Source organism: Plectropomus leopardus, chromosome 10, assembly GCF_026936395.1.
Source record: "Plectropomus leopardus strain MGB_pleo_1.0 chromosome 10, ASM2693639v1, whole genome shotgun sequence".
Lineage (NCBI taxonomy): Eukaryota > Metazoa > Chordata > Actinopteri > Perciformes > Serranidae > Plectropomus > Plectropomus leopardus.
The window spans coordinates 3,613,346-3,757,524 of NC_142185.1; positions in this window are offsets into that span (position 1 = coordinate 3,613,346).

Genomic DNA, 144,179 nt, shown 5'->3' on the forward strand with positions numbered 1-144,179 from the left:
TGATTTTATTCAGTGTCACTACGATCGCAGCAAAAAATAGACTTTTAAATATCCTGATATTTGCACAACACAACCATTTGTCACTAAGAAGACATTAAATAGTTGAGTATTGTGTGCACGTAGCATTTGACCCCGGTCTGCAAGATAGATTTCTATGGCACCTGATGGAAAAGGCTGATCTTTATAAACTCCCCTGCTACACTGTGGCATTTACTCAGCATCAACACTTGATCTTCATAATGTGTCCATGATGAGGTCACAGCAACCTCTGGCAGATGTGTGTCTGCGCCGGCGCACACTGGGAGCTGAAGACGCCTGCTTGTCACAGCACATTGGAGTCTGAGACTGAACACAGTGTTGCTCTGCATTAACACATGACAGCTAAGGCCCCCTGACACAGCCCTGTACTCGACATAAAAATGTGAATGTCCATAATCTGAAGTGACCTCTGCAGGCTCCTGTCCTCAGACTGTCTGCAGGATTTTTTAGATACAATAAATCTGGAGCAGTTTTCACTCAGGTGAAGTGTATAGAAAACTGTTATCTAACCTTTATTTTATCAGGTAGGTCTGTGGAGAATAAGAGTCTTTCATCCAGGGAGCAAAGTAAAATAGAGTTCACAGCTTTTTCTATGATGACAGATAGCAGGAACCACAGAGAATTAAAGAGTGGCTCTGTTTTGCTGTGTTTCCTGTTCTAATCATTTCTGATGGCATCAGATTATCAGACTCCTTGTAACTTTTTTGGCTAAAAGGCAATGAGCAACCTGGCAAGTAATGTCCCACAAAAATGTGTAAGTTTTAGGGTTTTTTTAATGTTAGAGAAAAGTGTCCACAAAACTATATTTCTATTAATGTTGTTATTATAAACCACCGGATGGACGCAAGGCACCTGAGAGCATGGCATGATATGCAACAGAACATCGTCAGGTCAAAACGTTGCCAGTAATGAGGTAATATAAAGAGCATGAGGTTGCCTTTATGTAGTCTGAGAGCAGCGGTGGATAAATCCAACAGACCCTGGACTTGTGGGAGTCAATAGGCCTATGTGACAACTTGAGGTTAGAACATATTGATCATACTCTGGCTTTATGTCACTGTATGCTATGCTTTATGCAAAAAAGTTATTGAGATGGTGCATTTACTGGCAGTTACTTTAAATTCAACAGATCTGATTGCAGGGCATGGCATTGCAGTGCATTTTTAATTACTATTGACCCATATAACCAAACAGATGCCCACATGAGGAGTTATATAGTTATTAACAGTTATATTAATTAACACTCTTATCTTCTTACGACCATGTGATAATGCCTTATATACGCGCATCAATCTCCAAGGCTTAAAAAGTAATGTCAATGTGGAAGTGCCAAAAAATGCAGTTCCTCCAATGGCCACTTGAGGCTGGCTCCAAAACAGAATCAGTCCCCATAGGCCCTCATGCTGAAATTTCCAACTTTAAAACTCACCTGTTTAATTATTATTAAGCTTAAAGTTATGTACAGCTGAGGGTGAGGAACTTTGAGTGACAGGTGGATGCCTTCAGTTGACAAGTCGCTTCCACAATGTCAAAATTTGTTTGTAGCATAACTGTTGCGTAAGCCAGGATTCAAAAGTTGTAGCTGTAGCTTTTATCAGTGAGTTTTCAGTTCATGAAAGGTAATTGTACCATTTTGGTCACCTAGTAAAGCCTTGCTTAGTATTTGGTTGTACTATAATAGCCTTGTCTGTTCAGTTTTTCCACTGAATACATTAAATTTAAATGGTTTTCAGTCTGTTTTCAAAAATTAATACTGCAATGTGCTAACCAAGCTAGCATTAGGGTTATTCCCACCCGCTTGTCCAAATCACCTCTGGCTCCAAAAATCCAAGATGGCGACGGAGGAGTTCACAAACTAATGGGTGACATCACAGTGGTTACACTGATTATTTTATACATTTTTAAGATATTTTTTTTCTTGTAATAAAAAGGAGCTGTGTTGTCTGAAAATAAAGATCATTAGGTTATTTGTTATTGAAATATGGTCTAATCCAATACAGTGTACATTCAGGATGATTAATGTGAATATGGAACAGAGATCTGTGTTAGATCTAATTTCTCTAAGAAGTGAAGATGATTGGGTGCCCAGTTGAGATCTGGTATTTTTTATCAGTCAGGACAAAAGGTAGTGAGAAAATGACATGCGTATGTTCACTGCGGTTTTCAGTGACTTGCAGCAGAAATCTGCACATGTTCAGCGACTGATTTACTGAGACAGCAGCTCATTACGCAGTCAGCTCCTGCACTGCGGCTGGTACTGAACCTCCAGATGCACTGTGCCAGTGAAGCAGAGCTCATAAACCAAGTTCAGAGGTGGGCTTTCTGTGAGATCACTAAGCTCAGAGAGAGGGTGGGGGGTGGGGTGGGGGGTGGCAGCAGGTTCAGCACATCTGAGCGGAGCAGGTGGAGGTGGAGATGCTGTTGATATGATGTTAATACTCAACTAAATGCAGCCAAACACACTGTTGCAGTCTGGAGTGATTTTACAGTTAACATTCAGGTCTGATGAACACAAACCACAATTCCCTTTCCACTGTTTGTTTGCATAACAGTAATCACAAGTTGTGTTCATTATAAAATGCGTAATTGCTTCTTGTTTCTAATTATCACTTTAAGTTATAAACAAGCCTATTTAACACACATTTCTCCTCCCTACAACCTTTCTATGGCTCATTGAACCTGGAGTTTTCCCTGTCAAACTGTCCCTGTGTTCAAACTCGACTATTTATTTCAGAAAAAAAGTTGATTCACATGTCTTTCGGCTTTCTCTGCTGTCTTTGTCCTTTTTACTTGGAACCACATGTTGATTAAAACGATTAAATATTAAAAAAAAAAAGATTAAAAAGATTTTAAAAAAAAAAGAAATAGAGTTTTTTGTGTGTGGCAGCTTGGTCAGTGGCTCTACATTTCAAACTGTGACGCATTGCCTACCCTCTAGCATCAGTTTAGGACATATCAGTTTCCGTGTCAAAATTAGCTCCTTACATGCCACAGGATCTTTAAAAAATGAGTTTGTGTTTCCACAGGAAACAAGTTTTGCTACCACAGCTACTTTAGGTTCAGGCAACAAAACTACTTGGTTATGTTTAGAAAAACAAATCTGGTTTGATTTAAATTAAATAGATGTGATAGATGGATTTGAATTTGGGAGTTTAGCCAGAGGTGACAGTCAAGGGTTATGCAAGGTCATTTCAGTTTTTTATTTTTTGCTTTAATTATGGATTTATTCTATTATTATATTTGTTTAAACTGTCTTTGAGAATATAAAGAGCTGTGTTGTTAAATTTCAATAATAATCACAAATTTCAATGAAAATCTACTGAAAAAAAAAAACTGTATTAGCTTGTGTTACACAAGCAAACAAACGTAAATGTGAGCTGTTTTAAGACATTATAAGATGATTTAGAATTAGGCTTTGTTCATCTAACTGGCAGAACCTGTACATTTTCTGTGAAAACAGGAGTGCATTTTAAAAAGACTCAATTTATTTAACAGGTGTAAACTGACAAGGGACATCAACAAATGCAGAAGGTGATACCTCACGTCACATATGTAGATGTTGAGCAGCAAGCTGCAATACTTGATGAGTTGTGATGAGAATGTGTGTTCAAATGTCCCGACACAGAAAATAAGAAGACAGTAGGATAATGCGGGCAGAGTGTAGAGTCTTTTTGGATAAATACGCCCCCACACAGTGAGAGTGGGTCATCAGTAATGATTTAGATGTATTACTTTTGTTTCAGTATGCCTTTAACGTGATAATGGTGGAAACACCAGGAAAAATAATTGTATAGATACCAAATTAAAGCCATAAAATTCACACAATACTTCACAAAATCATGAGGAATAACAGCATCGGACTTTGCCAACTCCATTACGGCTCACTAAGAGGTGCATAAATAACAACAGATTGAGCTGCGTTTATGATTGCAATGATTGTTTATTCACACAACAAAACATCAAGACTTGAAAACCTCTCAACAGCTTTTGACCTACATGTAGTGTATTTCCCAGCCACTGGGATGAGGGGTAATTATTATATACTAATTAAACTACGCCAAAATATTGTCCTGAGTGAGCTCAAGTGCTGTTTGGAACGTGATGAGACTCAGAGTAAAAGGATAAACATGTTTTAGCTTTCCAAGGCTGCCCACAGGGCTGTAGTCCCAGTACGCACAACACACTCCTCAACTCTCCAAAAATTCTCACGACACATCTGCTTCCAAAGGAGGGTGTCTGTCATCTCTGGGGCTGAGGTTGCCGAGGTGGTCAAAAAGCTCCTCGGTGGCAGGGCCCTGGGGGTGGATGAGGTCCGCCCGGAGTTCCTTAGGGCCCTGGATGTTGTGGGGCTGTCATGGTTGACACGACTCTGCAACATTGCATGGACATGGGGGGCAGTGTCTCTGGACTGGTAGCCCAGGGTGGTGGTCCCTCTTTTTAAGAGGGGGGATCGGAGGGTGTGTTCCAACTATAGGGGGATCACACTCTTCAGCCTCCCTGATAAGGTCTATTCAGGGGTACTGGAGAGGAGGGTCCGCCGGACAGTCATACCCCGGATTCAGGAGGAGCATTGCCGTTTTCGTCCTGGTCGTGGAACTGTGGACCAGCTCTGGACCCTTGGCAGGATCCTTGAGGGTGCATGGGAGTTTGCCCAACCAGTCCACATGTGCTCTGTGGACTTGGAGAAGGCATTCAACCGTGTCCCTCGGGAAGTCCTGTGGGGGGTACTCCGGGAATATGGGGTATTAGACCCCCTGATACGGGCTGTCCGTTCCCTGTATGACCGGTGCCGGAGTTTGGTCCGCATTGCCGGCAGTAAGTCAGAATCGTTTCCGGTGAGGGTTGGACTCCGCCAGTGCTGCCCTTTGTCACCGATTCTGTTCAAAACTTTTATGGACAGAATTTCTAGGCACAGCCAGGGTGTTGAGGGGGTCTGGTTTGGTGACCTCAGGATTAGGTCTCTGCTTTTTGCAGATGATGTGGTCCTGTTGGCTTCATCAGGCTGTGACCTCCAGCTCTCACTGGATCGGTTCGCAGCAGAGTTTGAAGCGGCCGGGATGAGAATCAGCACCTCCAAATCCAAGGCCATGGTTCTCAGCCAGAAAAGAGTGGAGGAGTTTAAGTACCTCGGGGTCTTGCTCACGAGTGAGGGAAGAATGGAGCTTGAGATCAACAGGCGGATCGGTGCAGCGTCTGCAGTTATGCGGACTCTGCACCGATTTGTCGTGGTGAAGAGGAAGCTGAGCCGAATGCAAAGCTCTTTACTTACCAGTCGATCTTCGTTCCTACTCTCACAGAGTAGCTTTGGGTAATGACCGAAAGAACAAGATCGCGGGTACAAGCGGCTGAAATGAGCTTCCTCCGTAGGGTGGCTGGGCTCTTCCTTAGAGATAGGGTGTGAAGCTCGGTCATCTGGGAGGAGCTCGGAGTAGAGCCGCTGCTCCTCCACGTTGAGAAGAGCCAGATGAGGCGGCCTGAGCATTTCATTAGGATGCCTCCCGGACGCCTCCCTGGTGAGGTGTTCAGGGCACTTCCCCCCGGTAGGAGGCCCCATGGAAGACACAGGACATGATGGACATGTGTCTCAGCTGGCCTGGGAACGCCTCGGGATCCCCCGGGAAGAGCTGGACGAAGTGGCCGGGGAGAGGGAAGTCTGGGCTTCCCTACTTAGGCTGCCGACCCCACGACCCGACTCCAGATAAGAGGAAGAAAATGGATGGATGGGTTTAAAGTACATTATTTTTGGAGAAAACAAGTTATAAATCATATTTATTTTGTTATATGTCATATTTAACTCAGCAAACATTAGCAGCTGTGAATTAGGTGTAAACTCTCTGATTTCGTATTGTCCTTGAACGTGTCCTGCACTGTTTGTAGTTGTTAACAGGAGTAGACAGGTGTCAATCAAAAGGGAAAGTCCGTCACTCCATGTTCCTACCTATTGGTGGTTGCAGGGAGGGACAAGAGATAAATGGGAGAGAAGGAGGAGGCATGTGAACTGTTTTGGAGAGTTAACAGAGAGAGAGACTTGTTTTGAGCTACTACAAAGTGTGTTTTATCTGGTTTATGCTCCAGCTGGTAGTTTGCCTATCGTCACGCTCTGTTTAGCGTGTGTTTGGGACTGTTTTCTGCCGATGGAGCGGGTGTTTTCCAACTGAAGCAGGAGCTAGCTGGGTTAGCATTGTGGAAGAGACGTGGTCTGCCGACCCGCTTCCTGCACAGACAACAGAGGGCGGGCGCGGGGAGCTGCTGGACACCAGGGGTTGCAGAGACAGATGCCAAGAACGTTGTCTCTCCAGGTGTGTGTGTGTGTGGACCCAGCCGGTCATCTTTGCTGTGCTGCTTTGGACAGAGGAACACAGGAGGTATCCCTGCTCAGGAAGAGTTGTTTCCATTCAGCTTAAAGGAGGTACAGTGTATCTTCTCTGCTTCTTCTTTTGAGCTCCAATAAGCATGCCAACATTGGTACCAACAAACTAAACTATGGAATCTTGGGTATTATTATTATTTATCAAATATGAGTAAAAGGGTCAAACTTGATTTCTGTTGAAATATTCACTCATTGAATAAATGAGTTGTTATAAATGTTGAACTGTGTGATTTCATATTTGATGTATGTTTATTATGAATGAGGGGTTAAAGCGTGTTTAAGTGCTTGGGAGTTTCCGTGCCCACATTTACAGTTTAGCTAAATAGTCTACTAACTGGGCCTCTCTCCACCTTAGGCAGAGTTAGTCTTCATTTGTCGCACTTATGCATTTATGCACTTTCCAAATATCAGTAGACTTCTTACCAACTCACCTCCAATGCTAAGCTATTTTACAGAGTCATCAGAGGTATTAGTACTTTGTAACCTAACTGAGAGTTGTGTACGCTACATCTATAACTGATTAAGTGGTGGTATTTGACATCTTAGGGATGAGAACAGGCTGGGAATTTAGGGGCCGTTTACTCTGGGGCCGTTTACTCTGCAGCAGTTCTCGCATGAAACAATAAACCTTTGTTGTAGTTTGGCCTTTTATTCACATGACAATTGCATTTTGGGGGGCTAAAGATGCAACCTTTTGAAATCTGATTCAAGAGAGCAATCTTTTGAAAATGCAGCCCCTTCTGTCACTGAGTGAACTGGCAATGATCTTGCCAGAACAATGATGCCACGGCCGCACTTTGCACATGTGTGTGGTGTTCTTCTGTTGTGTGTCATTACAAAGTAACACCGCCAACCAGTGTCCTGGTATGCATACTATAGCATTTTTGTTGTTTTGGGAGATCTGTGCACATGATAATCATTTTCACAATGTTATCATATGAACATGTTTTTTTTTTTAAAATGCAAAGTAAAGACTTACTCAGTAGGGTCATTCTTGTTTAAATATGGCCTGAGTGTTATGTTGTGTCACATTTCTACAACTTGTTTCTTGCATCTTATGCAAGTAGCCAACCCAGAATGATAAATGTAAATAATTTAATAATCAACCATAAAATGAATGCAGGTAAATTATTTATTTTTTATGGAGTTTTTATTGCCAACTGGATTGGCCACAGTGCTCACTTCCTGCGATAGCACACTTCCCTTATTTCTGTAGCCAAGCAAAGAAACTACAGCTGACAAAACATGTAAAGGTTTCGCTCATGCAGAATATATCAAAAACATGGTAAATTTATTTAAATTTTGTCACAATGACAGACAGAATAGTTTTATTTGTGCACACAGGGTGAATCTGTGGGCTTAATTAGCCTGGTTTTTATTTCTCTGTCTGTGTCCAACAATCTGTTCCTTCAGCCCAAAAGGTGAACAGATTGACTTTTTCACAGCCAGTAGTGATCATGTGGAGAGTGGGTGGTTAGAGCTCAGGCCTCGCTGTTCTGTTTCCTGGACTGTAGGGTCTATCCTCCTGTCTGGGCTGTGATGGCTAAATGACCCGTCTCTCCTCCTCTGTCTCTCCTCCTCTGCCTGTTTCTTTGTGAGGTCAGCAGTATCTGAAAGGTCAAAGAACAGACTTGTAACAACTGACAGTCAAAGCATAACAGCTGTCACATAACTATAGTTTCAAAAAAATGTTATTGTTTAAAAAATGTAGTGACAGATGATATTTTCAACAATAATAATATTACCTAAACATCTATTACCTCAAATGTTTCCTTTAAATGTTTGACATATTATTCCTCTGTTTGGAGTTTTCAAAATAAAATTGAAAGCAGCGTTTTCAAGCTGCAGGTTGCCTCAGGGTTCATACACAGTCAAACACACTGATGGCAGAGCTTTTGGGAGCAATTTGGGGTTTAATATCTTGACCAAGAACACTTTGACATGTACACTACAGGGGCCAGAGCCGAACCACCAACAACTGCCCTACCTCCTGACCCACAAAATAAAAAAAAAGATGCATCTATGTTACTTTGGGCTAATGACAAATCACAAATACAAGGTTTGAATCTAAAAAAATGAAAACAGAAATATTGATGGGGTACAAAGGAGTTATTACACTTAACAATATTCAGTTTTATCCTCATGATGAATGAATAGGTGACATTTATTCACATAAAAAAGTTGCAGAATATTAAAAACCTGCATGTTTTCCTGCCTTCAGGATATCTCATCTTCCACCTCTTTGTGTTTTCTCTCGTCTGTTGTGCAGACGTCTCTTTTCGGCAGGGCAGCGTGAGCCCCAGCATCTGCCCTGCACGTGCCTGATTGTCTCATTGTCTTTACAAGAGATCTGAGTCTCATCTCCAGACAGGGCGGAGTGGAGACTGAGAGGTTTGTTCTGGCAGAAAAATGAGGGGTTGTGGGTTTGCGTGAGAGATGTCAGTAGGATATGCTGTACGTGTACACACCATACCACAGAAATGATACATTACATTTACTCTCGCTATAACAAAGCATTTTGTTTGTCTGTAATTCTTATTTCTTAGCATTTGTTTTTAACTTGTTCAGGTCCCAGTTATGTTCAAAACACACACAAACACACACACACATGCACACACACAAACACACACACACACACACACACACAAAACACAGTAATGATGGATTTAATCTCTAAATTAATCTCTAAATGCTTTTTTTAGGATACTTTTTAACGTGTCTTTCATTTGTTTGTTTTTGTTTTCCTGTCCATTCCAATGGACAGAGAATCTTAATGCAGAATACTTAAAAGTGAATATGACAGTAAATGGTCTTAACAGAACGTTTTTGGACAAAAAAGTGTTAGATTATTTCTTTCTCATGAATAATCAACTCATATCAATGCATAAGTGATGGTTTGAAAAGAGATCAGTAGAGATTTTCATATTTGTCATTGTGACTCAATATATTCTTAATCCCTGAAGTATCTCCTAAAAATAGTTTATGCAAAACCTCCAGAGATGAATATTCGGTAAACATAATTTATATGATGCAGTGAAAGCTTTGTTATATATTTTAACAACATGATTTATGGACTGAAACGTGCTTTGTGCTTCCTCCTTTCCTCACGGTAGACTAAAAAGGGGCGTGGCTCCACTAGAGTCCACTTTAGATGAGGCGGAACACTGTGATTGTCTTATAGACATCATAAAATAAGCATTTGACTGGAGGCTAGAGTAATTGTGGATCTAGATATCCTAGAAAAGTTGTCCATTGTAAATGACAGGGGATCTGAACAGATTCAGTGTTGAAACTAAAATTATTTCCATCACTGGTATCACCATTAATGATAACAGATAACCATCTGGACAGTAAGCTCAGTTGTTTTAAGTACCCTAGCATATATTGTGACCCTCAACACAGTGCATTGTGATACCAACAACCTCTAAGAGTTCTCAAACTGCAGTATGTAAATTTCCACCTTTCTGTAGCGAAACCCTACACAGGAAATTTACAGGTTTTTGGCAGCGTCTAAATGCTAATCCTAAATGCCATAAGTGTCAGACAATGCTCTGACTGATAGAATGGGCCTGATTGTGAACAGTATGAGTCTGATTGCACAAGTAAACAGTCATGGGATCCCCCACCAGCAATTTCAGCGAGTCGAGCCCCAATGTGATGTTTCCAGCCCAAATTACCATGTGAATAGTCTGTAATGGTGATCTATTTTGTTTCATGACTAATACCAAACTCAATTGCTCTTGATTTGCAGTGGTTACGATGATGCTGAAGGTCAGAGATGACGATATCGGAGAGACTTTCGACAAAAGCAGCGCAACAATAGACCTGTGTAAGTATACTTACTTTTTAATGACTCATGACATGTATCACTGTGGGTCACATCATTTTTGGTGTAGGAAAAAAGGGTACTTCTTTTTTACCAAACCACTGAAAGTATCACGTGAAATCTGAACAATGAGAGGAAGAAATTAAGATGCCCATATTCCCATATCCAGGAGATGCAAGGGTTTCATTTCCTTTTCTTGTCCTAGTCACTTTTTCCATACATGCTTTTTTTTTTAATCTTTCTTACTTTCTGATTGTCATCCTACTGTTGTAGAATGCTTAGAATAATCTAGTGAACCAGACTCTTGTCATTCTGAACTCATAAAATGTTGCTGCTCTGACGATGCTTTTGGAATAAGAATGAAAGCCGCCTTTTGTGTGTGCACTAAATGCAGCTGGATGGCGTCAGTAAAAACACAGGCGGACAGAACCGCTGGATGACTGAATGACATCTGACATGTCTGAATGAAGCGTGTAAAGATGGCGTCAGGTTGATACACTGCCTGTAATGACGTGATACAAGGAGCGTGAGGGCACCTGTAGGGCTGACAGGAAGGTTGATGGGTGGGTCAAACAAACTTTCATGCAGTAGTGCTTGAATTGTGTAGTGTAGTGGGTTTGCCTTCGGTCTGAATGTGGTGTTTTTTGTTTTTTTTTTACAATGTGCCTCCTTCCCCTAATCTCAAACATCTGTGCCAGTATGTGCATTTGTTTATGTTCCGGTGTTATGTGGTTGTTGTGGTGGTTATGTTGTCTAGAAGGTTACCTAAAACATGTATGTAGACAGAAAAGGCCACTGTAAATCAGCAACACATGACGACTTCCTATAGATAACAAAAGCAACAGCAGCGGCCAAACCAATGCCGGAACATCAACAACCACGTATGCTCGTGTGGATATTTAGGATTAGCGTAAGTAGGCACGTGGTAAGGTGAAGAAAAATCAAATTCAGACAGGAAGTGAACACTGGACTCCCACCTGCGCTATAGGGACCTCAGTGCTCCTTACATTGTGTCGTTACTGGCAGCATTTCAACCTGACTCTGCGTATGATGTGAATGCAACAGGTTCCACACGGCCACCTTCTCCACTGATGCCAACCGTCCATGTATCATGCCGCCATGGCAGGTGTTCCTCCCTTGGGCAGCATATAATAACGAACCACAGTCGGTTCAGCTGTGTTCTCAGCTGATGCTTTCCAGCAGGGTATGATGTGGACACGAAGGCTGTCCGTCAATTTGAACCTGTTTCCTCCAGGTCATTAGTTCAAATCTACCCTTCTTCTTGTTCTGTTCTGATATTTGGAGGACGACAACATCAACTCAAGCAACTCTGTTCTCAAATTGCTTATAGTGAAGATGCTTTAACAAGATAGTTCCTCATCTGACCTCACATGGCTGGTGCAACACCTTTCAGAAAAGCTCACATCGGTAATAAGGGGCTCCTACCCGTTTGTGGTGTAATGCGGAATGTTACCGCATACGGGCACAATATCCTGAGGGCAGGGCTAACACTCTGGATGTGTTTGATAATGACAGGAAGAAAAGAGACAGCTAGGTGTGTGAGAGGATTTGTTTTTGGCTCCTGTCTAGCACCTCTGCTAATCCCAAGGCTCTAATGTTAGCAGAAGCTGCAGGGGGAGTGCAGCTAAGAGCCAAATGCTATTGCTAGGTGAGGATTTAAAAAAGACAAAATAGAGACATGACGGAAGTGTGGCACTTGGGTGTTGTCTACCTCACAGCCTGCCAGACGATGTCTGATCTCTGCGGTGGATGGAGTATGAATATAGACCTTATTTCCATGGTGACTATGATGTGTTACCATACTTGATTATAAAGTAAATGCAGAAGAGAGCCACATTCAGATCACTGGTACTAAAAGGATGATACATGGGTGGTTATTTTAGTGGCAAATGGCAGGAGGAGAAGTGGTGAGCTGAAGAACATCAAAAACAATAAGAATGCTTGAGTATATGTGCATCATATAGTAACATGGATCATCCTCTATACTGTTCTGATTATGATATTTCTAAGAACGCGGACCAATCAAGAGCATTGTCTGAGCAAAAAGCAGTCCCTCCACTTTATCTTTTAAAAAAACCTCATTCCACTTTAACTTGTTCCTTTTTCCCTGCACATTTTGCTCCATTACTAATCACAAAGAGTGCAGGGACGCTGTGTGTTTTGTTGGTTGCCAAGGGAACCTCATTGTCATCCGAGCTGTTTGGTTTCCTCACCAAAGGTCAATGACTTGTCTGATTGAATAACACTTTTCATGCAAATAATCGGCTCAAACGAGTTTCCCCCCTTGCCTGGGTTTTCAGCAAGATTTTGCCACTTTTGCAGCACACTGTGCCACATGAAAGTGACATGCATTGAAAATTTCAACTGTTGATGATGGGAACATTATATTTATGCCTGTGCTCTTGCTTGAGACAGAGCAGCACAGGAATATTTCCTGAATATTAACAATGGATCACATGTCACTTGTATGTGACTAAAAACTTTAAGAACCTCCTGCTGCCTTACAAACAAAGCTAAAACTAGAATTACTGCATCGCATTGCATGTTACAGTTTTCATCCATGTCTGTAAAAATACGTATGCTTCAGCACATAAGATCTCTACAGTAAGCACAGTCTCAAGATTAGGGTCACCAATTCAGTATCTGACCAAATGTCTCCCCTTCTGTTCCTGAGATATGACACAGCGTTAACACAGTGTTTTTTGCAGAACATGATGATGTCATGGTGAAGTCAACCTTTGATGTCTGAATATTAAGTACCATCACTTCATCACTTTATCCTATTAGACATTTGTATGAAATTTTGTCAAGTAGTAATACCCTGTCTTTTATATGGCATGTCGTTGGATTGTTGTACATACTGTATGTCTTAGTCATCTACTTACCTACTTACGTAGATTGATGACCGAGTGCTACCTAGACAGGGACGGACAGTATTTTTGGATGTCCTGTCATTACACCTTGCCTGCAAATCAGTGACAATTGTAGCTGGAGCTGTAAAAATACCCATGACTACTGCAGAGTTGTTTGACGCCAGAATAAATGACAATCGAAACCTTTCCCATTACAGAACAAAGCCAGATGTTAGTGGGTATTTTATGCCATGGGAAACAGGCTTTAGTGATGTAGAGTAAGGCCCCCAGGAAGTCAGCAGGGTTTTGAAGCTAATTTTCATAGTGACCAAACAGAGAAATTATATCTGTTGCATGATGCCAAGTGACACATAAACACTTCTTTTTCCATTGACTTACACGGCAAAAGAGATGTCTGTAAATCATTGGATACATTTTTTTGAGCATCACAACCCTCCCAAGAAAAGACTCTTTTGATCCATTTGGTGCGATAGCACTTGGAAAGTCTGGAAGAGCTGCACAATTGAATGATTTTATCCCCATTCGAGTTAGCTGAGCACTAAAACCGTAGTGGCAGCAAGTCACTGCGGAAACCATGCCATTCGTCCAGATAATTTTATATGCGGCACTTGAACTTTTTGGTTTCATGCACCAATCAGAAACTTTCATTGGAATGAATGTGGCCGTACCTCCGACACTGTATTTTATTTTAATTCTTTTTATACACCCTACACATTTATGTAGCTTGCTGGGTTTGTTTGAGACTCAGATTTTAGGAAGGTGCACGGACATCACCCCTCTCAGTAGAGTAATGTAAAAACACTCTTCAAGTAACAAATTTTGTACAGATGCAGTTCAGTCAAGATCATACATTTTAGGGGACATAAACAGTAGAAAAACACATTTTTGATTGGGAGGGGAATTTACATATTAAAACATCAGTGTTTACAGCTTGTTTAAGCTTCCATTGAATGGCCCAAAAATAATTTTTAGGTTGAAATACTTCAATCATCTCTGCCTATTTCTTAATTTTGCTACTGTTTTGATGCATTACTCCAAATGTTAGTAGATTTCTGTTTATTTTCTGCTAAGCAAACAAGCATTACGTGGTCTACACCTTTGTGTTCTGGAGGGGAAATAGAGCACAGGCTGCTTTCCTTGCACTCAGTATCATCCCTGCTCTCTTGTGGCCTAAAAGGTGCACTGCCTGAATACTCAAAAACTCAAAAGTTAAATATATCTAGAGGCTCAGACCTGTGAATGTTGATTTACCAGATCCAGCACTTGGAAAGGATCGGTCTGAAGTAGCAAAATAGGGGATTTGATTTAAGCCAACGGCCTCCAGGAAGCAGCATTAGCCAGCTAATATATAAATCTGTTTCATGATGACGCATTAGTTTAAAAAACAATGAGGTACAGATAGTGTATGCGCATTCACATAATGATGTTTACCCACGTGTGAATGGTTATGTCTGCATGCTTTGCTTTGTGCCTCTATCAAAGTGTGTGCATGTGTGTGATGTTTGTGACTCTGTGTCCATCATGTTTGTTGCATACCTTTGCAGGCAGAGGATTTGAAACATCTGTGTGCGTACAGGGAGGGACAAGCACACATCCCTCCACCCTCCAGGCCACAAACACCATGTTCCCTTTGATCTGCGATGCCAGCGCAGTTTTACCAAAGTCAGGACAAAATGGTGCAAACCAAGCACACACTGCAGGGCAATGAAACAGCAACCAGCAGAAGATCTCTGCTCTACCTACTGCAATATGGTTCACTGCTTTATTCCAAAATTAGATAGTTGGGCTTTATTCCAAAATGAGATAGTTATCATTAAAAAAAGAACAGAAGAAAGAGTCTATATTTGACATTATTAATATTGAAAAGGTGGTGCCTCTGCCAAAATACAGACATGGCTATAATGGGAGTTTGATTGGGATCAATACCAGTTATTCACTGATTTCTTCCCAGGTTCTGAAAGCAAAAGGAACGATTCTTCTTTCATTGGAGGTATAAATAATCTCATTATTGAAAACAAGGTAGTTTTGGGCCATCAGACTCTGAGACACAGCTAACTTATTAAGGAGACAGTTCACTTCAAAATCAAAAAATACATGTAGTTAATTTCTGTTTAAACTGTTGTGGTCTGAGTTGGTCTTGGTGTTGAGTGTTGAAGAAAGAGATGTCTGCCTTCTCTTCAGTATATATATATATATATATATATATATATATATATATATATATATATATATGTATATATATATTCACATTTAAAAAGCTCAACAGCAATGTCTCTTTCCAGAAACTATGACCTGGTTACTCAAGATAATCCACAGACCTTGTTGTGAGCAGCAAGTATGTATGCAGGAACTATTTTCTTTCTACCAGACTACACCAGCCAACCATCCCGTTCTCATTTCCAAGTCATCTAACACCGCTACTTTGACAGTGCTTTTGGCGTACGACCCCAATGGCAAACGCCACCTTTTGCATTTACATTATACACCTCTGGACAGCATCAGCTAAGAATGCTGCTGGGCAGAACCGGTTGCAGTGTTATTGTACCCTGGCGAAAAAAGCTGGACGGCACCTGCTGCATCTGATTGATATGCACACAGGCAGGGCCAGCCCGTGACATAGGCCATGTAGGCAGTCGCCAAGAGCACCACGTGCTGTAGAGGAACCGTTTTTCTTTTCCAAAAAAAAAAAGAAAAAAAGGAAAAAGAAATAATAATAATTTGCTGCGCTCGTTAGCGCCCTTTCCTCATGTTCTGCTTTAAAAATATCAAATTACAGGTACAGTGTCACATGAGCACTGATGGCGCTGTGTTTTGAAAGTCTTGGATGAGTTACTGATGTTCATCTCAGGTCAGAGAGAGATATGCTTGACTGGTACGTCAACACAGGCAGGTATCAGGTTATCTAATTTTAATTTTTTTCCATAATGAAAAGGTCCGAACCTTCAGGTGTGTAATTTAGAAAATAGAGAAGAAGGGGAGGAAAAGAAACCCACGTATAAAGGTATGTCCTCATTCGTAATATATCAAAAATGCTGTTATTTGCGAGGACGTTTCATTTGTACTAACTAGCTAAGTTGAAATAAAGCTAGATAATATGTCTAGATGCTATGTTACCTGCTAAGAATTGAAGTTATGAATCATCTGAATGTCAAACCAGTAACTTCTCTAGTTTGCTGCTGCTGTTGGCTGTTTAATGCTGCTCTTTCTACCCACTACAGTAGACACTGCGCTGAAAATTATCTGATCAACGTGGACAAATAATTACTCATATTACTTGCTACAGCTGGCCCTGCACACTGGTGCCGTCACTTGAGAATGTGGTTGGATGATACCCATTGCGTGCACAGGATTGCAACATTGACTCCAGCAGTTTGTAAAGAAAGAAGGAGGACAGAGCTCACGGCGGACCAGCACCAACGCTGACGGCACCGATGCTAACACCACCGACAGCAGCTCACGGCGGACCAGCACCGACGCTGACGGCACCGATGCTAACACCACCGACAGCAGCTCACGGCGGACCAGCACTGACGCTGACGGCACCGATGCTAACACCATCGACAGCAGCTCACGGTGGACCAGCACCGACGCTGACGGCACCAATGCTAACACCATCGACAGCAGCTCACAGCGGACCAGCACTTAAGTTAACACCACCGGTGGCAGCACACAGCGGATCAGTACCAGTTCCGAAACAAACACCATCAGCTGCAGCACTTAGTGGACCAGCACCGAAGTTAACATCACCGGTTGTACCTATACACTTTGCTAACAAGGTAAAAGCAAGACAACAACAAACCAAACTGTAATGGGCGTGAGGAGGACCCAAATGCAGAACAGTACGCTTCACTGGCGCTTGGTAATAACTTTTATTAATACCAACACAAATGGCAGACTGGACACAGAATGAAAGTTCGTTCTTCGAGCTGTGAGCCCAAACAATGTCTCTGGAGATCACCAGTAACGAAGACACGGGCTCAGACCATTGTAGCCGGTGGCGAGGAAACCCGTAGCTCAGTGTGAGCCGACAACACGTGTGAGAGCGATGTCGGGGATCGAACGGAGGGGTGGTCGAGGGCAGGCAGGGGTTCGGTTACCGGGAGGTCCGTCCACGGAAACAGCAGCACCAGCAGGGATCAGGCGGAAGAATCGTCGAGTCTGAGCAGAGAGGTCTTACCGGGAATCCGTCAGATTTCAGGAACGCCGAAACCGAGTGGGTCGGGGACAGAAGGCAGGTCGGATCACAGGGAGGCAGGCGAGAAGAGAGGGTCAGGGACAGGCAGAGTCGGCAACGGAGAATCTGGACGGAGAGTGCTGGAAAGACGTGCATGCTGCAGAGGACGATCTGGCAATGAGTGTGTGAACAGGAGTGTCTTAAATACCGGGTTGATTGGTGATGAGCTGCAGCTGTGGGAGAGCAGGCTGCAGCAGTGGGCGTGGCTAGGAGGTAGAACAGATCAGAGGAAGGTGAATGGAAATTTACTGGCAGTGAGGGGGAGGAGGATGCAGGAACCATGACACAAACTGCTACAGACTGTTAACCATGGGATGGGACCCCAAAGTTAAACCTAAGGGGATTTTTGGTGGACATATAAATATCAGAAGCATCTTATCTAAGAGGGAACAACTTGAAAAACTATTATCTGATTCCAGTCTCGACTATTTGGGCCTCTCAGAGACATGGCTGACCTCAACAATACCATCTGGTGTTTGTACTATTCCTGGCTATAATATATTAAGAAGAGACCGCTTGCACAGAAAAGGTGGCGGTGTCCTAATCTATGTTAAAGACACTATTCAATGTAAACAGCTTGATCTCTTCCAAAATGACTTAGAATGTATTGGAGTCACTATCTCTCTCTCACCTCAAATGTCTTTTAACATTGTTGTAATATACAGACCACCTAATGACAAGGATGTGTTTTTTACCAAGTTGACTGAGGTGTTGAAAGACTGTAACAACAAGGAAACAATATTAATGGGTGACTTTAATCTCAATTGGCTTGATAAGACACGCTCTAAGAAGCTAAAAGGTGTAGCCGAACGGTTCAACCTAAATTAAGTGATCAAGGGCCCAACTAGAATAACCAGATCCTCTAAAACTCAACTAGACTTAATTTTCACAAATAAACTGGATCGCATTAATAAGACCTATAATCTAATCACTGGTTTATCCGACCACAATCTCACATTGGTATCGAGACAACTCTCCAAGACGCGTTATAGAAACCAAATTAATGAGAAGATCTACACATCATTTATTCCGAAGAGGGATTTAGAGCTCTTGGATCTAGACATGAGGTCAACCAACTGGGATAGTTAAACCTGTGTGGGGAACAGTGAGCAGACCTGTGCTACTTTCAAAACAGCCATCAGCCAAATCCTATCCAAATATATGAAAACAGGACTACAGAAATGTAGACGAAGACAAAATCTACCTTGGTTTAACGATAGACTGTGGCTCCTAATGAAAGAAAGGGACTCTGCCCTCAAAAAACACTTAAAATCAGGACTGGAGACTGACTAGCTGATTTTTAAAAGTCTAAGAAACAAGGTCACATGTCTGCTTAGAAAAGCAAAAGCAGACTTTTTCTTAGAGGTTATACAACAGGCCAAAGGGAATATGAAAATGTTATGGAACTGTATTGATAAACTGTCTGGGAGGGAACGAATCAAGAATGGAAATATAGAGCTATATGCAGACTGTCTCAATAGTGTGGCAGCCACATCAGGAACACGGTCCACTGAAAGGAACAGTGTAGTAAATGCAAACATGTTCAATAACTATTTTTTAAATTCTGTCATACAACTGAGTAGCCCTTCTCCTGTGGAGCAGCCAACACCTTCAGCGGGTTTGGATGGGTCTGAACTGAGTCCTAGTTGCCAAGCATTAGGGGTCTCTCCTACAGCAGCGACCCTCCTGAATTTTGTACAAATCAATGAACCAAAGGTAAATAAGATTCTCTCTTCATTGTCTAACTCGAGAGCTATGGATGCATGGGGACTTGATCTGGTCTTTCTTAAGAAATACAAAGATGTTTTCACTGCCCATTATACATATTGTAAATCGATCATTGGATGAATGTGTATTCCCCTCCTCTCTGAAGACTGCCATTGTAACACCAATATTCAAATCAGGTGACAAACAGGAAGTAAGCAGTTACAGACCCATCAGCATACTCCCTGCCATCTCTAAAGTTATGGAAAAAGCTGCTGCTGAGCAGCTAATTGAGCACCTCAACAAAGAAAATTTGCTACATTCTATGCAATTTGGCTTTAGAGCCAAACACTTGACTGAAACTGCATGCTGTTACTTCCTAGAAGTCATTAAATCCAGTCTTGACTTGGGAGGGGTGGTATGTGCTGTTTTCCTGGATCTTCGTAAGGCATTTGACGCTGTCAACCACTCAGTGCTACTGGCCAAGCTGTCTAATTATAATTTGTCTTTGAACACTATTAAATGGTTCCAATCTGCATTTTGCTGACCGCTCCCAGTGTGTAAAAATTAAGGATAAAACATCTCCGTTGAGAGCCTGCACAACTGGGGTGCATTACGCAGGTCAATCCTAGAGCCGTTGCTCTTCAGTTTGTACATCAATGATCTGCCTTCCATATGTGATGGTGTGGAGATCTTGATGTACGCTGATGAACACAGTTCTCTTGCTCACGGGAAAGACGCACATGTAGTTGCTGCCAAATTATCTGCGGAGATGGAGAAGGTTACTGAGTGGCTCTACAAGTCTCGCCTTTACGTTGAACACAGAGAAAACTGTTACAATGTACTTTTCCAACAAATGTAATCGAAATGAGTGTCCCAACATCTGCGTAGGCAATCACGTAATTACAAATGTTGAGGAATTTAAATATCTGGGTGTCATCTTGAATTCCAACCTCAGCTTCAAAAAACATGTCAAAAAAGTGTGCCGTGTACTGAAATTCAACATTGTGAACTTCCGCCACATTAGAAATTCTTTGTCATCTGAAGCGGCAAAATCATATTTAGATGCCATGATTACCTCCCACATATTGTACTGTATTTCATCTTGGTCTCAAGCCAAGCTGACAGTCCTAAATCCACTCAGACAACTCTATAATCAGGCTTTAAAAATCCTAGACAAGAAGTCAAGGTGGCACCATCACTGTAAGGTCCTCCAAAAATATAATATCCTTAGCTTCGACAATTTAATATTGTACTCTGATCTCCGCCTGGTACATAAAATTTTGCACAACTCTGCCCCCCCACCACTGAAGACTTTTGTCCAGCCCCGCTCTGACCTACTAAGTAGAACATTAAGGTCTGCATCCAGAGGTGACTGCAATGTCCCAAGAAGAAGGTCTACCTTCTCCCAATCGGCCTTCTCCAACAAAGCCACGAAGGAATGGAATAGACTTCCGGACAATTTTAAAAACATTACAAAACATCACAGCTTCTCATGCGCAGTCAAGGACTGGATACTGAGCAATCAGACATGTCTGCACTGATGTCTCTGATATCAGGGTTGTATGCATTTTGGAGGTCTGACGTATTATTTTATACTTGTACGTGTTATTTATTTTTTTACTCTGTATATTTATCTATTGTAATAATTTTTAGATTTGTACTATGTTGTCTGTCTTTTATGTGAGGACTACAGATGGAAATTAGCGCTACGCTAAATCTGGTGCAGCCATCTTTATATTCTACGAGAATATTCAATGTCTCTGCACACTGTCCTGCTAAATAAATAAATACAAAATACAAATACAAAATCAGGTTGCAACATTGCTGGTAACAATGTAATATAGGGCACATGAAGATGCCCACAGGTGGATGGGTCCAACAAACCATGACTTTCTAAACATCCCTACCAGCATGTGCGTTTGTTGACACCCAGGTGTTGGATGTGATTGGCTTTTTTTGTCCAAAAAAAACCACATGCAGCACCATCACACCATGTGCTTGTGTTGACATCATGGAGTGTCAAGAGCAGGAGGTGAAGATACCTGAGCCTAATATGTAAATGCAGAAGTCCACTGCAAAGCAGCAACATGTGACGACTTGGGATGAGAACACGTGGGGATGAGATGCAAACATTAATGGAGTCCTCCTCGGTTTAACTGTAATGTCAGCTAATCTTAGTGGTGCTATGTTAGCTAGCAGTAGATGCACGCTACCTTCTGTATGATGATTCAGTTGGTGGATGTAACAGAAAGTAGTTCCTACATGAAACGTCTTGCTTTTGAGTTTTTCAAATTTCTTTGTTTTTGGTGCTTTGACCACCACAAGACGAGTGCCATCTTCCATTATATTAGAGAGAAGGCAGACATCTCTATGGCCGAAATCTCTAACACTTGGTAACTCACACCAAAATAATCAAGGCTGATAAATAGCACTACAGTTATGAGAGTAAACATGCCATTTTTGATTTTGATTTGATCTGCCACTTTAAAGTCATCAAGGCAAATGTGTCAGCAATCAAATGTTCATCAGATGGAATGCTCATGTTGCTCTGTGTCTGCTAGACATGTATGTTCATAACATTGTGGCTATCATGCTGCCTCTCGCACTTTCCTCTTCTCGTCATGTGCACAACAATTCCAGTGAAGCAGTCAATGGCAGTGGTCAATATGAAATAAAAGAAAATCACCCAAGTTAAAATAAGAATGTCAGACTATACATGAAATAGTGCAGAAGTTTAAATGTAGGAATACATATAATACATGAAATAGAACATAAAAAAAAACAAAAAAAAAAAACTGTGGTAGACTTTGCTCTGCAGGATTCTGAAAGGGAGTGGGTGTGTGTGTGGGAGCCAAGTTAATAGCAACTGGTAATTTCAAAATTAGTTTTATGCTATTTTTAAATTTTTAACCTATCACGATCTCTTCTGAATATTGGAGAAAATGAGTTTTGCAGAGACTTACAGTACAGAGCACAGTGTGACTGATGCCACTTTAGGTAGTGGGTGGTCTGACAGTACCCTGTGGTATCAAGCTTTATTTAACCCTTTTTAGTTTGAACACATACAAACCCAGACACTGACCCACACCACTCCCGAGCCTCTCCCAGTCTCCCACTGTAACTGAAGGCCACCTTGGTTCAGAACCAGACTTTTTGACTGGTGGCGTTGTTATGATGTGCTGGCGGATGGCTGGACTGCACTGGATGAATCCATACACAACACGCAAGGGCGACATCCCTTGAGAACGTGGCCGGACAGAAGCAGTTGCATGACATTCTGAAAGACAGCGTGACATAACAATGCTGCTAGTAACAACGTAATATAAACCCCTCATCTTAGGACAGAAAGGACAGAACTTTTCATGGTGTCATGATACACTACGGGATGTCACCTGTTGTGGCAGCATAATATGCAGACATGCTGTGTCAGTTGAAAACCTAACCTAACCATCCGTGCCTTTGTTACCTATCAGGATTTGCTTTTGTTGAGGTCCCAGTGTTAGCTGCCATGTCCTTGTGTTGTCTAAATATAACCACATGCAGCATCATCCCACTGTGCTTTTGTTGACATCATGGTAGCAGCATCCCAGAAAGTCAACGGCAGACGAAGAAGGACACCTGGAATGTAATATGCAGATGTGGAAATTCACTGCAAAACGGCAACATGTGACGACTTGAGATGTGAACGTGTTGTTACATCATACCCCTACACACCAGCACAGGACTGTAACTAGACCACACATGGCATAAATGGAAACAGAGGAAATACAGAAAAAGATCTTCTGTTTTTCCATGAAAATATGAATCTTTAGTTCAGCGGAAGTTCCATTATCTTTGCCATGCACTGGTTATTTTTGTCTCTTTGCTATTTTGTATCAGGTAGTTATTATTATTATTCAGTTTTTTTGTTGGAAGCAGCAGCTAAATTACGGGGTATTGAGAGACATCTTACAATATATGTGCAGACCCTGTGCCCTGTATGAAAGCATGTGCATTTGTTGTGTCTTCGTTCACTTGTTCACATTTTTCTTCTAATTTGTTACTTGTAGGTACATAATGCAGGCAGTCATGCACACACACAATCCTACATTGTCATCTTTTTCTTTTTTTTCTTCTTTCTTCTTCTTTCTTTTCTTAGTGTTTTTGCAGCTACCAGATTCACTCTGTATCCTTCATCATCTCTGTCTTATTATGCTTTTTGTTTCATATATTTTTTTTTGTCAAGCTCAAGAGGAAACAAAGTGACACTACACCGAGATAGCGTTATTTGTTTTGCCCTTCCCTGCTCCATGTAGTCATTTTAAAACACTTTCTTAATATTTTATTGTCATTTTATCTTGTTTTCACCCTGTCTGTCTCATGTTGGTGTAAGCGGTCATCCTGCTGCTGGAGTTTGTTATGAGGTCCCTCCTGGGGAGCAAACCATTTCAGAGCTCTCCTGTGCTCTGCATGGCCACTGGACCAACCCATTTATCCAAGCAGGGGGAGCAGATCACGCAGATTCAGCTGAGAGGCTGACGTTTTTCTGTTCTGTTTTCACAGCCTTAACAATTAGCTGAACTAAAAATAAAAAATAATAATAATAAAAAATCCCAGACTATAATTTTCTGTGAATGATCCGTGTTATTATTTCAGAATTGCATGTAAGCAGATCTTTTTTTCTTTTTCTTTTAATATTCAATTCATATGAATAAATCATTTTTCATTAATCATCGAACATTTATCAATGAATAAGTATAATTTTAGTGTCTTGCAGTCCTTGACCGCACGCCACTGTCAGGACTCGTTCTGTGAACATTTATCCCATGTGGCATTTTTGTGCCCTTTTGTCATGTTAAATTACACAGTCCAGAGACAGCAGAGTAGGAAGACAGATGCTGTCATAAATACAGCGGCCATAATTCACTCTTGCTGAGCTGCAGAGAGCAGAAAACAGTGACAGGATGACAAAGAAGAAGGCAGACAGCTTTGGCATGGCTGTTCTTAAACAGCTTGTGACTGCAGAGAGAGGATGACTGCGGGGTTCAGATTGCATGCTCTGGGAAAGAATGTAGCTTTAACTCTCTACAAGGGTTAGACTGATGATGTGATGCACCGATATTGTCCACTGATAAACATCAGACATCGCTGACTAATAGTGAAGTGTATGGTGTGTGTCAGTTTGTACATTCAGCAGTGGAAAGACTGACTGTCACATGATGGTTTCAATGCTGTTTAAGGGGAGTTTACACCCTAAGAGCACTACAGTTTTGGGGAAAATGCTAAGAAATATTTAACAAGACAGTAGTGTAGCACAAGTGATGCAGATTTACGGCAAGTTCCAGCAGGTTGTCATACTAATGCTTTGTAATGCACCTCAAAGTCTGATAGCGACACACAGGGCACCCTTTGGCGTCTCCATGTGACAGAACACATTGTAACATAAGGTTAATGTCGTGGAACGGTTGTGGTTGTGTTTAGGCAAAAAAAAAAACTGCTTGGTTTGGTTTTGGGTTAAAATACGTATGTTTGTTTGTCAATGTTACGGCCAGCTCACACACCGCAACAAATAACAAGGAAGTGCGCAGATGTAAAGCAAACAACTAATATTTATTAATTTCACATGGGATGCAAACTGAGGTCTCCTGGGGGAAAGTTTGGTTTTGTTCGACCAATTCACCCCCCTCCGTAACACTCCCCAAGTTGTCACATATTGGCATGTTTTTCAGTGGACTTCTGGGTCAACATATTACACTTTAGGTATCTTGCGTAATCTGTTAACATTCCAGGATGCCGCTACCAAGGCTGCAATGTCAACAAAAGCACATGGTTAGGATTAGGCTACAAAGGCATGGGTGGTTAGCTTAAGGCAACAGAGGCATGTGGTTATGTTTAGGAAAAAAAAACATCATATCTTGGCTCTACATTCAGATGGGAAGTGGCTGCCAGGTAAAAGTCCGTGGTTTGTTGGACCCATTCACCATATTACATTGTTACCGGCAGTGTTTTAACCTATCATACGGCCCAAACAAGGACCGTCCCTCCAACTGGCAGCATATCATAACACCATGAAAGGTTCCGTCAGGCCGCCTTACAAACTGACACCATGGAGGGTGGCTTTCTATCAAAAATCAAAATCACTGACAAAGCAGCAGGATATGATGACTCTGGACTGCTCCGCATATCAACGGTAGTGAAAGCTGTGGAAATACACTGTTCATTCACATTTCTGTTTTATTTGTGTCTCATTTAAACAGCTGTACACACAGTCCTGTCCAACTTCTTTCTGTGGACATGTTGCTACAGCGTTTGTATGCGTAAGGCTTTATTATCTGGTATTGCTAATGATGACTAACCTGGCTAAAACTGGTTTTGCTAACAAGATCTTGGTTTTCTGATTTTATGTATTGGCATGTGATCAAATCTGGTGTGACGTTATTCCCAGCTCCGACCTCCAGCTTCAGGGGGTAAATGGAGAACAGCAAAAGCGTCAGTTGTGGTTGGTTGACAGCTTCTTGACTGCTGACTGACCTCCAGGATCATTCTGTGGGTGAAGGAGAGCTCTGTGGATGCAGCTCAATAGTGGGAGTTTTTTTGAGATCACTAAGTTCAGAACAAAAATGATAATGTGGGAAATTTTGATTTCCCATTAACTCAAGTACATTTTACCTCCCTCACTACCTGAGAAACACTAGTGCTCATTAAAGTAATATTTATGGGAAATTAAAGGCTTCTTCAGTTCTGAAGAAGTGCTCCTGTGAGTTGAGTTGCTCGAGGACAGCTTCTTCATTTCTTCTCCAAATTGAGAGGTTTTGAGTTTCATGTTCTTATCAATCTTTAAGTGAGTCAAGTTGTCCTTGACTTAGCTCTTCTGGATGATGCTGTATCTGGTTTTGTGTGAAATATATCAGACTGGTTGTTTGTTTTGTTCTGTCTAAGAAATTGTGTTTAGAAGCATTTTGGTACCTGGTGGGTAGAGCTCATAGCACATGACTGCAGACTGCTGGTTTGGTTCCAGGGACGTTAGCTGTAGCCTGTGTTATGCCCTATTTCCTGTTTATCTTTTGACAATTAAAACAGTTAATTGAAGGGACAAACTTGCTTTGCTTGGAGGCCACTTATCCAAAATGACAGGGGGCCAGGAGCCAGGCACAGCAGCCCCATACATGTTTCCAGGATTTTATGACATTTCTAGGATTTTTTTTAATGTTTCTAGGATTTTGGACATTTCTAGGATTTTAGGACATTCCTAGGATTTTTTGATGCCATTATGATTTTAGGACATTTCAAGGATTTTATAATATTTCTAATTATTTTTTAGATGTTTCCAGGATTTTAGGATAATTTTCAGATTTAAGCACATTTCTAGGATTAGGGACATTTCTCATATTTAAGAACATGTCTAGGATTTTAAGAAAATTCAAGAGTTTTAGGGCATTTCTAGGATTTCAGGCCATTTCAGGCCATCATTTCTTGTATTTCTTGATGTTTCGAATAATTAAGTACATTTCTTGTATTTCAGAATCAGAATTAGAAATACTTAATTGATCCCTGACGGGAAATTGTGATTTTAGGATGTCACCCACACCCTAGTCAATGCCCAGGTATCCTGATAACCCCTCCTGGCCCCACCCTAATTGGACTCATCCACTGCAGAGGGGTAGGGTAAACCAGGAGAGGAAAATAACTATCAAACTCATCCTAGAGGTCAACATTAGTATTTAGCTGGCAAAACTTATACAGGTACACCAGAATCACTTCATTGCTATCCCTAGGATAAGCCACACTCCCCAAATCCTCTATTTGTCATCAGGGCCTGATCACAGCCACAGCCAGAGGAACTCAGGCTGCCGAGCCCTCACCCTCTCTCCCCAGCCTAGGCTTCAACAATCACAATGGTCCTGGTAAACAAAGAAGAAAACATACTTATTATGTATAAACCAGGTGACAAGAAAAGTACAAAAACAAACACAAAAGCTTGTTTATGAAAACCTAATTTTGACAAGTCATTTCAGTAGGAAAAATAGAGAGAAAACACTTCATTGACAGCTTCAGTCTGACTGACAGGACACAGGTGTCCTAATCAAGCCTGAAGTCAGTGACTGCTATTGGGGATCAGGGCATGGGGAAGAGTATAGAGAGAACCCTTTCACAAGGGGCTTAGCTAAGTACTCTGTCAGGGGTGTGGGGGATCCTCCACTGACACCTTTTTGATAAACAAGCTCTATTTTGATGCTGTTTCATGCACTCTGACACCTCATGTATACTAAAAGAGCAAAACAAACCCTTGCACTGTGAATCATTTTATTTTTTATTGTGAATTAGAAAATGATTTGGGGAGATGAGCACCTTATTGGGGGACAGATTTCTCCTGTTTCTTGGTGCCAGCTCTGTGTCCACTGTCAGTACGATTTTTTTTCTTCAGATATTTATTTTCCCACACAATCATTCCTGTGGTTTATGCAAACTCTATTCCTCTTCAGAGGATGAGAATTTTCCATGCACAGCTGACCTTTGCTAATGTGTGACCTTAGTATATCCAAGGGAATACATGATCAAACTGAAAATATCTCGACTTAATATTTGCACAGTCTTCCCTTAAACTCAAATGCAGTAAGTAGGAATATACAAATTGCTGTGTGGTTTCAGTCTGGACCCACTGTTGGATAAATATACCGCACGTCGGGGGCAGAATGTGTCACATATGTGCTGCATAGTAATTGGTAAGAAATACTGTAATGTTTCTCTTCTGTGTTTATGATATTGTGAGCGATTTTATATTGTTGTTCACGGGAATCCATTGATTTCTACTACAGCTAAAGACCAAAAAATGTTACTTCCTGCAGTGTATAGCCAATGCAAAGCTGCTGCTGGTACGAGATGAGAAAGGATACCGCTCAGCATTCTTCGGGAAACCACTCTCTGTATATAAAGCCCTATTATGTGGAAGTGGCTGTTATTATTGCCATTATTCACATACAATTGAGGAAAACTGAGTGTAGCACAGAAGTTCTTTTTATCAGAGCTGCAGCCCGGGCGCTCAGAACAATGTAGCCGTGTCAGGAGCGAAAAGGGAAACATCACTGATGTTTACCTTTGCCTGCTATGCCAGCTTCCTGCTTTTATGCCACTGCCATGTTTGTCAAGAATTGTTCACACACAGTGTTGCTGTTCATTGTATCCTCTGTCTTGAATCGGTCTGAAGTTTCTGTCAGGTCTCTCAGAATGGGACACTTCAGATAAGAGAACAAGCAAGATGTGCTGATGTTTTGTGCACGTATGTGTAGATAATATATCCAACAAAAGACCCAGAATACAGACAGACACAAAAAAGGAGTTTAACGCATTATATCTGTCCTACTGCACACGGTTTGAAAATTAAAGGGTAATTTCAGTATTTTCAACACATTCTCATCCCATGTTGTTGCTTTACAGTGCACTTTCTCGTCTACAAATTAGGCTCTAGATATCCTAAGTCTGCTATTGATGTTCAGGAATGCCGCTGTGATGTCAACACAAACACATGGTGGGATTACACTGCACATGGATATGTTAATGAAAAGAAACATCCCATTGCAACCGATGCTGGGACCTCAAGACATGCTGTCACGGACGGTTAGGATTAAGGGAAGGAGGACAGCCCGTTCTCACCGAACTCACCATTCTATCAGTGCTTATAGCGTACGAGTGTGACAGAAGCACATGTCCACATGCAACACACAGGCTGCTTTGCTTGAGAACACGGATGGACGGAATTGGTCACATGTGCATGAAATGTTGAAGGCAGTCGGGGGGGGGGTTAACTTCTCGTGTGGATGCGTGTGTCTTTTTCTTTTTTCGACAACTTCCAATGTGTCTCTTTTGCCTAAATTTAACCATCTGTAACTTTGTTGCCTCATTCTGACCATCATGATTGTCCACGCTGTTGTAACATAAGGACCGTGCTGCTTCATCCCAACCACATGCACTTGTTGACATCATGTTAACAGCATGGGTGGTTAGCTTAAGGCAAAAGAGGCATGTTTATGAAAAAAAACATCATATCTTGGCTCTACATTCAGATGGGAAGTGGCTGCCAGGTAAAAGTCAGTGGTTTGTTGGACCCATTCACCATATTACATTGTTACCAGCAGTGTTTTAACCTATCATACGGCCCAAACAAGGACCGTCCCTCCAACTGGCAGCATATCATAACACCATGAAAGGTTCCGTCAGGCCGCCTTACAAACTGACACCATGGAGGGTGGCTTTCTATCAAAAATCAAAATCACTGACAAAGCAGCAGGATATGATGACTCTGGACTGCTCCGCATATCAACGGTAGTGAAAGCTGTGGAAATACACTGTTCATTCGCATTTCTGTTTTATTTGTGTCTCACTTAAACAGCTGTACACATAGTCCTGTCCAACTTCTTTCTGTGGACATGTTGCTACAGCGTTTGTATGTGTAAGGCTTTATTATCTGGTATTGCTAATGATGACTAACCTGGCTAAAACTGGTTTTGCTAACAAGATCTTGGTTTTCCGATTTTTTGTAATGGCATGTGATCAAATCTGGTGTGACGTTATTCCCAGCTCCGACCTCCAGCTTCAGGGGGTAAATGGAGAACAGCAAAAGCGTCAGTTGTGGTTGACCTTGAAATGAGAATGCTCTGGAGTTTCACATTTATCAAAAAAGCAGCTCATTGCACTGCCAGCTTCTTGACTGTTGACTGACCTCCAGGATCATTCTGTGGGTGAAGGAGAGCTCTCTGGATGCAGCTCAATAGTGAGAGCATTTTTCTGAGATCTCTAAGTTCAGAACAAAAATGATAAAGTGGGAAATTTTGATTTCCCATTAACTCTGGTTAATGTGCTGCACAGTAACTGATAAGAAATACTGTAATGTTTCTCTTATGTGTTTATGATATTGTGAGTGACTTTATATTGTTGTTCACTGGAATCCACTTGTTGATATCATGTTAACAGCATCCTGAATTGTTAACAGCTGACGCAGAAGGAAACGTGCTAAGTAGATGCAGAGGGTCACTGACAGAGCGGTACCATGTGACCAGTCCGAGTGAGAACGCGTTTGTTATTTTCAGTGTCTACCAACTCGAGGGAAAATAACCCTACAGAGAAAGAGCTTTGTTTTTAAGAGCAAGATCTGTTTTATCTAATCAAAAAAAGCCCTAAAATTACTATGGCCAAAACAAGCACAATCTCCCCAAGTGGTTACATTGCAGCCCCTGGTGCACATTGTTGCTGCAGCAGTATCAATAATCAGTACTCAAGAAAGTCTCTATACTGGACCGATTTCAGAAAGTGGTTGTCTTCATTCGTTCCTTAGACACAAAAACGTGGTAAAATAGGGTCAGGGCTGAAAAACGTTTCTCGGAGAGTAAAAGTTACCCTTTTACTCTAGAGATGGAAACAACTGCATGACTAATTTCATTCATTCTTCACCACAATGCTTAGACATTTTGTTGAGGGTTTCACCTCTCCAGAGGAAATCAGAAGTGAATGCATCTCTCTCTGAATTGTAAAACAACCATTGCTCATAAACTGTTCAGACAGGGTCAGAACAGTGCTGTGCAAGGTGCCAGTGAGTCAGCATGAATATTATTGCAGTCAGTTTGACACTGATGCCTCTCAAGAGGCAGGAATAAGCATCACGGCATATTTAGTTGACTTCAAAGATAATAAAAAATCCGGCAGAAAGCTCTGGAGATTTTGTGACACATAATGACAATACTTCAAAGTTAGATTTGTTCTAAATGTGTTGTGCATCCAGAACACAAGATAAAAAAAAAAACAAAAAAAAAAAAACAAATCTCAGATATAAAAGCTTTTCAGACTTAAATTGGCTAGAACAAAACTGTCAGATTAGCAGCTGATATTTTTGACTGTAAAATCCATAACTCGATTATCTCCAGGGTTTAAAAGACCATTGATACACTGCCTGCCTGCTTCATGTTGAAAGTGGATGTCATAAGTCACTCAGAGAAACAGGTTCCAGCCAGGTGAAAGGTCTGCAGGGCATCTTAGTCAAAAGTGGAGCAAATGACCCCAACATTGGGAACGTTTGTCAGTTTATGAATATATTGACATTATAAGTGATATTTCCTAACAATTACTGATGGATTTGTCTCTAAAACAATACTGATGGCACTAAATCCTAAACACCAGTCCTTTGAATGTTCCACATATTGCACTAATAAAGAGAGAGAGTTACAAACAAAACTCTAACCTGAACACTTTTACATCTATAAGTGGTGGATGGGGAATTCAGGGCATTATTGAGAGAAGAAGTTTTGTATTTTTAGAACAAATATTTTCAGGATAGGGAATTGAAGGCATGATGAAATCAAATATCAACTTCATCTTTATTTTTATTTTTTTTAGCAGGAATTTGATCACATTTTAAATCCTTAATTTGATATCTGTTCAGAAGAAAAGATTGAGAGATTAACAGGAAGTGCTGTTCTCACTCTGTGGATGCTTGTTTGCAACAGTTAGGTGCACAATAGTGTTTAGAAGTACCAACAGAGCAGTGCATTTCATAGTTTATTTGAAACTTGCATAGATGGAATATTGCAGCCTGATAAACAATGTGATCTGTACGATTGAGGATATTTAAGCCTACAACATGTTTAGCTGCAAAATCCTCAACACACAGACTTTAAAGTGGAACTTCAGCCATCTTCAGGATTATTCCATGTTATTCCTGTGGTCTAAGACTGTCCAAAAATATTAGCTGAAATGAATAACTGTCTCCAAATTCCAAAACAGTGCTTAAACTCAAACTCTCATTCACTGTCCATGGAGCAGCTCCAGATCCTAATACCCTTTGACGTTACAAGTTTTAGACTTCTTTGGTTTTCGGCTTTTGAGAGAGGGTAGTTCATGGTTACATAGGTCTATTACACTTCACTAGGCCACGTATATTGGAATTATATATGTAGGTGGTGTTCCCCTTTCACATGCATGGGCTGATTACCACTTACTTTGAGGTGTTTAATCAATCATCTTTAATTAATCATCTCTGTACAAATTATCAACCCACTGCATGTTACAACTTACCATATTTATCGTAGACTGTTTGGATGCAGAGGATATAACGTCAGACATTAGTCTAAGGAACTCATTCAGCTCACTCAGCTTTCAGAGCTAAGTTTTGTGATATTAGAGCCTATCATGAAGATCATTTTAAAGAGGAAGACACACTTCAGATAGTCAAAAAATGGATAAGCAACCATTAAGAAGTAAACAGTGTTGGACTTGGACGCCGTTAACAACATCAAAATGTATATATTGCCATTGCCTCACATGAGAACATATTTATATTCCATCAGTTGAACAGTTAAGCACAAGCTGTCCACTCAAGTGTGAAAAGTCTTTGGAAAATGCATATTTTTCTTGAAGACAATTAACTTAATTTTCTTTTTTTTTATGACGTTGTGTCACTCGGTTATTACGTCATTTGCTGTGTCATGGGACTGTTTAGGTCACATGCAGACCGGAGAAGCCGGTGTTTTGAAGAGGCATGTTGGACGCAGAATGTTTTGTATGAAAACCTCAGAAGTTTGGGAGCACTTCACGTTCTGCAAAATAAAGAAGAGCTAGCTACATCATATGCAAAAGTGACACAGCGTGGCACAGGAGCATGACTTGCAGCATCTAGCGCATGTCAGAAGTGTGAGATGTCAGCCTCGCCCAGCACCAGCATGTTTCATGCTTGTGGTGTTCACACATGCAGCATTGTTGCAATGTCACTGCTGCTCTGTCTGATTTGTTATTATTTGTTGTATTGCTTAGGGATATTATGTTTTAATGTTAAGTTATGTTTTGTAATGGTCGCTAACGGGTAGCCCCTCTTCGAGGATTTAAGCATTTATTTCTTTTACAATTGTTACAATCCCTTAAACCTTAACTGGTGTTTTGTTAAAGGCCAAATTGTCAGACAAAACACTAGTTAAGGTTTAAGGGATTGTAACAATTATAAAATGAAATCAATTATTTATTTATTTATTTTTTTTATAATGTTATGACTGATTGTTAAGCGGTTGGGGTAAGATTAGCCTCTGAATGCTAGCGGTAGCCAGGACCTGTTGCCACAGCAGGTCAGGACCTAGGCATGAGAGGAGAGGGAAGGAAGTTGTTTTATTGTAAATACAAAGTTAATACATTGTATTTAGCATAACAATAGGCTTTACAGAGTAAAGGGAACCTGTAGGAAATTATTACTTTAATTTGTAGCATGTACAGTTTAGTTTAACATAATCCTCGAATTACTTTAATGATCTGTAAATGCCATGTATAATTATAATTGAGTGCAGTCTTTGAAAGAATTGAATGGTTTTGTAAATGTACCAATCATTAGAATTTTAAAAGAATGTGTAAATATGTTCAACAGCGAGATTGAACAACTGAAGAATAGCCAGTGATTGTTTTTTTTTTTTTTTATATACATATTTCAGAATAAATATTTGATGCTTGGATATATGTCTACCATAAGTCTGAAGTGATTCTTGGGTGCACAATACCATGATGCTCAGCAGAGGACATTGTGTCTGGGATCTCATGGTCGATCCTTCCCCATTTGCCTCAGAGTCTCCTCCAATGGTGAGATGGAGGCAGAGTTGATTTTGCCTGTCCATGCAGTGGGGATAGTAGCTGAAGCTTATCTTTTTCCACTTTTTCCTTGATCTTTATTCTGATGGTTACAGGGTCAGCAGGAAGAGAGTTCACAAAGCGTTGAGTCGATTTCCTCATCCAGATGAGTCAATCAAAGTTGTATGTTCTCATCATTATCCAACATTACTCGCAAAAATGATAGCTGACACTAAGTAACTTAACGAGCATAGGTTAGCATACATTTTGCAGAGCTGACAGAGAGGCATCTGGAGCCAGCCTGTTCTCACTCAGAACTTGTCAAATATGTCCACTCTGTCAGTGCTATGGTATACGAGCTTCATTCCAAAAGCCACATTCAATGTACAACTGCAACACGGCTGGACGGCTTCAGATGAAAACGCGCTCTGATAGAACTGGTGGAATTGTTGGTGGGTGGCCAGAGGGCACTGGAAGGGTCCACATGCAATGCACACGAGCAGCACCACTTGACGGATGGTCGCAGGCACATGAAATGCTGAAGGATAGCGCCACGTAATAACGCTACCAGTAATCAGGTCATATAGGGAGCACGAGTGCAGTTTTATGGCAGGTGAGTGGGGAGGTGGATAGGTGCAGTAAACAACTGACATTCATGCAGGCATCCAGAGTTTTTTTGCTATTTTCTTCACCTTACCATGTGTCTCTTTTGCCTAAACCCAACGATCAAGGCAGTCCATGCTGTTCTGTAAACATAACAACCTTGCCGCTTCCTCCCAACATGTGCATTTGTTGACATCACAAAAAAATAGAGGTCCACACACCGTGAAGCTCCCCTTTAAGGATTTTATTCAAAAGGGGAGCTCCCCGGTGTGCAGGCCTCAGTTTTTTCACATTTTGGTTTATCTTGGATCCAGCACCCACTATGGGATGTGTGTTTCTTTTTCTTTTAAATCTTTGTTTCTACACCTTAACATGCACCCGTTTTGCCTAAACCCAGCCATCTGTACCCTTGATAGCTAATCCTAAGCATGCGTTTTTGTTGATGTCACAGCATTGGTTGCGCTGGGATTTTGCAACATGTTCTCCCTCTCAACTTGTAACATGGTGCCATTCTGTCAGGACCTTCCGTGTTAACCTATAATGTTTAAGGTATCCTTGTGCATCAGCTGTTTATGCTCTAGGATGCCGTTACCATGAAGCAGCGCAATCCCTATGTTTAAACAATATCGTAGACTGTCATGATGGTACGAATAAGGCAATAATGTCACAGGCAAAAAGGCACGCAGTAGGTTGTGGTGAAAAAAGAAGAAAAAGACAAAAATAAACACTCACACTCATCCACATGAGAAGTAAACCTCCATCTCACCCATCTGCCCTGTGAGCGCACTTGCAGTCCTTATATTATATTTGCTTACTCTCAGCATTTTTACCTGACACTGTCCTTCAGCATAGGTGCACACAATTAGCTCTATTCAGCCACGTTGTGAAGTGATGCTGCCCGTGCATACGAGGCCCCTGCTGCTATCCAGCTGTCCACCAGTGTATGATAACACCACCTCTTCTGTCTGACAGCATTATTATCTGATGCATTTGTGTGCGTTGCATGTGGACCCATAAGGTGGCGTTTAGCATCACACTTGGTTGCCAGAAACACTGTTAGAGAGCGGCACTATTTGAGTTTAGAATGAGAATATGTTTAGGCAATGGGTTGCCTAAACATAACCAGGTGCTTTTATTGCATAATCCCACTGTGTGCTTTTGTTGACATTCAGTCAAAGACAGGGGCATCCCAGAATAACAACAGCAGATGCAGAAGGATACCTAGAGTGTAATATGTAGACATAAAAGTCCACTGACAAAGTGGCAACATGTGACGACTCGGGATGAGAGCGTGTTGGAAATGCACATTCTAGTTAGCAATGTAATTAACATACTTTTGAGTGGAGTAACTCGAACCTATGACTAATTTTCAGTAAAAGTAGTTATAAACAATATGTCTATCTTTCTTAACTATTTTTTTTTCTTTACACAAATGAACTAAACTAAACTATTTGTAGTTGTTTATCTTGGTTATTTAATACATCATTTACATTTACATTTACAAATGTGTAGCATTAATTTGTCAATTAAAAATTCATTAATGAAAATAGTGATAAGTAATACCAGAATATGTAACGATAATTAGTTAAATGATACCAAGATAATAAAGAGTGCATACATGTCAGTTTAATTTTATATTGAAAACTTGTTTTCTTAAGTGTCTTCTGAAAATAATGATAGATGTGTTTTTGTGACCTTAGAATGAGCTGTTTATATTAATGTATGGAGCTGGTCTTCTTCCAGTGTCTGCCATGTTGTTTCTACAGTAACCCAGAATGGACTAACCAAAAACTGGCTCTAGAAATGCTTTTTTGCACTCAAGCATTGGACACCATAGTTTCCCATCTCTGACAAATGAGAAATGTTGCAGTTGGTTGTAATCTGCAGTCTAGCCTAAAAAATCCCACACATTAGTCCTTTAAATGTTCCACATCCTGCACTAAGAATGACTGGCTAGGAAAAATATACATATGACACTTAACAATGTTTGACCTTTAAGCAGTAAGACTTGTAAATAACAATCTCACCTAAACGTGCTGGATGGCGAATTCATATCATTATTGAGAAAAGAAGGAATTTCGAGGGGCTTTTAGAATTTTTAGGAAGGGTAGATGGAGAAACTATGAAAGCAAATATAAACTTCATCACTAAAACAGGAAATGCACAATATTTTACAGCCACAATTTGATATCTGTTAGAGGAAAAGAGCTAGAGAATAACAGGAAGTGCTGTGCTGGCATTACTCACTCTGTGGATGCATCTGTGAAATGTTTTAAATGCACTCGCCTATTAATGTTAAGAATGAACTACTATCAGCAGTACATTTCATAGCTAAATCTGAAACCTGCATGAATAAAATAGTCTGATAAACACGACGGAGGACATTCAAACCTGCAACGAACTCAGCTGCTGTTGAGTCATCAAAACTGCAAAATCTGGAACATACAGACTTTAAAATGGAACTTCAGACATTTTCAGAATTCATTAATGTTATCCATGACAGTCCAAAAATATTGGTAAATTAACTGTCTCCCAAATCTGAAACACAAGCTGCTAAAACTCAGACCTGATGTCATAGGGTATAAAATCCGGAGCTGCTCCACAGACAGTAAATGGTGAAAGATGTTCTAGGTAACAATGAGTGCACCCATGGGAATGTTCTGAGTATTTAGTTATGTTTTCTGTTTTGGAGCTGAGAACCCAACCATGTACTAAAGCTCATTTGTATATAAAAAAGAAAACAGACATTCCATGAGTCCACAGAATCAGGCTCCTATTTACTTTCTATGGACTTTGACACTACAAAGATTACATTACAAAGGGATGACTTCCTCAGGACTACATTCAGCTTGGTCTTCTCAACAGACTGAAATGTTATATTTTTTTTTAGATTTAAACAAGTATATATCCAGGTAAAAGCCCATGCTGTTTGTCTTGCTGTGTGAGCTTCATTTTTGCTCTTCTGTGATTTGTCGAGGTCAGCTGATGTCACAGCAGTCTTTACTGTAAACCTTCCTTCTCTCTCATCTGATGACCATTTATAGTTTAGATCAAATGGGATTTTTTGGAATTATGTCCATGTTTGGAATGCTAAGGTTGTAACAATGTATGGTAATGGTCGATAATTATCATGACCATTAATGTACGCCCAGTTTATGATGTATGATGTTGGACTGCATGTCAGCACTCATGAAATGACCAAATGGCTTGGTTGGAACTAACTGTTGTACAATAAACCATATGCTCCCTTTTCATAACCTGATCTCTTCAACAAACAGGTTTAATGCTGAAGAATGGAAGATTTCAACAATGACACCTCCTCACAGAACCAACGTTTGGATTTCAACACATCTGATAATTTTAGTGATATCAACTCTGACTACAAAACTTATGGTCATACTCCCTTCGGCCACTACAATTATGATGAAAAAGCTTGAATCATCATAAATATGGTGTTGTGCGTGATAATCTGTGTCGGCCTTCCTTTGGCCCTCATGGCCATTTATGATCTTTGCTCTCTGGTATGTACCTAATGACTTATGATTTATTTATTTCCTTTATGTGCTTAGGATCTGAATCTGGGTTGGGGGTCAGGGCACTATTTACTGTTGTTTAATGTTACATCTACGTTATTGCACATGTTATGTTCAGTAACTTCCATAACACTGTTTGTAACCAGTGTTATGGGAGTCTGTTCAAAACCATGCTTTGTTTTTAATGTACAAATAATAAAATTAACTTCATACACTTTGTATACAACTGTTTTATATATATATATCATTTTTTAGTAGTAGGCCTGTGTAGTGTTAGTGCATTAATTAATTATAAATTAATTGTAAATAATTGTGATACTTTATACCAAAATATTTAATGGTAATTAATACATTGACACATAGAACAGTTTCCTTGCACTCAGCTATCAGAAACAGTTTATTTTTATATTGAAAACTGAGCCACCACATCTTAAACTAACCATCTTTTGTTTAGTGTATAATCTTCTGAAAATAAGAAAAGTTTTCATGACCTTAGAATGAGCTGCCGTGTTGTTTCTACAGTAACCCAAATGGACAAACTAAACACCAGCTCTGAGGGATATCACCCACAAGTTTCGTTGTAATCTGCAGCCTTACCTCAAAATGTCACTAAATCCTACGCAATAGTTCTTTAAATGTTCCACATCCTGCACTAAAACAGATTAGATTTTTGTTTTTAACTAACTCTAAACTGGACAATAATAGATCTATAAGTGTTGGATGGCGAAGTTTTGTATTTTCAGGACAAATATTTTTAGGGCAGGAAGATGAAGACATGGTGAAATCAAATTTCAGCTTCATTATTAAAACATGAAATTCACAACATTTTTAAAACCACAGTTTGATATCTGTTCAGAGGAAAATGTTAGAGATGAACAGGAAGTGCTGTGGTGTCATTACTCACTGTGTGGATACATACATGTGTGCAACAGTTTGCATGCACTCAACTTTTTAATGTCTAAAATAAGCAACAGTCATTGGTACATTTTTTTTTACAATTAAATTTGAAATTTGTGAAAACAATGAGAAAACATAAATTTGAGTGCATAACTTTTCATAGAAAAACATAAAAAACAGCAGTAAAATATTACCTAGAGTAAACACAGCTTGCTTATGACATTTTACATAAATATAACTCCAGTGAAGTCCTCAGTATGTTGATCTTAAAAAATAAATAATAATTTAGAAAGCGCAATTTTGTTTTCCCAGATCAGTTGTACTTTGCTCAAGGTGGACTACAGAGCTAAACAGTCATGACGAAACTTAACTCCAAGCAAACTTGAATTGTGGAAGTGTCACACAGTGTACCGTATTTTGAGAAAATAGAGCTGAAATGGTTTCAGACTTACATTTGTAAACTGTACTCAGTGTCTTTTCAAAAACAAACAGGTTGTCCTGTCATTTTTATTCTCTTCACAATAGGGGTGTATAGGTTCACCATTTTTTTTCTTTAAACATATCCTATTTGTCATTTACCTGAAAATTTTATTTTCATGTATTCTTATCTCCTGTATCAAGCAAACCTGTGATTTTCTGGCAAGTAACATTTATCTTCCTCATTAGTGTATCTGACAATCACTTGGGGCTGTTATCATGCTGTGCAGCCAATATAACAATTCATCACAGTGACCTATAGAGCAGCTTGGGAATCTTTCCCCTCACCACACTAACATATTAAATACACCGAGATGCGGAGGAAGAGAGGAACGGAAAGACGGAAGAAAAAAAAATAATTGAAATGTGATTACGGTCCCTCTAGAGGTTGCAGTTTATTAATGTGTCACTTCCAATAAAGCCCTCGCCATTCAGATTCCGGTCGTCATGGAGATCTCAGTCACTCTCGAGATGGTGGCAAAGGTTAGAGACGCGGTGCATGATTCCCGCTGTAGAGACAGATTGTAACTGCATTGCTGTCACTCATTCAGAGAGGGAGAGAGAGCAGTCTAATGATGGGAATCTGTTTTTTTCTGTCACCTCTCAGAAACAGATCTGGTGGCATCTGTGAGGAAAATGATCCTCCTTGCTGGCATTTATTATATTGTAAGGTAATGTTTTTCTTTTGTTTGTTTGTTTCTTTTGGGTTGTAATAGTACTTGTCTTTTTTTTAATTGTCAAAACATACGCTTGGAGGACAAACTTCAGCGTTATTTCTTGACATAATCACAGTATTACAAGGAAATTGTAATGTGTAAAGGTGGGGGCTTCTTTTCATTCACACACAAAACCCTAAATGGCAAATCGAAGCATCTCAAAGCAGATTTTCACAGCTGGCTTCTAAAGATGGCTCTTTGTGTTGTCGGGTTCCTGCATCAATAGCGGACTGATACTAGCTGTCATGGAGGCAGTCGACGGTGAGAGTGTGCCCGAGTTCATTTCACATGGATCACGAGAGGTTTAGTTTTCATTGAGAACACTTGCGCTTGTGGCCTTACTGCACCTCATCCTCATTTATGACACCATTTTTATCAAAGGCCACATAATAACTCACTAAAGAGCCTTGTTCGCACAAAGCCAATCAATCTAAACGTCGTTAACATCAAAGGAGACTGTTTGTGAAGAGGCTGAGAGAGAGCGAGAAAGGTAGCTCTGATTCAGTCATACTTCAGAGAAGATTTAAATATTCCTTCTTGTTTATTTGACACTCAAGGTTATGTATAAAGACAGCATCAAACGGTATCACAGTTACTGTAAATTTGCAATAGATCTAAGTTTTATTGCTTACCGACATTTTACCAATCACATTTTAAAATGATAATAGTTATATTGAACTTATTGCTTCAACTTCCCTTTAAAATACTAAAATCAAAAGTGTGTTTGTGCATTTTGGTGGGATTTTTTTTATTAATATGCATTTGAATTATCATGGTAAAGTTTTTAGTTAGTACATTTTTAAAATGTGTCCAACATAAACAGAATAAATCAAGCAAAACTCAAGACTGTTAAAACAAAGCAGTGCTAAAATTTCTTTTTTTTTTAAAGGATCAAAAACAAAAAAAATAGGAATAGAGTGCCCCTGGGATGACATTTTTCTGTAGGCTGGTGGTTGGTTCCCTCGTCAAAATATAAATTTTCCCATTGGATTTTGGATTATTATCAGATGTCATTAAAAAAGAAGCATCTGTGGTTTAAAACTTAAGAACTTTAAGTTGGCACGCAAATGGTACTTTTCAATTAATCATAACCTTGTTTGGCAACATTGTTTCATCAAATTCCCCTTTTATCCTCTTAAAATGACCTCAAATACCAGCACCCTATCTGATCAAAACACCCCACCCCGGATGCCCAAAACAGACATTACAACATGGTCTATTCTTGGAGCATAAGCAGGGATAATCCAGGGCTGATGTATGAAAAACTGGCATGCATGGAAGTATGTTATCAACCCCGCTTCAAGGGTGAAGTCACTTCCTGCTTTCGCTTCCAGCCCGGCCAGATAAGAGCACTCGCTCCGAGCCCAATGGGGGTTTTTCTCACCAGGAAGCGGCAAAACGGGCAAACCCATTAGCTGTAACACTGGACCACGCCAACCTGTCAGACGGTCCAAAATAAGCATCCATTACATTTCCCCGTCGCAGATCATTTTTGGCTTGTTCATTGTGGCATTTTTCTTCAGCAGTCAGCGGTGCCCGCTGATGACGAACACGCTGGAAAAGTCATCAGTGGCTTTTTGTTCCGCCACCACCTGTGTGTGTGGGGTCATCAGGGCTGGTTATTCAGTGTGTGTAGGAAGGAAGTGGACTTGCTCTGTGTAAATTGTTGGTGCTGCAGTTTGATGACAGACAGGAATGCTTTTAGGACAAAGTTTGGGATGACCATGCTGTCCAGAGGTATCATAATTTTGTATTTTTTTTTAACTTTATTTTATTTAGTTTTTGTTTTTTGTTTTTGTTTCCATCTATTTTCAGTTAATTTACTGAGTAGGTTTTATAGATTAAGAGTTCAGTCATAGTTAAGTTTCTATTCATTTTACTTTTTTAACTTGTAATATTGGGAGAAATTGTCAGGAGCAACATTTATAATGTTCAGAAAGAATTCCCAATGCCTCCTAATTGTTGACAGATTTGACCAAATTACAAGTACCTCATATTTTTACTTAATTAAAGTACTTGAGTATAAAAACGTATTTGTACGGGTCAGCAAAGGGAAGACATAAGTGTTAAATCAAATATATCATATGTATCCTCTGTGTAAGACCTGGATGGCCAAAGCATCTAAGAAGTATGGAAGTCATTCAAAAGCTGATTGCGGGCAATATCATCCGAGAGTTTTTATTTAATTGTGATCGGTGGATTGATAGTATATCTTTAGCCCAAAGATTTTATAATCAAATCATTATAATTACTTCAAAATGATATAACGTTAGATGAGTGCAGTCTTTCTAAAAAAAACTATGAAGATTGGTAAAACACCTCACATTTATTTTCTTGTGCAACAAAAGCAGATGGTTAAGTTTAGAAAAAAAATATTATGGTTTGGATCAACATTTCAGCCCATTCTTATCCAAACTTGTCAAATAGCACTGCTCTGTCAGTGCTTTAAGGATGCAAGTGTGAGACCAAAAGCCACCTTCTGTGTTCAACCAAACTGTACATCGATGCTGTCAGATGAGAATGTGGTCGGTTAGAACCAGTGGGGTCATTATTGTAAGCTAGCGAATGGCTGGAAGTTACCGGGTACAGCCACATGCAACACACATGGGCGCCATCGTGTGAGAATTTGGCTGGATGGAATGGGTTATGTGCGCATGAAACGCAGAAGAAAGTCAGGTAGTAACACTGCCAGTAACCATGTATAATAAGGCCAGTGCGCTTAGAGGACGGGCAGATGGGTGGGTAAGATGGATGTGTCCCATTATTACTTTCGTGCGGGAGTCCGGATTTCACTTTGTAGGGATGTGTGTGTGTGGATCGGTTTATTTTTTATAATTTTTATCTTAAGCATCCTGACAGTCCGCGCTGTGGTGTAAACATAAGGACCATGCTGCTTTCTGCATGCTGTGACATTAGGGTAGAGGGCTGTGTCATCCCATCATGTGCATTTGTTGACATCACCGTGAAGGCATTGCAAAGCGTAAATAGCTGATGCAGGAGGATACCTAAAATGTCATAGGTAGACGTGGAAGGGCACTGACAGAGCATCATCATGTGACGAGTTCAGAGTGAGAACTTTTTGGGATATTTTGTTGCTGACTTTGGAACAGCTATCTGTCCAGCTATCTGTCTATCTGACATCATCATCACTGGTATGTTTAACAGAAAGTCAGACATTTGATCTCATAACATACACTTTTATGGAAGAAAAAATTGAAATCTGGATTAAGGAGGAAAAATTGCAATCCCTAAATTAATCAGTCACTAGGGAGCTGGTGTCTGTTCCTGGTTGCAGTATTAATCGTTTATTCAGCAGCCTGTCAGTCAAAAACACAAAGTGGCTAATGTATTTACCATTTTGTTATGTCTACACTGAATTATGAGATACAACAAAAAGAGGATTTTTTTTTCTAGAAGAATCGGGTCCAAAGGAAAAGAGGAGGGCCTACCTTTAATACAAAATAAATTAAACATTCAGTAATTTCTCTACAATCCCTAAGAAGATTTCCTCTCCTCTTTTTTTGCATCTTTGGTGCAATAAGTCAGAAAACGTGACAACATGATCCACTGAATTAATTAGAGTGCACATGCCCTTTGAAGCCATCCTTGCAACGTGTCTGCTCAATTTGTAATTTCAACTGATTTCATCTGATTCTTTCCTACATGTGCCCACATACCGACCTGCACTTTTGAGGCTAAAATAAAAAGTACTTTATGCTGCACACTAATCCCCTGTGTTTTGCTCTGTAGATCTACATATAATGCAACATACAGCACACCCATTTATAGCTTGCTCACAATGGCTGTGGCGAGCAGCTTTACTTCCGTGCTCTGGAGTTTATCGATGATCAAGGCTGTGTTTTAGGACCGGTGACAGGCACATCACTCATCCTACACAAACTGTCTCATGAATATGTATACTCAGCTAAGCTTGTTAACATTGGCATCTAATCCTGACCAGACAGGTGAAGTGCACATGTGGAGCCTTTTACGACCCAGCTAGCTACCCCACGGAATAATCAAACGGGGCCGAAGTAAGGTCACATGCATGGAAGATTGACACCTTCAGTCGCCCTGTCGTTCCTTCGCCTCAATTGCTCCGATGAAGAATATACAGCTCCTGAAGGGCTGTTTTGATAATTCCCTGTCGACTCAATGCAAATAAGCACTCAGCAGGCAACAAGCTCTTTATGACCGTCTTGTTTGCCAAGAGATTTATTCCGCATCAATTTAGAACGAAACATTTATCACAGCATCTGTCACGGGCAGCTCGAAATTGGAGGCTTGTTATGATGTCAATACTTTAACAGTCTTATTAGCGAGTCAAAGGCGTAATTGTAAATCCCGTATAAGGCAGAGTTAAATTTAGAGCCATCAACATGATTTCTCTGCAGGACGTTTTGTATATCTCAGCTGGTGGATGATGCACAGGAATAAAATGGGCTTCTTTTATCTGCCATGCAAATTGAATAATGGTTTTTTTTTTTTTTTTAGCATGTATGAGTACGCTGTGTGACTGATCCACTTTGTGCAGAGCTTGTCTTAATTGCCTCTAACTATAAATTAAGCCAGGCTAAATGTGAAGGGGTTTGAGACAAGTGGGGAGTCATCCGTCTTGTTTATCCTATTGATCGTAAATTCATTTTTTTCTGTACGACTTGGACAGCCATGCCCAGCTGTGCGGTGAAGAATGTTAATTAAACCATGATCATGAAATGTAAAAGACGCTGTTAGTCTTTCAAAAATGCTGGTTCTTCTAGATGCTGAATGTATGTTTTATTACAGGGGTGTCAAAAACATAAGGCCTTCAAACTGTGCAAAGGCAGTCATATTTTTTTTTTTAAAGTGTGGTATGTGTCTGCAAACTACTGATACATAACATTTTCACATTATGAGGCAGATGCATTAAATTTTGCATCTCAAAAACACTTGACATGTGTTTAGGCACAAAAACATTTAGTTATGGTCAGGAAAAGAACATGTTTGGGCTCAGACGGTTTTAGGGGGCACAATCCAAGCTGGAAATGCAGCAATGTCTTAGCAATTTTATTTATTTATTTTTTTTTTTGTGCCAAAAACATGGCAGGAAACACGAACACACTTGAGTGACTCCACTTTTGAGGCACAATCCCAGCTGGAAAAGCAGCAATTACTCATCAAAAGACAGCCACATTTGGGGGCCAAAATGCCGCAGGAAACACAATGACAGGTCTCTAAAAATCACCCACATTGGGTGTCTTAAAAGCTACTAGAAACACAGTTATTAATTGTTAAATAACAAAGTACTTTTTAGGGGACACAATGCCAGCAGAAAAGCAGCAATGTCTTGGCAAGAAAACAGCTGCTTTACCTGCCACTATCCCAACAGAAAACTCAGCAATGATTCATGAAAAACACCTACGTTTGGCGCCCAAAACCCACTTTTTGGGCACAATTCCACCTAGAAAACCAGTAAAAGGTTGCTAAAAAATGGCCATGTTTGGTGCCAAAAAAAAAGCCCCTGGAAACATGGTAATGACTTGTTAAATTGCAGACAAGTTTTTGGGCCAAAATCTCCTCTTGAAAAGCAGCAAGGAATAAAAACCCTCAGGAAACACAGTGACAGGCCCCTAAAAAAATCAACATTTAGTGCATGAAAAGCTTTCAGAAACACAGTAATGACCTGCTTAATTGCAACCTACTTTTGGGTGCAAAATCCCAGCTGGAAAAGCGATAGCTTGGTAAAAAGGAAAAACATCCACATATCTGAAATGTAAAAAACTGGCTTAAAATACCAGGTTTTGGAGGCACAATCCCTGCCAGAAAAGCAGTGCTGTCTCAGTTTAAAAAAATGGAGCAATGACTCCCTTCAAACAAACAAACAATAAAAAAAGAATGTCAAGAGAAAACAATGTTTTGTCACTTGTTGGCCTTCAACAGTTGTTTGTGGCTTGGATTAGGTGTCACACAATGTCTCCCAATGCAAAAGTCAGCTCATGTACTACGTCCTTTCAGAAATGTCTATATGTTACATATGAAACTGAAAAGTTAACAAATATGTGGCTTAATGAAACATACAATACAAACATTGTCTTAACTTGGATTACACTGCATGCGTTGTGTGAGAGTTTGTAAGGTGATGTTTGGGTAGTCTTGCTTTTGTTAAACGCATCTCCAGTTTAGTGCAATTCATGAAGAATATCTGTCTTTTTTTTAGTTCTCCTTTCACTGTTGGAGGCATGCAAGAAAATCAAAGTCTTCTTCAAGAATTCAAGGTAACTTGCAGTGAGTAATTCCTACTCAAATTAGCATTTTGCGGGTAAAGTTTTCTTTTCAGCGGAGGAGATGCAAGACCATAAATTTATCCTTTCAGATTACACTTTAACAAAGCTGCAAGAGTAAACAAAACTGATCTGCTAATCATAATTAAGTTGCACAGGGGCAATTATTGTAAGCAGATACAAGTGTGTATCTGGCAGTGAACAGATCTATTATGATGCTAAAAATAACAGGCAGCAATTTCTAGCAAAACATTTTTGCTAATGCAGATAACCTGGGTTGAGCGGGAGAATGGGTTACACATTGACCCATACACTTAAATACAGCTACAATCTCACTCTCCAACTAATTTAACCAGTAAGTGATCACCACAAGTCCCTGCAGCTTCAATCCGTGCCCACGTTCAGGCTTTATTGTACACTTTGCTTCAGCTCAGTGTGGTTGCGAAAGGGTCAGAATGTGTTGGGAGAAAAGGTCAAGGTACCCCCTTTAAAAAAAAAACCAAAAAAGATCCAAAACATCTTAAATGCAAGCATTTCTTGTTCTGACATCTTTTTGGACTTCTTTCTAGAGCAATCTGCCTAACACAGAGATGTATGTCACTTCAGAGTATCTGTTGACGAGTCTTTGTGGGTTCTCATCTTTGTTGAGCTTTGGCAGGTCTTTTGCTGATATGTAAAAATCCTGCTGCTGACTGCAGGTTGAATACACTCAAAGACACCCACTAGCCTTCAATCTACTAACCTTAGACATAACCTCTGATAACCTTATCTCAGCTCTGTGTGATGCTGCCAAAAACACAAAAAAGCATTGATTTTTTCTGACCTGGAGTCTTAGGAATCAAGTGTTCATTAAAGCCATGCTTCACCGCTGCAAGCCTTAAAATTAGCTTCATATAGCACCGATCTGCTTAATTACATAAGTCTTGAAGCTTTGGCAGTTCTTGACCTTCTGTCACACCACATGTACTTAATAGTTAGATCCACTAACAGTTTGCCTGCTGTCTGGTCCCTCTGGGTTTTGAGCTATAAAACTCATTTCTGAGACTGTGCATATGTGTGTGTGTGTGTGTGTGTGTGTGTGTGTGTGTGTGTGTATGACTATGTGATTGTCAAGGGAATGAAGGAGAGTTTTTCACACTCATCCTCATGTGTGTGACCTCTCTGTGTTTGTTCCACACAGTGAGCCCTGGCGCTTTGCGGGGAGATCATCATCAATCATGGATGAAAAATTGCCCCCCTCCACCCCCCAACCCCAACCCGTCCTCCCTCTCCGGCACTTGACCTTTCCCAGACTTTTTCTGCTGGATTTCTTCCTGCTGTGATATCTTAATAAAAGATAAAGAGATCTTCTTGGTACTGAGGTAGAAATACCCTCGAGAGAGCACATCTATATACCAACACTGACTCTTTGCTTCCAGGGATAGAACGGCAGCCCGTTTACATGTTAATTTGTCGCTCCCAGGAGGATCATATGATGGCTCTCGGCTGCACCGCCATGTGTTCTCTACTAACAGACACTAACCTGCACTGGTCAGCAGGGAGAAATGAGTCTGATTAACGTACAAAAATCGAATTAATGATCCTGTTAAAAATATGATACAGCTCAGCCACGGTGGTACACTTACATCATATCAAGAATACTAATTCTGCTTAATAAACATCTGGTTTTGCCAAAATATAACTGAAGCTGTAAGACCAACAGGTTCTCATCCCAAGTTGTCACATACCAGTGAACTTCCACGTCTACAAATTACGCTCTGCATCTGTTGATGAAGTTCTGGGATGCTTCAACCAACCCTAGATTGAAAGCACACGATTAGGTTTAGGCTACAAAGGCATGGGTGGTTAGGCAACAGAACCACGTGGTTTGTTTTAGGAAAAAAAAACCGAATAGTTTGGCTCTACATTTAGATGGAAAGGGAACACCAACCACCCGGGTGAAAGTCAGGGGTTTGTCAGACCCAACCACCACCCACCCCTTAGGCACACTTGCACTCCTCATATTGTGTTGTTACAGACAGTGTTTCAACCTCACGTCATCCAGTGGCATATCATACAGTCGCAACAGGTTCTATCGGGCCACGTTACCAGCTGAAGCCATCCATCTGCTTATCTTACAGCCAGGTGCTTTTCGGCTGACCAGCAGCATATCATAACACCACAAAAGGTGGCTTATGGCAATGACATCTTACACCTTACCGCCACCTCTTATGCCCGCCCCATAGACACCCTTGCACTCCTCATATTATGTTGTTACCAACAGCGTTTCAATCTAACGCCGTCCAACTGCATATCATACGGCCGCAACAGGTTCCATCCAACCACGTTATCAGCTGAAGCCGCCCATCCACGTATCACTCAACTGCACCAGGTGCTGTTCAGCCACCATGAAAGGTGACTTTTGCCTTTTGATATCATATGGCAAATTAACTGACAACTTCAGAATAAGAATGGACTGGTTTGACACATGGCAACACTTTTTCTGATAAAATATGTTTATATACTGCTGTTTTTTTCCAGACACATTTTGGAGGAAAACACTGACATTCGAATGGTTGAAATACATTGGGTATGAACAAGATGCAACATGACTGCTGCAGCATGCTAGCAGCAGAGCACATCTACTTTTATACAGCTGGTCTTCTTTTTTTCCAAGTCTCATTCAACCAGAAATTCTCACCTGCAGTTTCATTAAAACATTACAATTTACACACTTAAATCTTAAAGTAGTGTGCCATGCACGTTAGCTCTGCTGGTGAGTGTTTGTGTTTCAAATTGTAATATTAAGCACTGAGCATATGGCTGTTTAAATAAGCCTTGGATCAGCCTGAAAGAGTTGTGTGTGAGTTTGTAAACTGATGTTTTGATATTAAGCATGGCTCCAGTTCAGTGCAATTCATGAAGAATGTTTATCTTTTTTTGGGTGTGTTGGAGGCATGTGAGAAAATCCTCATGAATTCAAGGTAAGCAGTTTATTCACAACTTCTCATTTTGCGGGTGACGTTTTCTTTTAAGCGGAGGAGATGCAATTCTATGAATTAATTCTTTCAGATTACAAGCTGTAAAAAGAGTAAACAAAACCGCTCTGCTAATCATAATTTAGTTGCACTGGGGCAATTATTTTTAAACAGATGCATGTGTGTATTTTGCACCGGCAGTGAACAGATCTATTATGATATTATGATGCTAAAAAAACAGGGAGCAATTACTAGCAAAGCATATTTGCTAATGCAGATAACCGGGGTTGAACGGGGGAATGGGTTGTACATTGACAGTGAGGTATCTGCATCGGCTCTAGTGGGCTTATTATTTTTACTAAAATGACCTGAACATAACCTGAAGAAGCCACCTTGGCTTCCTCCTTCTCCAGTAGCCCTTCCCTGTGGAGGCACTGCTCCGTTTGGCCCGTCCTGCTGCGAACTGGCCTGTTGTGGCCTTTTTCCTGTGGAGGAGTAGCGCCTGAGAAGCTGGCGGGACTTCCAATCTCCTGCACACCGCGGCCAGACAGTAACTCTCCCCCCTCGGAGAAACCTCTCAGCATGTGAGGAGAACCTGCTGAGCTACCTCTCCTCCTTCACTTCAGCTGCTTCTTTCCCCTTATGGGAATAATCCTGGCTTGGCATAGCACTAAAGGCTAAACTTGTTTTTTAATGTTTAGAGGACAGGGATTAATCTGTACCTCTGCAGCTCCTCTGGGGGGAGGGGGGTAGACACAAAAGACAATGAGAAAAAAAGAGACAGCAGAGTGATGGACAGTGAGCACAAATTGAAACAGAACAAATCCCAGAAATGTGTAATAAGATGGGCTTCTGCTGTAACGAGCATATTTCACTTACACATCAACTGAGGGTCAGCAAGTTACTGTTGATGAACTAAATCTCTCGGACTCTAATCTAAAAAGCCCAGTATATTAGCCAAGTTTCACACAGAGAGCTCAAACTCCCACAATGGATGTTAAAGGACAGCAGCAGAGAATACAAAGGCCTTCAAACCTTTATGTAACCACGGCTGGCATGTGGTCTATTTTAAATCTCCATGGTAATATCAAGAGGATAAGACGGACACAAGAGACAATGCTTCTTTAATGTGCTCTGCTGAGACTGCACAGAGCATTTTTCAAGATTCAAGATTCGATTTTAATGTCATTTCTCCGAGTGAAACAAAACGCCGCTTCTAACCAGCTCCGTTCAGTGCATTTTAAAAAAGGCAGTAATAAAAATTATAAAAACAATTTTCACTACAATTAAACCAACAATATCAATAAAAAACAAACAATATAAAATTCCTAAGATAAAAACTAAACAGACATATCAGACACAACTTAGCAGCCGAGCCAACAAAACTTCTGTCAAAGAAAGTTGTCCCGGTGCAGCCTTTTTATTCAGTTATTACACATTATACAATAAAAGTACAAAAAAATGCAAACTGTAGTAACAAAATCAATAGTCTATGTACTAAGTAGTGACTAAAAGTCTCAGAGAGAAGCAAAGGTTTATTTATGCCTGTCCTACATTCTCATCAATTTAAACTCCCCTTCTAAGAGATAATTTAGAGTTTTAACCACCCAAAATAATTTTGTTAAACATTCATTGGGGGGAGGCTGGTGGGTGGCTTATTTGATTAAACCGGATACCTTAATTTGACAAGACAAATCTTATTTTTAATTTTTTAATTTTTTTGTATCATCTGTAAAAAACACTATTTTAACAAATCAGAAACGTTGTAAATATTGTGTATGTAAAGTATGAAGAGTTTTGGCTTGATAACTTCCTTCCCTAATCATGAAACAGTATCGTCAATTTGTATTCACTGTTTATATTCACTCTACTTTATTAAGATCTTTTTAGATAGATAGATAGATAAATAGATACTTTATTAACACCTAGGGAAATTCGGGAGTAACACAAAAACAACACAACTCAGCACAAGCACGCACAGCGCAGCAGACAGGCAGCCCTCTTGCGCAGGCACTGATGATTTCAATTTTTAGTCAAGAATAAACTTTACCTCTTATCCCATATTTCTCTTTTTTTCCCAATAACTTACTGCGATGTATAGTATCACAGGCTTTCTGTAGGTCTATATAAATATATACAGAACTCTCATCATCATATCAGAGTCCTACTTTTACTGTTTTGTAATCATTCAGACAGTATGGTTGGCATGCAAGCATCCAGTGAGGATGGTGGGGGGGGGGCAGGGTCAGGGTGACTGCCTCCCCATAAATCCATGTAATGAAATAGACCAGTACAGTGGAGCCTCGGACGTCCCTCCCTGATTGGTCAAGCAGCCAAAAAGAGGGCAGGCTGCTGATTCTAATCTCTTCCTAACCTAACATTCTCTGTCCACCACTATTAGATCACTTACTAAATCCTATCAAATATATTGCCGTCTGTGAGGCGCAGCAGCCAGGAGCAGGAGATGCCACCTGCAGTCAGTCATCATTAAAGCTCGGGGTGTTTGTGTGAGTGTTGCTGAGGGGAGGAGTCAGCGCTGAGCCAGGATTAGGGCTGCTGCGGGATTGTGGGAAACATCTACAGGAATGTTACAACAGAGATTTCCCAAGACTGTAAAAGTCTCCAGTTTTAAGCACAGACAATATAACTGTGCATGCTTCGATATCAGTATCCATAGGAGAGAGAGGTCGAGATGGTGTAACAAAAATCTGAAGCAAACTTCTAAGGTGGCATCAAATCAGAAGGGTTTGAGGATTTGCCTCCCCCACACAGTTTATAGATTGTAGCAACAGGGCAAGTTATGACATTTTGATCAAATTTCAGAAAGCTCAGCAGTCTGATAATTCAGCCTGAACTCATTCCAAAGTCTTTAAATACCACCACTTTTGCAGTGATTTCAGCCTGACGCCAAAAGTCACTTTTCACAGCTGTATGATACCGGTTGGTGTCAGCTGAGAACACGGCCAGACGGAACCGTTCATGGTGTTATAAAAAGCTGCTGGACGGCTGGACGGCACCTGCTGTAGCAACATGATAAGAAGACAGGTGGCGTCAATCGAGAATACACAAACAGAACCTGTTGCATCCGCATGATATACCGCTGGACAGTGTCAGGTTGAAACACTGCTGGTAAGGATGTGATATATGAGCTAGAAGGTCCCTATAGGGCGGAGGACAGGGGTGGTGGATGGATTGAATAAACCCTGGACTTTCATACCAGAGTCCAGTGTTTGCTTCCCTTTTTTTCTACGCCTTACCATGTGTCCTTGTTGCATAAACCTGACTATATGTGCCAGCATGTGTGTTTGTTGACACTGGTTGCCATGTGCTAGTGTTGTCTAAACATTACCACATGCTGTGTCATCCCACCATGTGTGTTTGTTGACATCACAGTGGCATCATCTCGTAATGTCAACAGCAGATGCAGAAGGAAAACATAGCATGTAGATGTGGAAGTCCACTGCAAAGCGGCAACATGTGACAATTTGGGACAAAAATGTATTGGAAATACAAGCATTATTACCGTGAAATACCACATTGGTACAACGCGTAAGATAAGGTCAGATACAGTAATTATGTGAGGACTGGGAGACAGAGGCCTTATCTTTCTGCTGTAAAATGAATGAACGTTCAAACTATTATGGTGATTATTTTAGATCTCCTCAAGACATCATCACGCAAACAATTTTCCATGGCAGTCTGCAAGATGACTGTTTCAAAGGGTTAATAGATTGTGAAACAGACTTGGATTTATTGAATTCTTAGTTTCCACATTTAATACTACCTTTTTTGGTAAAGAATAAAAGCTAAAGTTATTATCTTACTTTTTGTGGTTTTCTCAAAAGGATAAAAAGATATGTTCAAAAGGTCTCTGAATCCAAACAGACAAAAAATTGACTGAGTTGAGTTAATTAAAGCAAGTTGTTTTGTCATTTGTATTTTTCTCAGTTTGTTCTTCAGTTGTTGTTGTTTTTTTTTACAGTGAAATCACTCAGCAAGATTATCAAATTTAGAATTTGAATGCCAAATTTGCATTCTTTGTGTGTGTCACTTTATGTTGTTTTTTCTTCTGTTTTGTCTGATGCTTTCTCTCTTTTATATCCTCCTCTTGAGATAAACAATCAGTATATTTTCTTTTTTTTAAATAGGTGGGATAAAGACTCAAAGAAATGAAGTCTTGATGGAATCAAGACTCCTCTTTGTCTTGGCAATGTCCTTTTAGCTTCCCTGATTGCCATTAATGGTAACTCTCTTCACTCTCTGGTTGTAAAAGTCTTTGACTCTGTTTAAACTTATTAGTTTTATTGTAAGGAGTGTTCTTTAGCTCCAGTCTGCAATTACAGAATTGTTTATGTCAGTCTGATTTTTTTTTCCTTTGCTAAAGGAAAAAAAATATATATTGCAATTCATTGTTTGACTTACATAACTATTGTAAGCACATTATACCAACATTGTGTTTGGAGAATTGTTTTACTTTTATGAAACCTTCAAAATGCAAACACAGAGACTGAGATGTGTTATATCATCTCTTGGTGCAAACCTGCAGCATGTTAATCATCCCTGCACCTGTGCCAAGTTATTACAGTGGGAAGAGCCGCAAATACAATTATGATAATGGGCGGCAGATCGTACAGAGAGGATAATTGCATAGTTTTGGGATGAACATGACTTGACATCAGCAATGGAGTCCTGCTTCACATCTGCTGTTCATCACCCGTGTGGATGTTTCCAGCTGGAGCGCGACAACTCTTGACGAGGGAAACCATGAAAACTCCAGCATCAACTCTCAGCTGAAGGACGGCATTAGTCAATAAAAGACGAGCCGTCTGCCATCTCCTGTCTTAATGACATTGGGACTTGTTTGTCTGTCTCCGTAATGTCGAGTCAACAACAGTGGATGAAATATACCACAATAACAACAAATCAGGAATAGGATGGAGTGGGAGTCAACGCAGGATGAGAGGGAGAAATTTGGCTCGGCTGTGGCTGGCAGAAAGCCATCTCCGGCTCGTTTGCACCCCCAGTTTGTTTCCTTTGATTCAGCATTCAAGGAAAAAGCCATTAGTCAATCCCCAAGAGGCAGGACGCCATGGGGCTGAGTTATGTCCTGCATCATTTTCCACGGAAGCAGGATAGATTGGTTTGATACACCAGTCACTGGTGGCAGACTGACACGCTAAAATATGTGGTGAGTCTCCTTGTTTGACTCAGCAAAGTGAGGAGGTTGTCTGAAGCAGATAAGGATGAATTAGTTGTCATCCGCTAATCATGTTAGCGCTGCTTTTATGAGCCTTTGAATGGCTTGGCAGAGGAACATGATTTAATTGTTGCTAATAAAAAAAATAGAATGTTCTGTATTTCTGGATTCGATATTGTAACAGGCCCCGGGCACAAGGCCGAGAGACAGATTATACTGTGGAAATAATACCAGGTGACAGGTCCTGACTTCAGCATGTGGCTTTCAGACCAAATTAGAATTTATATCGACACTTATTTTCACCATGTGTGATTTTAGGAGCTACTAACCTGGAAACAACAGGGAAATGTTGAGTCAACAGCAATAATGAGCATTTCTCACATCTGTCTCAAATTGATAATTTCACTAAATGTAAACCGTGTAATAAGCAGGATAATTCCCCATGTAGGGATCAATTTCTCCATATCAACCTTCTCACTCCTTCCCTGTTATCACTAAGTTATTGGTTAACGTTAACTCATCCCAAATGTGGCATGGTTGTTAATGCTGTGGTGATGAACATATAGGGACAGTGCATTATGTCTTAGGTAATGGTATATGTTTCATATCATGCAGTTCAGTGCTAACTAACTAAAATAACTTAGCACTTTCCAACTTCTAATCCCAGTAACGATATCACTAAGATAGCATCATCGGCATGTAAATGTCTTTAGCTTGCAAGTTAAAGCAATAAGTTTGTGACTCCAAGAAATGTTTATTATACATAATGGTTTGATTTTATGAAATAAGCAATGGCTATGCAATGCACGTTATGATTGACATGATGTGACTGTGATGTTTCTCCGCAGCTGCTACTACTTGGTACACTGTTGCCCTCCATGTTTGCCTGGGGCATGCGCATACGCAGTTGGAGGAGTTGGACCTGACTGTGACCTCAGTGACGTCATTTCAGCACTTTTCGATTCGTACCACTAAACTCAGATTCGTGCCCACAGTGAAGACTTCGTAGTCGTAGAAACGTGAGTTGTATTTATAAGACTTTGCACTCACAGATTTTACACTCATACTCATATAAAAACAATCCAAACTCGAACCCAATTTCACACACTCACATATATTACAGCAGAATTTTGTGTAAAACAACTTTTTTGACAAAGAAATTGTAAAAATTACAAATTAAAATGAATAATTATGGATACATTGTTTTGACAGCTATCTTACACCATACACATCCACCTTCCCACTTGCCCGTCCTTCAAGCACATTTGCGAACCTTAACTTACTTTGTTACTAGCAGCGTTATTACCTGACCCTGTCCTTCAGCATTTCATGCACACGCGACCTGTTCCTTCCAGCTGTCCACCAACCTGTGGTGGTGTTGTCCATAACAACGCCAGTGGTTCTGTCTGAGTGTGTTCTGATGTCATCCAGCCGCATTCCTGTTTAATGCGGAAGGTGGCTTTCTGCGTTTCGATGCCAAACACAGAAAACAGGCACATTTGATGAGTTAAGAGTGAGAACTGGCTGGGCATTCTGACTGGATTTTCCACTATAATGAAAAAATGGTGACAGTGATTAATAAAGGTGATATAACCTTTATTAATCTCTGTCACCATTTTCTTATTATAGAGAAAAATCCCGCCTTTGTGACCTTGTGTCTGGCTTTAGTGGTTACTAACCTCTCAAGAACAGACAGAATGTTTGCTGTCTTTTCCCGCCAGTCTGAAAAAAGACCTTGCTGTTGGTCGCAGCGAGCCCTCATCCCCCTTATGGCAAAAATGAGAGCTCAACTGTAATATGAATGTAAACAAGATGAACAAGCAAAGCACTTGTTCAAACAATACTTACAATAATAATACCATCACATATTGTGTATCACAATATAAAGGCATGAGAAAATGATGGTAATAATATTACAGACATTTTATGAAGCCAACTTTTGTTTCCATTCTGTATTTCCTTAAAAATTACAAGAGCTGAAGAGCCTTTACAGGGACGTTGGAGATGTAACAGAGGGATAATTATGAGGGCAAATAAACAAACTTGGGTACATTTTCTGCAAGACTATAAATGCCATGGCAACAGCACACACGAGGTGATTGTTTTCTTCTCAGAAACTAGGCTGAGATCAGTCCTCGGCTGCATTCACGACTCCAACCAATCTGAATAACACTTCAGCACGCTAAAAAAAATAAGAAAAAAACAAAACCCCAAACCACTTCACTTCACTCTGCGATCTGAGGCAGTAACATGGAGCATGAAAGCATCAAACAGCACTCTCTTTTTGTTGTGCTTGTTGAGAAAAATCTCAGGCCCCCTGGCGATTATATTGCCACTGTATCACTTTCGGTGCCACACTCCTGACAGCGGAGGGGGCTGGCTTTTTGTTCTGAGAGCTGCTGCAGCTTTGTCTTGCAGGTGAGGAATATGGGCGCCGACTTTCTGAGACAATTCCAACTTGCGTCTGAATAAAGGCCAGGCATCTCTGCTGGGTCCCGTTTGAGCGCTTTACTTGAAATATTGAGATGCTCTTTGCCAGAGTGTAAAAGGAAAAACACTCAGGAGGGATTAGAAGAAAAAATGGGGGCATGGCCATGACTACAAAGTTGAATCATTCCCTGCTGAGTTTATCTCTGCCAAACGCAATATTTTACCGCGTTGAAATAAGCTTAGAAGAAAACAGGGTGATGGGACAAAAGGAACAACACCTGCATGTGTGATTGTACATTAACACATTTGAGTTATGGCAGTGTACTCTCAATGGCCGCTGTTACTGACTGAGCAACTCAATAAAAGCGAGGCATCATAAAGCAACACACACACAAGCTAACAGAGAAAGTCCATCACAAAAAGCTGAGTTTCTGAAAGACTGAATCTTTGAAACCCAGAGTGACATCGCTTTACTTTATTTCTTTTCTTTTAACTGAAAATTGGTGCAATTTCTTTCTAAAACATGGTAAAAAAAAAGGCAATGAGCACCTTTGTAAGAAATATTCTAGTAAAAAAAAAAAAAAAAAACTTTAGAAAACTTTAAAAAAAGAAGAAAAAAGTTGGAGAAAAATGTCTTGGGGTGGAAAAAAGAAAAAAATCTATGATTCACAATCATAATTACATATATCGAATTATGTTAGAGAGTTATTACATTTTTCAAAGCAGTTTTCACAAGTCTTGTTCGCCTCTATTTTTGTTTTGGGGTAACAAGCAACTTGGTAATAAATGTTTCACAAATACCAATAAACTAGTGGATTAAGACAATTATTAAAAGCTTAAAAATTGCTTCAAAAAAATTATTTGGAAGTAATTCTTTTTTTTTTAATGTTTAACTTTTTGGACCATCTTTTTGAAATTCTACACTATAAAGGTCTTCAACATCTGGAAAGAGGACTTTTGACCGTTTTTACCACATGCTACAGCATGACTTTTTTTTAACATTGTAATTGGTGAGTTTTTGCACCGTTTCTTCCACATTCTATATTGTAGTGTTCTTCAAAATGCTATACTATGACTTTTTTTTGACATTTGGAACAATTCATTTTTCGACTATTTTTTCCACATACTTTAGTATTACTTTTTTCAACATTTTAATTTTCTTTCTCTCTCTTTTTTGCTGTTGTTGTTGTTGTGTTAGATGTTGTTGTTGTTGTTGTTGTTATTTGTTGTCTCTGGAGTGCTTTTCTCAGCCTGCTGACTCCGCGACCGGGCCTCGGATAAGTACATGACAATGGATGGATGGACTGTTGTTTTGTCACAAATTTTCAGGTAATTTTCTTGGACTTTTTACTAATTTCTCACTAAATTTTAGGTCATTTCTTCCTTCATAGCTCATTGCCTTCATCCCATGATTTTGTAAGAATTTAAAGCAACTTGCTCAGGTTTCAAAAGGTGAAACTTGTGAACCCTGAGCACATTGGTGCAATTTCTTTCAAAAACATGAAAAAGGCAATAAGCAACTTGGTGATGAATGTTTCAGAAATAGCAAATCTTTGAGATGTCTAACTGCTCCCCCTTTTAGACCAATATTATATATATATTATATATATCATAATATTCGATGATACATTGTCACCTCTTAATAGATGGATTAGATAGATAGAACTGGTGTTATAAATAGCAACACTTATGAGAAATGGTGAAAAAGTTGTTTAACTGAACAAACAAGAGCAGATTGTTGCTATGGTAACATGAAAGCTACCACTTGGTAGCTTGCCATGTCATAACACAGGGAGCATCACTGGAAACAGCAGAATAAAGTAACCAGAGATCCAAACTCAGTGATCAAGTCATAGGCACATTATACCCCAAACTTAAATGTTTAGCCCACTGTCTGGTATACATTTATTTAGGAATATGCACTTTTTAAACAATACTGGATTTTTGAGGCCAAGACAAAATTTGATATTTGACAGTATTGATAACAACTTGATTGGAAGACATTCTTTTTTCATCTTTGTTTTTTTTTTTCTTATCTTCCTTGCATTTTGACTGAGCTATGTGCTGAGCAGGGGATGTTACAAGGTAAAACCAGTCTATGGTCATGCTGTCTGCTCCACAAGACTGTACTTAGCTTTGTGCTCTATGCTTCTGTCAGCATGCAAACTTACTCACAGTGACAACTTTTAACGTACTGATGTTAAGCATGTGTAATATTTATCATGTTCACAATTTAGTTTAGCATGTGAGTAATTTGTGGCTAGTGCTCATCACTAGCCACAAAATACAGCTCAGGATGATAGAAGAGTTTTGTTTGTTTGTTTGTTTGTTTTGCAGATAGCATGATAAAGTTAGGATATAAAATGTTGTCCAAAATAGGATAAAAGCATAATAGTATTGCATGTTTTGCCAAATAGCACAAAGTTATAGTATAGTATATTGTCCAAAAAAACATAAAAACATCATAGCATAGTATGTTGTCTAAAACAGCTTCACAAAGTCATAGTATAGTATGTCATCCAATATAGTACAAAAACATCATCATATTGTATATTTTGAAAAATAGCTTGAAAAAAGTCCAAGTATAGTACATCATCCAAAATAACAAAATACAAAATACCATAAAAAAGTCATAATATTGTATGTCATCCAAAAAAGCACAAGAAATCATAGTATAGTATGTCATCTAAAACTGCTTTACAAAAATCATATTAAATCAAATCAAATCAAATCAAATTATATATATATATATATATATATATATATGTGTGTGTGTGTGTGTATATATATATATACACACACACACATATATATATACACACACACACACACACACACATATATATATATATATATATATATATAGAGAGAGAGAGAGAGAGTGAGAGAGAGAGGCATTAAAATGTCATACTGTGGTATGTCTTCCAAAAGGGTATAAAATATTCAATACTAAAGTGTTTGGTCCAACACATCATAGCAATGTAATTCCAGAGTATGTCGACCAAAACGGCATAAAAATGTCATACAATAATATGCTGTCAAAAACAGCTAAAACATTTCAACTATAGTATTTTGTCCAAAATGGCATATAAATGTTATTGTGCACAGAGAACAACCTACTGCTCAATGTCAGTAAAACCAAAGACAAAGGCAAAGACACACACCCCTGTCTACATCAGTGGGGCTGAGGTGGAGCAGGTGAACAGCTATAGGTTCTGTGGAATTACTGTCACTGAGAACCTATATTGGTCATCACACATCATCACCCAGGTTAAAAAAAAAAAACACAGAAAAGGCTCTACTTCCTAAGGAAACTTAGGAAGGCTAAATTCCAGAGCAAGATCCTGGTTAACTTTTACAGGGGAGAAATAGAAGCATACTGCCTAGAAATATCATGAACTAGCATGGTTCGTGCTCTGCCAAAGACAGGAAGACTCTACAGTGGGTGATTAAAACTGCCCAGAATATCACTGGTTCCCATTTACAGAGCATTGCTGACCTCAGTGAAGTGAGGTGTCTGCACAGAGCCCAAAGGATACTGAAAGACAGCAGCCACCCCAGCCACAGTCTGTTCACAAGTATCGGTACACAAGTATCCGCTTCAGAACCACCAGACTACAGAGCAGCTTCTTTCCCCAGGCTGATACTCCTCATCTCCTCCTTTGATGCTTAAAAGATGTAGCAGGATTTAGGATCAATTTAAAATTTATTTCTTCTTAAACTAAGTTTAAAAAGTTTTTTTTCTTTCAAAAATGACAATAAATCTACCTTGTACCTTGTGCCTTGAATGATCTTGTATGGCTGTCGTGCCATGACTGTCTGTTATGCTTCTATATTTTTTAGCTTGAATCAATATTGATACAATAACATATTTTTAATTATTAATCCCTCAATGGGGAAATTCAGTTTTCACTCTTGTAATCCTTACATACACTGATACACCAAAAATACACACATTGACATACAGGACCTGTAGGCATGTCAATAATTGTGATAATGTCAGAGAGGTGGAGCTGCTACATAGTGAGCGCTTCAAGCAATTAGGGCTTCGGTTCTTTTTGGTTTTCACCATAAGCTGTCTGTGCGTTCCAATACTCATACTACCATGACAAGCTGATGCACCCCTAAAAGTATGAATTTTACACATTATTTTTGACAGTGTAAAGATATGATCCGTCAAAGCAGTACATATTCATCTGGATGTTGTCCGCATCCCTGACAAATACAAACCGTCCTCTGATAGCTCAGTTTTCCGTATGTCTGATATATTAAACAGGATACGTCAAAGATGCATTTGATATATAAAGCTCATTAACAGACGTCTTTCAGGATATCAGAAATTCATTATACATATGAAATCAGATCCGTCGGGTATCAGGTCCATTTATATCTGATATCTTAAAGAGAACACATCAAAGATGCAGTTAATATATGAAAAATGCGACAAAGAGCTTTAGCACATTTGGATTTAGGATATAGGCATATTTAAGGATATCAGAGATACATTAAATATATGGAATCATATCTGTCGGGTATCAGGTACATTTATTTCTGATATCTGAAACAGGATACGTCAAAGATGCTGGTAATATATGAGAAGATCTGACACATAGATCTTAAACATATTTCTTGGATGGGTATCCTGATTCCAGATTTTTCAGGGTCCAATTTTATCCTTTTACAGAGACACAGTATGTCAAGATAGGATCCATCAAAGATGCAGTGTGTATTCTTGTGGATATTATCTGCATCTCTGGCATATACAAACATATCTGACTTTGGATAGCTCTGAATTTTCTGGTCGTTTGTCTAGTGTCAGTCTTGTGATCCGTTGACTCTTTCACATTCCCTACCCTGATTCATTCTAATACCAGGCATCAGGTTACAAGTCCTTGACTATGTAGAACTTAAAACCTGTACTTTTTCAGCTGAGTTAAGAGATTTGCTTTAATGGTGCATATTCCCAACCAAATTTGCAATTAATCAAATTACAAACCAACAGGCGCATAGTATATACTGGGCCCTAAGACCTGCAGGGACCCTGGGGCAGTTGGACTGTTAGGCTCTGCAGTATTCCTCTTCTTAATGTAGCCCATATATTATAATTTGATTTGAGGAGTGAAGTGGGGTCAGTGTTGAAGTGAAAGGAGATGCAAATTTCAAAGCTCCACATACTCCATCCACAGGTGGGGTGCTTTCATGAGTTTTAAAAATTTATTTCACAACAGACATAACTTATCCTAGAAGTGATAACAATTGGACACTTTTCTTTAGTAAGTGTGTGTGTGTTTGTATGTAATTATGACAATATTTCCCCATAATGGTTATTGTTGGAGATGACTTTTTCAAGTATATATCAATCTAAAATAAAAACCATAATTATAAGAAAATGTATTATTTTTACAGCAGAAAGCTAAGGCACGTCTTCTGTCTTTACACGTTATTACCTTATGTTACCTTATAAGATACAAATGTAGTATTTTGCTGTAATTGCTCCATGGTTAGGAGAGATTGCTGTTTGTATAACTATATTTATCAATCTTAAAATAAAAGAAATTATTCTATTCTTTTTGTATGGGAAAGCTATGGGTTCTGTCCTGTTTCATCACATTGTAAACTTGCAATGATCATTGCATTACAGTGCCCGTAATGCAAAAAATGCATGGTTGCATGAGAGGAAAGAAGGATGAATCCATCACAGTGCCTTTACACTCTGCTCATAAAAAATAAAACTATATAAAACTCATAAAAATGATCCTCAAAAACTAAATAATGTATATAGTTAAAATAACTCTGGCATGCTAGGAAATATTTAGTTTATGTTTCTACATTAAGTCTTTTGGAGTAAAATGTTTTGTATTTTTATTCTGTAAATGAATGAAAAAAGTGATTAAAAAACATGCCACATTTTTGGAATTCTGATTGACAAGTTTTCAGTTCTTTCATCAATTATTACAGTTAACTGATTTACATACTGTTTTAACTTAGGTTGTTCAAATTTCAGGGATTTGAAGCATTTGAAGATGCTCCAGGAAATAACATCACAATAACAATAACATCACAATTTTTCCTTTAAAAGAAAATAATATTAATAATAATTTTATCATTTTTATTTCTTCAAAATTTCACTTTTAAGCTGACATATTACACATATTGCTTTTTGAGTTGAATTTGTGTCTTTATATCACACTCCAGGTATCCTTCTGCACCTGCTATTGCAGTGTTGGGATACCGCTACTAATGCAGCAATGTTAACAAAAGCACATGGTTACATTTAGGTGACAAGAGCACATGGCAACCAATGCTAGGACGTAGGACACGGCTGGGTTTAAGCAACAGAAGCATGTGGTTATGTTTAGAAAAACAAAAAACAAAAACAAAAAAACAAACATTATAGTTTGGCTCTCTATTCAGACAGAAAGCAAACAGAAAGCTCCTGGGTAAAAGTCCAGGGTTTGTTGGACCCATCCTCCGCCCCTTCCACCTACCTTATAGGCATCTTTGCACTCTTTAAATCATGTTGTCACTGGTAGCCTTTCAACCTGATGCTGTCTGGCTTGCATTATCAGTTGAGCGGCTGCATATGGCCAGGTAATGTTTGGCTAACAGACGGCATGTCATAGCACAGCTAAAGGTAGCTTTTTGCTGCGGTATCTTATGCTGAATTCATTGACAAGGCGGTGATATATGACAACTTTGGAATGTTAACAGGCTGGCTGATCTATTTCTCCTGGTACTAGTTCTGCTCGTAAATGCAAAAGTAACGATAAAGTCTAGGAACAAAGAAATCCGAAGTAAGACGGGATGACCAGAAGGAGCAGCCCATATTCCACTCAGCCAGTACTGCTTATGGTATTGGCTGGCAGTTTGCAGTGGGGTGTCGTCAGGGCAGAAGTGGAGGTATAAGCAATATTCAGGATCTTTATCACTCTTAGTGACCGTGACAAGCTAACATTTATTAAAGCCGGCCTAGAGGCACTTCACTTCTGCAATAATGTCTTGTAAATGACACTTAATGCCACCCCAGATGATCTTGTTAAAAGCTTTTTAATCAGCAGAGCAATTACTGTAGGGAAAAAAAGGCACATGTATTAATGTCTCTGCCCTTCCCAAGATTTGAATCCCTGCTAATCAAAAATTGATTTTGAGTCGAATGCCTGCATATGATTAGCTATCCGGATTGTGAAATTGGATTTCCTCTTACCTGTCTTACGGCTGCAGATGAACTGAAAATCTGGCAACCCTGTATTCAGGTCAGGAGAATAATGATTCATTTTTGCACATTGAATTCCCTCTTACAGTCCGCCAGTGTTACCTTCATTGCCTTTTGTCATCCTCCTTCTGCCTGGCAGACACTTGTCATGGCCCTGACTCTGAGTCCCCTCTCAGACTAACACACCGGGCTGCTTTGTCACAGTGTCATTCAACAGGCAAGAGAGAGAGAGAGAGAGAGAGAGAGAGAGAGAGAGAGAGAGAGAGAGAGGCAAGGGAAATCGCTCCTGTGCTTCCATGCACTCTTTCTATTTGACTAGTCTTTGGTGTGAAACCGCTCAATATTCTGGGTCCGGGGCAGCTGCTTTCCCAGATCAGTGGAGACTGAATACATTGAGTAGAGGTCCGTGTTCAGGCATGGTTGAAATGCAAATCTTTCATGCCCCTGAAATCAAATCATTTCAGTACCTGCTGAACCCAAAAAGAGAACGTATTTTTTCTAACCATTGCACAGGTACCTGCCTGGAGCAATGAAAAGGAGCACTGAGCAGATCCCCAATGTATGTTCCGCACGGCTCTGTATATGCAGAGTCACTCAAGTGGATATTCACACTTTGAAAACTTTGTCTATTTCATGCCGACTCACCCAATTAACCCTGATATCAATGCGAAAGTAGGGACTAAAAAAAATTAGAAACACTATAACATACAGATAAATCTCTGGTCACATTTCTTTGTTATTTTACATTTATTCAATTTTACAGTGTTTTAATGCCCGGATGTCTGGAGCTATGTAGTGCATGAACAAAGTATTTAGTATGACAACTGCAGCACATGTTGGAGGTCAGGATAAAGTCATGGATGAATGTCAGTCAGCTATGCTATTAATGTGCAGTGTCCATGAAAGAGCACTCAGTTTACTGGTAATAAGAAGCACTTGATGTCAGCGATGTCGTCAGGGTTGGCTCAGCTTGGCTCAGACAGACAGCCTGTGTGTGACAGACTGCAGACTCAGAAAGATGTGGACACTGACCAGGTAGAGAGGCTCTAATGACAGATATTATAGTTTCATTATGGTTAACATAGGATCTGGTGTTGTGAAGCTTTTAGGGACTAAAAGTCAGGATAGCTCAGCATGTGTTGCTTCAGCTCAGACCATTTTTTTTAAATCTGTCTCTCACAAGTTCCTCAACTTTATGAAAGAAGTGTAGTAATCTTTTAGGGTTTCATTTTAATGTCTAGTCTTAAACTATGTCACTGATAAATGAAACATGATCATGGCCAACCTGTGGCTCACCAGCACGTTCACATCCCAACTTGTCACATGGTGCCGCTCTGTGAGTGACTGTCCACATCTATGTGTCATGTTTAAGATATCCATCAGCTGTTTATGTTCTGGTGATGTCAACAAATGCACATCGTGGGATTAAACAGCATGGTCCTTATGTTGACAAAATAAGGCAGATTGTCATGATGGTTTGGATTGGGCAACAAAGTCATGAAGGTTATGTTTAGGCAAGAGAGGCATATGGTAAAAACAGTCAGTCAGTCATTTTCTGTAACTGCTTGTCCTCGTAAGGGTCGCGGGGGGGCTGGAGCCAATCCCAGCTGTCATCAGGCAGAAGGCAGGGTACACCCTGGACAGTTCGCCAGACCATCGCAGGGCCGACACATATAGACAGACAACCATACACGCTCACAGTCACACCTAAGGGCAATTTAGAGTCACTAATCAAACTGAGCTGCATGTCTTTGGACTGTGGGAGGAAGCCGGAGACCCCGCAGAGAACCCACGCAGACATGGAGAGAACATGTAAACTCTGCACAGAAGGGGCCCTGCCCAGACCAAACCCCGTTCCAACCGGGATTCGAACCCCTGCTAACCACAAAGCCACCGTGCCGCCCCATGGTAAAAACAAAAAAAAACAAAAAACAAAAAAGACACATTCACACAGGAAGCAAACTACAGATTCCTGCATGAAAGTCAGTTGTTTGTGGGACCCAAACACCTCCCCTCTAGGCACACTTGTGCTCTTTATATTATGTGGTAGCATTGTGGCAGCATTATTACCTGACACTTCAGCATTTCTTGCGCACAGGACCGGTTCCATCCGGCAGCGTTCTCAAGTGACACCGCCCATGTATGTTGCATGTGGATGCACCCGGTGCTATCCAGCCTTCCACCAGCATACGATAACAACGCCACTGGTTCTGTCTGAGTGTGTTCTCTACTGAAGGCGTCCAGCTGTAGTTGGATGTGGGAAGTGGTTTTAGGCATCACTCTCATATGCAGAAAGCACTGACAGAATGGCATTATTTGATAAATTCAGAGAGACAACGAGCTGGGCTCACCAACACTTTCTCATCCCAAGTCTCCACATATTACTGATTTGCAGTGGACGTTTGGATATACATATTATGTTTTACGTATCCCTCTGCATCTGCTGTTGATGTTCTTGGATGCTGCTACCTTGATATCAACACATGATGTCAACAAATGCACATGCTGGCACAAATGGTTAGGATTAGGCAAAAGAGGCACATGATTGGTAAGAAAAAATACATCACAGACGAGAAGTGAAAAATGGGACTCCTGCATGAAAGTTCAGGGTTTGTTGGATGCAGCCACCGCCTTGTCTGCTTGCCCTACACGGACCTTTGTGCTTCTTATTGCATTGTTACCGGGATCGTATGCTGAAAGCACTGCAAAAGCGGCGGTATTGGATGACTTCTCAATGAGGATGGGCTATCTATTTCACCTTGGGAACGGTATATTTGAGAAAGCAATTCAAAAATCAACAACCATCTCATGGTCTTCTTTAGACACTGGAGGTGGCTTAGTTATCATAATATGAATGACCTCTTTAGTCACATTATGACAGGTGGTTGTATGAAAGGGCCTCACTTACTACAAGTAGTTTTTGTAACTCACAGAAATAGACAATCGGACAGTCATGCACAGTCGAGTTCATGACGATCTGCACAATCTGAACACAACCACTATTTGAGTGTAGCTGTTAAAAACAGCTATTAACACCTTGCTTTCATTGCTGTTATAAACAAGTCAGTCTCAATGAGTTCATGGAACAAACTCTCCCACCTCACAGAGCACCAATACTGAAACAAAAGTCTGTTGCCATGGTATTTTACAATGCACCCTCTTGTAGTTTTACTGACTGACATCACTTAAACATCATGGCAGACAGATAAGTGTAAAGCTGGCAATGTGCACATTACATTTTTAACACAACGAGGGAACTTTCATTTCTTGTTGAACACTGTGGGAAACCTTCGTACCTGATTCGGCAGACTCTGCTGTCTCTGTCAGGATGTCTAATCTCTGGGGCCATTTCTCTTCACTTTATGCTAATGTGAACCAGGAGTTCCCCAGAGGTCCTCTGTTCTGCAAGCAGCAGCTAAGGACGTTAAAACATTGGCGAAAAGAGTGGAGCCAGTAGTTCTAAAAATTGAAAAGCACTATGAAACAGTAACACTTGCATTACATCAGCTGGCTTGGAACGTCGTCCTGAAAAATACTCATGAAGATGATGTGCTGGAATTTGGTGTTTTCCATCAAGGAGTTACCTTAAGGCTTTGGGAATAATGGGATACATGCAACTGGATAACATAATCAGGATACAAATAAAATGTAATTTTATTCCATTACAGTTACAGAAAAAAAAGTTAGATTACTAAAAAGGAGGATTACTTAGAGGATTAATTTTTTTTTAACAAGAATGATAGAGCTTAGTCTGCAACCATTAATATGATGATCATATCATGATCATTTTCAAGTGTGCAACAAGCACATCTTCTTACCTGTTTTATCAATATATATATTTTTTTTGTTTTGTTTTGAGGTGCCGACAATGATTGTAATTGTTAGCTTCCCTTAACTCTTTAAAACCTGGATCATCTTCAGTTTTTTTGTGCTGCGTTCTTTGAACCCTGAGCAAATTGGGTTGATTTCTTTCAGAAAGATTCGGAAAAAGGCAATGAGCAAAAATCTACAAAAGGCAAGAAATTTGTAAATTTAGAAAATTATTTTTAAAAGCTAAGGGAAAAATGAATTGAAAACTATATTTGTAATTACTTACATACTTTACATACATAAGTTGCACATTTCCTTCCTTCCATGTTTTTGAGAGAAGCAAAGCCAATTTGGTCCATTTTTCCAAAAGTTTCAAAGGCTTTGTAAGTAATAAGCCATTTACTTGAGATATATATGGTTAAAAAAAAAAAAAAAAAAAAACACATTCCATGCCACACATTTATATACTCCTTGTCGTATTCTGTACAGATTCCATGTATTTTTGTGCACATACAAACAGACATTTCTTTGCAGTGTGTGCTGGTAAGTTCTGTGTCACCTACCTTCCTCAGGGTTAAAAAGCAAAACTTAAACAACCTCTCAGGCAAGCTGACATGACGACATCTTGGCGAGGCGGTGAATTGAGGCGGAAACACACAAACGCACAGACACACACACAAACAGCGGTAATCAGCCACCACTGATGACTTGCCTGCCACTCCTCCCCTCAGGTTCCTGACATCATGAAAATTAATGTCCCGGCATCCATTTCTGTGGCTCAGACTGGGGCTCAGAGGTGGAATCAGGGCACTTCTGCGTTTTGATTCCGATTTTATTTCATTATTTATATATGTATTTCTTCATGGTTCGTCTGTGTGTCTGTGTGCTGTCACTGAGACAGGGGCAGGGTGAAAATCAAGGCTATGGATGTGTGTGGAAGAGGGAAGGAGTAATCTCTCAAGATGTCAGTGAGGTAATTTCATTTTTCTCTGAGCCATCAAAAGTTTGTCATTTGGCAATCACACCGTGTCAGGCTTTCTTCACCTCCTGAGGACTGCTCTTTTTACCACGCCTCACAAATATTCACAGGGAATGCAAGAGCTCGGGAATAGTAATGGGGTGCCATAAGATGATAGGATTGCACTTACTGTAAATGTGTGTGTGTGTGCGTGTGAGGGTGTGTGTGTATGTATACTTGTACTCACTACATTGGGAGGTGTGAATCACATTTTTAACCGACATAGGGAGGACACTCTTGAAAAATGAAGACATTTTGGCTGGTCCTCACTTCTTCGAAGGTCAATTTAAGGGTAAAGACTTGGTTTTAAGGTTAAGGTTAGAATTAGATTTAGGTTAGCTTAAAGGATGGGTAAGGCATTTAGTTGTGATGGTTAAGATTACAATTACACTAAATGCAACAGTGTCTAATATTTATTCCAAGTACTTTGGATGTTGCAAAAATATCAAATGCAGCTCTTTTTTTCCCCCTCAAGTTAGCTTATTTACATTATTTTTCCAGACACAAGAAGACCTAAATCAATGTGGTTAGCTTAGCATGAAGACTGACAGATAGCCTCATGCTGTCCCAAGTGCAAACACAAAAACAAACACCTGTAACATAAAAAATAAATAAACATAAATAATAATTCTAATTATCATAGAACAGTTTTTATGCCTAAGAAAATGCACACGCAACAGTTCATGCTTCAAGTAAAGATACATAATTATTATTAAGATACTGATGTTATTGTTAGTAAAAGAAACACGGTAAGGATGTACCTAAAATAACTAAAAGTTGACTCAAAGTTCACACAGTTCTGAACACATGTCTCATGGGAAGAATGAAAGTGAACTATCCAACAACGTTACCTGCCTACTTACAAGACCGCTAGCAACAAACATGCACATTCAAAGTGTCAAACAACAAATTGGTTTTAAGGAACTATGTCTTGATGACATACTGTCCACCATATCTTGTCAGCCCACTGAGATTACCAGGTTTGATATCATTATGTATGTAAAAACCAAAGCAAAACAGCACTCAGCTGCATCAAGCAACCTGCACAGTAGCACGAGATGTTGCCTGTTCTTACATTTCTGTTTATGTCGACAGTGGTGAGATGTCCCTACTAGGCTGTTGTAGGGCTAGATAGACCTTTGCATCTCCTACATCCATGTTTCCAGATTGTTCGGCCTACCTTGCCTTTTATTGTGACCAGCCCAAGGCTTATGTGAGTAACTATCATTCTGTTCAATCAGCACCTTGATGTGCCTTACCTGTCAGGGGGATGGATCATCCTGGCAAAGGTGCAAGTACTCACTGAAACCGATTTTAACAAATTTCTGAATAATATATTTAAGAGGGGTAAGCCTATTGTGTGCAAAGAAAAAAAGGTTGCTTATTTTAACTAATTTAAAAAATAGGGCACAACCAAACTTGTGCATTTTGTTCAGTGTATACATGCAATGAGCCCTCTGAATGCTGCCAGTCCTCTCTGATCCCTGGTGCGACAGGTTGGGAGTAGTGAATGTGCGACATTTTGATAGTTGTTAATTTTAGCTTTCAAGTTGAGGCATAGCTGCTGTTTGATACACTCTACACAAGGTTCTTCAAGGTCCATAGCGACCTCTGTTTCCACTTGATGAGCTTTTGGTATGGATATTATTAATAGTCAGACACGAGAGGTAAATGGCAACATTATGCGTTGTTTGGCAGCATGTTTAATAGTTTGTCTGTGGTGCTGTTTTGTTTTATAATTGATACAGTTGCTTTGTGTTTGCCTCATTTCTGTTCCATTCTCTTCTGCATTAATTAGCCTTCATTTTCATTAGGTGGTTTCTGTCAGTTTCTTTTGTTACATGCTGACAACCCTTTATGGTGCTCTTTGCTTTTTTACCACAAAGTCAGCAATATACACGTGAGGCCAATTAAAGTATACATTTTCTCCTCTCGCTGGCTAGTTTTACATGCACACTAATATTCCCACTAATATACAGATTATGATAATATTCTGAATTTGATGGGGGTCATGTGAACAGCATTTTCTATTGAGGTTCTAAACATGCTTCTCCAGCAGAAAGTCTCAGGTGAAAGTCCTGTGTTTTATGACGAATCCACCACACTAACCAGCCTTGTTGCAGCTCAGGAACACTTCCTTGCTTATTCCTGTGAGGCGCACTAGTCATGTGAGCCAAACCTTTCAAATTACAAGGGATATGCATTCATTTTCTGTAGGAAAATGCATGACCCCTTTGTGAGAATAGCCTGTTAGTTTACCATGTATATCTGCTTAACTACAGTGTTTACAAAAATGCAACCTCACAGAATCTAACGCTAGTTGTTGATTCTTTTAATCAATACTTTTTATCCATTTACATTTGAAAAAAAGGTGTCAGTTTTTAAGTTAAAGAAAAACAATGTTTTCATTCCCCAAAAGGTTACTGTGAACTGTCACATGAATGTTTTACACCACAACCAGTCCGAATGTCAAAAACAAAACACTAAAACTGATATATATTTGTTTATAAATGTTAGTGATGATTGTAATAATAATGTATGATTAATAAACACACTGGTATGAAACACTTTTTGCTGGACATTTATCACTCCCTTATAGTCTGCTTTTTTGTGTGTCAGTCTCTTTGTCTTAGATGGGAAAAAATGATGAGATGTTAGTATGGGTATACATTTTTATGGACTACAAGATGAGAGCTGTGATTTCGATGATCATTTCCAATCATTTTGGATTATATTAAATAGGAAAGTCCATCATAACGTCATGACAGGGTCATCACTGTCCCTCTGAGATACCATTCTATTTTTACATGTACATTACTCTGCGTAGGTGATATTCTTTCATACGAACTTATCTCATATTTTTTTCACAGCCCTTCTGCTATTTGGCAATGCATGGTTAGTTTGTACGCTTATGATTCCCAGAGTGAAACAATCCATATTTACTATTCATCCCATGTGTGATACTTAAATGGTTGTTATGAGTTCTCTTTGACTAAGCAGAACATCCTATGAGAGTAACAGGGATCATCCTTTATCCTTAATATTGCTGTATTAAATCCTTGGATTACATCTGGCATTTGCCCTGTACTTTATCATGTTCTGATTATGTCACTGTGTGTTACAGTTTCACCATGTCTACTGAAACACATTTAAAAATAATTCAATCTTTTGTGTCTTTTCTCTTTTCCTCCTTTTCCTGTTTTATTCACCACTATACATTACTACTGTATTGTACTGACACTTACTTCAAATGTAAGACTCTCCTTCTTCTTCTTCTTCTTCTTCTTCTTCTTCTTCTTCTTCTTCTTCTTCTACAATTAAATGATTAAGTGATTAAATATCCTAATGACTTTAGTGATATCCTTACTATTGTTCTAGCAACAGCAGTAGGTTAACAATTTTGGGTCAGGTCTAAATGTCTTTCTCAGGCATTCATCTTCCTTGCAGGATCTTTTTAAATGATGTTCATGTCTTCCATTGACTATAATTCTGTAATATGAGAACAATTTCCTAATACTCTCCAACATAGAGGGTATTAAAATTTAAAGTAAAAGACAAATGACTTTCCATGCATAATAATGATGAATTATAATTTAGCATTTACCATGAAGTTTAGATTGAGCTTTTCTCCCTTTTGTGTCCTCACCAAAAAGCAAACAAACAAACAAAAAATAAATGGATACAATTTCCTTTGCATTTTATTTCTTTTTTTTTAAATTTCTTTCTTTAGGCTACAATATCATATATAATATATCAATGCTAATTCTTCTTCCTTTTTTAAACAGACCCATCAGTTTTCTTTGTTTTTCTTTGTTTATTTGTATGTATGTTTGTTTGTTTGTTAACATAGGCCTCTACCAAATAGTTGAGATGTTCCTTAATGTTACCAGTCAAACAACAAGAAAAATGCACAATTAAAAAACTGCTATAATGCTTGTATTGTGTAAAAAAATATCAAAATTGAAATTATGAAGTTATTATTGTATTACCAGTACCAGTATTTTTTCCATGTATGTATTGTAGATATTTACTATTACAGTACTTTGACAACATCACAGAAATTGTGAAAAATTATACTGAAACGCTGTTTGTCATCACATATATCATGGAATAACATTAAATATATGGTATTTACAACAGTGAATATACTTTTTTTTCCCATAAAACATGTAAATTCATTACCCCAGCATCACTACATTTACCATGGAGGTCACTTAGAACAAAAATGGGGTTAGCTAGAACATTAATTCTTTTTGCTGTAGAAGCTTGAGGTATCCGCCTTCACTTTCATCACATCGTACACTCGTAATGACATAATTTCCCTATTTTGCCTGGGTTGCACGAGCAGTGGCACCAGAGGAATAAATTATGAATCCATCACAACACCTTTGCACTCTGAGCTATATAGAATATGTGCATTATTTAGTATTTTTAGTGTTCATTAATTTTTAATTTACTTTTTCTACATAATTGTGTGGATGAATATGTTTTGTGTTTTTATTTTGAATAAAAAAAAAGATGATTTGTTTTGTTTGCTTTTTGAAAGTCGACTCAAAGTTCACACAGTTCACATTTCACTACTTTTACATATTATGCTTTATTACTTACCTATGAAATATTTAGTTTAGTTTGGTTTATTGACACATATTACCTTTTCGCTTAGGTTATACAGATTTTAGAGATATAAAGCATTAGATGATACTCCAAGAAATTACATCACGATAAGCAAAATTAGCAATGTAGGCACTGGCTGACTGTTTCATTTAACATTTAAAGGTTAAATTATCACAGGAAAGTTGAGTACATTATAGAAATGTTCCCATAAGGACTGCACACAAGCATCCCATGTTACGAGCCGATCAGAAAGGGGCCGCGCCTGTTTGATGCTATCACCCTGTGACAACCTGTGTGCGCTGTGTCGACAGTGTTAATCTGCTCTAACAAATACATCACGTTCACTCCCTTTGACCTCTGCTGTATTATACTGAGGTGCTGAGAGCCGTGCAAAGCAGCGCCCACACACACATACATACATGCCTCTTGTGTACACACCTATTCACACCCTCACACATGCAGCCTTCCACACATGCTCACACACTGCTGGGATTGCTGCATCCTGCTAATTGGCAAAAGAGCTCAAGAGTTCAAATGTGCATCTAGCACACTGAGAATCGCTCGGTACAACTGTTTCATCTCCCCCCACCTGTTCTAATCCAAGGAAAAAAAACTGGGGGAAAAATTATGAATAAAGCCCAAGTAAGATGTAGCCCTGCAAGAAAAATAAAAGGGGAAAAGAACAACAACATAAGGGTACAGATGGGAAAGAGAATGAAAAAGCAGATTCAGTCATTGTGCCTCCACACTGGAATAAAATAACAAATACAAGAGGGATACAAATCAGATGAAAGAGTCTGTGGCATATGGTAACCAAGACGGCCTTCTCTCAATTTGGCAGAATAGCACAAACACACATACGAGGTGAACCATATCGAACTGAGTAAAGTAAAGGTCAAAGTCTGCAGCATGCAGTTGGCAGAAAAGCCCACCTTCAACCTGCTTTCCAGCTTGTTATGCATCAATTTTTATCGGGCAAACATTCCCTTCGTGACAGTTGACCTTATCTCGGCACCCTGAAATATGGCCGTCAGAGCACCTGATCGAAAGCAAATTCATTTTATGAGCCGTACTGTAATATGTTGAGTTAATTCACAGCTAAATGTCAGGCGGTATGCTGGTCAGAGGTTTATTCTTCGCGGGTGTTCTAAACAATGTGTTCAAACTCAACGGGCCAGAATCCATATCACTGATTTTGATAACCCGTATCTTTTTTCTTTTTTTTTTTTCGACACCACTTGGGCTGATTTGTTGCTTGTAAAATGTCACTCATTCTATAGAACCTTCCTAAATTCTATATGATGATTAAGATGTGAACATGCAGTAAAAGCCTAATTCAAATGTTACATGTGCACAAACACCTGTCACTATTCCAGCAGTGTATCTGTGGAGCACAGGCTTTCACATTGCTCAGAATGCAGTTAGATAATGGAATATTTATGATTAAAGGCCCATTGTGTTTGACTTAGTGGAATATTTTGGCAGACATGAAATATAATATAATAAGTATGTTCTCTTTTGTGTATAATCATCTAAAAATAAGACTAGTGTTTTTGTTAGAGTGCTGTACATGTTTTTTTTTTAAACACAGACCTCTACCAACAGTTGACGTGGCTGTTCATGGTCATGGTAAAAAGAAATAATTTACTGCTAGAATGTTCGTAATAAGAGTTTTCCAACAATTATCAATTTATGACCATAGAATTAGTAGTATTACCAACGTATGTATTCTAAATAGTTAACATTACACTACTTTGAAAACATCCCAGATGTGGTAAAAAAAAATCATGCAGATGTATGCAACTTTGTGAAACAAGTAAACGTAAAAAAACACCTGAAAAATTACCTGAAAATTAGCAAAAAGAAAACGAAATAACAAAACAAAGTGACAAACAAAAACAAAACAACAAACAAAAGGAAAGAAAGGTAATGAGGTAAAAAAGGAAATGACCTGAAAAAAAAAACAACTGAATAAAAGTCATTATTATTCTATGAAATACATTTTAAATATGTAATTATAATAATTTTAGATATAGTTCTCTATGAATTGTCCCCTAGCTTTTTAAAGTGTCATTTTCTTAAATATTAATTTCTTGCAATTTGGAGGACATTTCTTGACAAGTTGCTCATTGCTGTTTAAATACCTATGAAAACTGTCTGAATGCTACAATTAATATTATTATTATTATTTCTTGACTTAAAAGAAATTTAAAAAAAATATGTTTTAGCATCGCTACCTTTAGTAGAGGAACGGGGCTATCAAACAATTAATTTTTAAATTATGATTAATCACATAATTTCAATAATTTATACATAGTAAATCAATAATATCAATATAAAATATAAAAAGAAAAAAAAGGAAAAACAAAATCCAGGATTCATCAGGCTGTAACATAGAGTCTGGAAATCATCCCGAAGAAGTAGAAGATGAGGACAATAACAAAATCCATGTCCAAGATTAATCTCTACAATCCCACAGAATCAGACAGTTGAATGCACCCAAAAATCAGAACACACACAATGAATTTTTTTCTCGTGTTATCGTTGGAACCCATCACACTCTCTGCCTCGGCCAGGAGAATAAAGTGGAATTTTGGCATTTGTTCATCCCAAACAGAGCAGGGCAAGCGTGTGTAATCGATGCTCGGCAAACAATGCATGTGAGTGGGGGCATGGGCCCGGGAGCATGGGGATGGTTTCCAGATGAGAGACATTTGCTTTTATCATCTTGTGTTGTCAGCGAATTAGCCGTATCTTTGATGGCGCACGGCGCTGTCCAATATCTGGAGCAAGTTAACAAGCTGCTCCACTTGACTTGAGATCTAAGTTGAGACAGATGCGTCCAGATGTGTTGTGTTCAGGGTGGGTAACTCTTCATTCACAGGCAGAGGTGGTGGTTTATTGTAAGGCTCGCTGAGTTATACGTCAAAAGGAAGCATGTAGGATTTATCCGAGTAAACAGGGATTTAATAAATCCCACTTCTGCCTCCAGGCAGTCATTTCAATTTATAGTTCAACCCATTCATAATTCAGACACATTGTGCATTTAATTATAAAATAACTGAAGGTTAACTTCATGAGGATGCATGTGCTCACTGGCATTTAGCAGAATCAAATGCTTATTTTATCTTCTTTATTAAAGCAGGTAATTGAATAATAGCTTTTTCTTTCGAGCTCTGCATGAGTTGACCTCCATCACCTCAGCCACTGGTAGGAGGAGAACGACACCCACCGGTTACCGCTCCCATCCGTGCTGAATAAGCCGGAGCTCAAGCAGTGATGGCTCCGTCTTAATTACTGCTGAAGTGCGAGGAGGAGAGGAAGCGGTTTCTCTGTGCGAGATATCTTTATTCATTGGGGCTTAGCTGTGACTGGCATGGCCTCAAGTCATCCCGACCGCTCTCCTCAGGAAGACCGCCAGATGTTATTGATATTCACAAATGGCGAATTTGCATCTTGATCTTGAAAAAAGAGAGAGGAGGAGGAGACTGGGTGGGCAGGCTGACTTGTGTTGAATAAACAAAATTAGTCTGTAGATAGAGATCTGTGTGCTGCATGTGTCTTTTTTCAACCCCTTTAAAATGTCCACATGTTTGCACGGTTCTGTTTAAATGGATCTAAAATACACAAACCATCATAGCTAGAGCATTCATTCTTCTTGAAGCAAATAGGTTAAGGCTTTTGTCTTTGCTGTCATCATGTCATCACCTTATGTAACCTTATTCTATGTGCTGTGCAAATGCAGTATTCAATCTGTTCACATCCCAGCTTGTCACATGGTGCCGCTTTATCAGGACTTTCCTCTGCTACTTATGGCATTTTAGGTATCCTTCTGCTTCAGCTGTTTACGTTCCGGGATACTGTTACTGTGATGTCAACTAATGCACATGTTGGGATAAAGCAGCATGGTTGTTATGTTGACACAACAAATGTTACATGACAATGGTCAGGATTAGGCAACAAAGTCACAGCTGGTTAGGTTTGGCCAAAAGAGGCACATGGTGAGGGGGTAACAAAAAAACACACGCACACATCCAAACAAGAAGCAACCTCCTAAGTCCCGCATCTCACACAGACCCATCCACCTCCCCTTCCCACTGCCCTACAAGCACATACCCGCTCCTTACATCATGTGGTTACTGGCAGTGTTATACCCTGACACTGCCCTTCAGTGTTTCACACGCAAGCGACCAGTTTCATCCAGCTGCATTCTTAAGTGATGCCGCCCGCATGCATTGCATGTGGGCATGCCTGATGCCCTCTGGCCATCCACCAGCTTATAATAATGACATCACTGGTTCTGTCTGAGGGTGCGATCACACCACGTTCCAGTTGGACATGAAAGGTGAATTTTGGCGTTCATATGCTGAAAGCACTGACAGAATGACAGAATAGCACTATTTGATGCGTTTGGAGTGAGAACGGACTGCAGTATTTCACAGGGAGATCACTGTTTGTATAATATTGTATTAACCTAAAACAAAAAACATAATAGCAAGAGCATTTATTCTTCTTGCAACAGGGAGTTAAAGCTTCTGTCTCTCCAGCCTGGTCTCATATCAAAATCATCAAATACTGCCAATTTTGCAGTGATTTCAGTTCAGGATCCCAATGCCAAAAGCCATTTTTTGCAGCTGTATGATACGCAAAACAGTGGCAATTTGAGAGGGCAGCCAGACAGAACTGGTTGCGGTGATATGATAAACCGCTGGATGGCACCAGCCGAGGCTGCATGATACGCAGATGGGCAAGGACAGTTGATAACGCAGTCAGACAGAATCTGTTGCATCCACATAAAACACAGCTGGATGTCGTCAGGATTGTTTATTGTGGTTTGGGATTTTTTTTTTTCAGAATTTTTTTTGCTGTTTGTTTTTTCTTTTCTCTCCGGAACAAATTCTGAAATCACACAAAGCAAAACACTGGAAACACACAAAGGTCAGCGCAGGAAAAACAGTACAGGAAGGGGACACCGAGAAGCACCATCGAACAAGACGAGACAAGACAAAACTATCTGGCAGAGTAGAGGAGTAAAGAGCAGCTTATTTGTGTGTTGTGTGTTAATATAATTAATATAATTCTAACTGTATTTAACTTATTTACACATTATTATTATGTTACAGAAAATCAGTTTAATTGAATCACACTTTTTTTTACAGGTAATTGCCTTGCTTATCTGTCATCACCAATTTCCGCATCTTTTTTTTTTTTTTTTTACTAATTTCTTGTTCATCTTTGGATCACTGTAGGTCATGGACCAGCTACACAAACCAACTCTGTGTATTTTCGTGAATGTGTTTATGTTGCAACAGACATTAAAGACATTTTAGTCCAGCTCATGCTACCTCAGCACGGCCCGGTCCCTCCAAGGTCTTGTCTTGTCTTGTTGCCAGCCTGTGATTTCACCAGAACCTTATCTCCAAGAACAGACCGGCCATTTGTGCTGTTCCTGCCGTGGCTGTCGTTCTGGCTGTCGTTCCTGGAAAACATGGATGACACCCACGTTTAGCCCCCTGGTTAGGGACCGGAACAAATGTGGGGAAGTGCACACTGACTTAAGCAAGCACTTAGTGGAAAAAAACATACCCCACACAGATATGTCGACATCAAAGACACACAGACAATTTGTACACACACACAAGCCTGCAGGTAAACACACACACACACACACACACACACACACACACACGCACGCACACACACACACACACACACACACACACACACACACACACACACAGAACACAGCCTTCTTCTTGCTTCTTGATAACCTTGGGGTTTGTGTCTCTTTGCTCCTGATTCCCCTGCACAGTCCCACTTTGCACTCAACCAACTGATGTTTTTTGCTGTTAAGCTGTCAAACCTTTCAGTGTTAAAACATACAATTTATTAATTTCATTATTGATCAGTCTGCTAATTTTCTTATTCGACTGAGAAATGAAATGTTTGGTCCACATAATGTCATATAATGGGGAAAATGTTTCCTTAAATGGCTTAAAGCTCAAGTTGACATGTTGAAAATTGCATTTCTCTTTTGACCAACAATCAAAAAAAACCAAATCAGAAAATTTAAAAAGCTGAATCCAGTTAAATATTTTGGAATTCAGCTTAAAAATCTATTCCAAGCTGTCTATGAAAGCATCAAAGTTTTTGTGGATTAATCATTATTCCCCTCAAGTATAATAAAGTATAATAATTAGTCGTTACTGGTGGAAGAGGCAGTAGAGCTGAAAGACCCTCCAAAAAAAGTCATTTTACTTTCCATCAACCACATATGTGACTATAAAAGCTGGCTTCCATGGAGAAGGCTCTAATCAAAACAGGTGGGGGAAAAATATTGGTGGTGTAATAGACCAACACGTTCTCATTCCAACTCATCACATGGTGCCACTCTGTCAGTGACCTTCCATGTCTACTTATGACATTTTAGGTATTCTCCTGCATCAGCTGTTTAAACTCTGGGGTGCTGTCACATGATGTCAACAAATGCACATGATGAGATGACGCTGCATGGTCCTTATGTTTACACAACAGCATATGGCAACCAACAGACCGTCACAGTGGTTAGGACTATTTCCATATGAAGTGAACTCCGGACTGAAGTCATGCCGTCTGTGTGCATTGCATGTGGATGTGCCTGGTGCCATCAGGCCGCCGGCTTATAGTAACAAGGCCACCAGCTCTGTCCCAGTGTGTTCTTATCTGATGCCATCCAACCATGTTCCAGCTGGATGCAGAAGGTGGCTTTTGGTGTTGCGCCCGTACGCCAAAAGCACTGACAGAGCGGACGTATCTGACAAGTTTGGAGTGAGACAGGGCTGATTAGACCCGGTGTGATTCCTGTTGTATCCACATCTGCAGCGTCACACAACCAGAACAATCCAGGAGGCTGTGAACACCTAGGCTCCATCAGCTCCAAAAAGCCCCATGTGGCTCAAACCAAAATTTATGAATGAGGCACTTATAGATTATTATTCATATCCTCTAGAGCTGGGGTGATTTATGACCATGAAAATTAAACTTCCTCTTAGAGTCTCTCCTCACTAGTCCCCATCTTACAAAACATTTCTCAAGAGTTTTGTGCTTTTTGGCATCCAGAAATTGAAGTAAAAGGACTCAGACGTGGTCGGTACTCTCGTCTTTAAGCTCTCAATCAATAGCAATTAGCACAGCTTACTTTTTCTGTGGGTACAGTAGTGTTGGAACATGTGGTTTCTAACTCTAGGCATGTGTAGGAGTGGGGTTTGTGTTTGAGTATTTCCCTCGACATCCAGATGGGGTGTATATCAAAGGAAGTCATGTAGAACCAAGAAAATAAGGAGGGAAAATACATTCCTGGGCTGCAATGAGGTGAACTCCGCCAAGCCCGGCTTGAAAACCTCCATACAATTTTCAGGCTCTTGTGTTTTGATTAAAAGTTGTTTACTCAATGAAAGGCCATGTTCAGTGATTCCACCATGCCAGCTGCCAGGGTACAACAGTATGCCTTCTTGTTTAATCAGTTTGCTTGGAGCTTAAAGATGCAATTTAAGCGCTGAATTCTTTTTTGGGCTCTTTACAAATTGTAGACATTTGCCCAATTCCAGTGTTTCATGTATTCTGTCATTCTTATTTTTTAAGTCCTTTCCACTGGGAAATGACAGATCCCGCCATCCTCTCTTGCAGTTTATTTTTCCTTGTTGATTAGCTCGAGTGGTTGACGCGAACGGCGAAGGGAAACGCAGACTGTAAGCTGATCGATAGACCTCGACATGCTGCTGCACCAAGCACTGTGAATTATGACGTACTGATGTGCCGCATACACAAACTGCACACATAATGTGCGCAGACTTGTGTCAGTTTTTGCTGAATCCTGGGCCGAGTGGAGAAAAGTCTGACTGGGGGAAAGAAAAGCAAGTAATGAAAGCCCTGGTTCTAAATTAAACAATGAACTGTACATTATTAATGGTAGAGTCATTGGTTGAGTGTAATAAAAACCTTTACATATTTTGATGTTAAACAGCAATATCAATAAATCACTACCACTGGAGAATGCAAGAGGGAAGAAGCAAAAAAAAGGTTGATTTCTCATTTTAGTGAAACTATTTTAGATGTAATTCAGCAAGTCTGTGTTGAAGCTTTCATATAAAGACCCTGATATATATTTTTTGCTTTTATTCCTAAGTATTTCTCTATAAAAATAAATATTTATGACAAAAAAAAGCAACACTCAAAGTTTAGGTTTGGAGCAGCTTCACTAGAAAACGTGACTGGATGGAACAGGTCATGTGCACCTGAAAGGCTGAGGGACAGTGTCAGGTAATAACACTGCTGGTAATGACTTAATATAAAGTGCATGGGTGCTCTTATATGGTGTGTGAGTAAGGAAGTGGATGGGTCACAGGAGGTGGATGCATATCTCATCATATGCATTTGTTGACATCACTGTAACGGCATCCCAGAGCAAAAACAGCTGACGTGGAGGGTCACTGACGGAGTTGCACCATGTGACGAGGTGGGATGGGTATGTAGTGGAACTGACTGGACTCTCACACTCCTATCACACAAAACATGTTTTGACAGCCTGGGGCAGCTTTGTGTAATAGTTTTCAGTGAGAGTTAAGTGTTTTGCTTGCTAACTTTGCTGAGCACCTGAGCATTGTTTCACTCTATGTGGCTCTAAATTTTGCAGATATTTATTCTTTATTAACACTGAAAACTGTAAAAACATTCCATTTAGATGGGAAGTGAATGCCGGACTCCTGCATGAAAGTCCAGGGTATGTTGGACCAATCCACCACCCCTTCCACCCACCAGACCTTTAAGAACTATCATGCTCCTTAGATTACATAGTAATTACTGGCAGCTTTTCAGCCTGATGCTGTCATATCATTTCGTCGCAGAGGGTGGCTTTTTAACATATCTTATTCCCCAAAGCTGCGGTATATGACAACTAAATTTCTTTGCTACTTGAACCACAACAGAATAATGCATCCACAAGCACTATAAGAAAACATGTTCAGATACATTTTAAGTGATGTACAGTATATATGTAGGTGGTGATTTTTTTTTTTTTGTCTTTTGTTTTGTTTTAGGTGTAATTATTTTTTTCTGAAGGGGCAAACAGTACCACACTTCACCACCCAACCTTATTATTTATCCCATTGATTAAACCCCTAAAATTAACATTACAGTAGAGAATAAAAATGTTCATTAATTCGCATTTTCCTCTTTTTGTTTTTTAGAAAATTTGGTCAAAATTTGCACTGCATTTCAATAAAACCCAACTGTTCCGTCTCATGTTCTGTATCCCTGTCTCAGTGTGTGCGTCTCTAGCAGGGGCAGTTACATCTGATCACTATCATTAATAGCTCATACAGACTGCGGGCCTCCATGTTTTGTCTACGATTCCCGCCTTATGACGACAACCACGTTCATTAGTGCTCACATTTTCACGTGCTTAGCATCTGAGAGTTTAGCAAACGACTTGAACGAGAGCGGTCACAGTGACAGCCATTCGTTTGAGCGTAACAGGGCTCTCTGCTGTGGCTTGGGGATATAGTGGGTGCTGGTAGGCAGGGCAGCAGTGGAAAAAGCAGGGGAGGGGGCGGCAGTGATAATGCAGAACGGATGCCCAGGCTGCCACGGCAAGTCCTGCTTTTGCTCTCCAGGGCAACTGATGAGCCCCAGATGGACGGCCAGCTGCTTTGGGTTTCGGAGCTGAGGGAGGTGGGCGTCACAGAGCGGAGATGTGTGTGTTTTGAGGAGTTGGTATGCAGGTCAAGGGGGCACCTCTGCGTGAAGGTGGAGACTCAAGGCCGTATTTTCATATTTACGCTCCCTTTATTCCACTTTAAGCAGGATGGGTGTTAGCCAGAGGGGCTCTCAAGGTGCTCTGGATCACTAGACCCTGATAAGTGAAGTCAAAGCATCCATCTGCCATTTGTGTCCACTGCTTGGCTCCCCCACCAGAGGAGTAATTAAAAGGCCACCTGATATCCTGCCTTGGCCTGGATTTCAACTCAACACCACAAACACACACGCCATCACCAGACTGTGGCTCCTCCTGATGGCCTGGCCTCATGCTGAGCCACCCATGTGAATAAGCATATCATGAAGAACTACATGGAAGCAATCCTCCAGCCAAACCTCTCTCATATTAACAAAAAATATTCATATCCCTCCCGCTCATTTTTGAAGGTGAGCTCTTTCTTTCCAGACTGCTGATTAGGATGACATTACAGCATCCGCACAGAGCCGCTTGTCAATCCGTCGCTCATTAATTTGGATGATTGCCCCCCGATTGGCCGGGAGTTTAGCTTATTAGACATCCTGTGTGTTCCTCTGCCTCTCATCATTTCCATCAAGACGATCACTCTGAGAAACCTCTGTGTACAGTTTGGTGGATCATTATTTGTCATCCATATAACCACAGTCCGCAGCTGCATACACTGTGGATTTTCTGCCCGACCAAGAGAGACAACAAAAACAAACAGAGCTAAGAGAAAGCAAATGTGCCTATCAAAGCATGGCGTGGGACATGGCAGATATCCCTCATGCACGATTCCAGCCCGCACCAGCCGAGAAGGCTCTTTCCCCTTAAAGAAATTTCAAAAAAATGTTGTCGTTTAAAAAACTTAAAATGTATTTTTTTTTTAAAGATTATTTTAAAAAAAGACAGCTGTAGAATGACAGGAAATGTGGGAGATAGAGGGGGAATGACATGCAGCAAAGGGCAACAGGCCGGAATTGAACCCGGGCCACTGCAAAAGCCTCAGCATATGGGGCACATACTCTTGCAGTTGAGCTAGAGCCCACCCCTATTTTTTTAAATTTTCCAAAAGAGTCGGTCTTGAGGACAAGTGGCACAGCAGCTTATTGGTGGGAATTGTGTTTCTGGAAGGTCAAGAGTTAACCTTTTAAAGAGTGGCTCAACATCTTGAGCTGTGTTCAGATGCCTTTTAGCAGCTACCATCCCTTTGAAATCCAATTGGTTTGGCTTTCAAAAATGTCAAGAAAAAGAAAAAAAAAGGCAATGACTAACTTGGCAACAACTGTCCCACAAATTGCAAGAAAGTGAAACAGTGAACATGAAATTTAAAAACAGTGAAAACAGTGAACAGTGAAAATGAAATTTAAAAAATGTGCCTATATATATATATACATATATAATTTTCTGCACTTTTTGCAGGTCATTTTCTGTCTTTTCTTTTTTTTTGTTTTACTGTTCTTATTTTGCTTATTTTCAGGTTATTTTCTTGTACCTTCTTTTTTTCTCATCTCTTGCTTATTTTGGGGCAATGTGTTGTTTAGCTGCTCATTTCAGTTTGATAAAGTTTCATGAGGTTAAAATCCTAAATCAGCCATCTGTGACATCAGAGTAAAGACACTGAACTCCTACTGCCATGGTACTAAGCTAAATGTAATAAGACAAAATACCTTAAAACATACACTTTATTGCCAAAAATACATCTCCTGTCCACATACTTTTGTGTACTTTTGCTATTTCCTTGTTCAACATGACATTTTTTCCGTGCACAATGCCAGTTCAATAAAGACATCCTAAACACCTTTGAGATGAGCTGGAATGCCGACTGTGAGCCAGGCCTTATCGCTTCTGAATTGGAGCAAATCCCAGCAGCCAGACTCCAACATCTGGTGGAAAGCCTTCCCAGAAGAGTGGAGGCTGTTAAGGCAGGAGATAAAACCTGGGGTTTTGAAAGCACATGGACAACAGTCACATGAAGGCTGTCACCTACTGGTTGGTTCGTTGATACATTTTTGTCCGACCAAATTGTCATTGGTTTGGACAGTCATTGGTGTTACTTTGTTAAGTCCTTGTGTCAAAAAATGTATTTAAGTTCCCAGTTGTGTGTTGGAAGTTGTTTATGTTTAACACTTTCAACCCCCCCATTTTTAATCACAAAATAGACAGATACTCACAGAAGACAGTCAACATCAGATTTTTTTGAGTCTCTGTAGTCCAAAACACTGCAGTTCAAGGCTGGATATCAAAGCTTCTGAGATGGAAATGATCAAACCAGAGCGCTTTTTGGAGCAACGGGATGGCTAACATTAGCTTCTAGGCTTCAAACAGGGAGTGTCTCTCTCTCAGAGATAATTTACTGTTGTACTGTTGTGCTGTACAGACATTGTCTCCCCCAAGGTAACTTCTATAGTTGCTCTCTGTATGTTCGATTTTTCTCATCAGTCCTGATCAACACTACCACATATTTTGAGTGAAAATCTCGAAGAAAATGATCCAGCTTACACCACGGCCTCTTGCAAACAGCATCACATTAGTAATGTGTTAGTCAGACTTTGTTTTAAAACATCATTTCCTGATTTGTCTTGTTTTTATTGATTACACAAACCAAATGTGTAGACCACAACATAGACCCCCAGCTCTTTAGCTGAGTCAGCGAAGCCTAGCATGATAATCAGAGTGAACTGCCTTGCTGTTTCACTTCATTTATTCACAGTTTATGTCCTTTATTTAGGTTTATGTAAGCTGATTTCTTGTTGTTAGGAGGAGGCACTTGTGTCATTTGTTTAGCTCTCACCAATCAGTAATATATCCATCTTTGCTATATATATATATATATATATATTTTTTTTTTTCAATTAATGTTACATAATCAGTTATATTTTTTAAATTTTGGAAGTTGTGTTACCTAACACACACACACACACACACAGGTGTGTGTGTGCGTGTGTGTGTGTGTGTGTGTGTGTTAGGTAACACAACTTCCAAAATTGTGTGTGTGTGTGAAATTCACAATCAATTGGTATGGATATAGCTAAGTAGCTAACTAGGTAAGAGGGCAGGCAATGTTTGGTTTTGTTTTTTTAAATTATTTTATTTATTTATTTTTGGGCAAATGAGGGAAATAGCTGTTAATTACCACAACTCATTTTATTTAAAAAAAATCATGAACATGAATAAATAAATAAATAAAACAGGGATCAGAATAAGCATGAGGATTTGTATGAAATTTGTAGTTCATTCCACCATTGTGGTCTAGACTGCAATATTTCAACAATTACTGGGTGGATTGCCATGACATTTGGGAAAGACATTTTATGTCCCACAAGGAGTTCATTGTTATCACTTTGAGGATCATCTGACTTCTCATCTAGTATCACAAAATTTCGAAAATTTCAAGATGTCCAATACTTTGGTCTGTGACAAAATGCCTGCAAAACTCCTATCGGACTTTGCTTATGTTTTTCACTACTCAATATCGTGCATATTGTCATTGTAATTATATCAGCAGGCTAAAATGGACATTTAGTTCATAGCTTCACAGTGCCGCTGATATGGCCACAGATTTGTAGTCCTATTGTCTCGACCAGCCGAGGTGACTCCTGTATGTCTGCCTGAGTGTGATATGGTTTATTTTTTCCTCTCACGTTTGTGTATTTGGTGTGTGCCTGTTGTGTTTTGTCTCTCTCCTTGTCTCACTCATCACTCTACACACCTGTTGACACTCACCACTCTACACACCTGCCTGCAATCAAGCCAGCTGCCTACGAGAGAGCCAGCTCCACAATCATTTCCCTCCAGATTGTTGCCACGCACGCTTTGTTGCGTGACATGTCCAGCTTTATTCAGATCTTGTCCATTTTTACCCGCTTGCCAGTTTGTTTCTCACTAAGACCTGTTTTTGTGATCTCTGCCAGGATTCCCTGCCAGCCATCCTGTCCACACCTGTCTGCTTCTGGGTCCTGAGTCCCAAGCATGACACTTGATGGTATCAAGCCACAATAATAAGGCTGAAAAATGAAACCAGTGTGGAACACTGCAGTTCCTCTAAAGTCCACTTGAGGCTGGCTCCAAAATTGAGTCAATACCCATAGACCGTCGATGTAAAATGTCCAACTTTACAGCAGAAAAAAAAGTAACACTCGCAGCCTGGTATGTAACAAAAAAGAAAACAAAACTCTAAAGCTTATTTCAATAAGTCGACTGTACCAGGTGATTTTTGTTTTTTATTTTTTTATAATTCACTTATTATTAATTAAAGTTCCTGCGATAGTCTGGTGACCTGTCCAGGGTGTACCCCGCCTTCCGCTCGATGACAGCTGGGATTGGCTCTAGCCCCCCCGCGACTCTTACGAGGACAAACGGTTATAGAACATAGCTGACTAACTGACTGAATGCTTAAAGTTATGTAAATTTAAGGGTGTGGCAGTGCTGAGTGACAGCCTAGGGCGTCACAACAGTCGGTGAGTCACATCCACTGTTCCTCCACAGCTCCAACCTCTTGTCCAAATATGGTCACCTCTGGCTCGCATATAGAGAAGTTGGCCAAAAGGCCAATCTGTAGACTTTAATACCACCTATGTCTATGCCTGAACATGGTCAGAAACGTCCCAAAGAATTTGTAAAGGTGACATTGTAATAATCCGAACATTAGCTGGGGGAATTATTAGACATTAATTACATTTTTAATTACATCAAAAAACAAGTGAAAAAGAAATCATCTAAACTAATTTTTCCCCTTAATTAAATATTTTAAATTATGTTATATTTAAAAGTACCTTTTTTTTAAAAAAAAACAAACTTTCTTTTCCTTTTTTTCTTGTAACTTTTTACTAAATTCCTGTTTTTTTTGTTGTTGTTGGTTTTTTTTTTACCATTTCTTGTCAAGTTGCTTTTTTCCCTCTTGCAGTGTTTTTGAAAGAAATTGAGCCAATTTGCTTTTCCAAGTTTCAAAGGGTTATTTAGAAGCCCGGTCTGGATGCTGTGCAGTTCATCTTCATAATGATGTATAAAACCAGATTAGCTGGCTGCTTAGATCAGGCATACATATAGCTGTATAAATGTTTAAATTTTCATCAATACCAATGTGCTGAAATTATTCACTTTATTTTACTGAACCCATGAGAACCAAAGAAGAAGTAATACTGTCGACTAAAAAAGAGAGACGCATAAAAGAGGTCGAAATAAATTGATTGTATTTCCATCTTTGCAGAGCAACAGTTTTATGTGAAAGGAAATAAAAGCCTGTCTTAAAAAGATGCCTGTCCCAAATTTAAGCCAGTTGAGTTCAGTGATTTAAGCAAATGCTATTAAAGGAAGTTTTACGGTAATAAAAACCTGCCTATTGTATTGTGGCTCCGTCCATTATTTCACACAGCCTGTTTATGCTTTATGTGTTGCATTTTTGACTGTTCCTTTAACTTCACTGCACCTCAGTTGGGGTATAAGCTCAAAGAAAAAGATGATTGCTTACACATGTGAAAAAGATATGAAAGAAAGTTCCACAGCCGCAGCATCTGACGAGCACACAAAAGTATGTCTGTGGAGAGATTCTATGCATAACCTCTGTAGGTCGACAACAATACCAGCCGCTTTTCTGTGTCCCCTCCGTGAAATCACCAAAAGAGTCGCTGTGATATTGAAGTGAACCCACCGCGCTCCTCTCCGTCACTCTGCCTCCAATGCAAAGTGTGTCCCTTGTTATAGCTCAGCAACACAAATAAACTCTCTGGCTCCCAGGCCCGATTCATCTTTCACACAAGAGTGCTTGTTTTGTGGTTTCTCCAGCTCCGGCCACGCACAATTTGCGCTCTACACCGCTGTGGGTGAAAAAACTCAGACAAGGCAGTGTAATAACAGCAGCCTTCTCTTCTTTTTCACTTTTCCTGTCTCGCTCTTTCTTCTTCTCTCTCTGTGTTGTTTGAAGAGAGTGCTCGGGCTGGCACAGCTGTTTATTTGCTCACTGTGGATGAAAAGGCCTGCACGGATTTGTAAAAGGATGGATGTGATTGGTGTTTATGAAAGTAAAAGATTTTAACATTTACACAAAAACAGCAAAACCTGAACACTGTAGCAGAGAAACAAGAGGGTGCTGGAATAAAAGGACATTGGATGAATTATCCCTTTGTAATCTGGAATGACATCAGTTTTCCTGTGCTTCGTACAGATGCCTTTCCCCAGTATTTAACCCATTGAAACATGAGGAGATTGGTTTGATTTTGTTTGTTTGTTTGTGTTTGTTTTAAAACATGGGAAAAGATAATCAGCAACATGGCATGAAATCGTCTGCAAACTGGAAACTGAAAAATGTTACAGAAAAAAAAAATTCAGATTTTTTAAAATAATTAAAATAATTTTTATTTAAGCACTTTTTTCATGGTTTTCTTTCAATTCTTTATTTTAATTTTGGAGGTTACTTTCTTGGGTTAATGAAAAAAAGAGCACTGAAGTATTTAAAAGAGTATCTTGATTTATTTCAAAAACATTGGAAGAAGGCAAAAAAGAGCTAAAATAGCAGGAAATTACTACAAAGGCAAAAAGGTAAAAAAAAAAAAAAAAAGGGTTCAGAATAGCAGGCAATTACTGCAAAGTAAAAGAAAATTACCTGAAATTTGTAAATGGAATTAATTAATTAAATAAATAAATACCGTTTTAAAAGTTTTTTTAAAAAACATGCTTAAAAATGATAGTTTTGTAACACAATTTTAATTAACATAATTATGATAATTATAAATATATATTTTACCTGACATCTTTACCTAGCATTTTTTTATTTCATTATTTTCCCTAGCTTAAAAAAACCCCTCTAAATCTACTTATCTCTTGCAATTTGTGGAATATTTATTACCTAAGCCCTCATTGCCTTTTCCCCATATATTTCCCAATATGAAAGAAAATGCATACATTTGCTCAGTGTTCAAAAGGTTTAAATACTTGTGAAATACATCTGAAAGCATCAAGAGAAAAGTGACGTCTCTCCAGGTTTCAAAGGGTTAAGAAGGAAGAGGGCCGTCTGTTTTGCTGACAGGCCGATGATGGCACCCTGCACTGCAACTCGCTAATGGATTTTGCAGCTTTTGACAACAATTTTCCCTCGCTGAAAAGAATTTGGCTCACAGCAATGCATCAGGAAACTGTCTCCGTCACATCTCAGTGAGGAATAAATAGTGAATATAATGTGCTTCACACCACCATTACCATTAGCTGGTAAACTGAATTCATGAGTTTTGGCTTCTTTTTATTGGTAAACAACAAACATGACATAATGTGCGAGTGACTGTGAGCTTATTGTGGCATTAACGTGCAGTGGAAAACAGGCCGGTTAGTATTGGCACAGATGATACGCTTGCAGGGACAGAACGCCTCCGCAGGATGAAGAATTGAGAAAGACGTCCTGCTAACACGAGGTAGTGCTTGAGTTGTATATGTGGGATATTAAAAATGATTTTGGTGCGCAGCGCTGACTCTGTGTAATCACTTAATCATCCACCATGTTCTCAGTGAAGAGTTCACCGAGGAGAAAAAGTCCCAGAGTAAATAGATTTCAACGAGGGAACAGAGGGAGGGGTAGAGAGGGGTTTGGCAGGAGACGAGTGCGGTTTGGAGCACAACCTTACCGCACTCCTCTCTCACTAACCCCCCCCCATCTCCTCCCATCTCTTTTGTTCCATTCTCGCTCCACTCATACTCTTTCTTTCTCTCTCCATTCACCTGCCTCTGGTTCAGCATTTGATTTATGACTGCATGCATCGTGCTTTCCTTCTCTGAAATTGGCTGGATATGTATGTCACACTGTGCAATTATAAGAGCGTGACCTCAACTGTCTGTGACCTGAACGTCCCAAACTTTTCAGCTGTGTTCCATCTGACCGGCCTCCAGATCATATTCAGGATGGGTGTTGAGATTGCTGCGAGGACGTGTAACTTGAGAATCTATCTGTCTTGGAAATCACTCATTTGTGCATTTCTTAAATTCCTCTTCTTGTAGCAGGTGGTGCTCTGACAAAAGTCATGTTGAAATTCTGTTTCTCAACAATATGCTCTGTGTGTATCACGGGGGTCTGAAAAACGTGTTGCATGTATTTCCTCCTCATAAAACATTTGGAAAGCTGATCCTTGGGGGTATGTTAGAGAGCAGACAGTGTTTACATTAATGTTTCTCTGACAGCAGTTCTCTTCTTCACTGACTTCAGGCTTATGAAAACATTGCTTCATTGTGCTGCTGGTGGTCAGAAACTCCCCAGGTTTCCTTTAAGTTTTTTACTGCATAATACTCAGAGTCTATAGCCATCAGAGGTGGAAATCACTAATTACTTTCTGATTGATTCAAATGTGCTTCAGTAAGTGGATGCATCACTGTTCAAATGTACTGCAGTAAATACACCAGTTAATGCATTTCAGTTCAGTTCAGTTCAGAGCTTTTATTGTCCCTCAAGGGAAAATCTAGTCTGCAGTTGGCGGGACAAACAATTAAAAAATACAATAAACAGGCACACAGAGCACCGTAGCAGCATGCAAGCAAACTTTATTAAAAGCAGTCCCGATCGACACTAAAATTTTGACAAAAGTCATCCAAAAGTGTCAATTAAAAGAAGCAAGCTTAGTCAACTACCTAATACAGAAATCAAAACATGGAAATATCAGTTATAGGAGCGATCACAGTCATTTCCAACAATTAAAAGTCTTAAAGTACCACATAAACAGTGTGCATGTTCATTAAGTTGATTGAAACAAAGGGAAATTTAAACCTATTTGCTCTCGTTCTCAGGAGCCTATATCTTCTACCAGAGGGAAGAGGGATTAATTCCACTGAGAGTGGGTGGTCAGACCTGGGCAAGGCTGACCGTGCCTTCTGCAAAACTTGTCTGTCAATGATCTTTGTAAGAGAGGAGCTGCTGCATGCCAATTATCTTACTGGCTTCTGTGACAATTTTGGACAGATGATTTTTGTTTTTTATTGAGCTGTTCTCATAAAATGATATTAAACAAAATGTTAAAATTGACTTGACAAAAAGTTTCAGTAGCCTTTGTAATAAATCAGCAGGTTCTCATCCCAGCTTGTCACATGGTGCCACTCTGTCAGTGACCTTCCGCATCCACTTATGATGTTTTAGGTATGATGTTACGGTGATGTCAACAAATGCACATGGTGGGATGAAGCAGCACAGCCCCTATGTTTACACAACAGCACAAACTGTCACAATGTTTAGAGTAGGGAACAAACTCACAGACCTCTGGGAAGAGGCATGGTGAAGAAAAAAACAAACAAACAAGCAAACAAACAAACAAACAAACAAAAAAACAAAGCACACACACATCCACACAAGAAGTGAACTCCTGACTCCCAGAAGCCAACTGCTTGAAGGACTCCATCCTAGAAGTGCTCTCATGGTCATTACATTACATTATGTTGTTAGCAGCAGCGTTTTTACCTGACACTGTCCTTCAACGTTTCATGCACATGTGACTGGTTCTGTCCAGCTGCGTTCTCAAGTTACGCCGCCCATGTGGACGCGCCTGGTGCCATTCGGCTGTCCACCAGCGTATAACATCAACGCCTGCGGTTCTGTCCGATCGTGTTTTCATCTGACACTGTTCTGGTTGGATGTGGAAGTTGGCTTTTGGCATCATGCTCATATGCCGAAAGCACTGACAGAGCTGCGCTATTTGAAGAGTAAGGAGTGAGAACTCTATCTCCTGAGTTGGCAACAAGGCACACCTGCTCTTCATCATCAGCGATCAACACCTCCATAAAAGCTGCTCTTCACTCCACCACTCTGCCACATTATTCTATCTAGTTTGGTAGTGCCGGTGTTCCAAACTGCAGTTTTTCCTGTGCTAACTTTCATGTATTTCCAGTGTCCTCTGCCACCAATTTTATATTAAAACTCAATTCTGCTCCTTGTGTCTGTCTCAGTCATGTTGGGTCCGGAACACAAAAACCAATACATCACACATACTTTAGTAAATAAGTGAGTGCATCATAATTCAAATGTACCTTAGTGTGTGCAACTGTAAGTTTATGCTCCACCGCTCAAATGTACTTCAGTATGTACAACAGTAAGTGAATGCATCTGCATTCAAATTTACTTTAATATGTACAACAGTAAGTGAATGCATCACAGTTCAAATATACTTCTGCATGTATACCATTAAGTATACACAAAAACATTCAGATGAACATCAATAGCCTATTCACAAACGTAAAATAGTAAGTGAAACATCACTGTTTACACATACTTCAGTATTTTCATCAGTAATGTAAATGTATCACAGTTGACTGCTGATAGTGACTGTCTTCAGTTCACCACTCCGTTTGGTTGGTTTTTGGTTCACTGTCACATTCAGATCAGTCTAAAACTATACAACACAACAGTATATATACTGTCTTTATTTTGCTTGAAGACAGATAAATGATTGTACAGTCAAACATCATGCGTGTGCTCTGCTATGGGGATATCCCTCATCTTCATGCTTCTCACTTTTAACATCTTGATGCAGTCCATCACTGTGCTTTGCATTTTATTTTAGGAAATAAATATTGTCCTCATCACTATGGAAATGTAGGCTGGTCTTCACTGGCAACAAAAACTGAACTATATTCTATCATTGTAGTTTATAAAAGTCTTCTGCAGCAGGTGTGTCAGCAATCACTTCTCTTGTTAAGTTTCAAAGCACTGCTCACCACAGCAGATCTGTGTTTAAATGGAGTTTAACCAGTTCCCCCTCGGGTAAAGTGAGCTTGGGAAGACTGCCTTCCACTCCTTTGCCCTTTATAAATGGAATGAATTACAGAGGTTCTTCAGACCTTAATGTCTCATCCCGCTGGCTGATGTTAACTCCCAAACTATTTGTGTTTCTCCTCTGTCTGAATCTGTTCTCTCTCTCTGTGCACTTATTATGTTAGTTTTGTGTATTTGTCCTTTTGTTTGTTGGGTTTGATTTTCATTCTCCCTGCTGCTTTTGCAGTCCTGTCAGTTTGATCACCTGATTGATTAAGGATACATATATTTATATGCACGTGTGTGTGTGTGTGTGTGTGTGTGTGTGTGATTTTAGACAGCATTCAGGCATCACAGAAGTGTGACATGTAACATAAGCTTCAGCAGTGGTTTCCAAACAATAACAGTGGCATCACATGGCAATAACAATCACTAGATAGCGGCTGATCTTGTCCTCTGCTCCGAGGGTAAGGAGTTCCAGAATCTCATTGTTTTCCAGTTCATGGACATTTGCTGTTGTTGTTCTTCTTTGAGTTAGCCAATAACTGTACTTTTTAAATCACCAGCGGTGGGTTGCATGCATAACGTTGTCAAAACATCACACCCATGTCTGTGGCAGCTAAAGGCAAGACAACTCTGTCCCTCCATCCCGTGACTGTACCTTTTACACAGAGTGACGAGGGAGCATAATGCCACAGTTCTTGCACTGAAAAAAGCAGCATAAAAGAGAAAGAAAGAGGGGGAGAGAAAGTGGAAGGTGGACTATTGTGCAGTGTTTCTGTACATCATTAGAACTAACTCAGAATGCTGCTTTTGTCACTGCCCAACTTGCAGGTTCTTGGTATCATAGTCTAGTCTTTAGTCTGTAGGGTGACAGATACACAGTTTACTAAACCCAGTAGTTACATATTGTGAGTGGAAACAGTTTTTGAGTTTGTGAGACGTTTGATGGTTTACAAGAAAGAAAAATAGAGAGCAAATTCTTTAGAATAACATTCTTTTGAACTCTTTTTAAAGAAGATGGGATTCATATTGTGCATCTAACTTGACATAAGTTCAAATAGAGGTGAATGGTTAGAGGGTGGAGGGAGCGGGGGAAGGCACCTTACCGAGCATTTCCTGTCTCCACACACAGCACGCCACAGAGTCACCGGAGGAGCGGCAGAGCAGATTAGAAGATGGAGAATATGAGAAAACAACAAGGCAGAAGACAAAGAAAATAGCATTATGCTAATACAGTGTGATAGGGAATAGAAACACTGTTGGACGTGTTTGCTTTACTTTGGTGGAGAAAACAGAGTGTCGGCTCAAATGAGGGAGCACAGGAACACATGAAACACTGATAATGTATCTTATTACATGCAGGTGGAATTATGCTGTTAAAAAGTCTGTGAGCAGACTTTGAGTCTGACTCACTGTTATTACTCACTAACACTAGATTTCTGTCACGCTGTTGTATGCCTCCATGCACCAGTTAAGTTAGTTAAAGTTTACATCCGTGTGTGAAAACAAGGATGCTTCACATCTCCCCCCCGGCAGCACAAAAGATCTCTACAATCAGTACAGTTTCAAGGTGGACATCCAAGATAAGTGTCAACAATACATTATCAGACTGATTGTCTCTTGTTCTGGATGATGCCGTCGACTAAGTAGGCAACAGAAGTGTTTTTGCAGAACATTATGATGTCACAGTTAACTTTTGACTTCTTGGATATAAAATGTTAGCACTTCATCATTATATCAAATTAGATATTTATGTGAAATTTTATCTCATGACTTCTTGAGTTATGGCAAAAAACATTTTATTTTTTTTATTTTTTAATTTTTTTAAACATTTTTTTCAAAAAAACAGTTGTTTTTTGAGGTCACGGTGATGTTGACCTTTGTCCTTCAACCACCATATTCTAAATGGCAGTGGATGTTTGTGCTAAATTTGAAGAAACTCCCACAAGGCCTTCTTCAGATATTATTTTATGGGAATAAGATGGATGCAGGGTGCATTGACTGTGACCTTATACCACCAAATTCATGTTGGTGGATGTTTGTGCCAAATTTGAAAAGATTCCCTCAAAGTGTACTTGAGATATTGCATTCATGAAAACGAGGTGGATGCATGGTTGCAGTGACTTTAAACACCAAATACGAATTTGTTCATTCATGAGTCTAAGTGGATGTCTGTGCCAAATTTCAGGAAACTCCTAAAAAGCCTTTCTCAGAAATTGCATTTACAAGAATGAGGGGATGCAAGGTTTCAGTGAGCTGTGACCTTTTACCACCAATTTCTAATCGTTTCATTGTCAAAACCAAGTGGATGTTTATATCAAATATATAGAATTTCTCTCAAAACATTTTTTGATATTTAATATTGCATTCACGAGAATGAGAATGCTGCAAGGTAGCAGTTATCTTGACTTTTCACCTATGACCACCAATATTTAATCAGCTCAAACAACCCAAAAACATGAAGCTTCAGGCAACGACTATCACCAGACATGTAAAATACCTGACAGCTAAATACTGTTTTTCAGTTTAATTCTTACATAAAAATATACTCTAATATAACAAATTCTTTTTTTTCCTTTATAAATAAATGCTTGTGTCTGGCATATAGAATTGTGGGAAAAAAGAGGGGGAGAGGATAAAAAGCTTGACCAACTGACTCTAGAAAGCAGATTCAGTCCTTGCTTAGGATCACGTCAAACTTACCTTAGCTATGAGTTGTTACTTTATAAGGTTAAAAAAGATTTTAAATGCTGTTTGTCGAAATCAGAAAACAGCATTTTAAGACTCCTTCCACCCTACCTGACTAACATTGTATCTGTTCTGACTACATTTTGTGAACTGAGTAGTTATGGGAGCTGGACGGCTTTCCATTGGCTCCATGTGCTGGCAGGACTGCAGGCACATTCAGCACAATAAATTATACATTGCTTCATGCAAACACACTTAATAGTAAAAGAGCTCCATTGGCAGTTTTTGCAAATAAAACTATGGGACAAAAATGTTCTAGATTTTAAAAATCTCAGCTGGAAGGCTGTTTGTAGCCACCTTTACTCCCGGATCTGTGTTCCAGCCCATTTCCAGTCCTGTTGGTGAGAGTGCAGGCCTACGATACTGGAGTATAGTTTCACACACACACACACACACACACACACACACACACACACACACACACACACACACACACACACACACACAAAGCCTTCCCCAGAGAGTATTTCATTAAGGATTAAGATGTGTGTAGCCTTAGGTGATGACAAACAGAAATAAATACCTGTAGAGGCTTTGCATATATTTTTGTTAGGTTAAATGGGAAACAGGACAGGAGAGCAGGGTTAGCTGTGTAGTTGTAGTTTTGAATATATATTAAGGTTAGTCACATATTCTATAATGACAAACCAAGAGCAGTCTTTTTTGAAAATGGATGAAACGAAGGCAGAAATGTTGGCAGAGTCTAACATGTAAATACACTTGTATGTTCCAATAAACTTAGAGATAAGGTTAAAGCTTTACCTGCCATGACAAAGGAACATACAGGATTGAAACATTGTTATGTTGCAAGAGATTTTAAGTGTAGTCACTCATTCTACATCAATACTGTTGTTTTTGTCATCAAAAAGATTCTCTAGTATATTGCAACAGTGCAACCATAAACAAAAAATCAACCAATTCACTCTTCAATTCTGCACAACCATGCAAATTTCTCTAACAACTGCAACTTGTCTGCAAATTTGGCCAACTGTGTTAGCTTCAGTTGAGTTTCACCAAACATAGCAGTCCTCCACACAACCTTACCACACTCACTTCCTTGTTTCTGGTTGTGAACATGCAGTCATGTGCAACATAAAGGTCTCACACTTACCAACAAAAATACAGCCAAAACCTGCACAAGGCAATTCTGCACTAAACTGTTTTGCACCACATGCAGTTCCTGTGCTGAAACTGAAATGGTGGGAAGATGCAACACATCTTAAGTTGACCCAACTTGAGCACATGGCAACCAGTGTGGACCGTCACAATATGGGCCAGCTCTCGCCATTTTGGTGCCCTAGGCGAGTTTAGGATTGGATTGGAATCGCAAGTGCCGATCACAACAAGTAACAAGGTAACACTAATTATGACAACATTGCAGTGTATCAGAGACACTGGGATTTACACTATAAAATTGGCTGGATGTGGTGATGCTGGTGGTGTCTGCTGTCTGACCTGCAGCTGGATTCAAACATTAAATAAGTAAATCCATACTGTTACACCACTGCATTAAGTCTGTTGTTTCATTCTACTTCATGGAAAGCAGGCACTGAACAAAGTAATTTTATTTAATTTGACTAAGACTTGCATTTAGTTTGTAACAAGATTTTTGTGTTATTGACTAATTAAATAAAGATTAATCAAAGAAAACGTTGCTACCATTGTGAGTGTCTATTCAATTTTATTTTGAAAGTTTTCCATGCATTTATTTTGTACTTTTTGTGTTATTTCCTGTTCTGCCAGTGGAGGTTACTTGAGAGCAGAGCCTGCACCAGAAGTGTACTCACACGGGAGGCCTGCAGGCAGACCTCTCAAGTACTGGTTTGACATTCAGATGATTGATAAACATTCTTCAATTCTCAACAGCTATCATAGCATCATCACCAAGCATTATTATCTAGCTCTGCTTGATTTTAACTGAGATAGCACATACAAATGAAACGTCTTCACACAAAACAGCCTTTTAAATGTTTTAAAAGAAGACATACCTCTGTATTTGGATCTCTTTTCCTCCTCCGCTATTCTTAGTTTTATAAATTGCACACCTGAAGGTTTAGACCTGTTTTTATGAAAAGGGAAATATAAACATAGATAACTTTTAACCTGGCTGTTGACATGTGTCAGTCAGGCTTCTCTCCCTCTCCTATCTGAGGTGCACATACGCAGCGCCGCCAGTCCTCACAGTGCCCGCTGGTCAGTGACAGATCAAATGATGAGAAACAATAGGGGCGCTGAGTTTATTATTATTTCTTTCTTTATGTGTTCATTTGTAAATGTCAAGGCACTTCGTAAGGACTGACGTAAGGGCACTAACGAGCAAAGTAAATTGTTATCGTTTTTTTTTTTTTTAGTTTTTTTTTTAGTGCGACCAACGGCGCCCCTCCAGCGTGTGGCAACAACATTTTCACAAAAAACTTAACATCCACACAGGAAGCGAGCACCATGCTCCCACATGAAAGTCAGCTGTTTGTGTGACCCAGTCACCTCTCCTCCCGACCGCCTCATAAGCCCTCTTGGGCTCCTTTATATTACATTTTTACTGGCAGCGTTATTACCCGGCGCCGTCCTTCATGGTTTCATGCAACCGGTTTTGTGCGGCTGCGTTCTCAAGTGGTGCCACCCGTGTGCGTATCATGAAGATGTGCCTGGTGCTGTCTGGCCATCCACCTGCATATAATAACGCCACCAGTTCTGTCCAGTCACATTCTCAGCTGACACCTTCTCCAGGCAGATGAAGAAAGTGGCTTTTGGTGTCACGCTCGTACACCAAAAGCACTGACAAAGCAAACATACTTGATGAGTTCGGAAAGAGAACGGGCTGTCCATCCACCATGTGCTTGTGTTGACATCACGGTAGCGACATCCTGGATCTGTGATCCAGCCCTTGTAGTTACTTCAAGACAAACTTAGTAACTGATTTACATAAAGCTGGAACAACCCAGTCATGGTATTTAACATACTTTTAAACAGCTTAAAGTTGTCCTCCTGCCTCAACATGAGTCTCTAACCTCTTAACTCCTGGATCTGTTTCATCCCCATCACAATAAGCCCTGCCTCTTAGTTTTGGGAGGAAAATTGACGATTTTTTTCAAACCTTACTGTAAATTACACAGCTGAAATATGAGCAGAGGGATGGAAGGAACGAGTGTGAATTTCTACAGTGGGGCCAGAATCCCAGAAATGATGCCACTTGTCAGTCGAGGCTCTGCATTTTTGTCTAGAAAATAGCCAGTTTCAGATATCCCTGAAAAACCACGACTTCCAAATATGTTCTGCCGCAGAGTAATTCCTGTCGGCGGCCTGTGCACTGAGAGGAAAATAATTATGATTATGTTTTAGTCTCACTAACTGATGTCATGTTTGGACATTTGCTGTGCATAAGCTGTCCATAGAGAATACCGTGGGGATGATCCTACAAAGTGGCAGGCATGTAAAATGTCCACTAATTCTTTACATACAGATCACTCGTCTTAACATTTATTCCAGCCATAGTAACAAGCTATTACCTTGGGAATATAGCAGCAAAAGCTAGACGGTATTAGACATTACTCTCCTGCCTGGCCATTTCCTGTCCTGCCCCTAGCCGTTGCCCCCTCCTTCCTCAGACATATACAGAGAGGGGAAAATAGATTCCAGTTTGGAGTGGGTTCTGGCCAAAACCACCATGCCACTCAAAGCCAGGGCCGCTTGTGTCATTTTTCCACTGGGTTTCCGTGGTATATTTTGACAGGCCATTTAAGCTAAGCTTCGATGAATAGGGGGACGGCTATTTTTTCCTCTTCCTTTTCTTTCGTTTCCATCTTGATTCTGTAACATTAAAGAGGAACTCATGCTGATTTATGTGGCTGGCTAAAGTCTTGGATAACGCATTTGGTCAAACCGCCGAAATCAAAATGGCTTTAATTATTTCTCCCGTCTGGCTGATTGCTTTGTGCCATATTATTGCTGCAATTCACCTCTTGCTACATTAGTAATTGATGCTCAGTGTTTGGCTCAGAGTGTCTTTATATTGCCATTGGCCATAGAATGATGAGCAAATAAGTCTTGATCGAGATGGATGTTTCTCCCTTTTAAGCATCTGAATACACTTTTTTAAGTGGCGGTTGTCTGAAGGACTTGTAAAAAGAGCCTAAGTGCTACAATGTTTCAAGGGTAAACAATCCTTCCCATAGGCGCTCTGGCACAAACTAAACACTTTAACACATTTTCTGCTTGATAAAACCTTGTTCAATTTCCTGTGCTTTGTAGCCTTTCGATAGGCCTGACATGCCAGCTTTTTCCCCATATTCTCCTGGACATGAATTACAAAGGGGAGCGGCGCGGGCAGTCGATCAGGCGCCTGCTCTCCCTCGTGAATGAATTTACTTCAATTAGAGGCTGCAGTCAAGCACAAGAGGACAGAGCGTGTCGTCTTTTATGAACATTTATTGTTACACAGTGTAATGACTATGCGCGCCGTGACCCGGGCTAATGACACCATAGATTAACTCCAGTGGGTAGCCTTTGGGAAAGTCCAAAACTATTCCAAAGGTATTGATTTCGAGGCTTGCTGCGAAATTGAACTGTCAGGTGTTCCACTGGGCCCTGATATGATATTGATCCCTCCTGCTTAGCGACCAACAAAGAGTCTGGTTACCTGAAACAGCCCGGTGCAGCACGACGACCGGGGATCCCTCCACTCCCCTTTAGAACTGCTTATTGGAATTTTAAATAGAAATTTGATAAACTCGGGCTCTCTGGAGAATATCAGTGTTGTCGTCCTGCCTCAAGACAGTTTCTCCCTGCTCTCGCTCAGACCATTAGCCATGCTTAGTGATGTGGAGCCACTTTTCCACTGCCATTGACATTGTGAATATGGCTTTGCAGGTGAACTCAGGTTAAAGGGAACATTTGCAGCTTTAGGAATCCTCCTTGAGCATCATCTTTAAACAACAGTGGTGTAACAGTCAATGCAAGGTCACTCCTCGACAGTGAGAAAAGAAACAACAAAGACCAAGATGTGCAGACATGAGAAAGAAACAATACAAAACCAGATATGTCATGGACTTTGCAATTGAAATTTTTGAGGCCTGTCTGAAATTTTAAAATTCATCAATAATATCTGTTTTTACTTTTTCTGGATGTGATAAATGGTATGATTTTTGGTGATTTTTAGAGATCATTGAGTTTGGCATGTTTTCTTCAAAAATCACCAAAAATATTTTCTGTAAAAATCAACAAAAAAAAGGTGCCTCAAATGTTTTGCCTTCCAAACCTGTCTGTGACTTTCTTTAAAATTTACCAAAAATTTTAATTCAATGGAAAAAAAGGCTTATTTAAAAAAAAAAGAAAATATGCCAAACTCAAAAATCAGCAGTAAAATAAATAATAATACAAATACAGACATTTAAAGTTGTGTGCTCCTCCCTTAAAGCCAAAAGAAAAAAAAAAAAACATATGTTCCTCCCCATTGTTTAAAATATCATTTCACGTGCCTCCCCTTTTGTGAACCACCTCCTTCCCTCTCATATAAAACGAACAGTCTCATATCAAAATATTTAGATCTAATCCTGTTCTGAATTCTTTCTTTTTTTCAATTATATACACTTAAAAAACTATTACATAGTAATGAAAAAGAACCAATAAGAAGTACCGATGGTGTTTTCAGGGAATGTATTGTCTTTAAAATTTGCCTCAAATTCATGTAAATGTATTAGTAAATATGTGTATGAACCCAGAGAGACAAAAGGAGGGATGGTGAGCAAAGAGACAAAGAGCAGTTTTATTTCTCTCTCCATTTTAATTAGAGTGTCTTCCGCCAAGCCGAGTGGTGTCAGCGAGTGCATGGAAGCAATCAGCACCCCGCGTGGCAGGAGTCACATGCCTTTGATCAGCTCATGGAGACTGATCCACAGCGACTGGGAGAGGTGTGGGTGATCCCACTGGCCTCCGCATGCCAGCCGGGATGGCTGCGGCGGCGGTGGCAACCTCCGCCCCTCCTTGAGGCGCTCACGCTGGGAAAATGTTAATGGCAGAAGACTGTCCTAATGTGACACTGTCACTGCACTGTTTTATCTGTCTCTGTGTGTTATTTGAGAGGCTGCAATTCATTTGACTCCATGTGGAGCCCTAATCAGTCACACTGAGAGTGCTGTGATCAATGTTAGAGTGAGCCTCCCCTGCATGGGGCTGAGCAGTAAGAAAGGAAATGATGGAGGAAAAAACAACACATAATTTAAGGCTTTTCTGAGTTGAAATGTTATTGTGAGCTGGTTGCGTTTATTTTGCTTTTCCTCTTTGATGGTTCAGTAACTGTTCTTACTTTGTCTGTGTAATTTCAGGAAGCAGGGTGCAACTAAGTGACGTATTTTGCCACCAGGAATTTTGTGCTTCACTTGACGGATCAGTTCAGTAGGCAAGTTTCCGTTACAGATTTGCACAAAACTTCAGTAATATTTTCAAAATGTCAATAAAACAGAATTGCGAGATGACTGCGTTTCCATTGAGTGATGTTCTGCGACTTCTCCTCTCACGATAACATTCCAAGAAGCATGACAAAGGATGTTTAAAACATCAGCAGGTTTATACTGCAGGTTTTCTACTGCAGCCACCGCACCAGCCATCATTATTTCTAATCGAAGGCGTCGTAGGCATCTTATGCGAGCCAAAATAGAAAGGCAAGCCCCTCATACGTGGGAATGGCCACATGAAGGGCTTATTCAGTACCGTTCACATCTATATATGATGGACTAGGTATCCACAACATGTTCTCGTCCTAAGTCGTCACATATTGTCGTCTTGCAGTGGACTTCTATATCTACGTTTTGTCTTTCCTTGCTCTCGAGAGATGCCATCCAATGGCATTCCATACTCACGTGAAAGGTACCTTTTGGCGTCACAGTTTTAAGTGGTGCACTTTTACAAGTTCATAATGAGGATGGGCTTACTTTGTGAACATGTCCTTAAAAATGCTTGAACATGACTGCAAAATAAACGGTTTAAGGAGGCCAAAAAATGTATTTAAGTTGACTGTCAACCTGTCAGTCCTTTTTTGATGTAGCTGTTATTTAGGTAAGCCAGCATGTTCACACAAATGACAAGACATTTTCCTGGGAGGATTCCCAAACTCCTCTGTCTCATGCAAGAAGTGATAAGATGCACAACCACACACAAAACAAGAGTTCTTTAATCCAAAAGTGGATGTCAGCTAGACGCAATGCATGTTATTTGTGTGACAAACCAATGAAGGAATGGAAATACACTGTAACAAATTGCAGTAAAAATACAACCACATTCTAACATTAATGCATCGTTTTTCCAAACTACACTAAAACAAATACAAAACAATAAATCTTGACAAGGGACAGAAGCTTCATGCAACCATCATCCATCATCATATAACCCACAGGTTGGCCACAGTATTACACAGTAAACATCAAATTCTACTGTAGGATACTGTAATAAAAATAACAATAAAATACTTTTGAAGTAAATTACAGTTGTGACAACACAAAATGCTGGCAATCAGTAGTTTACCATAATTTTACAGGAAATTTTGAAATACCATGTTTTGATTAATAATCAATGTTTTGTGCCGACATGTATGCTAATCCAGGTTGAACGAGCAGGAGCAGGATAAGAAAACAGTCCCGTGCAGGACTTTTAATTATTATTGCTACAAATGTCTCGACCATCATCAGGTAGTTCATTTGTTTTTAATGAGAAATATGGAATGTACTCAGTTGTTACTATAGTTTAGCTATTGATTACAGTCTCCAACAGTTTTATGAACTTTTGGCTGTGACTTACAACTGCTTTATGAAATAATTCTCTAAGTAATTGTCATTCCAGTGAGCCTCCTGAGTGTATCAGATTCATCTAAACAGAATACACACTAGCTTAATTGAGTTTACATCATAACATAAATCTTATAAATACTTTATTTTTTTCAATTAAAACTTCATTCAGAAGAGCCTCTTCTAATCCCTTTAAAGTAAATTCCCTGGCGACCTACTCTAAGAATACACATACAGATGCATACAGAAGCTCAGCCCCACCGCAGAGCTTTACAGGAAGGCTTGTCGGTGTAGAAACATGAGTCAGAGGGAAGGGATGAATGCTCTATAAACAAACCTCGGGAACTAAACCTTGGATATAACAAGCAGCTGAGGACAGTAAAACTCGAGAGGTGGAATATGGGGCTTCTTTTCTCTGGACTGTGCTGCAGGAAAAATATGGTCTTATGAAGAATGAATGGCCTCCAATTAGGACAATGTTTAGTCTGAGGGAGATATTTTTAGCAATATATTTCTCTTATAGTCATACACAAAAATGGTACCACTACTTTTTTACAACAATCCCTTAAAGCACTGATACTCAATTTACAGCCTGCAGACCAAATCTGGCCCCCAACAGGGTGCTGGGTTGCTCAAACCATTTTCTAATTCACAGTAAAAATAAAATGATTCACAGTGCAAATTGTTATGGTATGCTTAGTTTCATAAAGTGCCAGAGTGCATAAAACAGCATCAAAATAGAGCAACAAAAGGGCCAGTGGAGGATCCCCCACACACCCCACAGAGGTCCTAAAGTAAAACTCCAATGTCCTTAAATCTGAGAAATGTCCCAAAATCCCAGAAATGTCCTTAAATCTGAGAAATGTCCTAAAATGCAAGACATTTCCTAAATCACAGGAATGTCCTTATATCTGAGAAATGTCATGAAATCCTAGAAATGTCCTAAACCAAAAGCATGTCCTAGAGTCCTAGAAACATCTTAAAATCTTAGAAATGCCCTGTAATCCTAGAAATGTCCTGAAATCCTTGAAACATCCCACAGTCCTAAAACATCCTAAAGTCCTAGAAACATTTTAAAATCCTAGAAACATCCTAAAAGTCTATAAACATCTTAAAGTCTTAGAAACCAAAATCCAAAAAAATGAATGGGGCTGCTGCATGAGGCCCCTGGCCTCCTGTCATTTTGCAGAAGTGGCCCCCTAAGCAAAGCACACTGAGTATCCCTAACTTAAACAATGACCAATGTAAATCATATTTCAATCACGTTAAATGTAAGCTAAAAAGAAATGCTTTTGTTTGTTTTGTTTGTGGTCCCAAAAAATGTTCTGGAAATAAAGGACTGCAAGCAACTATGCATATAAGAAAGCACAAGAAATCTAGAACTTTTTGTGTAACTCGCCCTGCACTGGCTCAGATTGACTTTTTACTTTAATTTTTTTTTTCTCTGCTGTGCAGAGAGTTTTCGGGAGTATCCTTATTAAAGGAGACAGGGGATGCTTCCTTCCCTGGATCAGACCAGTTAATGTTTACATCAGACGTCCCTCGGCTGCTGTAAGGCTGTTAAGTCCAGGAGAGTGATCCGCCACAGGGGGACAGAGATCCAGGAAGTGACCAGAGAGCACAGCTATCAGATGTTTAACTGTGCAGGCTCTGGGTAGCTGCTGCAGTGCCAAGGTGCTGATGGAGTCGACATTTGTTTCTTACCCCGGAAACCTAATTTTCTTACTGAATACACAATAAAAATAATTTCTTTTTTTATTATTATTACAGACAGATAAATAAAAATCTACATTTTCTGCCTAACTAAGTAAACTGAAGTCAGTGAGGTCTCATGAAAGTCTAAGAATGTTTTCAATAGAATCATTTCCATGACCATGAAAAATATATTAAAGTTGGTGTGCATAAATAAAGCTCTGTTTCCATGGAACTGCTGTCTACTCCTAAGTAAATATAGTTCCAGTATAGCTCTAGTCTGAATGGACAGTCAAGCATTAAAAATACACTGAGGATGTTGTGTTCTCTGATGGACAGGTTTTGCAAGGCCTGTCTGTTTTTTTTTTTTTTTTTTTTTTTGCAATACTTTATTTTAGTTGACTGACTCCATTTCTGCTGTTTACTTTGGTCTGACAAACTGTCAACTTATTGCTTTATCCCACATCCTCAATAAATCCGCCCTAATTCACACAATAATGATTACATGCAACTAATAAATATGTTCTAATTTCTTCCAGAACACATTATGCAATGCTGTCTGGGTTATAAATTCGTGGCCATTACAAGGAAAACAGTCACAAAATCTCCAGACTGTATCTACAAAACATTAGAAGTTTCAATATAATTTTAATTAAAGGCAAGGCAGCTTTATTTGTATAGCACATTTCATACAACAGGGCAATTAAAAAGTGCTTTACAGAGCAATAACATATAAAACATGATAAAGGATACAGATTAACAATAAATGCGTAAAAAAGTAAAATTAATTACTACATTATTTAGAAAATTTAAATAAAAATCACAGTGCAGATAAGAGGTGCAAAGATAAAAAACAATTATTTAAAATGACTTAAAATCAAGTTTAAAATGAGTTTGCAGTCATTAGTGGGTGGAGTAAAAAAGGCTGTGTAAAAAAAGGAACATTTTTAGCTTTGTCTTTAAAGTGCTCAGAGTCGGGGCTTGTCGAACATCATCTGGAAGGCTATTCCCCAGTCTTTGCTGCATGATAACAAACATGCTACACCATATTTTGCTCTAACTTTAGGGACGGTCAATAGGCAGCCAAAAAGTTATCTTTGTTTTCACCATTTGACATGCAACCTGTTTGTCTCTTGCTAACTTGTTTGGTATGTGCCATTATAGATTAACTGGAATAAGATCCAATAGCAACTAGCTGAAAGGTGGCATATCGTCACCTACCATGGCGGAGTCGGACATACTTCCGTCAATAAATCAATTCTCCCCCAGTGTTTGTATACTGGGACAAAGACAGTAGTCCGGTTAAATAACCTAATTAAGCTATAAGTGTCGCTTTACTTAACTTTGCATGTAAGCATACTGACTGTTTTCTGTGGATTATCAAGAGTTCTGCCAAAGAACAAAACTCTGCTCTTATTGCGAACCACCTAGTCGGGTACTCTTATTTGCATATAATCAGACCCATGATGGACCCTTCAAAAGATCAAATTGGGGGAGGAGAGCTTGTCTGATGGACCAAAGGTGTGATCTTGCACTCAGGAAATACTGTAGGCAGAATCACTGGCACAGGCCTCTAAAGCAACGATGACTTAATGAACACTGACATTTAACAAGCTGGAAACAATACATTTATTGTATCGAGGAGCCACGCAGCATCCCCCATATTCTGCTGTTTTCATGTTTTCTTTCAGTATGCAGTTACACAAACAAGGATGACCTGAAAAGGCAACAATCAATAACTCCTCAACAAAAGGTCAATCCCACCCCGTCTCTCACATTAGGCGAGTATTGATGCTATGTGCTGTAGTGAGTCCAAATTAGAGTGCATCTTTTCTTCTCTTATTTTGAAAATAATAGGGGTTGAGTTTGTTCTTCACCCACGTTTGGCACCTTGACACCCGTGCGCTGGTTTAGTAAAATCCTTACTTCCATTACATCAACAGTGGGAAACACTTAATGCCAGTAAATCAGTCAGAGCTCAGCTCGCTCCAACTCTGCTCTCACAGCTTACAGGAATGTTCAAGTTGGCAATTATTTTGCAGTTCTGGAGCGAAAGAAGCAGATGGGCTGAGTGTACAGTTTTAGCTGTCGAAGAAATCCCTTTACATGCATTTACTCTGAATCTGTACTGCATTAACACTGCTGAAGTTCCATAATTACATGCTGTATCATAGGATCAAATTCAAACTTTGTTAGATAGCTAGCTCCAGTCACCAAACCTTTTCTTGTGCTGTGGCGTAGTGGCTCTATATTTCCTCTGTCTTTGTTGTAGGGTAGGGATACTCAACCTGCTTTGCTTGGGAGCCATATTTGTAAAATGACAGAAGGCCAGGGGCCAGTTGCAGGAGCCCCAGACATGTGTCTGGGATTTTGGGACATTTCTAGGATTTTGAGGACATCTCTAGAACTTTAGGTTATTTCTGAAATTTTAGGATGTTTCTCAGATTTTAGGGCATTCCTATGATTTTAAAATGTTCTTTGGATTTTAGAATGTTTCTCATATTTTAGGACATTCTTAAGATTTTAGGACAATTTTAGGATTTTAATGCATATCTAGGATATTTGGACAAGGGATCGTTTGACATTTCCCTGGATTTAAGGATGTTTCTCAGATCTTAGGACATTTCTAGAATTTTAGGCCATCTCTAGGATTTTAAGGCTGTAGTATGTGAGGATCTTTTCTAGGATTTTAGGATATCTAAGACTGTAGGACATTCCTGAAACTTTAGGAAATACCTAAGATTTTAAAATATTTCTAGGATTTTAGAATGTTTCTAATATTTTTGGACATTTGTAGGATTTAAGGACATTTGTGAGATTTAAGAGCATTTCTAGGATTTTGGGACATTTCTAGAATTTTAGGACCTTTCTCAGGTGTTAGAATGTTTTATGGCCTGCTGTTTTTTTTTTGAGTTTTAGGACAGTTTTAGGATTTAGGAAATTAGGGACTTAGCTACGATCTGTGGGGTATGGGGGATCCTCCACTGGCATTTTTTTTTCATAAACAAGATCTATTTTACGCACTCTGGCATCTTATATACATACTTAATGTAAAAAAATAAAAACAAACAATTCCTAATGTGAATCACTTTATTCAGTGTGGATTTGGGGGGCACTCATCTTGGGCCTTGATTCGGCCTTTGGACCATAGGTTGAGTATCACTGTCATAAGGGATGGAGAAAAATAAAGAGAGGGGCTTCCACATTGGTTCCACTTGCACTGCGTGTCACAGCTGGTTTGGCTCAATGGACGTTTCATGCTTAGCTCAACTCACAGTGTCCTGTCACTTCAGTCCACATCCAGCAGGCCATGGGGTCAGGCTGGGTCTGTCCTCCTCTTTAATGAACCAGCACATAATGGCCTATGGGGGCCCTGGAGAGACATGACACAAATTGCCATGTCCTCTGACTGGGATTAGTGGTAATTACTGTTCGCCTTGGCAGATCAATGGGATAGCAGCGCAACACGTAGAGGCCACCTTATGTCACACGCTAGCTTGATACCAGCACATAAGGGCACAGTCGAAGGCAGACAGTTCTCAGCTGACTTGTATTGTGTTAACATTTAGGCAGTATTGTTCTGAAAATCAGTGCATCTGGAGTCTTAGATCTGCAAACATTTATGTGCAGCACAGCTGCTCTGGAGGCTGCAGTAATCTCTATGGTTGGGTCAAACCTCATTTAAAGAGGAAGAACCACAGTATCAGTGTTGCCAGTTTTTCATGCGAGCCAAGCTTCAGTCAACTTATAAGCAGTGCTATGACCATACGTTAAATCTGAGTGTTAAACAGCATACTTCTAGTGCATTAAAGCTATGCTACTTGTTACAAAGACGTGTCACCACTGAAACAGCCTTTTTATGTGATCTTATGAGGTGAAGCTCAGACTCTCAAATACAAAAAAATCCACTTGCTGTTGTGCAGCCAATCAGTCAAACATGTTGAAAACACCTGTGTGGGTTTACAAAGAGGTCATCCTATAAGCTTTTATTAAAATGTTAACATTTAAAAAAAAGAAAATGGAAAACTTAGATAGACAACCAAAAGATTCTCGAAGTGATGGAGCACCCAAATTGTATTCCTATTATTTTCCTGTATTATCATATTTTTTTATATTTTATTATGCCTCAACACTAGTGACAACCATGGCCAGAGGCATCATATATTTAGGTTGTCTGCCCGTCCATCCCATTCTCGTGAATATGATTTTTCAAGAGATCCTACTCCTGCTGCTTCTTCATTTCAGCTGGCTAGCTAGCTGGTAACAAGTGGTCCCTTTGATTGCTAAGGGACCTGTTTGCTTGAATGGGTTTTTATATTGTATATTGTGTTTGGTTGAACATAAAAGGGGGATAACTGTCCATTTCCTAGCTGTCTGTATATACAATTTGGGAAGTAATTTATGTAGAATGTGCATGTATAGAAGAAGGAATAAATAAGTGTGTACCTCTTCCTATTCTTTTTCAAACACGTGATTTATGTTTAAGTAGCATGAATATCTGTTTACTGAAACTGATGTATACGTTTTGTATTGCCCTTATTTTTTTTATCTTATTTTATTTTGTTCAATGCACTAGGCCATTTGGCTTGTTTGCTATTTTTTTATGTTTTAAATAATGATTCAGTTCAATTAAATTCAATTTCTGCATTTCAGGACTCATTCGCAGTGGACTCTATTATATAAGTCTGGGGAGACATGGATGTACACTGGAACCGGACTGGTTGGCAGAGGCATACAAGGCAGTCACTCAAAAATCCTTTAAAGTGTTTTGGGTGCACAACTGAAAATCACAATTGTAAAAAGCTGTTGTGCATTAATAAACTGTATTAAACACTTCTCAGTAATTCTTGTTTAACGTGAAGTTTTTGTCATTTACCTAACCTTAGTATGGATGCGGCACTGGTTTGTTGGCGGACTGTAAAATAGAGGGCTACTCTTGAAATTTTTCCATCCCGTTCTCACTCCGAACTCGTGAATATTGACTGCTCTGTCAGTGTTTTTGCATACGAGCAAGATGCAAAAAGCCACTCTGCATCCAACCGGAGTGTGGCTGGGTGATGTCAGATGAGAATGCGCTCACACAGAAGCTGAGGCCTTGTTATTATTTGCAGGCAGCAGGCCAGCTGCCACTTGGTGCTGTCATGTGCAACACGCACAGGCAGCGTCACTTGAGAAAGCAGCTTGACTGGACTTGTGGAGTGAAATGGTAAAGGACAGCATAAGGTGATAATACAATTGGTAACAACATAATATAAGGTGCACAAGATTCCCAGAAGTCATTTCCTGTGGGAGGTTTCTTTTTTCTTTCTACACTTTACCATGTGCTTCTTTTGTCTAAATCTCACCATCTGAGACTTCGTGGCCTTTACCATCATGACAGTCTGCGCTGGTTGCCCTGTAACTGTTGTGTAAACATCAGGGCCACCATGTGCATTTGTTGACATCAAGGTAACGGCATCTTGGAGACACAAAAGGATACCTTAAACATCATAGGTAGACGCAGAAGGTGGCCAGCAACGAGTGACATGTTGGGCTGAGAACATGTTGTCTTAGCACAGTCATCATTTCCTCACCAAGAAAACAAACTTACTCACCAGTCTCATCCAGGTGGAGTTTTAGGTAATGGTCTTATTATGAGTAAAAGACAATGTCCAAAGCTGTTCAAATGAGATGGATGTTAATAAAAAAGCAGAATTATTAACATGTGGGCACTTCAAACCTCTTACGATTACAGTGTAAAATGTGTGAATATCCTGTGATCTATAATAGCTTTTCTGCTTCTAGTATCAAGCGGCAGCAACACATTCCTGATGAGTAATGTGAGAGTCGTGCCGTGTAACCTCAATAAGTGCTGTCATACGAGTAAAATGAATACTGTGCCTCGCAACCTCTGTGTCGTCTTTTATCTCCCTGTGCCGTTGTTTTTTTTTTGACCCCACTCCCTCATCAGAAACTCCTTACTGATGTCACCCGGTGTTGCTGCAGCAACATCCGCACACGGCTCCCCTCACCTCTGCAGCCCAGGGACTAACCTCTGATTAATGGCTATGGCTCTCCTCTCATGGGTTTTTAATTAAAGCACCCAAACACATACACAGACATACAAGCATACACATAAATGTAAACCCTACACACACACACACACAACACACAGCTTGTGGCACCACACAAGAGCGAGAAGAATGGGATTTAATTGAGACAGTGTAATTTAAGGGGGGGAATACAAACAGAGTGCTCCTGTGTGGTGGGACAACATTTGTCTATGACCCCATTCTCGTCTCAGTCATCTCCTCCCACTGTGTGAGAATGTGTTGGTTAGTTCATTACAGCAGCATAAATCTAGATGCAGATTTCACTGGAAGGCGCAGGTTGAGTTGGTATTTTAAGGCCATAGAGAGGTCAGAGATTTCACTTCAACTGATTTTAACCCCTTACCCTGGTTTTCAGTTGCCCCCTTTCTCCCCCGAACCATAGATTCTTTAAACTTTTGGGGCAAACTGGCTTGATTTCTTTCAAAAAAAGGGAAGGGATTAAGCAAGGAAAGAAGAAATGACCCCAAAATTAGCTAGAAATCAGTAAAAATTATAAGACAATAGCCTAGAAATGAGTTTTTAAAACGTGCTTCAGAGTTATAATGATTTATAGATATGGAATTATGATGCTAACAATATAATTTTTTTTTGCTTGTTTTTTTTTATATACATTTCTTAACTTTTCTGTGTGGCTCACAGACCTTTTCCCATCTTTTTGAAAAAAGTAAGCAAATAAAATATGCACCAATTTACTCAGGTTTCAAAGGACTGAATATGGTAAAAAAAATCTACGATGTGTATATATAAATATGTGTGTATGTGTGTGTGTGTGTGTGTGTTAGAAGCTGTCAATTCATATACTTTAAAAAAGAAACTTTCAATAGGTAATCAGGTGTTGTTTTTTCCCCTTGTCTTTTTTTCCTGTTTATTTATTTTTTTCCCCACTCTTCCTTGTGTGTGTGTCCATCGTGTCCATTGTCCTGTTCCTCTCCTGTCTGTGTGTTTTTAGCCTGCAGCTGGGCGGAGTCATGGAGTTTTGCACACTGACTATCCACACACCTGCAGTTCTTCACTCACCTGCTGCTGATCAAACAATCAAGCCGCCTCTACTGCTGCAGGATAAAAGGAGTGGCTCATTCCTCCTTTCTGTTCCAGACAGTCTGTTACCATCCAGTGCTACACTGTCAGTCTCTCCTTTTGCTCTTAATAAACTGTATTAAACACTTCTCAGTAATTCTTGTTTAACATGAAGTTTTTGTCATTTACCTAACCTTAGTGTGGATGCGGCACTGGTTTGTTGGCGGACTGTAAAATAGAGGGCTACTCTTGAAATTTTTCCATCCCGTTCTCACTCTGAACTCGTGAATACTGACTGCTCTGTCAGTGTTTTTGCATACAAGCAAGACGCAAAAAGCCACTCTGCATCCAATCGGAATGTGGCTGGGTGATGTCAGATGAGAATGCGCTCACACAGACGTGGAGGCCTTGTCATTGATGCTCCTGTTCTGTTGGTTTAATTAACCAGTATTCACTGGAATCCTGTCAGCAGCTCACCTTCAACCTTACCTGTTCACCATTGTCTCTGTTTACTTCCTCCTGTCTGTCCTCTATCTATCTATCTATCTATCTATCTATCTATCTATCTATCTATCTATCTATCTATCTATCTATCTATCTATCTAGTATATATATAGATGTATAGAGAAAGTTGGCATTGAATCAAATAAACTCATCAACCATCAAAACATAAGCATGTATCATATGTCTCTTTCCGATAAAGATCTGGTTGTCTGTGCAGTTTAGGTAAACATATGCTGCTGCCAGTTTTTGAGAATTCACCGTGCATGCATCATTTTCCTTAAAAGAACAAGTGCACTCTCCTTGTCACACTATCGTGTCTCTCATTTGTTAAATCTGTCATCCCGATGCCTGTCAGTCACGTTGATGAGCTATGTACCTTGACACTGTGTGTACCCAGAGGCAGAGTGACCAGCATCTCTAAATAATTTTAATGAGAAAAAGTTGCACAGCAAAGCATGTTTTGCTCCTGTAAAAAAAAAAAAGGAAAACAAAATATCTCGATTGTTATGGAGAAGTTTGTGGACGACGCAGACAGCTGGACTCGGTAACCTGACGGATGCAGATGGAGTCTGCTCCTGGACCATAAGGAGGACCCGATTAAACAAGCCGCCTCCTGCAGACAGGCACCGATAGGGAGAGCAGGCAGAGCTGTTTTCATCTTATTTCATTCAATTGGGCAGTGGCAGCAAAAACACATCTTTGTGCTTTTAAGAGTTCAACATGTCAGTGAGGAAGAGGAGAGAGGGAGACTCAAACACACGGTGAGGTTCTGGTGTCAGCCTTTATGGGACCATTCTCCAGTGACTGGGATTAAAGGCTTTATTGGTGCTGCTCGCTCACTGGAGGCTTCATTGTGTTTGCTTTAATTGGCAGCAAGCGTGTATCCGCTGGGGTGCTTTATTATTTTAAACAGTGTAATGAGGTTTCTGTATCACCAAGGGACAAGAAGAAGCCAACTTTCTGATCTCTCATCAGTGTGACAGGCTTTCTTTACATGATTTATGGAGGTGCATTTTGTCTTTCCTCTGCTAAAAGCCATGTCATGAAGAGGAGGACATTAGTTAATGTGTATTTTTCTTACCAATAGAGGAATAAATACATAAAAAATATACAAATACTTGCTGTCTTTAAGCCCAGTATACACTTTGTGATTTTGGGCTGTCTCAGACAGAAGTTAACCATTGTGACAGAAATGTATTGATGTCTTTGGTTGTTTTTGATGTCACTTTTCAGGTTAATATGTAGGATTCATGTTATTTTATATAATGAGACATTTTATTTTCTGTAAAAAAATAAATAATAATAATAATAATAATAATAATAATAATAATAATAATAATAATAATAATGATAATAATAATAATAATAATAATAATTATTATTATTATTATCAAACAGTAATTTGAAGGATAATACCACTAAGTGTAATATTTTTGATTTGTTTAAACTGAACACCACAGAGAAAAAATGTATTCATGCAATTTGAGGTTTTAGGCAGTTGTGTGAAGGACTTTTTTTTTGCAACAGCCTCTAACAAACCTATAAGTATCCCTTCTTCCAGTAAGCTGGTGCAAACCACATCCTTCCTGGCTTCAGGTCCATATTTAACCCGTCGAAACCTGAGCTAAATGGCATGATTTCTTTCAAAAACATTGGAAGATGGAAATGAGCAACAAAAAAAGGAATGACTTAATAGTAAGCAAGAAATTAGTAAAAATCACAAGACATGTTCATAACCCAAAAATGAGGAAAAAACAAAACAAAAAAACCCCAGAATGAAACAAACAAAACAAAACAAAAAACAAAAAAAAACAAAAAAGAAAGAAATGAAAAAATACATGAAAAAAAAGGCTTCCAGGATTTAGAAAAGGTTATTTAAAAATTGACAACATAATTAACATAACATAATTTGAAATATGTAATTATGATAACTGTTTTGTTTGTATTTATTTTTAGGGTTTATTCCTTTTCTTGTTTTCTGTTTGTTGTTTTTATCTGCTGCTTGGCCCTTCAATTTCTTTTGGGATTACTAAAGTTAATATAATTCAATTCAATCTAACTATAAATATATATATTTTCCTCCAGCTATTTTCTTTTTTCCTCGCTTTTTTCCCTCGCTTTTAAAAAAAAATCTGAATCTACTAATTTCTTACAATTTGTGCAGCATTTCCTACCAAATTGCTCATTGCCTTGTTTTTGCATGTTTTGGGGAAAAAAAAAAAAAAAAACATTGTATTGCTCTTGACTTTTTTAGTGATTACATCATCATTTATATTATACATACTGTATATTCCTTTAAATGACATTTTTAGAAGGAATATTTTAAAGCAATACTCTTCAAGTTACGTTCTCTTGCTGATCCAACGTCCAGCAACGACTGTTTTATTTTGAAAGGCAGAAAGTTATTGTGTGGTTGCAGCAGGGGCTACCTGTTGCGACGGTGGAAGAAATTGGCTGAAAGCTGTTCTGGTGATGGGCAATGGCGTATCTAAAAACAAAGTACCCCTGAGTCGCTAGCATGTGTCAGGCCGGACACTCAGTAAAATAAGAAAGGTGATTGGATTGTGTGGCAGCACAGCTTGTACCAATTTTCTCAGTTAATGGGAAATTTCTACTTCCTGCCTTGTCGTGTTTCCGAAGGGCTGTATCAGGCTCCGACCGTCGTCCCGGACGGCACGGGGGTCTTTGCGGCCACGGCGGCAGAGGTAAACAACAACCCCATCCTGACCTCATGCCACCTCACTGCTGTCCCTAAATATCTCAGCAAACATGTGTTGTTTTTCACGGCGCGGCGTCAGTGGAGGAAGGGACAAAATTGGCTCAGACACATTTTGGGAAAGCTACAAGGCCGGGGCGGCTCGCCAAGCAGTCCGTTTGTAAGCGTGACTGGACAAACATGGCCGTCCTCCTCCTGAGGTAGAGCCAACACCACCAGCCATCACCGCATCCACTATGATACCCGAAATCAACAACCCATAGAGAAATAAATACTGGCATGAGTTATCGGTGAGCCCAGTGGAGCATGAATTATGGTGCAGTCCCAGAGAGATTTTTCAGACTTTCATCCGCTCTCTGTGTCTCTCTTTCTTTTGACATCTGTTGGGATGTCTCTCTTTCTCTCTCCCAGGAATGTTGTGTTGCAGCATGTGAGGCACAATGGTATGATCAAACAAACCCTGTGCTGCTCTTAATGACTGCAGATAAAGCCATAGATGAGACAGATGGGGCTTGGCAGTGCGGCGATGTCTCTCTTCAACAAACAGATTATCCTGCTAATGATGTTTCATTACTGATCTTTTTGATTTCTGACAAACAACCAAAAGCATTTCTGTCTGTATTTAACTTCAGAATGCAAACTGCCTTTATCATGCCTCTGTGCCGGTGAAAGCTGTAGCCGGAAGTGTTAAGTTTCAGATTTTTACAATTTGTCCCATTCTCATGAATGAGATAGCTCAGATTTGGCACTAAAGACCCCTTGTATTCAACGATAAACTGAGTAGATTTTGGTAGTCATAGGTCAAACTTCAAGGTCACTGTGACCTTGTCTGTGTCATATGGCCAATATGGTCATACATTCATCTCATTCTCATGAACACAATAGCTCAAGAATACTTTGAGGGAATTTGGTCAAATTTTACACAAACATCCACTTGAACCATAATATAAACAGAATTTTATGGTTGAAGGTCAAATGTCAAGGTCAGTGTGACTGCATCCATCTTATTTTCATGAACACAATATCTCAAAAACACCTTGAACAAATTTCTTCAATTCTGACACAAATGTCCACTTACACTGAATAATGAACTGGTTAGAATTTGGTGTTCGAAGGTCAAAGGTCATGGTCAATGTGACCTTGCAACTTTTGAAATTGCCTCTCTCATTCTTGTGAAAGAGATATCTCGGGGGATTTGGCACAAACATTGTTTAGCTGTGTGGGAAGCATTTATTTTTTCACAGGCATAGATGTAAACTATAACAGAATCTTTGCTGGTGTTTGAAGGCATACAACTGTGGGACAGTTATATTTTTCTTTTTTTGCAGGTTGTATGCATTTTTGCATCATCTCATTCCATAGCATCTCCCACTGTGCCCTTTTAAGGTCTTCTTAAAGCAGCGGTAGGAGAAGACATGCCCGCAGCTCCATATTATCGGACAAAGGAGCTGACAAATGTGGCAGTGTTCATGCGTGAGCTTCTATTAATCTCCCAAACGATGCAAGGCCTAATGGGCAGAGGACTTAAGAGAGGACACAGACACTTTCTGCTTTTCCTCCAGGACACGGGCAGAGAGTAATGTCCTATTGCAATCAGATTACTCCTTTCTCCCTCTGACTGTTTCCTGACACCAGCCGCGACACTCCCACTTCGATTTATTTCACTGGCCACTGTTAATTCCCACTTGTGGTTATCCATCTTTTTCCCCCCTTTTAGCTTAGCAGAATTTAATCTCTTCCCATCTTTACAAATCATTCTCTCTCCCTGTTCTCAGATTACACTGAGAAATCATCCAGAAAAGATTAAATATACAGAAGCTGCACACCCTTTGTCTTCCAAGGTCATCGAACATGGGTGGTCAGACGTTTTGTAATAAATGGCAAACTGAGAAAAAAAAAAAAAAAAACACACACACACAAGACAAAATCCTAAAATCGATAAAGTGTAATGTCATGGCTGTGGTTTATGCCTGTAGTAGTTTCTCAGGATTTGAAATCAATTCTTAAGCTAAAAATGTAAACTTGATGTCCCAGTGTTTTGCTCCTATCCTCCAATAATATCAAAGTGAAGGAGACTTTGACCGGAGGTTGTGTGCAGTGCACGTGGTCAGCCCATCCAAGAGCTTCAGTAGAATGCTGAAGAAAGACATCTGCTCCTCTCGCCCTGTTGCTGCTGGTACTTTAACCTGCATAGGAGTAACTGGTGTCCGTAAACAAAAAAGTACTGGTGGGCAAAAGCATCATTCTCAAAAAAAGTAGAGCTGCGGGTGGTTGTGGCAAGATGTCAGGTCGCACAGATCGATACAAATGAACTGCTCAACAAAAGGGTGATCAACTCATACTCTGAGAAGACGACACGTAGATGCTTGTGGGTGAAACACAGTCAGCGCCAATGGTGATGCTATTTAAACCTGGTCAGTAACGTTCAGCATGAAAGTACAGGCTAAAAACTGCTGTGTAAAGGAAGAAATGGACACCACTTCTGTTATCTGAGCATAACATTTGCCATATACATTTCACAGGACCCCCCTAAAAATATGGGGTGTCACCCAAACGGATGTGGTTTTGCAGGATGTAATGGTGCACCCTTGAGTGAGGTTGGTGACCTTCTGCAGATTCATACTTTATATGATAACCTACATTTACCTTTGTAAGAATGCAGAACACACATCCTGAATTATTTTTGGTTTAATTAAAACAAGAAGTTGGACTGAGTAGCAAAGTATGGTCTAGTTTTGTTTCTGAAGCTTGGAAAATAGTCAAATATGCAGAAAAAAAAGTATGATGGCATACAGAATACAATATTCATGTTTTCCTATAATTTGTTTATTTGGGCATACACCTGTGCATGGAGACCGATGGTTTGCCTTGTAAATCTGTTTAGACTGGACATGATGCCAGAATTGGTATCAGAACACAGACCCAAATTTTCACTCTAATGACCACTTGTATGTAGGTTATTTAGGATTCCTCTGCTTATCTGAAATGACACTTGTACCACAAATTCACAGCTGTTATCCACCTGTGTCTCCTCTCATGGTGCTGTTCCAATGCAACACTGGTACTCCTGTCACCTCTCTGACTGGACACTGTATGATCACATAATATTACACCATTGTTTGGGTGATAGCCTTGTGTTTTCTTGTGTCAACCAGGTTTAAACAGTGTCTTTGGCGCTGCCGTTGTTTTTTCCAACAGCAACTATATGTCATCACTCAGTGACGTCAGATCAGTTAACTCCCAAAAGGTGCTGACATGGCAGGCACCGTCCAGCTGTCTGGCGGCATATATAAACAATGTGATCACTTCTGTGGTGCTGCGTTCTCAACTGATGATGTCCAGGGGTGTATCACACGGACGCGATAGTTGCCTTTTTGGGATTATTCGCGGAGAACACTTTTAAAGTGGAAGCATTTGACAAGTTTGGAATGAGAATGGGCTTAAGAATTCAACTGTGTTTTCATGCATTTATTCATATTTTATTTCCCCACCCACGGCAGCAAGTGAGGGGAATCTGCCTACGGAGAAACAGGCGAGCTCACAGACAAACTATAAACCTTGATCAGTTAATATAGGCTATGTGGATAATAAGTTCAAAACACATACAGTGTGCAGACTATGCACAAACTCAGACTCAGAATTTGTCAGTAAGGAGGAAAGAGTTGATAGCAGAATATTTTATACAGTAAAATGTACCTGGATAATGACTTTAATTATTTGTATTACCCTTACACATTGTTTTTGGAATATATTTAAGCAATATCACATGAGAGGGAGTGATGTGAAAGCAATATCACACTTGTGATGTTGTATTGTATATCATCCCTGCTGTGAAAATCATAGGATGATATACAGTCCAACATCACAACCTCGAGAATAATATTTCTTTTATACAACAGTTCTACAAGCATCTTTTTATTAGTTTACAGTAAAAAAAACAACAACAGATTATGATTTTTTTGTTTATTTGATGATTCTTTTGCTCTGCCAACACATACAGTCAAACAACCTCTGGAAGTGACAGCTGTTGCCTAGTAACGCATAGATATTTTTCTGCATACACTTGCTCGCTAATGTGTGTAAGCTCGGTCTTCATGTTGTGTACAGACCAGCTGCTTAGTATCATGAACATTTCTCTCTGTGTTTTCAGTGAAATCAGAGTCTGTTAACAGACACTTTGGCAGCCTGTGTGATTCACGAGTTAGTTTGATCAGACAGTGTGGTGCTCCAGTGTGTGTCCTCTCACTGCTGTGATTGCCATCATCTCGAGTCCCGTATCAGACAGTATGTGTCTGTCGGTGTTCCTCGGGCTGCGGTTAGTATCAGACGAGTGTGTCCCTGCCTCACAGGAAATCTATGCAAAAATAGCCAGTTAACTCCAAGTGAACGGCAGTTTACCAAAACCTGTCTGTCACAGCTGCTCCCCTCCTGGGCTCCAGGTCGAAGGATTTTGCATCAGGTAGGATTTTGCTCACTCTTCCAACAATGATACAATCTATAGTAATGTTAGATAATTACCAACTATTAATGTTTGCCTGATTAACAGTTTAGAACAGCTGTGAAGAGGAGTGATCCACGCAGAGTCAAAAGTTGACAGTCCCAGTGATGCTGTACCGTATATCAGCACTCATCGAATGCCTCAAAGTCAGAACAAAGTCAGAACAAAGTCAGAACAAAGTCAGAACAAAGTGTTGTAGTGTGATATATAGTGTATTATAGACAGTGTAGGTAAGTGTTACAGTCAACTAATTTGTTTTTGGAACATAATTTGTCCACAGTCGCAGCACCATGCCTTGCAAAACAATCTTACAAAATCCATGTTGTATCACTTTTTCGTCAACTGCTGTCATGTCTTATTATAACCAAAAGGTAAAAAGAAAGAAACAGCTTAAATTTCTAAATTCACCATTACTGCTACAACCTTCAGTGAGAATCTCCAGCACTTCTAAAGAGCTCTGACGCGTTCTCTCCTCAGTCCCTGGCCCATGTTGCTACATCAGCTACAGTGGGAGCACCTGTGATCTCATCAAGCAGAGGAGGGAAAGGGAGAGAGCTCAACTGACACCTAAGAGGGGAGGGTTAGTGCCCATCCATAATATGGCTTACAGAGGGAAATGCAATAACGGTGCTTCAGCAGTATAGACCAGGAAAAAGCCTCCAAGTCAGCGACTCCTGACTCCCAGGTCTGATGAGGACTTCAATATCACCTCTCTGGCCCTCCCGAACCGTCACACCTCTCACCGTCTCATTAAAGCTGAGCTGATGCAACCACACAGAAACAAAATCTTCCCATTCGATCGTCTCGGGCCTACAACAGGAAGCTCGAGAATCTGCGCTTGATTGATGCTCAATGCCAAAGCCGTTCCAGGCAACTTTTGATCTCGTCTCATATCCTGCTACACGAGTAGTGCATTCCACTTTGGAAACTTTTGTTGCAGGAGTTTAACCTCACAGAGGCCAATTTTGTGTAAATGTCAGGACAGACGCGATGCAGGAGAGAGGACGGCTGGGGGCTGAGAGAGCGCATGGAGAATATGACTGTGACATTTGCTGACACACCGCGACAGAGGGAGAGAATTTCTTCACCCTGCACCTTGGCCTGAATGTCCTGAAGGTTTGCTCATGTACAAGTGATGACAGCATGTCTCTTTAATTGAAGGTCGAGTTGACTTTGACCTCACTACTCGCAGCTTATTTTCCCCGGTATAGAAAATGTCTCTGCTGCTCTTCCAGTGTTGTTTTTTTTACTAAAAGGTCAGTCCTGTTGTTGTTATGGTCTATTTTCTCCTATTTTCTTGAACTTGTTTTGCAGGAGATTTGCACTTTTTGTAACCATGGATGTTAGCACCAACCTTGTGAAGATCTATAAGTTGATGCGAAATCCCAAAACACAACTATACAGCACCAGATATGCATAGGAAGTGACATTACTGTTTTGATTACTGGCACGTCCGACCCGTTCTCAATCGGAACCTGTAAAATACTGCAGCTTTGACAGTGTTTTCAGCATATCACACACCGAATGGCACCTTTCATGTCTGCTTGAAACACCATAGGACAGCATCACTTGAACACATGGCCAGACTCAACCTGTTGTGTCTGCATGAAACGTGTTAAGGACAGCATCATGTTGAAAACCTGCTGGTAATAATGTAATGAGCACAATAATGCCTATAGCATGGGTCCAACAAACCCTGGACTTTCATACGGGAGTATGGTGTTTCCTTATGATGTACATCTGAATGTGAATGTTTTTATATTTCTTTTTCTACACCTTACCATGTACGTCTTTTGCCTAAACCTAACCATCTGTGCCAGCATGAGCTTTTGTTGACATCCTGGCATTGGTTACCATATGCTTTTGCTGCCTAAACACAACCACTTGCAGAGTAATCCCATCATGTTATTGTGTTGACATCACAGGAGCAGCATCCTGTGGAACATCAACCACAGACACCAGATGGATACCTAGTGTGTAAGTTTTAGTTTACAGAGTTTACACGAGACTTTTTATGACAACCAATATGGTCTCATTCTTGTGAATGTGACATCTCATGAATTTCTTCAAATTAGCACAAAGAACCACCTGGACTCAAATATGCACAGTTTAGAATTTTGATGGTCTTAGGTCAGACTTCAAGGTCATGGTGAACTTGCATTTGTCTCATTCTTGTGAAAATAATAGAAGAATGCAGTTATCTGTGTCTATCTAGTTCTCATAAATGCGATATCTGAAGAAGGCCTTCAGGGAGTGTCCTCAAATTTGGCAAAAAAGTCCACTTGGAAGAATGAACTGATTAGAAGTTAAATGTCAAATATGATGGTCACCTCACAAACGTGATTTTGGCCATAAAGAATTCATACGCTAAAATTTCACAAAAATGTCTCAGGATATTAGATGAAATTGTTTATTGTTTATTATTGTTTATTATAAGGATCCCCATTAGCTGATAGCTAAGCGACAAGCCAGTCTTCCTGGGGTCCAACGTGACATAACATTACATTACAATAAAAACAAACAGTACAAAAATAGGACTACTTTAACAATAATAATTAAAAGATAATAATATTAATTTCGCCAGCATTTAACCAATTCAAATAATAAAATAAAATTAAATTAAATTAAATTACATTTAAAAAAAGTCTTTTTCATAACTGTCTAACTCAAATAAACATAAAACAGCCTATTAAAAAAAATAACTGGTGAATAACCGCTAACATTTGTTCTGCAAAAACACACCTCTGGTGTCATATCTCAGGAACAGAAGGGGGCATATTTGGTCAAATACCAAATTGGTCACACTAATCTCAAAGCTGTCCTGACTGTAGAGGTATTCTCTGCTGCAGGTTGCAACAATATGTGTTATGGTCCATGTTTTCACATACATAGATGTAAACTGTAAGTGCAGTTTGAGTGTGCTGAGGCATACAACTGTGTGGCCATAATTCTATGCCATGTTGTTTATATTGTTTTTTTTATGATTTATTTGGAAAGATTGCACTCTGAAATGTTTGAACAATAACACGTTACAAAAGGTTTAGAACCCCTGGTGTACACTATCTTTGCTACTTTGAGTCTAACAGTCAAGCTTTGTGTGTGTGAATTCGAATTCCTTCAGTTCCCCTCCTGAACAGCACCAAACAACTGTTAGCAAATGATATTTAACGGTTCAATTTGACTGAGAACATGAGACCATTTTATCTTGAATGATTTAGTGGAGAAGTGCCTGTTGCTGTGGATTTAGAGGATTTAAATGTTTAACTTTGGAGGCAAATTAATTATCAGTGATGAGACTGTGGTAAGCCTATTAAATGTGTTATTGTTTGTGACTTAAGGCAGCTCATCATTGATCAGCAGTCAAGGCGGCTGGGAGTGAAACACTATTTCTGATAAGTTCTTTCCATTAAAAATATTTGTTTGAGCTGGTGGCGAATTTTGGGAGAAGTTGAGTAAATGACAGCTCACTCAGTACAATGACTCCAAAAGGAATCCACTAACGCATGAATATGACATGGAGCTGACTTGTGAAATAGAATATATACAGTTTGAGTTCACCTGTGCATTTTCTCAATGCCTGAAAACACTTCAAAAAGATTTTGAATTCTTTCCAGACACTCGGGCCACTAGTGACCCATTTCACAGGCATCCCGGAGTGTCACGGTCCAGGCCACGCAATGCGGCATGTAACCTGGTTTCTGTGTGACTGCTCTTGTATTTCTCTGCCACTTCTCTTCATTCAGCAGGTGCCAGCTGTCCTGTCCTCACATGGCTCACTGCTGTCTTCTAAAACTGTTGACTCCATGCTGAGACGCTTCATCTATCAACCACACAAATACAAGACAGGATGTAATCTCCTCTCACCGCTTAAAGGTGGAGAGGTCACTTCATTTAACAGCTGTGTGCTAAACTTAAAGCTGTCAAAGATCCGTGAACAGTTAGTAAGTGAACAGTTGCAGGAGTTTTTATTGTATTAATGCCACTTTATTCTATACACCAGTCTGGTCCAGAAAGTAATGTAACATATTACTAAAACTATGAATGTAGGTAACCATATTATTGGCATTTTCCATAAGAAGCAGAGCTGTGTAGATCCATGTATTGGCCTGTGTCAAACTTTGATAGTGTTTACCACAGGGATACTCAATTTTCAAGTTTTTGGGATGTTAATATAATTTTGGGAATTTCTAGGATTTTAAGACATTACTTGGCTATTACAGAATTCCAAGGAATTTTAGGATGTTGAGGATGTGTCTTGAATTTTAGGACATCTCTCAGATTACAGGATGTTTCTCCCATTTTAGGACAATTATAGGATGCTGGGATGTTTCTGGGATTATAGGACATCCCTAGGATTTGAGGATATTTCTAGGATTTTGGGACATTAGGGGCTGAGCTAGGACCTCTGTCTTCTGTTTTGATGGTGTTTTATGCACTCTGGCACCTTATGTATACTTAAAGCATAAAAATAATTCCCAGCGTACATTGGTTTATTTTGATTGTGAATTAGAACATGATTGGGGGGCCACCCAGCATCCTATCGGGGGCCCGATTTAACCCGACGGCAGTAAATTGACTATCAGTGCTATATGCTTCATTTCAGGGCTGGTTGCCCATATTCCACCTTTCATTAGCTCCATCACCAGTACTTGTCAATTAATTTAGCCTGAGTGGGTAAACTCTGTTCATACATTTGCAATTTGATTGAACAGAGATCTGACAATAGTTGTATTTAGCAATCTTGAAATCTAATGTTTTCTGTTCCTCATTCATGGACTGAGATGGAAAGGAAAGCTTTGAAAGATTTGAGCTGGTCTCTCTGCCTGATTTTAAAGCTCTTCTAAGTACAACGATGGAAGTATCACTAACTGTCGTGTGCATAGTTATTTAAATGTTTTTACTGTATATCTTTCTTTATTTTATTTTTTGTTCTTTTTCAATTGTGGTTGCTGTGTGTAACTTTTTTTATGGGGTTATCTTTGACAAGTCTTCCAGTCTCCATTGAGACATCTCACCTGGTTAAACATGGGTCAAAATTAGTAGCAGTAGTAGTAATAAGAATAAGAATAAGCCTGTTTAATCATGTATTTGAGTTTATTTTTCTTTATTAGTAATTCTTGATGAAGCAGCAGGACATTTTATTTGTAAAGGTCAGAAATGGTCCAGATGATGTCCTCGCTGTCCAGTTTATGAGGGCAAATGAAGTGCTCGTGTTTTGTGGCAAGATTGATGTTGAAAGTTACTCTCTGACAGAAGATACAGGTTGTTGTTTTCTGGTCAAATTGCATTTGCCACAAAGATGTCAGGAGTGAGAGATGAGGCGCGGCGACCTCCGAGGATGATTAGAAAACATCATTATATCCCAGCTGTGGGACACTAACTGTTTATGACTGCTACTGATTCATTCCGTACCAGCATGCGTAACCTTTTCCTGTATTATCTTGTGTGTATCCACAGAACAAGGTGTCATCCGCGTGGAAAAATCTGTTTTGCCAATTCGCCATCCTCGGGTCCTCAACTTCAGCTTTGATCAAGCGGCAGGGCCGCTGATAGGAGCAAAGTGCTGCAACCGGAGGCTCAGCCCATATAGACACTGGGATATCTGTCAGACAGCGGAATGATTTGTTATGCAAACCATTATTCATATCTGACAACATGCGGAGTGGCTACTTTGGTATTAATGGCCCCTCACACAGTAAGGCCCTTATTGATGTTGACAGCCATACCTTCTGAATAGCACTCTCATCTCAGGGACCTGTGACAGGACTAATGAATGGGAGAGTGATGGGAATTTAATGCACGCATAGCGCTATTTTTGTGCATACTATGCTGTGTGCTTGCACGAGAACCTTTGTGTCCTAAGATATTAACTTCAAAATTACCCGTGATTCAGACCATAGTAATTGTTGAGAATTAATTTCGGCTGCAACTGTGAACTTAAGAGCACAGCATATATAGTTTGTGTCAGGATGGCAACTTTGTCACATTCAATTGTTTATTTATTACATTTTATTGCTTATATCCTTCACACTTTTGAACTGAGGGAAATAGAGCATGACAGCTTCCTGCCAAAAGATAAAACTACGCCTTTTTTTTAATAAAATAACAAAGTAAACAAACTAAAATGTCTTTGCTCATTGCTCTCAAGTCCACTTAGTTTTCTTGCTTTTTTATTTGTTTTTTTCTTAAATAACAAATTTTACAAAGTAAAATAATTTTATATGGCTCTTATCACAATTGCAAAGAGTGCAGCATTTGTTGCTTAAAAAAAAACCCAAATACAACAATAATAAAATACAGCTGACAAACTAAAACGTCTTTAAACATTTCTCTCAATTCCACTTAATGCAGCATTTGTTTTTTGTTTTGTTTTTTATTTATTTCTTCTTGCTTGTTTGTTTTTGTAAAATAACAAAGTACACAAGGTATAATATATTCTAGATTTTTTTATAAGATAACATGGTTGCTTATATTTTTTCTGTTTGTTTTGTTTTGTTTTGCAAAATAACAAAGAAAACAAAGTAAAATATTTTATATGGCTGCTGTTACAATTTCACTTCCTGCATCATAAATTAAATTGTCCTCAGAAATAGCTTTCCAATCCTTAGTGCCACATTTGTTCATTCAACAAAATCAAGTAAATAAAGTCGAATATGTCTACAGAAATAGCTCTAAAATCCACATTGTAATAAAAAGAAATAACAGTACAGAACACTATGAGAAATATTATCATAATTCCACTAGAATTTTAAATCAACCCTATTCTGTCTCTACATTTTAGCCTTTCTAGCCCTCAGGTGTGCATAAACTTCAGGTTATACACTTACTTTTACAAAATGCAAACATACAAATACAAAAATGTGAAATTATTGATCACTGTATCTGTATTATTTATAAGAAGAGGGCAATTATCGGTTACTGGTATCAGCCAAAAAAAAAAATCCAAATTGTGGTGGATTGTCCTTAACCTAATGCTTACTACTTTTGAAAAGAAAAACAGCTATTGATAATGTAGTTTGCTCTTCTAGGTTGTTTTGTTGCTTCATGTGTTAATCTGATTCCCACCTGTAACTGAAAAAACAGCAGACATGATGTCATGTTGGTTTCCAGCACAGAGTTCAGTTTGGCGACAGCTTTCGCAATACACACACTCTTAAACTCTTACATGACCACACACACACACACACACACACACACACACACACACACACACACACACACACACACGCACACACACACACACATTTGACAAATCCCACTCCGATGGAGATGGATAAAGCTCACATTCGTGACTGTGATCTCTGTGTGTGTGATAGTGTCATCTTTAGGAAACAAATGAAACAGCAATACCTAAAACAGGGTTCCTACAGCTTTGAGGTTACTTAGATTTAAGACTTTTAAAGACACTTTTAATGCCACCAAGAATTAAACTTAAGACCAATTTCACCACAACCAAAAATAAGGGCAACTTTGTGAAATTTAAAGAAAATAAAAGAATATAAAAAAGTATAAAGTTCTACTTCACATGTCTGAGCATTTTTAACTTTAAAAAGATTGATTTAAGACACTGTCACACCAATTAGGGCCTAATTTTTTAATTAATGAATTCATTGCCTTTTAAGACTTTTTAAGGATCCACGGGAACCCTGTAAAACATCTGACTCAGACTGGTTTAATATCTTGAAAGCAGCATTCTAGTTATGCAAACAAGACATATTGTTTAAAGAAGCCCGGTGGCTGCATTACTTTGTGTTTTGAGTTTCTGAAAGGAGAGATATGGCCTCCCTCTTCCCTTTAATCTTTTCTCCCTCCAGGCAAGTACGCAGGACAAGAACACAGGAGAAAAAATTATTCTTCCTTTTCTTTTTTCCCTCTCTTAGCCCCAACCAAGGTCACTCGAAGCAGTCTGCAGAGCTTTAAACAAATTAATCCCTTACCTCTGGGTTTCAGGTCCCATCTATCTGCGCTGTAATGTGATAAGGGGGACAGGCTGGAGAACAGGGAACCAGCAGGTGCTCGGCACGGCTAACACGCGCTCATTTCATCACCTGACACTGTTCCTTTTCCTATTACACCCACACCTCGAAAGCCTCCAAGGTGACTACGCCGCAGTTACAGGAAATGGGAAAATGGCTTATTCTGGTAATGGTTATCAAAATCGCTCCAAAATAAGCAGATCTCCCTGTAAATCCCTGCAGCTGATGTGAGCCGACGCTGCATTAGCACTGATACACCTACGGCAGCCTGGATCTCCCTCAAGGCATGTGGATGTGAGGAGAAAGCGTCAGAGTGGAAATCCTTCACCAACATGCACACCCAGAGCAGCTGTGCTTTTGTGGTGAGTATAGATTGTAGCAGTTTCCTATCTGAAGATGCAGGCATTAATGAGGCCGGATGGAGGTGGATTGTTATATGCGGTTGTGGTGATTGTGAGCAGACAGCGATCTGGCTCTGCATTGTGACAGAGTGGTGGTGGGAGGGGGGGGGGCAAAGGAAAATGAAAGCTCAGCAGAAGGAGCCAGTGAATGGGGTGATGTATGGCCGTCTTAATGCCCTTATGACATTTCCATCAACCTATAAAGACTTAATGGAGGATGCATTGTCACACATGAAATGGAAGGAGAGAGGAGAAAAAAACCACGAGATGGAGGCTAAATGAGAGAAATTGGGGGTCAGTGAGGGAGGGTGGTTGGGCGCTGGCGCGCTGTCAGGAGAAATGGAATAGCATGTCATCTGTAAAACTCTGAGAGGATGATATCACACCTCACCTCTGCTCACCTCCCTCCCTTCTTGCACCCCCCCACCCCAGAATTAACCATTTGGAATCTGGAGTGACATCACTTTTCTCTTGCCACTTTAAGGCACCTTTCACAAGTATTTAAACCTTTAAAGCATTGTGAAAAATTCATTCAGCAGCAATTTGGTAAAGAAATGTTCCATGAATTGCAATATTGGATAATTATTAAAAATAAATATATATTTTGGGGGAAAATGTCAAGGAAAAAGAAAAAGACAAAAATTATTATAAGAGTTTTATGAATTTCTATGCACTTTTCTGGGTAATTTACACATATATTTCTTTTTTAGGGGGTTGTTTTTTTATTGTTAATTTTGAGGTAATTTCTTTGTACTTTTTACTAATTTCTTGCGATTTTATGTCTACAGGGAAAAAAAGAAAAAAGGTTAGGGAAAAACTATATTTATAATTATTATGAAATAATATTTAAAAATTAAGTTACAGCATTATTATGAATTTCTGAGCACTTTTTCCGGGTAATTTCCTTGTTTGTTTGTTTGTCTTTTTTTCTGTTTTGTTTTGTTTTAGTATTCATTTTCAGGTAATTTCCTTGTACTTTTTACTAACTTCTGGCCAATTTCATGTCCAGGGGAAAATGAAAAAAAGCTAGGGAAAAACGATGCAATCATCTTAAATAATATTTAAAATTATATCACAAAATTAGTTTTTAAATTGTTGTTTGTTTTGTTTTGTTTTAAAATCATTATTAATTTTCAGGCGATTTCCTTGTACTTTTTATTTTTAAAAAATGATTTATTGCTAATTTGTGGGTCCTCTTTCATTGCTTCTTGCCTTCTTCCCATGTTTCCGAATGAAGTTAAGCTAATCTGCTTAGTTTTTAAGGGGTTAATTGGTGTTCCTGTGCAGAGACAGATTGCTGTCCACCAAGTCTAGTGCATTTCACGCCTCCTGCCATTGCCGCTCATCAGCTGCAGGGAAAAACATCAAGCAGAGCCGGCTGCGAAGGATGTCACTGAGCCACTGATGGATGGCAGACAGCTTGAGGGAGCGTCACTCTTGCTCACTCATGTCTGCTGAGTCTGCTACAATCCCGTAGAGGTTTATCATTTTGCTGTTTTTTTTTTTTTTTCAACAGAGATCACCGTGCAGCATATGGGAGTGAGGGGCTGTAGCTCGTATTGACAGTTTGCAGATTGAAGAGCTGAGAATTTGTGTTGTTGTGCATGTGAAAGTGAAAGTGAAAGCGTGGTGAGATGTGAAATGAAATTCACTTCTCACCATGGCAGATGGAACGATTCATCTTCCTGGGTTTGAAGTGACAAAAATCAAACCCTAATGAGGAAACTAGATCTGCGTGTACAAATTAACTCAAAAGGATGTCACAGTGAGAGCAGATGAAGGGGCAGTTTTAGTTTTCACTCACTCTTGTAACATGGTCCTTTGTCTACTTAACATTTGGTGTGTGTGTGCAGAAGCTAATGTATTTGGTTTTTTTGTGTACTTTACATGCATAGATTCCCGCCTGTTCTCAGCCGCAGCTCTACAAATACAGACGCTTTGTCACACCCCTCAGCGTGTGATACAGACGCCAAAGCCATTCAGCGTCTTTGAGACATACTGCCTTTTCATCTTTGAAGTGGATGTATTCTACAGACACTAAACACCAAACGGTCATGTTTAATTAGGAGTGGATATTAAATAAATAAATAAAACACAAAAGATACACAGGATGCTTAAAATATGCGTTTATCAACCACCCATCCTGCAAAGCACAAACTTTATGCATTACAGTGGTACAACTATCTGGATAACAGAGATGAGTGTTGCAGTGCTGTCAGTGTACTGTAGAGAGAGACACAGAGAGGGATAGACAATTAAGGTGGACTTCTTCACAAAATATTTCTGCAAGCTATTGATTACTTATTCAGCTTTGTCACTTCGCTAATTTTTAAATGGCATGGTTCCCATAAGCATAACTGGTGTGAACATAGGCAAAGTGCCTGTGTAGTGTTTATTTTGAAAGACCATGATGTAATTTGTAAAATAGTGAAAAGAATAACAAAAGGTATTATACATCATACAATAAAGTTGTAATCATATCATATTTTACAGCTGTAAAATTAAAGAAAACACAATAACCCATTTTCCGGCACAACATGTCAGCACAAAATGTGTGCAAATAGGATTGGGCAATATGTAATATTTTATACCGCCATACATTACTAAAATTTTGCAAGGGTATACAGATATAATGGTGTAAGTGTGCTTGGCTAAGCATTTTTTAGACTAGTAAAAACACAATAAAAAAAACACAAATTGTTGTTCTCATACCTGTTCTCTTTAAACAGAGAAATACAACTGATGAACAAAACTCCCCCTGCACAGCCAATGTAATTGTCAGGTGCTGGTTGGTAGCCGGCACATATAAGGTGAGAAACTAAGTTGACCACTGCACACTAAACGATTTTACTACTGGCCGCTGGGTGTTTACAGTCCTATGACTTCTGTCTCCACCACTAGGTGTCTTTCAGCTCAACTGTCTGTTCAGCTAGTATTGACAAGAGACTGAGCTCTGGTGGTGTGTGTTGTGCACTACATACAATGAGTTTAATAGGAAGAGGAGTCTGTATTTATGACATAACTTGTATTTATGACGGTATTGAAAAACATAACTTTGAGATTTCTAAATACCCTGGTATACCATAATACCCTGATACCAACCAAACCAAATGTCGATTACTGACTTTTCTTAGGACCTTTCTCAGAAACAATTTTTAAATAAAACTAAGGTTATTCCTGAATGGTTTTTGCACATTAGGCAAACCCTAACCTTGACCCCTAACCTGCATTTATGTCACATAATGTACTAATTTTACATGATCAAAACATGATCATGAAGATAATTAAAACATGATCTCTTTTCTAAACCTTTCCCAGCACTGTTGTTGCGTAAACATAAACATGGCCATTTCACAACGGTTAAAATGTGTGCATCACATAGATAGACGACAGGGTGTCCTACATGCCTACATGTCCCTATGAGATGTCCACGGGCGTGGCAAAGCAATAGTATTTGGCGACCTAGGAATGAGAACGAAAATGAGAATTTTATCCCCATTAGTTGTTCGCCCTTGCCAATACATGGAGACGTGAGCTGACACATCTCTGCACATCTCACCACCTCGGTCCCAGGAAGTGATCACGAGCGCAGTGAGACTCTGAGGAAGGGAGATGTTGTCTGCGTTGGAGGAGTGACATATTGAACATAAAGAGGTATGGGATATTCAGGGTCTCGGAGTCATAAAACATCACTGCGGAAGCCATCATTGTCCTCTCCGCAGTCACTGCCGGCATAAATCTCTAGCCTCCGGGGTTTGGAAGAGATGTCACCTGGAAAAATGCAATGTCAAAACAATGTCATTTCTGCAGTTCCTGCAAAACTTTCCAACTACATTCACTAGGGAGCACATGTAAAAGGAGTAAACAATGCTGAATGACAAGTCGAACAGCGGCGTTGTTTTCTCTTTTTGCACTTCACTTGGCCCTTGTAATTAATATTCTGCAAAGCAAACAGTTTCTCCTCTCGCTGAACTTGAACTAAGTCTTGGTTGGGCATCTACCATGCCTCCAAAAAAATACATTTATATACAACTAATTAACAACAAGGAAATATGTCTTGAGACAAACATGTTGCTTCCTGGACTTTAACCAGCACAACTGGAAAAAACATTTTTGAATGAAAGTATCTACAAAGCCACTACTTAGAAAACAATACAAGAAAAAACAATTTACCTAAAATATCCACTTGTGACAACTTAAGAATGATTACATTTTTTATGGTTATATCAAATTTACACTATGCAAGGTTTAACTGAAAAAAAAAAATGTTTGGGCTCATACAAAAATATTCCCTCGCAATCATCTCTGCATGTATTTTCTTATTTTCTTGTTATTTTTATTCATTCATTTTTTGTTGACGGGCATAGCACAGGTAATGTTGTGCCTTTATGAAGGGGACATTCTTCCAAACAACAGTAAATCTGCGTTTGGTTTCCACTCTCGCTGTTAATATACAAACACAAACAGTAACTGACCGTTTCTGCATAGTGAAGCCTAATTTTTGAGAAGTGTTTCACTGTGGGAAAAGATGGTCTTTTGTTAAAACTGCTGACACAAACACATGTTGAGAGGACACTGCAGGTGGTTATATTTAGGCAAGAAAAGCACATGGCAACTGTTGCTGGGATGTCAACAAACGCACATGTAGGCACATATGGTTAGACAAAGAGGTAAATAAAAATGGTAAACAAGGTAAATAAATAAAAAAATATATATACACACATTCATATGGGAAGTGAATTCAGTACTTCCACATGAAAGTCTAGGGTTTGTTGGACCCATCCACCACCCTTCCACCACAGGTTCCATCTGGCCACATTCTCAAGTGACACCACCATCCGAGCATCCCCCGGTATATAATAACTCCACGTTCTGTCCGGCCTCATTCTTATCTAATGCTGTCCATGGGCGTGTCATGCAGGTGCAAAAGGTAGCTTTTCTTGTTGGGATTGCATGCCAAAAGCACTGTCAACATGGCGGTATTTGATGACCGCAGAATGAAAACAGGCTGTAAATACCGATACCAAGCCCGAGCAGACATTGGCAATAATTAACTAAAATGTTTTAATACCCTAGACCTACCGACATGCAGGATGCTTGATGCAACACAGGAAGTATTATCCACCCCACTTCCTGTGCTTGAAATTATGTTGGCAGGAAAGTAGTGTTGGGGAAACATACATAACTGACATAACCATATCAAGACTCAAGTGAAAAGTTAAGAGAAAATACAAAGACACTACACTTTATCAATCATGTTACCGAAACAATATTATTTGGATTTGTGATATATGTATTTAATAACCATTTAGGAGTACAAACCAGGAGCCAGAATTGCTTTATCACCCTGTAAAAGTACACGACAAGGGAAAAAATCAAACACGGCTTCAAAATGTAAAATGCAAAACTCAATTAAATCTGCTGATTTGCATGCCTCATTTTTAATTATCACTGCATCAGCAATGATAAAGTGTAGATGGCAGGCGTATTGTGCAGGTGTGACCTCCATCCATCCTGTGTTTTTTCTTTAATTACCTCCATCATGCAGATACTGTAGCTGTGACTGCTCATGTGTTCTCACACTTCTTCATCACCACTCTTCTTCTGCAGTTTAGGCAGGAACTCGCCTGGAGGCTGCAGGTAAAGAGTCAGTGGGTCGAATCAGGGCAGATGCATGTTTCAACACAAATAGCACATGGACATGCTGAATACAAACAAAGAGAGCATAATTATTATGGTGTTAACTTCCTGCACATCTGTTGACACACTGAGTGGAGGTAGAGCGATGAACTGCTGATGCTGCCTCCTGATTAGATCCCTGCAGGAAACCAGGGTCTCTGAGATTCTCGCGGGCATGTGGGCTTGCTCAACCTTCGTTATTTAGCGGGAAAAAGTGAGTTGACTCAGCAGGTCTTCACATTTGAAACAGCAGATACTGAATGTGGTAATATTTGAACTTGAGAGCACAACTTGCTGCGTCAATGAAACAATCAGATAAAAGACCTAATGAATTGTCAGGTAGTGGAGACCAAATCAGATCTGGACCAAATCAGATCTGGAACCAAAAATGCTCCTTGAGTATGTCTGTGACAGGATTTTAACAACAGTGAATAAGAGTGGTTGAAAGCTTTTAAAAGTCAAGAAATGTTTTGATAGATGTCATTTCAGGTTCTCTTTTCAAATTTTTAATGGCCATCACAGACAACATACTCGATATCTTATCATCTGTCTATGAAGTGCTACAAGATTTGTCTCCATTACCCTTCATATTAAAAGCTTTTGTTCACTTGCTGCACTGTATTTCATAGCAGGCAGTAGAAGGTAGAAGGTAGATTTATTAGTCATCTTTTAAACCAAGTTTAAAAAAATTCATTTGTCCTTGATCCTGCTAAATCTTTGGAGTTGAAGGATGAGTTGATTAAAATCAGCAGCTACTATGAACAACTATGATTGCTTCAGCAAGAAGGGTCATGGTGTCAAAAAAACAGAAAAATACAGCAAAATATAGCAAAAAAGTAGCAAGGATTGGAGGAGCTACAGGCTGCTGCATCTACACGCGCTGCTGTCGTTGTAGCAAAAATGTTGTAGGGACACAAAGTTCTTGTATATGAATTATTGGTGCTCCCTGCCATAAAAAGGTCGCTTAAAGCCTGGTTTTCTTTTTCTGAATATAAAATCTCAAAAGAGCACAGCATTCGTTTCAGTTTTAAAACAGCAATTCTACCATGTACTCGTCACGATAAAAATACCACCAGTAGCAGCCACTTACAACTAATGCAGGGACCTGAAAGAAGTTTAAAAAATTTAATTCAGTTGATTACAACTGATATATAGTCTTGGTCAAAATTTACACTAAAGACGGTCTTTGAACCAAATAATTAAACCGAGCATACTCCCAGGTTAGCTTAGCCCACGTCTGTTGCCATTGCTTTTGACTCACAGCTCCAAGCACCACTTTTTCAAAATATATAAATGAAGAGCAATCTTTGATAAAACCCAGAGGGTCATTCAACAACACTTAACACTGTTAGGAAGATATTTCCAGAATCCTCAAAGACATTTTAATTCACCATGCAGCAGACAGAATACAAATATATATATATATATATATATATATATATATATATATATATATATATATATATATATATATATATATATATATATATATATAAATTTATTTTATTTTTTTTTTCATCCAGATTCTTAAAAGAGTCCTTGGTGATTCTGATTTAGGTATACGACCTTCTGTTGGCTTTGCTGGTAATACACGAGAAGCATGTGCTGGGGCTAAGGTTAGCCAAACGTATTTGAAAGAGAAAACTAAGGCAGCTGGCAAAATCATGTTCCAAACTGTTGTAAACATTCATCACTTCCTGCTTCAAGTTATCTACCAGTATATCTGAGGTATCCAAAGCATTATGTAGAAATACCAACACAATTTCTTGGCTTGGTGACAATCTGTCTGATTATCTGACCTTGTGCTTGCAGTTAAACATGATTCTCCTGATGGACATACTACATACAACATAACTGGAATTTTCTTTTAAATAAGCAGCTAATGAAATGCAATTGCTTCTATATGTGCAAACTTTGAGTCATTGAAACGCACTACTCACAATGTTTCTTTTTCTTGTTACCACGGTAACCTTGCTTGCTTAAACTTAACCTCTGCAACTTAACATTAATTATTTCACTTTGCGTTGACAATGTAATGCTATTTGTGTGGTGTAAATTCGTCAGGTCAAGCTAAGTCTATTAATACAGTACTTTTCATACGACAGACATAGAATCAGTGTGCTTAAGATAAAATTACCGATATACATGATAAAAATCATATAAAATGGTGTAAAATCCTGCACCATGCCAAGCACACAAATTTCCTCCTTCATATTTCCTGAATGTGGTGATGTCACAGTGGCGACACATGTTGTGCACTGTGGCACACAGCACAACACTGTTTCCCCATTCAAGACCCCATATCTGACTCATTTAGTCACGTATACAACTGAGCGTGTTCCCTCACCTGCTTCCACTTCAGAGTCTATTTAGGGACTCACGCTGTTCATGCTCAACTGTTTTGCTATTTTTTTAACATTATCGTTGCCATTGGAGATGGTGTACACTGAGGTGATGTTTGCTAATGGATGAAGGATGAGTGTTGCCTGAGTGCATGTGATTTGATAGCTGGGGGTCTCATGAAGGTCTGGATCTAACATTTGATTTCAAGTTTTTTTAATAGAATGAAGACAAGGGACAATCAAATATAATCAGCAAAATATTGTAGAGTGATTCAGCCTTTGAGCCCCAAGCAAACTGGATTTATTTATTTTAAAAAATATAGGGAGGAAGGCAACAAGCAACTAAACAAAACATGGGCCAAAAATAAGCAAGGAACTGGTGAAATGTTACGAGAAAATAACCTGAAATTAAGTAAAAGAAAAAAGAAATATACTAACAAGAGAATGACGAAATGAAAATTGTTCAAAGATATATGTAGATTTTTCTTTTGCAATATAATTTTGAATATATAACTATAATGGTTATATGCATAGTTTCCTTGACATTTCCCCCTACTTTTAAAAAAAAAACACAAACAGTAACAGTAAAAAAAAATTTCTAACTAATTATCAGGACATTTTCTTGTCACCATTTACTAATTTCATGCAATTTGTGGTACATTTTTTGCCAAGTTAGTTCCCTTTTTTCTCCATGTTTTTTGAAAGGTAAAAAAACAAACAATTTGCTTGAGTTTAGGGTTACATCACTTGTAAAAGGCATCTGGGCACAGCTCAAGATGTCGATCCACGTTATAAAGCATAGGAAAGGAAAATGTAGAGCTTTAGCCCTGCTGTTGCTCCATGTATGGCACAACCCCACAGGAACTGTACAAAAATATGAAAAAAAAAGCAAAGGTTGCTGATATGAAGAAAATGTGACATTTATAAAGCACAAGTCCTGCCCTCTGCTTCATTATGGAGTCATATTCTGCATGCATGGCTGACTGTATGTGATATGAATCCATGATGAAGTGTACAGATGTCAGCCCTTTTTCTTGCATTCAGATAAACCAGCATGGCTTGAAATAAAAAAAAAAAATCGGCACCCATGCTTGCTGGAGGGGAGACGGGATGGAAAGGCAGAGAATGACAAATAGACGGAAGAGAGAGGACAGAGAACTGAATTCTAATCAGATTAGATTGGCGAGCAGAAGTGGTGATTAGCAACAAAGGCAAGGCACTGAATGCAGGCAGCAGGTTAACACACACACACACACACACACACAGTTCAGTGCAGGCTCACTTATTAACACTACATATTATTTACACATTTTACATCTGGTCTGCAGAGGACAGGCGCCTTAGTGGAACACAATATCGGAAGCATCTTTCTTCTGTTGCTGGTACCGAGGCTTCTCAGTGCAACCTGATTCTTCAGTTTGTGTTAATTTTGTGGGATGAAATATGTGTTTATTAGTGATGTGTAGAAGTTTTGGTGGTTATTTTTCCCTTGACTCCGGCACTTTACTTGGTGCGAAGGCATTGGATTGCTTTTGATCTCCTCGCCTCCTGTAAGAAGCAGATAAGCAAACCAAAACATTAGCTAAAGATAAACATGTTTAAATGGACAGTTAGCAGTGCTGGAGGGGAGTATCGCTAATTTCATATTGCACATGGCAATCAAAAACGTGGCACACATTAAAAACAAAAATAGAATTTAGCACAAATATTCACTTGGATTTAAGAATGGAGTGATCAGTTTTTTGGAGGTCAAAGGTCAAGGTCACCGTGAGCTCGTCTGTCTCATTCTTGTGAATGCGATAACTCAAACACCTCGAGGGAATTTCTTCAAATTTGGTACAAACATTCAAGTGGACTCAAGTGTGATCCTTTTTGATTTTGGTGGTCAAAGGTCAAGATCATGGTGATCCTGTGATTGTTTTATTCTTATGAATGTGATATCTCAAGAGCACCTTGAGGGAATTTCTTTAAATTTGGCCCAAACATCCACTTGGACTCAAAGAAGAACTCATTAGAATTTGGTGTTCAGAGGTCAAGGTCACCGGGACCTTGCATCCATCTCATTGTTGTTAACATAATATTTGAAGACAGCCTGGAGGGCACTGGAGGTATTATGCTTTCTGATTGTCAGTCCATCCGTCTGTATGTGCATATGCCCAGTGCAATTTGTCATTCGAAGGTCAAAGGCCAAGTTCCGGTGACCTCATAAAACATGTTTTTGGCCATATCTTGAGAACCTTGGGTGCCCACCTCGAAGATGTGCTGACTGTAGATCTTCTATGCTGCCAGGGAGAAGATGTGTGTGAAGCACCCATGTTTTCACACACATGGATGTTAATTGTAAATGCAACTTGACTAGTTTGCACTGACATACAACTGCATGGCAGTATGTCTAGTTTTGTTAGCATAACTGTTGTAGATGTAAAATGACAATTGACTGTTTCCAACTCATCTCAGTCAACTCTCATTTCTCATGATCTGATATGCTCCTCTTTTCATATCACTCTGGGTGTGTTTGTGTGCCACTGGGGCATTAAAGTCTAGAGGATTACAATCCAATCAGAACAGGCCACAGTGACGTTAACCAGTCAGCTTAGGGAAGAAAAAAGTACTCAGGTGCTTGAGTTTGCTATTTTTTTGCAGCAGGACATCAGAGCATCTGTACATCAAAGGATACAGGGTGGGGCGGGGGGGTGGGGGGGCTGAGGGACAGCAGTGTCCCGTCGTCTGCTCTCACCAGGTGCGAAGAACACGGAGCAGCTGGTCCAGAGGGTGAGGAGTGTCCTCACTTGTCTGGGTCTGGTCATTGTATTCAGCGGTGGTGTGATCAAACAGCTCTCTGCAGGTCGCCTCCGACTGACGATGAACTTTAGAAACGTGTCACCCATGGGCTGCTTTCATTAAAAATGAATTGCAGTTTTGTGTTGTTGAGCTGGCTTTTTTTTTCTAATTATATTATATAAATGATTTATTGAGGGATCACATAGCTCTGACAAGTAATGAATAATAATATACTGTTAATATTTAAAGAGACAAATCAAAATGATAATAATTGCCTGATTAAATTATAGAGTTTGGTGGGCCTATATACAGCTGGGATTGGAATTGTATTTTAAGTTATTTTGTGGATTAGTATGTTATGCTGACATCATCAGGCAGCCTGCTGCTGACATGTGAGGCTTGTTAGCTTGATTACGCTCACCTAGGTCTTACCAAGCTATAAAAGCTGGCCCGGTTGTTCGCTTGTGCTCTCCTTTCTTCCAGCAGACACACACCCTGCATTGCCTATTTTAGTTTGGCTTTGTTTGTTAATGTTTATTAAATCTCTTGTGTGGACTTCCTCCTCACATTCACTGAGCCAGTTTGTACGTATATAAGTTTAATATGGGCTCTTTACAACAGTGCTTATTTTTATTTTTTCTATATGAATATATATCAAATAAAAATATCCCTCAAGCTGTCAAATAGCTGGAGAGCATCACTCATCTTACTAATCAGTCAGTCATTTTCTGTAACCGCTTGTCCTCGTAAGGGTCGCGGGGGGCCAATCCCAGCTGTCATCGGGTGGGAAAGCGTCAGATTATCGCAGGGCCGACACATATAGACAGAGAACCATACATGCTCAAAGTCACACCTAAGGGCAATTTAGAGTCACCAATCAACCTGAGCTGCATGTCTTTGGACTGTGGGAGGAAGCCAGAGACCCCGGAGAGAACCCACGCTGACACGGGGAGAACATGCAAACTCCGCACAGAAGGGCCCCGCCCGCGAACTGAACCCCGTTCCAACTGGGTTTTAAACCAGGGACCCTCTTGCTGTGAGGCAACAGTGCTAACCACAACGCCACCGTGCCACCCTCCTCTTACTAATGTTATTCTTTAATAGTGCTGCATGCAGTCTGAACATGAAAACATAATAATGATAGTGGATAAGGGAACAGTTTAGATAGATGGCTAGCTACATTAGAAACACATTTTATAAAGGAAATGAACATTGAAATAATGTTTCAATCATTTTTCAGGTTTTGCAGATGTACACACTTTCAGACACTTTCAATAATGTTTTCGCACCATTTCTCCTCATCCACATTTGTGGTTATTTGTTGGTTATTTTAAAGGCCCCATATTGTAGAAATTTGATTTCAATAATTTTTAGTTTTTTGGTTTGGTTTGTCTGTTTTTTAAGGTGTAAGTGCTGTAGAAATACTATTTCGCTATATATATAGTCTACAGAGAAATGCAGAGTCCAAATTCAGGAAATGGGCCTTTAAATCTTCAAAACCTGAGCAAATTAGATTGATTTCTTTCAAAAACATGGGGATAAGGCAATGAGCAACCAAAAGGACAATAATCAAAAAATGGCATGAAATTGTTTTTATTTTAATGACAATAACATCATAATAGTACTACTACTACTACTAATGATGACAATAATAATAATTACCTGAAAATTAGAAACAAAAAATAAAATTAAAAATAACAACAAACAGGAAAATGGTCTGAAAAAGTGCTCAGAGTAATGAAAGTTCTGAAATATTATTTAAAAAATGTAATTATTATCATTAGACATATTGCTTTCTGAATTTTCCCCCAAAGTATTTTTTTCATTCTTTCTTTTTGTTTTTTTTAATAATTTCCCAAATCTACAAACTCTGGGACATTTCGTGCCAAGCTACTTATTGCCTTAACCAATTTGCTTTAGGTTCAAAGGTTTAAACACTTTAACACTTGTTTATGAAGTTCTTATGTCACAAGTGCACTATAGGAAGATAAAAAGTGCTAAAGTCACTTCCTAATGCAATGACGGCGCAAAGACGCGAATAGTGCAGATGTAGAGGACGTGGAGACACTAACCTATCAATGCAGACTGGGCTTTTACAGGAGGAGGCCTTAGTGGCTGATTCTTGTTTGATGAAGGTGTGTATGGTGAATATTGGGGCAGGAATTGGGAATGTTTTAGTGTAATATATACACATTTGTTTTTAAATTTCAAATTGTAATAATAATTAATAATTTTAACTTCCATATAATCATTTTTGGACATGAAATACTTACACAGGTTTACTGAATGTGTCCAATGGACTTTCTAGTGTCATTTTTCTTGCTTATATCTTATTTTGTCTCCTATTTTATTTGGCATGTTCAAAATAAACATCTAACCAATCTTTGATCGGTATTTATGTGAATTATATGTAAATGTCATTGTCGAGCTTTATTGTTGTGATCAAATGATCAATTTAAGCCGCTTTAAAAGGCAAAGTTAAACTCAAACGGTAAAGTGTTTTGGTTATCAATGAAGCTCTTGTCTGAACTTTAATTTAGTGATTATGAAAGCATTAGTCATCTACTTCCCCCAGAAAGGAAATCAGCAAATAAAATTATCACCTTCAGTCTACCACTGAAGCCTGTCGGCCTGTTTAGTCGTGACTCTCATATTACCTTTAGGGTAAAATAACAGCTCACAAAACTGTTAAAAATGTGTTATCATTGCTGAGTAGGAGGATGTCTCATGAGCTATTCGTAGTTTCATAACCACAGCACCATATGCTGAGATTTCAGTGGCTCACTTCACACTCGGGAGCAAGCTTTTAGCTCTAAAGCGTGTTACGACTCCAACTATACTCATGCAATAACAGCAAGCTATGATTTTCTACAGCTCTGAAGAGGAACGTTTTACCTTTATGCTCTGTTAAAAGCACCACAAATATATAAATTAGATCCTCAATCTGTAGCTATTAAACACTGCTGTTTAGTGTTGTTTCATACCTTTGCAGGAATCACATGATCTCATCAGTTTCAATTATTGTTTTAAGTTTTATTTTAACTGAATTCAAAGATCTTTGAAACAATTGTCAGAACTCTGCGCCAATAAACTGCCTACATCTGTCATGCAAATTGCCTCCGCCAATGCCGGTCACCATTGTTCACACTTGCTGTGTGGTTGCCATGGGAACCGGTGATTATTTCCATCATTTTGGTGTCTTGGCAGCAGACACTTCGGAAAAACTCCTCGGCTCAAGGGGAAGAGTAATTCCCTGCTGTCCAAAAATTGTGAAACGTGCCTGTGTATGTGGGTGTGACTGTGCCAGAGGAAGCGTATGCATGCACGCTCTTGTCCCTTGTGTGAATAAAAAAAAAAAAAAAAAGAAAGAGATTGATGATAAGCTGTTAAGATCAATATGCTTTTTGGAGCTTTAACTATTTGGTCCTGCATTCAAATCATGATCCATTAGCACCCTTTAAAATGGACCTCCTGCTTTTTGTTTGCACAGTTCTCTTTAACCCCTTGAAAGCTGACCAAATTGGCTTGATTTCTTTTAAAAACATAGAAAGTAAAGAATGAACAACCTAAAAAAGAAATTTCAAACAAAACAGTTGTAAAAACTTGCAAGAAAATTACCTGAAATTAGCAAGGGAAAAAAAAGAAGAACAAAAAGAAAAAGAAAAAGGGAGGAGTAACATAACATAAAGAAAATGTAATCCAATTGTATGTATAAAATTAAAAATATAGTTTTAAATAATTTTCTCAAGTCTTTTGACAATTTTCTGACCTTATGTTACCTTACGATACAACTTACAAAAATGGTATTTTACCGTAATTTATCAATATCAACCACAAATGAATTCAGAACTGCGAGAACACTCATTATTTTTACAGCAGAAAGCCAAAGCTTCTGTCTCTCTGTGAAGACAAAGGAATAGAAGCGCTGCTGGGTCTTTGGTCACATACAGGTGCTCTTCAGATACTTAAAGTTTACAGTGTGTATTCCATTGCATGGATGAAGTATACTCTTTAATCAAAAATATATAAAATGCAAGTCTCCATCAAAAACGATACGGCACACTGTAGGGTTTGTGCAAATATTAAAATGTATTTATTTTACGTGGCAATACAGATTAAATTGA